General features: G+C 38.6%; 1 protein-coding gene across 1 annotated transcript; it reads right to left on the reverse strand.

The window, feature by feature from the left end:
- Window positions 1-6,093: 6,093 nt before the first annotated feature.
- Window positions 6,094-66,113, reverse strand: ENPEP (glutamyl aminopeptidase; the record flags this gene model as incomplete). The annotated part of the gene is made up of 13 exons (XM_082728180.1): window positions 65,152-66,113; window positions 53,199-53,340; window positions 51,044-51,175; window positions 37,642-37,762; window positions 35,004-35,158; window positions 34,407-34,520; window positions 31,380-31,514; window positions 29,485-29,550; window positions 24,228-24,293; window positions 23,948-24,099; window positions 13,963-14,042; window positions 6,282-6,409; window positions 6,094-6,153 (listed from the first exon to the last, which is right to left on the reverse strand). The coding sequence occupies exons 1-13, from the start codon at window positions 65,805-65,807 to the stop codon at window positions 6,094-6,096; spliced, it is 2,007 nt and encodes a 668-aa protein (XP_082584306.1). The 5' UTR covers window positions 65,808-66,113.
- Between the last annotated feature and the right edge of the window lie 78,066 nt (window positions 66,114-144,179).

Raw genomic sequence — 144,179 nt, forward strand, 5'->3', positions numbered from 1 at the left:
TATATCTTGATTTCTCCCCAAGAGTTTGATTAGAGGTTGAACTAGTAGTATTGGACAGATAGATAAGAATGAGAATTTTGACATCGTTTGATTTTTACTAATGAGATATGATACGGTGCTTGTTTTCAGTGCAGAAAGCTGACTTCTTCTATTTTCTCAGGTCCTGATCTTATTTAGAAAGAATTATATTTAGTAGCATGCAGCCTCCCTTAATAAAAGCTCCATTAAATAATATTAAGAAATGGAGTGTTTTCTTGAGAATGTTTGTTAAGGAAGAAAAATTATAAAATTTTGTGTTGATATTTGAGACTTGAGAATTTTCTAATTTTAATGATTCCCTGGTGGATAGAACGTTAAGTATGTCCAGCTGATGATTTTAAGGTGTTTATGACGAATAATTGTTGCTCTCAGGATCAATTTAGCAAAGAGAATAATGAAAGTTTAGGAAGAATGAGCATTTGGTCAGAAACCAGGTGGTCTGTACATTTCAGGTAGGTGAAAAGATTAAAGGGAATGGGTCTTGGTTACCAGGGCCAGAAGAACTAGCTAATTAGGTAGCAGAAGTAGTAGTAAGAAGGGAATCCAGTTATCCAAAAATCAGAGATTCTGAGGAAATACTGTGTATTCAAATATTGAAAATCAATATCCTATCCTATTGTCTTATTTTTCCAGCAGGCTTGATAACTATACAACAGTTCCATTTTGGTATCTCTTGTTTTCTTTAAGTCTGAGTCATATGGTCAGAACATCAGACTGGGAGTGATTTTTTGCTGGTTATTACAAGGATAAAATTTGAGAGTTTAGCTGAGATATTTTTCATTTCCCACAAATAATGTTACTCTGTAGCTCCTACTGGTCGTATTTGATTCTCCAGAAGAAGAGCAGTATCATTTAGAACTATGATTCTCAAAGCGGAGCATCTATCAACAACACCTGGAAAGTTCATTAAATCACATATTCTGGCCCCTCCCCATCCCCCCACCCAGAGTTTCTGATTTAGCAGTTTTGGAATAGGGCCAAAGAATTTGCATTTCTCATAAGCTCCCTGGGCAGTGTTGATACTGGTGGGACCCCATGTGAAGACCTGGTTTTGAGAACAAAGACATCTATAGTGCCCTTCTCAGATCCGCTTACAGTGCTTGGTTAGCTCACAGCTGCCACCCTCTTCAGAAAGAGCACTTGGCCAAATATATCCATCTTGCCTAAGAGAGAATGCAATACCTCACCCCAGGCCATTAATTCTCTGATTCAGGAAGGCAACAAGCCAGCCTGCTTCCTTCAAGTTAGACCCACTTTATAGCATAATTCATAGCTTTCTAGTGGAATCTGGCAAAGCTAGACTCCATTTGAGACCATATCATGGCTCAGCTTTTTATCCCCGCCCCACCCTCTTTTTCATACTCCCTATCTCATGAGAGCACTCTCTCAATAACCTACATGTACATGAACCTTTTCATATACTGCTTCTAGGGAGCTCAATCTAAGACAGCATTCTTAAGCAACTTTGAGTCTCAAACTCCCATTTGTTAAATCCACAGGCATACAGCAGTTCTGAAAGCCAGATATGATAAGAATTTTATTTTATTTTATTTTACTTTAAAGATTTTTGAGGGGTGCCTGGGTGGCTAAGTTGTTTAAGCATCTGATTTTAGCTCAAGTCACAATCCCAGGGTTCTGGGATCGAGTCTCATGTCAGGCTCCCTGCTCAGTGGGAAATCTGCTTTTCCCCTTCTTTCTGCCCCTCTCCCTTGCTTGTGCTCTTTCTTTCCCTCTCTCTCTCTCTCTCAAATGAATAAATAAAATCTTTAAAAAAAAATTTTTTTTTATTTGAGAGAGTGAGTGAGAGAGAGAGGAGTGGGAAGAGGGAGAGGGAGAAGCAGAATCCCCATTGAGCAGGGAGCCTGATGTGGGGCTCGATCCCAGGACTCTGATCATGACCTGAGCCAAAGGCAGATGCTTAACCAACTAAGTCATCCAGGCATCTCAATAATTTTCTTTATTTAAAAATCTTCTATCAATCTAGTAAAAGCCCAGCCTGAGGAACTCAAATAATAGAACTGTCCTATCATCTGGAGAAGTTAGAGGCTCTAAGTTAAAGACAGTTCCCACCAGACTCGATGGATAAAAGGACAAATGGGTCTAATGAGAGAATTCTTGCCCTCCTATCTTGGGCTGAGACACCCAGGAAGTTTGGGGGAATCGTATAACAATCGTATAAACCAGGCTTCCCTGGGTGTGACCTGGAAGTACATTCCAGTCCTCAGAGAAGCTGACTTAAGCATAGTGTCTTATCAAACATCGCTCTTCACTGGGACATTAGAAACGGTTTGGAGAAGTGTCTAGGTTGATGCAGCTGACCCCATGTGCTCGTTTCCCAGCAGAGTCTGGAGAATTTCAAAAAATCCCCATTGTGTCTAATTTCTCAGTGTTCACTTGCCAATTAAATTCATATTTCTGGCTCATAATAGTCTTTTTGCAAAGAACTGGGTCCTTTTGGAGTCTTTCTGATTACCCTACTTTTCCTTTCTCTATAAGGCAGCATGAGGATGGGGATGGGGGTGCAGGTAGGATGGTGAAGTTGCTTATCCAGTTCTGTGCTGTGCTCTGGTTACCTCTACAAACACCTGTAAAAACCAGTAAGACCAGTGACCCTAGAGGTCTGTAATCTTGGTGTGGCTGATATTCACTTGGTGGCCTTTATTTGCTAACTTGGTTCTTGCCTCAGATATCATTGGAGCCTCTGCTGTGTGAGGCGGGGCTAAAATTCTGCTTGGATCATTAGCTTAGGTGGCCTTTTAAGCCATCCTTTCCTCATCTAGAGACTCCTGCTCCCACCCACGGACCTGTTAGCTAGTGCTCTCTGCTTTGCCTTATGTTATTCCTCGCGCCTCTCCTGGCTTTACCACACGGTGGGCTACAAGAGCACAATCCAAGCTATTGAAAAGGAAAACCCTACTGTAACAGGTGGACAAAAAAGGATTCTTTCTGTCTCTGTTTTGGCAAGGCCCTTTGCTAACCCCCAAATGAGGCTTGTTGGCCTGAGCCCCAAAGATGCAGACCCACCAAAATAGAACTAACATGGTCAGGAGAGATTTTTGTGACCCTTAGTTGATAACCCATCACCAGCCTATTAAAGACGTTGGAGAAGCTAGGGGCAGAAGGAGACATTTTAACAGAGGGCTTCAGGGGATCACGGTCAGGGTACTGGGAATGCTCTTCTTCCACGGGGGAGAGGAGGATACAGGAGGCTTTTCACCTCACTTCAAGCCTAAGAAAAGGGGTTGTAGTGAAAACACTGGAAGAGGTTTACCTGTGTATCGTGGAGTTTGGAGACACAGTGGCCTGGTGTCTGATACCCTGAGAAATCTAAAGGATAAGAAACTACGGGTGACTATGGCTCTAACTTCAGAGTAAAGAGATAAGACTGTGTGGGCTGGCCCAGACATTGTTGGGGGAAAAGATATATGAACACTTCTTTTGGACCAGATGTGGTTCAGAGGTTTTCACTCACCCACCTCAAGGAACTGCAAGAGAAAGTTCTTAGCAATCAAAATGAGTATGGATGGCAAGTACTCCAAGAAAACATCAAATAGAAAAGTCAATATTAAACATCTTCAAAGTCCAGAGAGGACCAAATGTAGATAGCATGTCAGGATCTTTCCTTCCCTTCACCTGCTCTCCTTCCCTACTCTCCTGACCTTAGCCCTGGAGGAGTCAGAGGCAGCCTGGCAAGTGAGGAGCAGAAGTTCCGTGCAACAAGATGGTGAAGACGTCAAGCACCTTGTTCCCACTGCAGGTGGCTGGCCTGACACCAGTCTGAGTTGGGGACAGGGAGGAACTTTAAATGCAGTTGATAACTCCGATGGTTTTACGGGACTGGGCTCACACTCAAACTGAGCCTGTCTGGAGGACTCGAAGTGGCTGGGAGAATTTTTATTCCTTGTCTTGAGCAAATGTGCCTATCTGGATATTCATCTGGGGCAGTAAGAGTACTAGCTCCTCAAATCTGGGGACAAGGGAATCAAGAAAATGTTTATATTTAGATGTGCTCTTTTACTCTGCTTAAGAAACATGATAGTTAACATTTCTTTTTGAACACCCAAGTGGTACTGTATAAATTCTTATCCTACTACAGGCGCTTACCTGTTCAACTACATGTTTCTCCTTTTTTCCTCCCTAAAGCTTCTGAGTGAACTGCACTTAGCTGTAGCCAACACCGGTGGACTTGACTTCTCTGAGTCCTGTTTCCCTCATGTGTTACAGAAGGAAATCGGGTGATAACTAAATAGCTCTGCTGATAGCTCAGGCATTTTCCAGATCGGTTGCTGTGTGATTCTACATATTTTTTGGTTTTCAAGTGAGTCTCACATTCTTCACTTCCATATCCAAAATTTTATGGGGGTTATGGCCAAGGAGCTGAGCAAATGCAAGAAAGTCTTTCAATTGTGCGAATTATTTGCTTTATACGCAGTACCCAAGAGAGACCTGTTCAAAAGGCTTTCATTTCTTAAACCAAGAAGAACTGTCTGCATTGTGTTGTGATGGGAATTAAATTATAAAGATTTTGTAGTTCTGTGTAATTTCTAAGAGCCAAGATGCCAAGCTTTGGAAAAGGTCATGATGCGTTTCTAGGAGAGTTTTCCCTCTAAAGAATTCTTAATTGTTCTATTGTATTTTAAAATGTTGATTATCTTCCTTTACCACTTAAGTTCCCAGGCCTCTGCAGTGTCTGGTACAGTCAAGTGGTATACTTTATAAAGCACTTGCTATGGGCCAGACATTGTTTGGGGTGCTTTATGTGCATTATTTCATTTGTTTCTTACAAAAGAAATTTTATAAGGTCTTATAATTTTATAAGTCTTATAGGGTCATCTCCATCTTACTCATAAGGAAATCGAGTCAGAGATTGGTTAAGAAATTTACTCAGGTTATACAGAACCAAGATCTGAATTGTTTCAGAGCCTGTTTTGTAACCCTATCCATTCCTTCCTTAAAAAATGTCAAGAAGGTTTTCTGACTTCCAGTATCTCATCTAGGAAGTCTGTAGTAAATAGTTCTCCCATGCCTTTAGTACTGGTGTACTATCTTTTGGACATGTGTTCGGCTCATATTTAATGAGCTTCTGTCATGGGCCAGTCACAGTTAGGAACTGGGAATAAAATGCACAGGAACACGATCTGGGTGCCTACCCTCACATAACTGACGGTTTGGTAGGTAAGATAGACAGTTAATAAGAAATGACAGCATAATATTATGGCTAAACACAAGGGCCCACAAAAGGGACACCCAATCCAAAGAAAGGGGCGTGAAGGCTTTTTGAAGAAGTAGCAGCTCATTCTCAGTACACTGCATGTATCTAGGAGGAGGCCACTACAAAGCCAGAAAAACCTACTGTTTGTGTCCCTAGCTCCTATAGAAGTACCAGAAATTCAACAAAAATCTGTTGAATTAGTGGTGTCAGACTACTTAAAAACAAACAAAAAAAACCAACCCAAAAAATCTCAAAGATAGTATGGTTACTACTCCTTCATTCCCCTAATCAATGTTGATTTTTTTTTTTTTCTAAGTGTAGGTCACCTTCAGGCCATGAAAACAAAAAAAAAGTCCAGATTCTTAGGCGGTACCTTAATTCTGATCAATCCTAGAGGACCATGTCTCATTCTTCTTACCCTGATGGCCTGAACAAGAATTGACAACTCTAGCCATAAACTCATACAGTGGGCTTAGGCTCATAGAAGTAAGTTAGTGAAAAACATTGTTGTTTCATTAAATCGAATTATGAAGGTGCACTTCTGAACATTTGCAAATGTCACTCCTAATTAGCTCAAGGACTTTGATACAGATGAACCCTGCTCAAAGTCAATATGGTAGGTGAGCTTTTGTGTGTCTGCTAACAGCAAATTGCAGTAGTTTGGCTATGATGTTTATGCGAGTTTTATAAAAAAGAGAGTTAAGGAAGATAATAATGTTATAAATAGTGACTTTGGCTATTTTAAACTATAATTAATACTTAAACTTTATGGTAATTCATCAAGAAAATAGATTTATGAAAAAATCCACAGTATTTTAAATAGCCCAATCTCATTCCAAAACTCACCTTGCCAAGGCAAAAGCATCGTCAATAAGACTTGCACGGTCAGCAGAAGAAAAGTCCTGAAAAGAAGAAGAAAAAGAGGTAAGTAGCACAATTCCTAAACCAAAGCATGTTGAGAAAGTTAATATCATGAAGATTCTGTTCTTAGAGCAAAAATAAAACAATTCATGACTACTGCTAGTCTTACCGTGTGGTTGCTGGAGAGATGGGTAGCTATCCCTTCCCAAGTTGGTACTTCATAATTTACACGATAAAACCCAATATGATCTGGGTTTATTTTGAGAAAAGCATTTCCAGCAGGATTCAAAGTGATTCCTGTGGTAGTAAATAAACACTAATGAGAAACATGTTTGCATATACTGTAAACACAGAGAAATTAGGCCCAGAGGGTCAGAAGAAAAGAAAAGAGAAGAAATATCAACTGAAGGAGTCAAGTTTGATTTGGATCCAAAGCCCCAAAACCTAATTCTTATTTAGTTGCCTAATTTTAGAATGTCACTGTAGCACATGAGCTGAAGAAGAATAACCAATGTAAATAAGTGTCCTGTGATTTGTGACTTATACTCCTTACTGGTAGAAGCTTGCCAAATGAGTGAAATAATTCTGTGCTTTTCAATCCTCCAACAGAAGAAAACAATGCCAAAAGACAAAGAGGTCCTTGCTTTTGGGGGTAGTCCACACAATGCTAACCATGATGGATTAATTACACAAAGAGTACTCATTGGGCAGCCTGGGGAGGGGATAAAAATGTAAACATCTAAAAGAATACTTTATTAAAATCAACATTCAAATTGATGGCATTGCCTATTGCCTAGCAAAATAATGATTTGAGATCAGTAATGCTTTTAAAATGTCAAGAAGGCCTGCAGTAGAACTGAAATCCAAATACAGCATTCTCGATTTTGTAATCCGTGTCATACTGGCTCTTCTCATTTTATTTATCTTTGTGAAGTCTTCTCTTTCCTTATTTCAGTTGATTACATCAATGCTTTTCATCAAAGGATTTGCCAAATTAACTCTCTTTCTAAAGTAGCACCCAGTATTTACACAGGGCTCTAGCATATAAATTAGTAGAGGCTCAACATTGAAGGAACAGAGACTTATGTTTGAGGTTAAAAAAAAATTCACGTAAAATAGTAACTGTGCTCTGACATGACCAGTTTTCATTAGTTAGCATTGTTTCTATACTTTTTAATTCATACACTCTTTTGTTTGCAAGGACAATATACACTTTAAATAATTGTGCAGGAATACTGCATCTATTGAGAAATTTCAAATAGTTTAAGGTGGTGGCGCTGTAAAGATGAGATCCTGGAAAATGGAAGATGAGGCTCGAAATAGAGTCTAGAGCTTTGGAGTACAAGAGCCACGTGCCATGAGAAGGAATCCGTCTACTGAAAGATGGTCAGATAGAAAAGATCTTTAAGCAGGGAAATAACATGCTCAGGTGTGCTTTCTAGAGAGATAATTTTGATGGTGGTACGAGAGATATATTGGAAGGAGATTTTAAAGTCTCCCATAATCATCCAAGGCAAGAGGGAAGGAAGGCTTACTCCAATGTGGGGATAATGAAAAAAAGAAAAAAGGTGATGTTTTCAAGACACATCACGGGTAAAATCGACAGTTGGTTTTCTTACTTGAGTGGACGGTCAGAGGAGGGGGAATGGCTCGGATGATCGGATAAGTAATGGTGCTGCCATTACAGAATAGAGGCAGATGAGTTAGTTTGGGAGGGAAGAAGATTTAAACTTTGGAAGTGTTCACAAGGTTTGGAAGACATCCAGAACACAGTAGTTTTTCATAATATATGAGTAAGCTCTCCAACAAGACAATACTTTTTTTTTTTTAGGAATGTTCAGAGTAGGTGCTTGACAAATTATAAACCTTTACCTCATTCACGCAGTATTTATCTTTCTTTGTCATTCTCCCATGGACAAGTTGTTGAAAGGAAGCTAATCTTTTGGCAACTGTGCGCTTTGAATGTTTGTATCTGGAGGAGAGCCTCTTGCTAAGCACAGACCCATACGTTAATAAGAAAAAGAGCATGAACTTTTGAGTCTGACAGATCTAGGACAAAACCCTTGCTCTGTGACTAACTAGCTGTGTGATCTTGGCCAAATCACTTGACCTCTCTCTGTCCCTGTTCACCATAAGGGAAATAGGGATAAAAATCCCTCACAGGGCTGTTGTGAAGATTAAATAAGATAACATTGGTAAAGTGTTGGTCACACAGTTATTTGTCCAACAGATGGTAGCTATCCTCATTATTATGAAAGGGGATATGCCGCAGTTCTATAAATAGTGAGGCGAATATAAATAACATTGAGAAGTTCCTGGCAATCCATCTAAATACTGCAGTATTTCAGTGTGCTTTATATATACCTAGTTAAGCCTGTCTAGAGTTACTGTGATTTTTCTCACTTTATAGATGAGGAAGCTGAGATCCAGGAAGTCAGTAATTATGGACTTTCCAAGTTCATGCTACTTTCCCAACAGTTGTTAACAGCAACATACTGTTGGGTTGTTTAGCTACACAGTGAGGGACATAGGACAAGAATACTGGTGCCCACTCCTGGCAGCACATGGGAGTCCGCGCGTATTAGGTTTCCTTTCATTGCTCCACTTACTATTGTTTCTCTAATCATAACGGTCCTATGTGTTCTTTACATTCCAAATATGTATTTGGAAAATACAAAAAAGTATAATGAAGAATAAAAAAATTATGATTATGACACACTGAAAGCTCAGGTGATGGTTAGCTTTTTTTAGCAATAAAGTATTTTTGGGGTGAGGTACGTCTATTGTTTATTAGACATCATCGCACACTTAACAGACTATAGTATAGAGTAAACATAATTTTTACACTATGCACTGGGGAGCCAAAAAATTCTTTGACTTACTTTATTGCCATATTCACTCTGTTGTGGTAGCCTAGAAGCAAACCCACAGTATCTCTTTGGTATGCCTGTATTCTGTTTTATATAAATAATCATAAAAAAACTTTAGACAACTAGACAGCTCTTGTGATAGCTTGATAATTCTAGAGAAAGAAGTATTTTTCTTTAGTGATGTAGATGCTTTATTGCGTTGATCCTTTAAGCAAGTTATTTTTCAGTTTAAAATTAGTTTATATCTTATTAAGTTTTATGAATCATTTGCTAGCAAAACAGTTGAAAAATACAAGAGTAGTATTTTTTTTTTTTTACCAATGACACACTATTTGTACTTGGGGAGCTAAAAATTTCTAGTAGGTTGCACTATCAGAATTTAGGATCAAGGAAGAAAATTTTAATCTCTAAAACTAAGTCTGACATGATCTATTGTAAAATGAATTGATTATACATTTGTGGTAATGTTTTCAACAAATTATTTAAGGAACTATTTAAGAAATAGTAATCATTATGTTAGTAACAATTACAGAGTCCCTCCTAAATATCAGCAAGTTGCCTAGAGAATTTCCCTAAAAAGAAAGGTATTGATAAACAGGAATCTGGAAAAATGCAACCTGGCTACCTGGTGATGGTTTTGGTGATTGGGAAGAAATAATTGCAAAGAAGAGTTTAGATAGTGAAGGTCTGTTAGAGTGTCTCAGTCTGCAGAGGGAAGGGGATGCACAGTTGAGCTCGTACATGTATTCCAGATTTTTTAACAGATTTCCTCCTGTAGAGAACAGTGTATGTGTTAGTTATTTACTGCACTATTCTCTCTTCCTCCCTGGGTATATAGCTAGACTATATTTATTAGCCTCCCTTGCAGTTAGATAGCAACATGGGATTGACAACTGGACACAAAGTGTGGGCAGAAGTAATAGATGCACTTCTCGACCTGCACCCTTCCTTATCTTCCCCTGTCTTCTGGTCAGATGCAAAGATCCAGCAGAGGAATTTGAGGTCTAGGAAGCACTGGAGCCATAAGAAGGAGGAAGACAGGATTTCTAGGTTACTATTTGGCAGTGAACTACCTGGGAAAGATGGCAGGTCAGGAATACCTCCATTGGACTTTTGCATGAATGAAAAACTTTCATTACATCAAAATAGCCTCTAAATGCAATAATTAGACTCCCCTGGTTATTGCAGTATATGAAGCTATCACAGCTTGATGAAATCTCTGAAATAATTGATCTACCTTAACTGTCTCTTTACTCTTATTAAGTAAACTTTCTTCCTGGAAGGAGATACCTAATTAGCTGACATGAGTATTCTGGTTCACCTTGGCCAGTATATTTTTATTTATATAAATTAACAAATTAGCATTCTTATATGTTTGCTTTGTGTGAATAAATCTTCCAAGCCTTGGTTGACCAGGGCTGAATTGATGAAACTGAGCTTCTGAATCTGCAAAACTGAATTCATAATGATCCAATCAAAATTCAAACATCCCATGAGGCTCAGCTTGAAAGAATGAAGAAAGTCTCTCTTTCTCTTTGTTATTAAATTAAAAAACATATGCCCATAATTATTTTGACATGAAACATTTAAATATAACTACCATGAGATTCTAGTAATATTCTATTTATGTGTAGTCAGAATTTGGTTATCTAAATCATCCAGAATGTATCCTTAGATCTGCAAGAGTCATCGAAAGTCTATACAATTTCCTATGGCCTAGGCCTTCTCCTAGACCCTATACACTTAAGAATATCTATTTTAAAATACTGTGTTTTAGTAAGATTAGTTATCTGACATCACGTGATAACCTTCAAGTCTTCTAAATGTTAGAAAGCCACAGATTAAAAAGCAAAAAAGGCTATATACTACTAAATGTAAATACACTGATAAAGAACAGCTGGTACTAAAGATAGAGGCACAATTAAAGTATCTAAGACATTCTCCAACAGCACCTCAGTCTGTGGGCAAACAAGCCTCCATTAAGCAAGGACTTACTAAACTCTTAGTAAGTCTTAAGATGTGCACAGAACCTGACCTGCCATCAATGAGTATGATGTAAAGGTCATATCTCCAAGGAGTTTGTCATTTACTTAAAAAAGAAAAGAGAGAGCAAATGAAGATTAAATAACAATGTGATACTCAAAATATAAAGTAGTAATACTAGGAATAAAGTAGGATTGATTAAGCCAATAGCATAAAATATACTGTAAACAGTGAGAAGAGAGATGACATAGGGCAGGCTGGAATAGCCGGAGAAGGAAGGGTCTGTGATAGAGATCCTCTTCTTTTGTTCTAAGTTACATGTTTAATTTTTTTAATGTTTAAGACATCATGTGCAACACAAATGTAAAGAAACGGCCTTGGGGGAAGTCCCAACATTGCCTGGGAAATTTCTGACTGATGAATCATCAAAGAAACCAAGAAGAGGGAGGTAGGGCTGGTAACCTGAGCTGACTACCCATTCAGTGCACTTGGGATGTGTTTGTCATCTGTGCTCTGAGCTGAGAGCTGAAGATGTCCCCAGACAGGAAACAGGAACTTATTGCATAGCCTAAAAATGGAGCAGGCACTTTGAAGTAGGAAGAGATGTCTAGTTTGCTTCTGGCTCAGTGAGCCGTCATGATTCTGAAGTTTCAGATAAAGACAGGTCTGTCATCAAAACTCTGTGAACATTGCAGCCTCTTCATTCTTTCACTCATTCATTCAATAAACAATTACTGGGTAACAGCTGAAGACATAAAACCACTACAAGCAAAATAAATAAGCTCCATTTCCTTAAGAAATATTCTATGTGGGAGGGGAAAGACAACTAAGCCCATAGTTAGAGCCAAAAAAATGTGTTCAATATAAAGACAAAGGGATGCAGTTGCTGGCAGAGCCTTCTGCCCTCACTTTCCTACTAGTATTCTCTGTCCAGAGCAGAGTTCTTAACCACACCTGGTCAAGCCGATCATCCATTTAAATACTACCTTTTCCCTCTAGCCCTCAGCCTAGACATGCTTTTCTTTATTAACCTTTCCTGAACCCCTGAATCTGGGCTGGTCTTTCTTCAGCGAGCCCTCTTGGCTCTTAGCATACCAGGCACTCATGACTCTCATTTGCCTACTAACTTGTCCGTCTGTGCCCTCACTAGACAGTAAGTACCAAGAGGGTAAGGGATTTTTTTCTCCCTCAGCATTATCTCCATGTCTACCCCTGTGTCTGGCTCTTGGGAAGAAGTTAGCTCTTGGTAAATACTTCCCTGAAAGAACTAATTAATTGATTGATTGACTGATTAATTGATTAATAAGGATTAAATTTATTATTCAAATATTCCCTCTTATAAGTACCTAACAGCAAAAGTGAACCAAAAAACCTACTGGATTCACAGAAAAATCTGTACAGAAATGTTTATAGCACCATTAACAGCCAAAAAGTAGAAATAATCCAAATGCTCATCAACTGATAAATAGATGAATGGGAGGTGGAAATCGATATGATATAAGTATAATTTGTCAGTAAAAAGGAAAGAAGTACCGATACATGCCACCACATGGACAAACCTTGAAAACATTACCCTAAGTGAAAGAAAACACTCATAAAGTACCACACATATCATTCTAATTATGTGAAATGTCCCAAATAGGCAAATGTATGCAGACAGAAAGTAGCAGCTGCTTAAGGCTGGGGGTGTGGGAGATAGAGGGAGTGATAGCTAAAGCATGGGGTTTCTTTTTGAGGTGATTAAAATGCTTTAAATTTGACTATGGTGATGGTAACACATATCTGCAAATGTAATAAAAACCACTGGATTCTACACCTTAAATGGGTGAATTGCATAATGCGTGACTTTTATCTCAATAAAAAAATCAACCCTCTAGGTATAGGATAAAAATTTACTTGCTAGGGGAAATCATACCTAATTAATATTTTAGAATATTTTACAGGAGCAAATAGGCATATGTAAATAAAGGATAAATGATTTACCTTATTTTTATCCCTAAGAAGTCACAGGTGAAAAGCGCATGCCAACCGCTTTTCTGAAACCAACGCTGCGTGGGATGGGGTGAGAAGAGTATCATTTGTCTTAGAAAAAAGTGATTTGGAAACCTAAAACAAGTACAGTGATAAAAGTGTAAAAAGGAGGAATCTTCTGGGACGGATGCTAAAACCTGCCCTATTATTTCTGTCAGTAATCTGGAGGAAAGAACATGTGATAAGGCCTCCTTGTTTTAATATTAACAAAATTTTTTCAAGAAAGGAAAAGACAAACCAAGGGAGATAGAATACAGAAATATATTAACAGTTGATTTAAGTGAGCAGAGCAGTCACAGCTGAGTTTTAACACAGGCACAAGCCAAGTAATTCATTTAGGGAGATGGATGGATGGATGGATGGATGGATGGATGGATGGAAATATGTACAGATAGTGCCTTGAGCTACTGGGGACAATTTACAACTTAGAAAAGATAATTTGGAATCATTCAAGATTCTAATGTCAAACTGAATTGGAAAAATGATAGGTCTAATTTAATGTCAACATTTTAAGAAACCAGGCTTGTCACGTAACATTTTTTTAAGAAACCAGGCTTGTCACGTAACATTTTAAGAAGTTCCATGATTTACTTCTGTGATACAAAGAAAAAAAAAAAAGTAGAAGAAAGAAAAAAAGGAAAGGAGGCAAGAAATGAAGAAGGGGAAAAGAAAAAGAGAAAACTTACACACCTATCATCCAATGGTTGGGTGTGTGACCCTTCTTTGGATATGGTATTTGTTAATTGTGTCAGTCATGGTAAATCATTAAAAAGAGTATCTCAAGGTAGAAAATTTCTCCTTGTAGATAAGGGCTTGAATTCATTGGAAGATTACTTAAGAGGTCTCTTTTAGCTTTAATGTATATCATAAGTTCCAGCTTCAGTGTTGTTTCTTTACACTTTACATTAGTTTAATGTGGTACATTAATTCAAAAGAAGAAATAATAAATCAATTGATGACATTTACCTCCTGTTTCTGACCTGTTGTAGAATGTAATACTTGATACATTATCTTCAGTCCATTTAACTGGAATATTCCATGTGTAACTAAAATTTTTTTAAGAGAAAAATTTAACTTTTATTAGTAAAAAACAAAAAAAAATTTCCAAAGTAAAAATACTTAAAAAGCAATAGACAAGCATGTTTTCCTCATAAATGATCATCCAGTATATAGGATACAGTTAATAGTTAATATAATACCCTTTAGTGATGAAAATAGGCCATATAACTACTTTCAATTTCTATAAATCTCTAAAATTTGGAACTTTGTATCAACAAACCAGCTAGGCATGAAAATTATTTCAATGAAATGCCTTGGGACTTTCAAAAAAGATGCTACATAAATGTAAGACGTTACATGATAACATTGAGCTTTCACACACATACTTGCACATATTCTAATATGCTTAGTTTCTGTCAAGGAACACAAACCATTTTTCAAATTCAGAAGACAATCTTAAAATACCGTGCAGGGGATAACCCATTTTAGGAATTATGTCGAGACTTAAATTACACCACCACCATCCATCCCTTAAAGATTCTCATGTTCTTTCCCTATCCCCTGTTTTGCAGCATGTGAGTCAGGTGTGCTGCAAAGGAAAAAATCATCAGATAAGCATGTTTCGCATTTGTTTGTTATTGTTTTATTGTTGTTTTTTTTTTTTTTTTTTTTTTTAGTGTTCTCATTAGCTACTTAGTATTTTCTTGTGGAGCAGGGAGAGGTGGTTAGCTTTGTACTTTGGTACAATATATACTTAATATTTTAGTCTTGAAACCTCATGAAAGAGGTCTTAAATTGTTTTGACTGTTCTCATATCATGTACTATCAATCAGAAAATACAAGAGACCTAGAAAGAAGATGAATCCGTATTTAGATTCAGGTTTCAACTCAAAGTTTGCCTTGTTTTTTGTCATCTGTGATCATTCAAGCCCCCAACAGAGAATGGGGGATGATATTTCTCCTTTTCAAGATATAATAAAAATTTATGTAATTCAGGGAGAATACATTTTTTTTAAAAGATTTATTTATTTATTTCAGAAAGAGAGAGTGCACGCTTGAGTGGAGAGAGGGGCAGAGGGAGAGGGAGACAAGCAGACTCCTGGCTGAACAAGGAGCCTGCTGCTGGCTCAATCCCGGGACCCTGAGATCAGGACCTGAGCCAAAATCAAGAGTCAGAAGCTCAACCGACTGAGCTCCATGGGGAGAACACATTTTGCCATCTACACAAAAGACGTAATCCTTTGTTTTTTAACTGGATTGAAATGTTTTATAAGATTGAGTTAGTAGATTTCTTTGAGGATTGTATTGCTGATGGAATGATTTTGGCTCTAAATTCTATAAAACCAATATATACATTGTTTCTTGCGTCATGTTGCAAGCATTGTCAGTGATCCCGTCTTATCCCCTTGAATCTCTTTGTCATTTTTCTAAACTCCAAACTCCAGTGTGCTCTCCTTGACGACAGCTAATCTGGGTCTCTCAGTCAGAGGACTGCCCTCTAGCTGCTCAAGCAAGGAAAGCCAGAAGTTCCTTAGCTTTTACATTCTTGGATGCACCCCTTAGCCAATGATGGAAGGGCAGGAGAATCTTCCTTGCCCCATTTGTTAGGAGCACTCTACAGTACCATCTCCAGAGCCTCCCCCTGGACAGGTACCCTCCACAGCTCGACTCAATATTGCACTCTGCTGCCTGATACCCCACATCCCAGTCCCCTTAAAAACACTTCCTGGTGAGTAGCTTTCACCTGAATCATCACTTCAGAATCCACTTTTAGGGAAGCTGACCTAAGAGTGATCCTTTGCAGCTTCTCAACTGACAAACAAGCACTTTTAAAGGTCCTATCCTACCTATATATTTCACTCTTTCACTGTTCTTTTGCTTTGGTAATGGCACATAAACTAACATTTCTTCCCTTCTCTACATTCCTCCAATGCTGACCTGACTGAAAGGACAGAGCACGCAAATGTCTGGATGTCCTCTGTGCACAGCCAGGATTTCATATTTTGACCATTCCCCCGTAAAACACGGTCTCTGGGACTACACTCTGCCTAAAAGTGGACATAAGATATACTATTAAGTTATGTTAAAAAAAAAAATATTCTCTGAAGTCTGAAGGGATCGTAAGACTAAAAGGATCAAGGGTTGCGGCTATATAATTTCCTAAGTTTAGAATGCCTTATAGGATATAATCTAATGTGAGTAAAATAATAGATTTGAGTACAAAATATCAATAAATGGAAATTACATAAATGGAGCGAGAGACTCTTGAATATGTTACCTAAAATTTAGGAGGACCAGATTTCATTTTTAAAGGCAGAATCCAGTTTTTTGTATCTAACACTCCAATGAACTCTGGTGGTATTAAATATGGTCAACATAATTTTCACTAAAGAAATTGACTTTGATTGTCCCCAAAATAACTCGCCTACTCTCCTTTTCCCCCGTCTACATTGAGTGGATTCCTGAAGACATGTCCCTGATAGGGAATTCCCCCCAATGGAGACAAGAAATTTTTTTTAAGTATTTATTTATTTGAGAGAGAGAGTGAGAGAAAATATGAGAGGGAGAAGGTCAGAGGGAGTAGTAGACTCCCTACAGAGCTGGGAGCCCAATGCAGGACTCAATCCCAGGACTCCAGAATCATGACCTGAGCCAAAGGCAGTCGCTTAATCAACTGAGCTACCCAGGCACCCAAAATTTGTTTATTTCTACCAGATGGTTGAGACCACACTGTTGAAACAATAACTTACAACACGTGTGGGCCATTTGCATTGTACAAAGTTTGTGGTCTGTAAGAATTCCCTAATCTTGGAATATTTAAGCAGTGAGAAGAAGGAGGAGGCCATTGAGTTCATAGTACAACTTAATCAACCACATTTCCCACCACACAGAAATATACCTAGAGAGACAGTGGGTTAACATTAGGGTTGGAGAAAGGGCTAATTCCTTTCTGGGGTCATTAGGGCATATGTTATGATCTAGGTTTTCAATCAAGTAAAAAATCATGAAGGATCACTTTTGATATAATGTTTTCTCTCTTATTTGTTCAGGAGCTGCTCTAGATTTTTAACAGATGTTCTCAACAGGATAGCACATGTTTTCTGGGCTTATTTTTCTATGCATATATAACTTTTTTTTTAATAAAAATGGAGCAAATAGATTGACTTTATGGTAAGTGATCATTAAAAATCATGTGTTGAGGGGCGCCTGGGTGGCTCAGTGGGTTAAGCCTCTGCCTTCGGCTCAGGTCATGATCCCAGCATCATGGGATGGAGCCCCGTATCAGACTCCCTGCTTGGCAGAAAGCCTGCTTCTCCCTCTCTCACTCCCCGTGCCTGTATTCCCTCTCTCACTGTGTCTCTCTCTGTCAAATAAATAAAAATTTTTTAAAAATCATGTATTGAATCTAAATAAAATAAAAATGGTATCTGAAAATAAAAACTAAAGAAAATGCTAGAGGAAAAGTATAAATGTTATATAGTTCCATGTTCTAAATCTTGATGAGTACAATTTAAAGATTTGTTATAACTTAAAAAGTGAAGACCTGATAATTTTCATTTGCTTGGTAATAAATTTTTTTATTTGTGTGAAGGGGAATGCATAACCAAGAAGTAGTTTAAAAAATGCAATCCCACCAGTTTAAAAATAGTGTGTAGTATGTCTTTGGCTTAACAAATCAGTGGATACATATGACAGAAGGGAAAAATTACTATGAAGATTTAAGTTTGTTTCTCAGAGAAATATTTTTCATTTTAATATCTAGAGGCTACTAAATAGCAGTATTAAATATGGCCAATCTAATCTGCTAGAACATAAAACAGTAACTATAAAATAAACAGTTTATAGTTAATAGAATGATCACACAAATTATTATATGGATTTTTTTAATTCTCACCCAAGATCGAGGGTTTCAGTTCATTCATATATTATGAAGAGGAAAGAATAAAAACAAAGCTCTTCTATCATAATCTTTCCTTTCCAAAATAAAGAGAAGATAAGTATTAGAGGCACTCCCTGACTGATCTCATTTGGTGTAGGAACTCAAATTTCCTTTGTTTTGGCATGAACTATTAATTTTCAATATTTGCATACAGCAAGATACCCAGTTCATATGAAGGTCATTTGCTGTGGGGGAGCTGAGTGTCTGATGTTTCCAGAAGAGGTTTAACAAGGGGAGCACCCTGGCTTTCTTGACGTTCTTCCTGCTCAGGTACCAACCAGTATCTTGAAAGTAGCTAATTTAATAATTCTGAGTGCTCTCCATTCTCTGATGTCTTGGACAGGAAGTTTGAATTCTGGTAGTTTGAATCATTGGAAACACCCGAGTGTGCTATTAGTGTGACTTAATTTTCAAAGCCCTGAATCGGAAGCCGGGAAACAGGTTGTGTTACTCACCATATAGAGTACATATGACAACGTTCTCTAAAGAACTTACTCTAATAATTTGGCTATGGCCACTATAGAACAAGATGAGAACGATTTTCTAAAGTGAGATATTTATCTGCAAATTCATTCAGTGCAGTTCCCTGCATATCGTTTGTTTTTTAGCGACAAATTTGAGCTCAACCTCATCTTTGGAACACCTGCCACACCCCTTCAGCTCAGGGCCACTCTCCTCCTCTCCTTAGGCAGACCCCATCCTCTGTCTCACCTCTTGCGTGAGTCATTCACTACAGTTACCATAGTAACTGGCCTCCCTGCTCCCACTCTTGCCCCTACTCTGACCTACTCTCTCTAATGCAGCCAGAGGAGAACTTGGAAAAATGTAAAGGTGAGCCTGCCAAGTCTCTCTTTGAAGTCCTCGAATTTGCACACTATTGTGCAAAGTCGTGAACACGGTGTGCACGCCCAGCCCCTGCTTCCTCTCTCACTGCTGGGCCCGTGCGTCTCTGCTGTTCAGCTTCTCGCAGCCAGAATGCCTGTGTTCAAACCAAAGTGCCATCACCTACAGTCTGTGTAACCTTGAATCAATTATTTCATCATTTCCAGTTACTTCTCCATTTCCACACCCGTTATAATAAAATGCTCCAAAGTGCTTACAGTTTGCCAGCTACTTAGTAAATCCTCAGTAAGTTGCATATTTTATGGGTACTGCTATTTTTTAAACTCTGGAGCCTTCATACATGTAGTTGCTGTTTTGAACACCACCACCGCCGCCATGGTGGTCCCTTCGTATCAATCTACTCAGCTTACATCTCACTTCTTTAAGAAAGAACGCCTTCCTTGGCCCACCCTCCTCAAGCTCACCCCCAACACGCCCATTAACCAGGCTCAGTGTATCAATGGGCACATACGGGGGGAAAGCGTAATCATTGTGAAACTCCCCAAGGAAAGCTCGTTTCACAAGAGAGAAATATTTTTGAGTTTTAATATCTAAAGTCTCCAGCAGTATTAAATTTGGCCAATCTTAATTTGCCAAACAAAACAGTAACTCTAAAAGAACCAGCTTATAGATATTCTGGGAAACCTTTGTCATACCCTATAATTGTCCTTCCTTTTCTTATCTTAATTGCTACCAAATAATTGGTCTTGTGATGATACACACACACACACACACACACACACACACACACACACACACACTATATAATAAGATCACTGAGACTATTAGTAAGGAGATAAAGAGGGCAAAGGGCCTTTTCACTGGAAATTGGGCGGTAGAGATTAGATATCACTGGAAGTGGCCATGGGTGCCAAAGTCTCTCTACCAAACCAAGTATTCAGAAGTTGAAAGAAAAGACCATTAAAACTGGCATGGGTGATGGGTATTAGTTGAACCTATTGTGGGAATCATTTCACAATATACCTAAATCAAATCATCATGTTGTATGCCTTAAACTTATACATGATGCTTGTCAATTATTTCTCAATAAAACTGGAAAAAAAAATTGGCAAGGGTGAAACTGAAACATTATCCTAGGGACTAGTGCCACACATCCTATGTTTTTCCCATTTAGCCAGGATCCTGTGTAAATGGAGGCTCATCTGTGTAATGGGGGGCTGAGATGATACCCCCAAAGTGGTTTACCCAGGTTTTTGTGGCCAGCCCCAAACCAGAGGTCCTGAGATCCTGATTTCCTTCTTTTCTGTTGGCAGTGATTGGCACCCCAGAAATGCATACGAAATGAACTAGTCATACAGAAATGGATATAATATTGAGACTTTCTGTACAAACTATATTCACACTAAGTGTGATCAGTTGAAATCGTGGACTGTGTTGCACATGTTTCATCAGCTTTTACAATATTCGAAACATTTTTAAAAATCTGGCAAATTATGCAACTAATGAATCATTCAACACTATTGCAAACAGCAATGATATACTATGTGTTGGCTAATTGAACTTAAATTTTTAAAAAAAGGAAAAAATTCTGGCAAATTAGAGGGAAATGACATTGTATTTATAATTTTAACTGAAATTCTTAAGATTCCTTAACTCAGTAGTCATATTTAAATGTCTAGAGAAGTCTGAGTTTGTAAAGTTAAAGGTTTGATTCTCAATATGCTAAAAATGCCCAAGAAGTTGATATAATCCATAAATTTTAATTTGTTAGATTCATAAAAACATTTTTATTAATTAAAAAAACTTTTTAATCAATTTTTTAAAAACATTAACAAATATTTTAAAATTCAGTTTATAAATCTGTATCTTTAGCTGTTTGTATTTTGAAATTCTAAATGGGATTTAATAAAATTTTAAGTGGTGATGTTTAGAAGTTTCTTATAAATGATATTAGCAAGACAATTTGAGTGATTGAGTTTATAATTGCTGTTTAAATAATCAGAATTTCATTTGTGCAATTTATAAATAGAAACATCTCATCAAAAACTAGGAAGACTGGGGTACCTGGGTGGCTCAGGTGGTTAGGCATCTGTCTTTGGCTCAGGTCACAATCTCCAGGTCCTGGGATTGAGGCCCATGTCTGGGTTCCCAGCTCAGCAGGGAATCTGCTTCTCTCTCTCCCTCTGCGTCTTCCCCTGCTTGCACTCTCTCTCTCTCTCTCTCTCAAATAAATAAATAAAATCTTTAAAAAAAAAAAAAAAAACCAACAAACTGGAAAGACTGCTATTGAAAAGCCAGTCTCCTTTTGCACCCTTCCTACAGGCCAGCTCCTCTCTTAGAAGCATCATATTTTAAAAAATACTTGTGGATTCAATTCCCCTGATGGCTAATTCTGTAACTCTAAATGTTTTATTTTATTTTATTTTTTTGCCCCAGATAGAATCTTTTAACTCATCCATGAGATGGGGTGATTTAGTTTTCTTATACTAATTTCTTTTCTATTCTCCCATTAACAGTCAAAATTTAAGAAAGCAAAATTATTATTACTTTTCTATAGGTTATAATTATTCCTTTCAATTATGTACTCAAGCTATCATTTCCTGTCTCATAAATTTTAGTATTGCTCTTCTCTCCTAACTGTAAAACAGGAGATTTTATCCCTATTTTACAGGGAGGAGAAACTGTAGGCTATCCTGTGGAGTGCTGGTAAATACTTAACAGTGGGCTCTGGGCGGGGGGGGGCGGGTGGAACCGAACACAGTATTTGCTGGTTTCCATGAACTCCCCATATGATCGATTTCAAACTGCCGGCATGAGGCTGGGAGGTGGGATGAGGGTCAGCCCAGCACACCACTGAGTTAGTACCAGCCCGACCTTCCACCTCCCCTCCCTCTTCCACCTCCTTTCTTCCGCCAGCTTTTTTTCTTCTTACAGTGTTAAGACTGCTTCTATTTGCAATCGTCTCTGCCTCTGTAACAGATTTTTACCTTATTCATCCCTGATTATACAAGTTAAAAGCCAGTAAGCAACGCTTATGAAATCATACTCTTGTATACATATTGCTGGCCAGGAAGTGTGTTGGAGTTCCATTTCCTTTTCTACCGGCTGATTCCATGGCCCCCTGAGTCATTTCAATAAAAATGTACCCTAACTCCCTAACATAGGGGTCAAATGGACTCCTTTTTCTTGTATTTAGCAATGGCATAAAATTATTCTACCTGGTTTATATTTTTGGATCACGATTTTTACATACAGCCTTAATTTGTTTTCTCTGATTTTCTCCTTTATAGTTGACTTAACTGATGGGCCTTCACTAGCTCCTCAGGTTTTTTCATTCTCTCAACCCTACTTGCTTTTTGCTGACCATCACCTACCTGAGCCCACTCATCGGGCTCATACGCATGGCACTGGGAGCCCCCTGGCTCACTAAAGGCCAATATTTTCTCTCATGGTTTTCCTTGGTTGGATGCATTGTTTCCTGGGTCCATGTCTTCCTCTTTTTTTTTTTTTTTTTTTTTAATTTACCCATATTTTTCCTCTTTCTTCTCCCGTAGTCACTTCTAAGAAGTGCTGTGTGGAAAACATTTTCTGGGGCTCTGTGACTGAAAACATCTTTGCTGTGCTTTTACATTTGGTTTAGTTTGAGTAGGGAAGTGGAGGCTGAAAATATTTTTTCTTCAACTATTTTGGATGACTGTAACATTTCTGAAGGTGTAGCTAAGTGTATATATATATATATATATATATATATATATATATATATATATGTATTTTCCTTTTTTGTACTGTGTAGTCTATGGGGCCTTTTATTCAGAATCCCTGTGTCCTTTATCATTTCTTTGATATGATCTGCCTCTCAGATTTCTCTGCTTTCTCTTTTGAGAGACATCTCTTAGTTGAGTACTGGACATTGCCTATTTATCTTCTTTCACATTTGTCAGTTCTATGTGTTTGCCCTCTAATTTGAGACAGTTCCCCAAATTTATTTCTACTTGGTCAAATAATTATTTGATAACCAAAAATTTAAACTTCCAGAGCAATTCTGTATTTTAAGTTTGTTTTTTCCAAAGAAATTCTGCTCATAGTAAATGGGTGTTAATAGCTTCTTTGATCTCCAAAATTATTTCATAAATTTATTTTTTATTTCACCAATTGGTTTTTTTGTTTATTCAAGTAGGATTTTACCTTTTACATTTTTAGGATTTTACCCTTTATATTTTTTAATATGTCATGTGATCTTAATGGTCCACCCATATTTCAGAAAGAAGGACTAAATTAATTACTTTTGGTATCTTGTAGTTAACCCCTCTGCTGTTGAGAGGTGAGGTGTATTTTTGAAACAGACTCTTCCTCTGAATAGGAAGTCTGACTGGGAGCTCTGTGTATGTATAAGGGGAGCTGGCAGCTCTAGCCCATCCATCCCACAAATGCCATGAGGAGGAAAGCTTTACTCTGGGCATCCTAACCAAGTGAAAATCCTTAGCTCTCCTCCACTGTTTTAGTCAATTTATTTAGGGGGAGGGAAAGAGCCTTTGGATTTTGCCTTGGGTCATTGCCAGACTTCTGGCAGACCTCTGAGAGCTCTCAACAGGGAAGGATAGCAGTAGATGAAGGGGCAATGGAATGGGGGTGTGTCTAACTGGCACAATTGTCCTGAGTCTAGACTTCAAATTAATTGCCCTGTTTTCAGCCTCACTTCTCACTCCCACACTCCACTCTTCATGCTGACAGTGAGCCCAGAGCCTGCCCAGGGAGAGGGAAGCTACTTCTACTTCTACCACAAGTCCCTTTTTATCTGGCTGCATCTACCTTTATTTGTTTTCTACCAATATTTCTCCTTCTGGCCTATCTTCTAGAATTCTATGATGTATCTTGCCCCTCCTCTTTTCTTTCCTTTATGAGTTTATCTCTTTTAGCACTTCTGTTTTTTTTGTTTTTTTTTTTTTTTTCAGTGATTTCTAGGAAGGACAGGACCTGGATGCATGTGCTCAGTCCACCATTTTGAAGTTGGAGACCATGGAGATATCTTTGAATGCTTTTGCTTCCTAAAGACACTGTGCTTTTATATTATCACACAGAAATCATGTACTGAAGAGCATGATCCAACCAAACAGCCAGCATTCCCATCAAATTTCTGCTTTTTTCTTGAAATGCTTTATAGATCCTTACCCAAGATCTGAATGTGGCTCAGAAGGATTAGCTTTTGAGTCCAACAGAAAGCGTTTCTGTGTGATGTTCCTCATATCTTTGACATTAAGTACAGGATAGCCCATCTGTTTGGTCCACGTATCCATTACTTCTTTCACTGGTAGATTACTTGCCTGATATTTAAGGAACATAAGGAATAATTAGTAAATTAGAGGAATAAAATGTAGAATAGTTAGATAAAGAAATGACTGATAAATCATTTGTTAATCAGACAAAGAAACAATTGGGATACATTCCTTACCTCTTCAAGTGCTCCCCAAAAATCTTCAGTTTTTGCATTGCTGAACTTGTATTTTGCCAAGTAAATCTGTACGTGAAAGAGAACAAGTATTTTAGAAGTCAGCGTAGGGGGCACCTGGGTGACTCAGTGAAGCATATGCCTTCTGCTCAGGTCATCATCTCAGCGTCCGGGGATCGAGCCCCTTGTTGGGCTCTCTGCTCAGTGGAGAGTCTGCTTCTCCCTCTCACTCACACACTCTCTCATTCTCAAATAAATAAATTTTTAAAAAATTTTAAAAAGAAATCAATGTATGCTTTCCTCATACTTCTACCACATGAGCTGAATCCTTAGATATATCTCATTCTAATGTACAATATGGCAAGTGTACCTAAAATAAAATGATACATTTTATGAAAACATTTTTTAACCTATGAAAACATTATACAAATAATGTATTTGTAAAGCACAAACATTTTTTCCTTATTAATGATATAGCTTGTTCTTTTTAAAATCTAATGGAATTGTGGAAAGGAGAAGAAAGGTTTAATTTTTTTCAGAAGAAATATAAGATACTTAAGGTCAGTCAAGTGTTCAGCAAACAGTCAACAATCCACACATTTGTCATCCAATATGAAGAGAGATCTGTAATTCTACGATCTTCACTTAGTGTTGTTAACCACTGTAGCCCTACTGACTACATACTCCACCTTCTTCTGCAGACCCTACATGACCCCCATCACACATGAGCAAGGCAATTTGCAAAGATAAAACAGGTAAGCTTGGCTCTAAGGCAGGGCTCAGCAAACTTTTTCTGTAGAAAGCTGCATTGTAAAGATATTAGTTTGGGGGGCTTTATAGTGTCTGTCGTATCTACTCAACTCTGCCTCTGTAACACAAAATTAACCATAGATGATATGTAAATGAATGACCATAGCTGTCTTCCAATAAAACATTTATGCACTCTGGTATCTGAATTTCATATAACTTTCAGGTGTCATGAAATATTCTTCTTTTGAATTTCCAATCTTTCAAAATTGTAAAAGCAATTTTATTTGCAGACCTTACAAAAAATGGGTGTTGGGCCAGATTTGGCCTGCAGGTAGCAGTCAATATCTCTGTATATCAATATCACAATCTCTCTCTCTCTCTCCCTCTCTCTGTGTGTGTGTATATATATATATATATATATACACACACAATATTTCAGATATAATATGGTGTGTCCCTAAAGAAAGTTCCCAGTTTTCCCCTACTCTCATAACTGTGGTTCTCCAGGAAACCGTCCAAAGTTCCTGCCATATTACGCCTTTGTTGTTCTCAAGAATTGTCCCTTTAAAATATGGACATCTTTGATAGAAATGAACCTTCTTAAGTGTTCCTTGAGCTTCAAAGAAAATAACCACTGGTTGACTTTGCACCAGACATCTTCTAAGTTGCTATAATTTTCAGGAGTCACTGTGCCTTAGTCACATCAGCTTCTAAATTCTTTTCTTTTCAGGCACAGAGAGATAAAACAGTATTAACAGTACTGCTCCAAGAAGCCTGGATGAGGGTTGAGACCAGTTTGCAAAGCAGCCTTCATATTTGTTCTTTCAATGAGTTCACTGCTCAGCACTACCACTGGAGGGCAGGCAGAGGAAAGGAGACGACATGAAAGGCACATACTCAATATTCAATTTTAGGTATTTGTTCCAGAGCTTGCACAAATCATTCATTCTAAATAAAATAATGGAATACTTAATAACAGTAATAATTACTTATAACCATAACTACCCGTTAATGATTCTTTCTAGTAAGTAGTGGCATCTTAATATTAATGTAGAGAAGTTTACTTGTATACTCACAATGTCTTGAGCTTACAACGTGCAATCTGGGAACTAGAAGGAATTTTAAATATTATCTAAGCAACTATCACATTTTTAGGGGTGTAGGAAACTGGCGCCTAGAGGGGTGAAGAGAGTTTCCTGTGGTAACCTTGAACGAATTCCGACTCCTGGACCAGTCTCTGCGGGTTTCAGTGGCGATGTTATTATTATTGCTTTTTAAACTGTAGTTTCTTGCTTCTCCTGAAGTACAGGCTACATGGACATTTATATAAACAATATATTAAAAGACATCAATTTTATTTTGTCTAGATTAGTGCACTTCGGAATAGTCTCTATTAAGAAATTTCTTTCTTCACTTCGAATGATCACAATCATTTGAATGATTGCTCAAAATTTTATGGTGACCTAGGTCCCCCCAATAATAGTCCCTTATTAATTGGTATTGGGATGGTAAGCACAAAAGGAAAGGAGCCTTGTTTCTGTTACTAGTGTCCCAGGAAGGGAAAGGCCCATATTCCAGCTAAGCCATTCCTGATACTAGGAGAAGAAGAAAGGATGGATATGTTTCTCAGCTTGATTTTATGACCGTGTACTATTATGAATGCCCCATTTTCTACTATGATTTTTTAAAGATTTCATTTATGTATTTGAGAGAGAGATCACAAGTAGGCAGAGAGGCAAGCAGTGGGGGTGGGAGTGGAGCAGGCTCCCTGCTGAGCTGAGAACGGGATATGAGGTTTGATCCCAGGACCCTGAGACCATGACCTGAGTTGAAGGCAGAGGCTTAATCCACTGAGCCACCCAGGCACCCTCTAGAATGATTTTTTTATGCACAAGCACAGCCCTAAAGACTTTCCAGGTGATGGTTTTGCCCTGTCTTTCTGCACTCTGCACCTGCTTTGTTGTCTGAGATGGAGTTTGGGGAAAGGGGATGAGCATGAAAGAGAACAGAGCTGGCCATCTCCAGATTTTCTGCCACACCAAGTTCACTCATGAAGAGTCACTTTGGACAGAAAGTTAGTATTTGCAAGGGAAATTTTTTGAATGGTGTCACAGATTGTGGGACTTAGAGGCAGCAATCATAACATGATGATAACTCAAGGAGAGATACTATTCGGATACTTGAATGAAGGAAAGGAATGTTCCAGTTGGTTTGAGAGCAATTAAGTGTGGCCTATACTATTTTCAGATATGAGCTAGTGATTGAAGATTGTAGGGGAAAAGAGAGGGTTTTAGTGGGTGTTTTTGTTGTTGTTTTGGTAAATTTATTTACTATATTTTCATGCCACTATGATGGCATGAAAAACATTAATACCTGTTCATTCTAGTTCAGTTTCTAGCTTCATCTGTAGTCATAGGATGGAGGAAGACAGTTTTCACTTGAGAAATATTAGTTTTAGACCATTAGTGGCTTTTTAATTAATTATACCATAGATATTGAGCTAACAGAAATACGGGAGTATTTCTGAGTTATTAGCATAGCTATTCACTTTTAAGGACTCTGTTGGTACATCTCTAGAAGTTACCACAAAAATCATTTAATCTGAAGTCAGTTTTGAAGATTCTAAGAATGCGTTACTGATCAGTTTCATTTATAATGAACACTATGCAAATGGAATTTTCAAAAAAGAATTGTTTTTGTTTTTTTTCTATATTTTATAACATTTATTATAGACCATTCATTCAGTCCAGAAACACTTTTTGGATTGCCTAACATGCATACTGCATTCTACTAGATACTGGAATATAATGCAAAGATATAGAAGACTGAGTTCCTCACTGAAGGTGCTCACTGTAAGAGAAGATATGATGAAATATGTGTTTGAATTTGAGGGGAAAGTTACAAGATGTTCTAATGTGCACAAAGAATAAGCACATAGCTTTTCCCTTTCTGCCAGTGTCCACACAGAATTTTTGATTAATGGACAAAAGGATTAAAATGTATGGATGTACTTGAATATTTCCCAAGTCCTGGTCTTATTTCTTACTTTCATAGTCACCTAGAAATTTCAGCATTGGGTAGGAAGGGACTGTTTCCATTTGGGGGAGCCCAAAGAGTGCTGGATATCACGTAAGAAGACTTGAAGGAATGGGGAGTAGGCATTGTCCTGGGGAATCACACTGAAAAGAAGTACTAGCATTCTTTGGGAAAGTTGGCGAGGTGCTGCTCTGACCTGTTTTCTGCTTCCTGGACTGGCTGCCATCACCACTGCTCTGCCAGACTACCTGCGGCATCACAGCAGAGAGGATGGAGATGGAAGGGAAGAAGTAGGAAGACTATTCCATCTCTAGGCTGCAATGGCGCCAACCTGCAGACAGGACCTCTGCTCGGACAGATTGTAGCAACACTGACAATAATAAACAAGGAATTTTGAAACACACAAAAAAATTAAATTTTTAAAAAACAAAAATGTCAAAAGGACTTGAATGCACCTTTTCCAGTGTACTAAAAAAAAAAATCTTGAGGCTTCTAGTGTTCCCATTTACATTTGAAAAATAAATTAGAATTTTAATATGCAAAAAAATTTAAAAATAAAAAAAATACTCCTTTAGTGTAAAAAAAAAAACAAAAAAAAAACAAAACAAAAAACCCCGAGTGACTTGGCTTAGGTTTTGTTAGAAAAATGAAATTGAAAATGAAATATCCCCTGGAGTAATCAGCTTAAGTGGGATGTGTGAAATGCTTTTGAAAACTTATTATCATTTCTGTTTCTAAAAGGAAGCAGTCCCTCTTTATTCACTGTTGACTCCATCATAATAGGAATGTGTATATTTGCCATTTTTTAAAATCCAACAAGGAAGAAGTCCTTTTACAAACTGGAAGGGAAGACTTTTATACATATGTTTAAGTTCTTATGTCATGTCGCCATGGACTGAATTGTGTTCCCTGAAATTCAGACACTGAAGTTCTAATCTCCAATGTGATGGTGTTTGCAGCGTCTGGTTTAGATGAAGTCATAAGGGTAGGATCCTCATGGGGATTGATGTCTCTCTGATCAGAGACACCAGATAGCTCTGTCTCTTGCTCACTCCGGGACAGAGCAAAGAGGCAGCCATCTGCAAGGCAGGGAGACAGCCCTCTCCAACACGCGAATCTATGGGGATGTGGTCATAGACTTCTCAGCCCCCAGAACCATGAGAAAACACATTTCCTTTGTTTAAATGACCCGGCTGATGGTATTTATTATGGAAGACTTAGCTAATATGTGTGTAAAGAGTATCTAAAATAATCCATTTAACTTCTCCATGAAATTTCTGCTAAATGGTAATTACAGAGACGGTGTAGGCACTTAGCTAGGTGTGAAGTCACCTTATCATGTTTTGCTATTTAATCTCTCCTAAGGAGAGAAAAAGTAAAAAGGGGGTTGTCCTTAATTAACCACATCTTGTCACCCATCAGTCATTGATCAGTGTAGTTTACGTTTAATACTATTAAAAGTAATAAATCACACCTGACATCCTTTTTGAAATTTCTCTGGTGTCATCCAGTCTTCAAGCATTCTCAGAATGGACGCTCCCTGTGGTAGAAAAGAATGGCAGGTTGAACTAGTAAAGGATAAGCAGGAAACAAACACCGGGGATTGAAATTGTGACCAGTATTGCAATATCTTATTTGTGAGATTATGTCTTCAAGATGACCCTACTAAATCACTTGGCCATAACTCCATAGTTTTAGGATAAAAAATGTGACTTGGCACACCCCCTATATCTCCACCTCTAAAATAACTAAAAGATAAAGAGAAATTGATACAGTGGCCATCATTTCAGTGACTTAAGGTTTAAATAATTACTGCACTTCACCAGATGAACCAGCAGATGGGGCTTTTCTAATGAAAGAGAAACGTTAGAACACTTAGAAAACTCTTATTTTTCAGGGACTAAGTAAAGTAATTCCATGATAAAATTCTGCTTACTTCTTAAAGTATATTTCAATACTTCGAAAAGATTACATTTAGTGGAAATAGTTAGTTGAAGAATTATCTGGTCAAATAGTTTAATATAGTTAAATATATCATTAATGTTAAAATCCTCTTCAAATATATATGAAATATATATAATGATATATAAATATATCATTAATGTTCAAAATCCTCTCATTTGGTTTTATTTTATCTGAGGAATCTAAGGAAATCCTCTGCTTTCAACTTTCTCTGCATATAAGATTAATACTAAAATTCACTATTTATACACTTTTAAATCATTTTTCAAGTAACTCACCAGAAAAACATGTGCTTCCCTAGTAAGGGAGCAATTTTTACTGTCATTTAAGTACACATTATTTTTGTACCTACTAGAAGGCTAAAGACTTAGAACATTTATTTATTTATGACCTAATATCTTAAAACCATGGAATATCTCTGACTCAAAGAAACTGATTTAATAAAATATAAATGTGCCCATGTGGGTTATTATAACATACCATAAGTGGATTAGAAATGTCCATTTTAACAGAGGAAAGAATTATTGGTAATGTGAGACAAAAATGAATAAAGGAAGCCTAAAAAGATGCCATGGGAATAATGACACAGAAAGCCAAAAATATGATGTTATAACTTTGAAATGGTAAGACATAGAAAGCTTTTTTCACTCAAGCCATTTTATCTAGTATTCACTTTAATAATTATAATAATTTTTAAATAAAAAACTTTAGGTATTACCCAGAATAACAAAATAGATTCATTTTCATCGGCTTTTGAGCCACCCAGCATAGTGGGTAAGCCATGAGCAGCAAAAGGGAAATGACTAAATTATACTGCATGCAAGCATGAAGTTGTTCAGAGGAGGAGCTGTAGGAAAAGCTGTGGGAGAAAGTGGGTCACTGTAGATCTACAGTAGCTTTGCAGAACATGTTCATGGATAAAAATGCCCCATCTACAACATGCTCATAAAGTCATCTTTATATCATATAAAAATGATTAAAAGTCGTTTCTTCAAACTGAGTTGGGTTTAACTTCTTACTGCCTTCCCTAAAGGATTCTATTAGAAAAGGTATCCACGTATATGGCACCAAAGACCACACAGCAGAAGATTAGCTGTCCTTTAAAAAGTCAAATAAAATAATTTTAAACTGGAAGCTTGAAATGTAAATGTTCAGTGAGAATCAAAGAGGTTATAAACAAAAGTGAAAGGAGAAATTTTTAAAAATCTGATTCAAAATCCTGTGACAATGACCAGCATTGATCAGTTTGACTGAAAAGTACAAACTGTTGAATATTCAGCAACCAGAATAAGCTCTACACTGTTTCCTAGAGCCCATTAGCACAGTCTCACCATTCTTTCCATTTTCAGCATTTACTGAAAGTCACTAAACAGGAAGATGTTCACAACAATGTTCTATTTTCCCTACCTTGCTATAGGATATTCCATCAAAAACAGATGTTATTTCAGCAGGAGTTGTCACGGTGACAACAATTGGGTGTGAAGACATCAAAGAATCATCCTCTTGCACAGGTAATACATCTTCAAGTAACATCTGGTCTCTCTGAAAGGACAGAATGAACCAAAAAAAAGACAGCACTTCCTTTATACTAGCTCACATTTCAAAATATCATTTATATATCACTTGGGGGAAAATAAATATAAATGACTCAAATTACTTAAGACAAGGATTAGGTGTTTAAATTAATCATATTTTACCCTTATTGATCTATACTGATTCCATTCTCTCTTTCTACTGTAATTTCTTTGACTTCAGCCCTCTATGATGGGAAAGAAGACAGAGGCATCTGTGAATTCTATTTCTGCTACTTCTGCCTAACTTTAACACACGTGCCACATTTCTGTAACCGCGCAATGGGAATGGTATCACCTCACAAATTTGTTCTCAGAATTAAGACAGGATACATGTTGACCAAAAATTGGTGTTCAGGATTTTTTTTTGTCAACCAATTATTAGAATTTGGATGAGTCATACTTAATCAAAGAAAATATTAGTTCTTACTTTAGTTCTAATAATCGTCTTCTCATCCCAATGCTATGTTTTCTCAGCAAAATAGAATGGTTGAGAGGTCTAGCCCTATAGTCAGACTTTCATGGTTTATAGCTCAATTTTTTCATTTTCTAGGTATGTAAGTTTAAGGTCTCTAACCCATCAAAGAGGGACGATAGTGGCTTATGCTTTTTAGAATTGTTAGAGAATTCAATGATAATGCATGCTATGCATTTGGCATAGTAACTGGCAGAGTGAAACCTAACACATTAGCTGCTATTATTATTTTGATTTTTAATCAATTAGATTCTGAAATCTCATTCTGTTAAATCACTATTTAAAAAAATCAAGATTTATGGTCTTACTTAATTAAAAACATTCCCCAAAGAAGAGTGAGCTATATTTACATTTTCCAATTTTGCAATTTCCATTTATAATAGGCAAGGCACTATTTTCAAGTGATGATCACCAGTCAAGGTAATTTTCACTTGGATTTTAAATTGTGTTAAACCTAAGAGGCTTAAGTTAAGTAGAAAGAATTCAGTTCTCAGTGTCAGGAAATCTGACAATGGTTTTGGTTGTGTTACCAATTGTCTATTTGAGACTGGAAAGTTTTATTCCCTTTCTGGGCATCAGCTTTTTCACCATGAAATGAGGCTCCACTGTTGTGGTACTTATCAGGCTTTCCCACAATCTGTCTGTATTTATCTCTTCCCCTCCACCCACCAGAACCTTAACTGGGAACTCCTTGAAGGCAAGAAATATGTTTTCTTCTGTTTGGGATCCTGTGTAGTGTTCACTGAACACAGAAGACTTAATAAATGTATGAAAAAATGGTTGGATGGACGAATGGATGGAAGAATGGTTGGGAAGGACGATGTGATTAAATTTAATTTAAGAACTGCATACTTGGGGTGCCTGGGTGGCTCAGTCAGTTAAGCATCTGACTGTTGATTTCAGCTCTGGTCATGGTCTCAGGGTCGTGGAATCAAGCCCTTTGTTGGGCTCTGTGCTCAAGCAGATATTCTCTCTCTCTCCTTCTCCCTTGCCCCTCCCAACTGCTCGCTCTCTTTCTCTCTCTCTCTCAAATAAATACATAAATCTTTTAAAAAAGAACTTCATACTAAATTCTTCCGAAATTTAATTGGTGTTTTGAAATACTGAATTAGAATATTAAAATGTTAAATATCTTATATATAATACAACAATATTAAAATGTTATAATTTCTTATAATATCTTGCAATAAGAAGGGCCCCAAGTTACTTTATAGAAAATAAGGAACAATATAATATTTCATTTATACAGTTTAATTTCAACAAATTACAAAATCAACAATTTTCAACATATATGAGTGATTCTCAGCGAGGGAAAAGTTTTCCCCCCAAGAGTCAGCTGGAAATACCTGGACACATTTCTGGTTTTACAACTGGGGAGGAAGAGTTGCTTGCATCTAGCATATATGGGCCAAGAATAAACCTTAATTTCCTAAAATGCACAGGACAACCCCCACAATTGTAAACCACTCTCAAATTATCTGGCACAAAATGTCAAAATTTCCATGGTTGACAAATCCTGATGTAGATTAAAGTTTTAAGCAGGAATCATTGTAAATTAAGTTTCTTACTTTTTAAAGTAGGTTATAGGAAGGGGCCAAGGGGTTTTAGGCATATAAGGGTGTGTTTTTGTTTTTTCCAGTGGAGGGCAGTAGTCTCTACATTACGAGTCCTGTAATTCCTACTTTTACACAGCAACACACTTCTACTTCCACATATACAAACAGATAAGAGCACTTACACCATCTAAATATCGAAAAAACAGATTAAGCTTTTCAGCAAAAAAAAAAAAAAAAATCTTTAGGGTTCATAGATGTCTTTGTTCCAGTCCCCTCGGGGACACAAGGTAGGATGATACAGTAATTACACGTATTTTTTGGAGCTTTTAAGCTTACAGGATAGAGAACAATGTTCTTCTTTCATAGAGGAGAGAACTGACTCAGGATATGTCACTTGCTCAAGGTCACGTCCCCTATAACACTCAGTTTATGCTCTTCTCTCTTTATCACACTATTCCAACAACCTTTGTAAGGTAAGTACTTTGCAAAATTAGACTTCGATTTTTCAAAGGATTAACACTGCAGAACTTAAATACAGAGCTGTGTTGTCTGAGCTCACTATTTTGTTTTCCTGCTTTGACACATGTTATTGAGAGACTCTGTCCAGGACATCCTCAGATTGGGGTGGTCAGTTGCCTTCCAAGGCCTGGGCATTGGCCCTCAGCAAGGTATAGTTCAGTGGAACGAACTGACTCCACTCTGTACTCACAAGGAAATTCCCAGTTCACCACTGCACCAGGCCCCTGACCCAGGAACACTGTTATGGTGTAAAGGTTTCAGTCACTTTGCATTAGGCCATTAGACATTGAGAGCTTATGTGTTTCGGGCTCACCATTTGCCATTCTTTTTCTACTTGGTTTACTCCGAGGAACTCAAAGAAGGAAGCAAATCCTTCATTTAGCCACAAGTCTTCCCACCATTCCATGGTCACAGTATTTCCAAACCACTGAAATTATAAGCAATAAAGAGACAGTTAAATTATTATGCTTGTGGTAGAGAGGCCTAGAAAATAGCAATACGTTTATTTTTCCATGTAAATGTCACTGGATAGAGAAGTGGCAGGCATTATACTTAATTAGCATTTGTTCCCTGCTTGCCTTTTTTTTTTTTTTTCTATTTCTCCCGATTTTTAAATGATCTTAAATTCTCCTTAGTTTATTGCCTTTATTTAGGTATTATTACTGGGCCTATTTAAAGTCAAACTGAAGTCCAGTGTGTATTTACTAAAGGCAAAACAATGTGTCTTAAAAGGTTTCAATGTGTCTTAAAAGGTTTTCATGGTAAGATATTTGCTAGCACTAAGAAGACAGGCAAGATTTTCTGATTGACTATTTTTTATTTGCTAAGTTATTATTAATCTCAATCATTCCTACGGTCGTTAAGCCACTTTTAAAATAAAACAAGCTAATTTGATACGAAGATTCTATACCTGATGCACAAGTTCATGGGCAACCACACTGGCCACCCTCTGCTGGTTTGATGAGGCTGATTCCTGGGGGTCATAAAGCAGGTTTGTTTCTCTGTAAGTGATGAGACCCCAGTTCTCCATGGCCCCAGTGCCAAAATCTGGAATAGCGATTTTATCTATGGAGAAAGAAACAATCCTGTGAGAAATACTTCTTTGAATTTGTTTATAACATTTCTTACTAAATTAAGTTCTGTGCACAAATGCTTTTTTAAAAGGCTAAAAATAAAAAAAAAAAAAAGGCTAAAAATAATTTCTTAGAGTAAAAAACAATCATCTATTTGTATGAACTTTTCAGCCTTCATGCACTCAGACTTTCCATGGAACTTTTCTTGTTAGCCCCAGATATCAATGTGTCTTTTAGTTTTCAAAGGATACTAATGGCAATACTCTTTTCAGTTCTCTATAATTTTACGTCTTTTGTTTCTCTCTGTACTTCTTTTTTATTGGCTGTTTTTTTTTTTTTAAGAGTTTTACTTAGGTAACAGAAAGCATCTGTTTTTGAGGATAAGCTGTGAGGAATAAGGAAGTGATGTTTTCAAATGAAGACTTAGAGGCACACAGTTTCCCAGTGCACAGAAATATATTTCTATCCAAGGATGCAGAATATTAAAGATTATAAAATTCACTTTTCCTCTATTTCTGTACAATTGGAGATCAACCCAATTCTCTACTGGTTACCACCCATTTGCATGCATTAAATAAGTTGGATCAACATGAAATAGAGTATGTTCTTTCTAAACTCTCTTCCAGACCTAAAATATTGAATACTACCAGGAATTTCTATTCTTTATTTTTGCTTGGGCCTATAATCTTTGATAAAACATCGGACAGGAAGAGGCAGTGCCTGTCAGTTCTGTGTTAAGTCCCAAACATAAAATGTTGAGTTTGATTAGTGGACAAAATACAGATTCTTCAGCTAATGAACTATGATAAAAATGTAATTTCTTTATTATTATACATAATTTTTTGAAAGTAGGCTTTACGCCCAGTGTGGAGCTCAGTGCAGGGCTGGAACTCACAAGCCTGATACCAAGGCCCAAGCTGAGATCATGAATCAGATGCATAACCAACTGAGCCCCTTAGGCACCCCATATTATTACTTATAGTTTAAATGAGGCATGTAAATAAAAATAAATTAAATTTTTATCTAATAGACAAGCAAAGGTCCTTTCTGGTTACCATAAAGATTCTTAAAGCTTTTTATAAAAGAACAAAAAGTGGATAGATCTTAAACAAAAGTCAAGATTACAGCAGTGGTTTCCTTTCTGAGTTATTTTCATTCTTAGTTTCGGTTATTTTGTCACAAGAATCCCACTTAAAAGGCAGAGAAGTATTCCCTGCAAGGGCCATTATTTTCTATAATATTATGGAGTGTAATTTTTACCTAATCCTTGAAAGCATGGACTTCTTTGTGACCTCATTTCTCTAGTGAGTATTGACATTATAATTAACTCCATTGTATTTAATAAGTGGGGAGTGTAATAAATGCAGAAGTCAACTGTACAGAAAGTCTAAGACAGAGTCAACTCAGTAAGGATTGAAAATGCTTTTAAAAGTATAAAGAAGAAGGTGTATGGGGGAAAGAGAAAAGGGGAACAGAGAAATAAATTTGTGAGAGTTCCACTGCCTACTTTATCCTGGGTGGTTCAAGTAAGATAAAGAGAAAAGAGACTTTTAAATTAATGTGCTTTACATTTTATTAAATATTATTCTGACGATGAACAGTTGCTTCTCTTCCCATCTCTTTCTCTAATATTTGGGAGCTGATGCCATTGAAGAGAAAAATGGAGCATCTGCAAAGTTGCCCAGAGCCACAGCTACCCCCACATAGAGAATCTGGCATTCCCAGTCACTTCGCATTGATAGTTGATTAAAGTAGAGGCATAAACAGAAATAAAGAAATCAATTTTGGGTTGATTTCTTCCTTGTCATCTTCATTTTATCCCTACAAATATCTATATGGGTGGTTCATTTAAAGTTTTTGTTAATACCACTCAAAATTACTAATAAATCACTTCTACTTTGGGTAGCAGTATCATATCTACACCATTTTGATTATAGCCCAAATTTTATTTTAAAAGGAAAACATGCTCCCCCCACTTAGGAAAAAAAATATTTATGGAAGGAGTATCAGTGTTTCATTTTAACTGCTGGAGAATCTAGAATTAATCTTGTACAGTGGAAAGACTAGAAGCACATGGGGCTCCTATAGCATCATTTATCCTTACCAGTTATCAACTCATTGATGGTAGGGAGGCAATGCAAGCTATACAAAGGGTCATGATTTTGAAATCAAGGAATCTAGGTTGCTATTTCAGGCTCCATTATTATCGACACCTGCAGTTTTGCACATTACTTTAGTCTTTATTTGCAAGTAAAATTCTATGCATTTATCAGGTACGACTAGAGTAAATATGGACATTATTCTTGGAGGAATCCAAAGTGCATCTTTCAGCATCCAGTAAATAGACACATATTTGGGCATATAATAAAGAGACTAAGGGGTGACTATTAACTAAGAATGAGAAAACTTGAAATGATTTGACTTAAGTAAAAACAAAGGCATATTAAATATAAGAAAATAAAAAATGAGTCTCACCTAATTTAGGAAGAGCATAATGCATAGCAAAGTATTCTTCAAAATAATCAAACACAATTTTAGTTACATGTGCAGCATACTCAGCTGTGTGCTTTTGCTGTGGCTGGACGTATATAGTGAGCTATTAAACAAAACACAAAAATTTAGTGAAAACTTTTATTTGATAAAACACAGAAACTATGATATAATGGAAAGAAGGTAAGCTTTGGAGTCAGGTAAGGACTTATTTGAATCCGAGTTTTGGACAAATGATTTCACATCTCTGAGACTCATGTGGAAAGCAATACTGTATAACTCTTTGAGCGATTTCAATAACTAGAAATAATGTAAGATACAATGGTTGTTTCCAATTTATTTTTAAAATGTTATTACTTTTTTCCATTTAGAACATATATTCTTCATATCTATGTGTCTACCCATCTTTCTATCAATATCTATCTATCTATGTATCTGTGTTATTTATCTTTGAAGAAATGAATCATATGATTTTTCTCATCTAAAGAGTTCTTTGGTATATTTTTTCCACTGTACTCATCTATCCATTACTACCAAATTACCCTTTTGATATTTTAACTATTTTACTTTCAGAGTCTAAAATACAGTAATTTAAAATTATCTGAGAGGGAGGCATCAATCCTCTAAGTCTCTAAGATATTATTTTGTGTCCCTATGACATGATTTATAAAGTATAGACTTTTTGTCCCCTGGTTTCAGCATATATGACCCAGCATAGCCAACATGATATTGAAGGAAAAAAACAAAGTGAAGTGTGTAAACCTGGTGATTCACAGACCTGTACCCATGGGGATAAAAATATATGTTTATAAAAAATAAAAAATTAAAAAAAAAAAAAAAAGATACACATGACTGGGGACGCCTGGGTGGCTCAGTGGGTTAAGCAGCTGCCTTCGGCTCAGGTCATGATCCGGTGTCCTGGGATCAAGTCCCACATTGGGCTCCTTGCTCCGCAGGGAGCCTGCTTCTCTCTCTGACTCTGCCTTCCACTCTGTCTGCCTGTGCTCGCTCTCGCTCGCTCTCTCTCTGACAAATAAATAAATAAAATCTTAAAAACAAACAAACAAACAAACAAAGTTGGAGGACTGATACTACCTGACTTAAAGACTTACTATAAAGCTACACTAATCAAGACAATGCAATGTTAGCAAAAGAATAGACAAGTAAATCAATACAACACAATGGTTGAAAAAGAAGTCTTTAAAAAACAAAAAATTTGTGAGAGGGCACCTGGGTGACTCAGTCAGTTAGGCATCTTCTTTGGGCTCAGGTCATGATCCCAGGATCCTGGGATAGAGCCTGCTTCTCCCTTTCCCCCCATTCATGCTCTCGATCACTCTCTCTGTCTCTCAAAGTAATAAAATCCTAAAAAAAAGTTTATGAGGAATTCAAAGGAAGCATACTTGTTGAACTTAAGACCTGATTCAAAACCCTCAAGTAAAGCAAAATATGCTTATTTGGTAAACACAAGCCCATCTACCTGAGACACATGACTCATCATTTAAAAAAGGAAAAGAGGAAAGAAATTATGCCTACTTTCTTCCTGTATTATTCCAAAAGCATTGCTAGTTTTGGTGTTCTCTAAGGCACACATCTTGAACCATCTTTTCTTAGATGTGAAAAACAGCAGAAAGATCCAAGAATTTAAAGGCCAACTACTGAAAGAGCATCCCTGAAATTACCAGAGCTAGTTCACTGTTCCCACATCCACTGGGTAGCTGACATTCTTTCTTTAATTGCAAAAGTAAAGATGTGTTCATCTTCATCTCCAAAAGCAACACAACTCACTCAACTACCATCCCAACAGTCTTTGAGCTTTGTCTTGGGTTTGGGTTTGGTTTTGGTTTTTTCAGTTACCGGGATAGGTGATACATTCTCTCACTATTCTCATTCTCTTTATGAACAGTGACTTGAATTTTCCAAGAAGTTGAGTGAAACTAAAGATCCAGTTTGTGACCACTGTATGGAGCAAAGGTAATTGCCCCCTATGAAATCAAGACCATTGTGTTCAACCAGGACAGCCGCAACACACACTGAGATTCTCAGAAACTTTTATCTGTGAATTAGAATGTAACAATCCCCTTGGAATTTCTATCACATCTGTTCTCTACCATTGAGAAACTTGAGGCAGGTTAGTTCCTTTTGACCTACTCCACTGTTATCCACTTACTTACTTTTGTGCCACACATAATGTTTGGAGAATCAAAGGGTTGAGAAAGAAGGAGAAAGAGGAAGAAGTAATAACAATGAGTCCCTAGACTCACTGCTGTGAGTGAAGAGAAGGAAGAGGTAAGAGTAGGAACCCCAGATGAACATCTGGAAGGAGAAAGGCTCTGTTCTTTGTGCCGAATCTTCTTTCCCATGCTAGTGGATTGGCTCCTTTCACACAGAATGCTTCTGAGACAACATAATCTGGTTTTTCTCACTCTCCATATTTCTGTGGTTGGATTGATGTTAATGTAAATTCAATCAGAATGAAAGTAGCCCCTTCCTCTTTTGTTTCTGAGAAACGCCAGCATGAAAGTATGTTCTGTCTTTACAGTCTGGCCAGTCTGAAGATCACCTGTGATCTGTGACCTTTATTTTGAAGGGTCATCAATCATATTTTCTGACTATTGCTCTGATTCACTGAGCTAAGCACTCAAGAATATATAAATTCAGTCATTAATCTTGTAACATAATCAGAAGAAGTTTATCTAGTGTGTGTCCTATCTGCCATATGTAACAAACATTCTTACTCTAAAGACTCTACCAACATGCTTAATACCGTGCGCTCTCTGAAGCTTCAAAATCCTTTACGTGGCATCCATTTAATAGCAGATCAACTCTGATGTTCAGATTTGGTGATTTAAGCATCCTCTGCAGCTGCCAGAACTCCTCCTCTGCTACGTGTTTCCTACTCTCTGACCTCATCTTCAGCGGATGGTCCATCCGCATCTTCCTCTTCTTTCTGTGGGCTTTAGTAAAGTTAGCTAGACTTCATCATCGGCTAAGCCACAGTGCCTTTGTCCATGACAAAGCTTAGGAAACTACCCCTGAATTGTCATCACTTTGTAATAATTGTCATTTTTCGAGTTTACAAGCTTGTTGCACTAAGATGACTTTTTTTTTTTTTAATTTGCAGGTATGTATTTATTTTTTTTTAATTTTGGGTTTTATTTTTTTTTAATTTTTTATTTTTTATAAACATATAAGATGACTTTTTAAAGCCTATGACTGGCAATATTGAAACAGCATGGAGTGAGGAGAGAGATATGCACATACACTCTTTCTTCTTCCTGCCTTCTAAAAGAGACATACATCCTTTATTATTCAAGGGTTCTGTTAAAGGTCAAATACGAAGTTTACATTTAAGCTTTATAATCCTATATAGAAGTATCAAGTTTGTAAGCCTTCAAAAACCTATATTTGGTTTTTAGAGATAATATGTTTCCTAAGTAAATCAAATTACCTAGATATACCACTGTTGGATACTACTAGTCATATCTTATAACACAGAATCTATGGAGCTGGTGTCAGATCTCAGGTCTACACTTTCCAATGTATATACTCAGCTGATTATTCCTTTGGGAGGTGTGATATATCTATATACTTTATCATCATCATTATTGTTGTTACTTTTCTATTATCATATGGGAACTGCCTGTAAAGAAGACTTCCACAGTTCTTCATATTGTCCCTTTCACTCAAGCAATTTCAGGAATTTGAGAGATGGAATTTCTGTCCACGAAAATTAGGAACCTGACTGGTTGTGGTCACTTCCTTTATGTGTCATCATTATGATTAATCATTAGTCCTACTGAGCATTTAAAATTTTCAGGTAATGTGATAAACGCATTCTGTGCAAAGTCTTACTCTACACATCAATTCTACGAATCTGGCATATTCACAGTAATACGATATAATCTTTTGCCTCACTGTTAAGTTCCACTATTCTAGTTTCCACAATTAGAAAGTCCAAAGAGTTCTGAAAATAAAAAGCTTTTTATATGTTCAGAGCACACTAATTTGGCAGTCTTGTTTGACCTGAACAAATAGTAGTTTTTTAATCATCTTTTTATCATCATCTCACTACAAGAATATGCCTATTTTTGTAAATAATGACTCTCTGATTGTAAGGTGTTGCCCCAGATGCTGCTGTGGGTACTCAAGAATATGCAATAGTTGGGATGCCTGGATGGCTCAGTGGGTTAAGCCTCTGCCTTCAGCTCAGGTCATGATCTCAGGGTCCTGGGATTGAGCCCTGCATCAGGCTCTCTGCTCAGCAGGGAGCCTGCTTCTACCTGTTACTCTGCCTGCCTCTCTGCCTACTGTCCAACTGAGCCACAAGGTGCCCCTAGCCATCCAGTTTTAGGTAAGAACTGTATACCTCTATTTCATATTTTAGAGCTTGAAGGGTTTTAAAAATAAACTTCCTCATTGTGTACATGAGAAACATGAAGACTAAGGCAAAACTGATAGTAGTCTTCAGTCCAAAGTTGGGTTTTTACTGTATCATCCTGTCTCCTCTCCCTCCTCTAAGAGTGAAAACTGCCTTTCCCTGGCTGCAAATTCGAATTCACCTCAGCCCCTGGCTCACGGAGTGACAAGGAGCATTAAATAAGCTAGTGCATAAAGTAGGGCTTGACATGTTAAGAGTTTTATGCATCCCATTGAGAACACTGGTATCACTGCTGATAAGATATTGAATGATTAATTTCTGTAATTTTCTTTGTCTGCCCTTCCTTGTAGGTGAGTGATAACCCCATTACCAGTAGGGACATTAGGATGATACCAGGGGGAAAAAAGTAAAAGTGTTTGACTGCCAAAATAGGCTTTTCCTGCCCACACAATAAATTTGAAAGCCAAAACCTTTAGATTTGCCAAAGACTGGTTAGAAGTGCTTTGGGATTTAAAAGCAGAGGGCCAAGAAAAAAAGCAACCTGCAGAATTTATGCTGTAACAATAGACTGGAAAGAGAACAGAGGGAGGCCCATCTCTCCCTCAAAAAACTATGCTAGAATTACCTGCACCAGGAGAAAGGTAGTGAGGCTAAGGAGTCAAGACTGTGGAAGGACGCATCAGGGTCAGAGGTGAAGGCCCTGAACACAGAAAGTCCCTATGAACAGAGAGGCATCGGCCTGAACAGACTGCCAGCCACCACTATCACCACCGCCCTGGTCAGAAGCCAAGCCAATGCCTGCAGGGTTCCCACAGCCGCCTGAGAGCGCGATAGGTCAGCTGTGCCCCCGCTCCACGTCCTACTGTCCTTGTGGACTGCTCCATCCAGGTTTGCCCAGGAATGGACAAGGAATATGTCTATTGCTTATCTGTGTACATCTCTTGTCCCAGCATAATTCATAGCACCATCTCTATTATTTATATTTTACCTATTAAATATACTTGACCAATCGGCAACGGCCTGGCTTTCCGCCGTCGATCATTTCGCAGGTTTAACACCTGTTCACCTCTTGAGGTTTTATAGTCTTACCTGAACTGCTCCAGGTAGGGACACCGCTATATAAGGCCCAGGATCTCCACAGGGCCTCTAAACACAGGGAGAGATCTTTGGCATTGTAAGAGATGATATGACCAGCAAAGACCCGAAAACCCACTTGGGTGACACTGGACAGCAGTGACCACCTGTTTCACATGGCAACTGAACCACAGGTATCTTAGCATCTTCGGTTCCCATCCGGCCTTAACTTCCTCCCCGTGCACACGGCCAGGGCTCAAAAAGGCTACCAAAATAATCTGACTGGTTGTTTCGTTACCATTGCCTGCGTAGCCAGGCTGAGCAAGAGAAAATAATTCCACTTCGTTTATTAGTCCAGAAACGCGCCCTACAGGTACAGGGCTGGTGGTACTTAGATATGCCACCCGTGTGTTGAATCGCGAAGCCTGTATTCCTCCGCATGTTCTTCCGGCGGCGGGCAGCGTTGTGGCGGAGGGATACTTGACAGAAAGCAGGGGTGGTACACCGAGGGTTTTTCAAGTTTTGTTTGAGGCTGCCTGATCCCAGCAATGTGGTCTATTCTTCCTAAGTTTGAGCTTGCCCATTCCCCACAGAAAAATCATCATAAATATGCAAAACCGTGGCTCCAGGGGTGGGGGACTAAAGACTATTTTTCTGCCTTGGCTTTGCAGGTTCAAGAGTGGCCAGAACTCTGGGTTTGGAACTCAGCTGCTGGGAGGTGCTGTTTGAGAAACAACCTAGCACCTTCACCTGGGTTCCCCCAAGGGTTTGTGAGAAGCTTACTTTTCATTTGAGTCAAAACTGAAGTTGTTTGAGGCTTTATGATAATCATTAGTGCAGTATAATTTTTTTTTTTTTAGGACAAAAACCAAATTTTAAAACGTCTAACTCACCTCATAGACTTTTATAGTACTTTTAATTCATATTATATTTACACTTTTGCAAATTTAAATCAAGAATACGAATCATTATCGATCCTCTATGGCTTCCTGAAATGAATACATTCTTTTGGGGAAGATTAAGAGCCATGAAATTAGAATAGCCCTTCCAGTAGAGAAATGAATTCTTTTTAAAAAGCTCATAAAAACATATTAAGATTAAAGTCATTCTGAAAGCTTCACAAAACCATAGCAAAAATGTCCTTTTAAATAATAAGGTAAACCTACATCAAAAATAGCTCTGGGGCAGTAGAAAATTGTCATTAGAATGTAACAAGAATAGAGGTGGGCAAGATCCACTGATGAATAAGAAAATTAGTGGTCAAAGTTTAAGGAGAAATACGATAGGTATATAACCTTTAGTTATCTCGCCCTGTAAATATTTATTCATTACTAAGGCTAAAATGTATCTCCATAAATTTTCTGATAGTCGTTCCTTCAGGAAGTGGGGCTTAATCCCTTTCCTCTTGGGAATGGGCTGTACTTAGTGATCACTTATAAGAGATAGAATACAGAAAAGAAAAATAGTAATGTATACTATAGAAGCCTAGCAGACATCACCTTAACCAAGTGATCAAAATTAGCCTTGCCAGTACTAAGTTGTGTTCATAGCACCTACCCCCTGACGTGATCTAATGAAAAGGGTACCTTAGCTCTGTGTTATTTTTCCTTCAAATCCGAAATCCCACGCAAATCATGAGAAAACATCAGACAAACTCAACTTGAGGGACATTGTACAAAATATCTGACCTTCAAAAGTATTCAGATCATTAAAAATGTGGAAGGACTGAGAAAATGCCATAGACTGGACAAAATTAAGGAGACATCATGACTAAGCACAATGTGGTATCATCTATTAGACCCTGGAACAAAAAAAGCAATTAGTGGGAAAACTGGTGAAATTCAAAGAAAGTCTATAGCCTAGTTCATAGTTTTGCACAAACCTAATTTCTTAGTTTTGATGAATGGATGATAAATGGTTTTGTGAGATGTTAGCTGTGGCATAAACTGAGTGAAAGTGGCATAGGGACTCTGTTGTATCTTTGCAATCCCTAATTCTAAAATTACCTAAAGATAAGAAATTTAAAAACATATCTGAGTATAAAACAATGAAACTTATTTCTAATGACTATTTCCATGTGAGGGAATGCATAAATGAAAATCCCTGGCAAAAAAACTCCTAAAACTTCTCTAAAATATAAAGCTTATTAAAACAAACACCATACCCCTGTTTCCTGCCCTTAACCAATCTTTCCAATCCAGACAAATAATGGACTTAGCCAGAAGGAAGTAAGAAGGTACAGACAAGTAGGAAGGATTCACTCAAATGTGTAATTCCAGTGCAACTATTCAGGAATGATCCTGTAACTTTCTGGAAGCAGGCACACTATAATCTCTCTTACTGAGTTAATCAAATCAATATGGTTATAGTATAAACCTAAATAATGGGTAAAACTAGCACTCCCTTAGTGAGCAGTCCCCCTCAACTTCTTCCCTCATTCATGAAAGCCAAGGAGAGACTAGAGTTGAAATAATCTCCAGAAAGGTAACTTTTTGCATATGCTTCTTTACAAAAGACAGAGGTCAAATGCCCAAAGAAATCCAAGACCTAATTAGAACTTACTGTTTCTCAGGAACAGGATCGCCCTTACCATGTAACTTGTTTTTAATTTGATTCCTGGAAGATTAGCGCAAAACTAAAAATTCTGGCTAAGTTACTAAAGTCATAGGTCAAATGTACTTCTTAAAGCTAATAACTTAAAATGATTTTATACACGGTAACATGGGTGATTTTCCTTGTTTTCTATCCACTTTTTTTTTTTTTTAAGATTTTATTTGTTCATTTGACAGACAGAGAGGCAGGCAGAGAGAGAGAGAGAGGGAAGCAGGCTCCCTGCTGAGCAGAGAGCCCGATGCGGGACTCGATTACAGGACCCTGAGATCATGACCTGAGCCGAAGGCAGCGGCTGAACCCAATGAGCCACCCAGGCATCCCTCTATCCACTATTTTGGTCCAAATTTTCAATAATGTATGTGTATTTAACCCATAATTTTTAAAATTTAAAAATACATTCACACATTCATAATCCATGTTGTTCTGGATTTGAAAATGGAATGCAATATAGCCCAGTGGAAAACTCTGAACTAACCTGTCAGGTTAATGACATTTTTATCAAGGACATTGTTTCCCATAATTTGACTCCTATAAAAATAATACAGCGCATTTTGTTGATAATTTAGGAGTTAATTCACTTAAGTGAAAAAGTCATATAATCTCCACATTTTGTACTGAACATGTTTTTTTTTTTAAGTTTTGTTTTTCTAAATAGAATTCAATGATTTCATTTATTTTATTTTTTCATTCCCATAACTTATTTATTTTATAAATGGGAGTTTGTACCTTCTGACCCCCTTCACCCATTATACCCACCTTCCACCCCCCTGCCTCTGGCAACCACCAACATGTTCTCTGTATCTATGAGCCTATTTTTTCAGTTTATTTTTATTTTTGTTTTGTTTGTTTTTTAGCTTCCACATGTAAGTGAAATCACACTGTATTTGTCTTTCTCTTTCTGACTTACTTCACTTAGCACTGAAGATGCACTTATGTTGTCACAAATGGCAAGATTTCATTCATTAATCGCAGAATAATATTCCTCTGTGTGTGTGTATGTGTGTGTGTAATTATCCATTTGTCCATTAATGGACACTTAAGTTGTTTCCGTATCTTGGCTGCTGTCAATAATACTGGAATGAACATAGGACCACATATATCTTTTTGAGTTTGTGTTTTCATTTTCTTTGGATAAATACCTAAAGACTTTATTTACTTTAAAACCCTTAAACAATCAACTAAACCTGAAAAAGGCCTCAGAAGTTTTCTTACCAACAGAGTTTAAAATCTCTTTCCATCAAGGGTTGGCCTCAGTTGTTGCTAAATTACTTGGAGTAACCCTTCAAGTTATTCTGGGTTTTTTTGGACTGAATCAAAATGTAATGCAAATAATATTTAAAAAAAAAAAGAAATGTACAGAGTTAAAAGTCTTTGGAGCTACCTTCCAAACTCAGTTACCTTTTTCTTCTTCTTCTTTTTTTTAAGTTACCTTTCTTCTTAACAATATTTTGGGATCAGTTCTCTGATCTGATTTTTTCTCATGAGGAACAAGGACATTTTAAGAATACTGAATGGTTCAACTACTAATAAAAACAATGCAGTCTCCAGTAAACAAGAAGAACATAGGTCTGGATTCTTGTTTGCTGATATAAAGGAATTACTGCTAGAATGGCGAACACCTCCAAGAGAATTTAATCAGGGTACTACTGATTCTTGATCACACAGTATAATCTGATTATGAATAGCAAATGATTGCTGTACCAGAATAATACTGTCAGAAGTAAAGTGGATATTAATGGTCTTTGGGGGTACCTCAGTGGCGCATTTGGTTAAGTGTCTGACTCTGGCTCAGGCCTTGATCTCAGGGTCCTGGGATCAAGCCCCACATAGACACCCCACTGGGTGATGAGTCTGCTTGTCCCTCTCCCTCTCTTGTCCTTTCCCCTACTGTGCAGCTCTCGCTCTCTTTCTCTTTCAAATAAATAAGTAAAATCTCTAAAAAAAAAAAAAAAAAAAAAAGAATGGCCTTTGGGCTTATTAAATTTCTACTAAAAGCATTGTATTACCCAAAAACTACCTAGTTTGTTTGTTTGTTTGTTTGTTTGTTTTAACTGAAATAGAAGCACAGGGACTTTGGGTCAAGATGCTACAGTAACCTGAAGATCTGATGTACCCCCATATACAGGAATGACAGGTGCAATGTAAAAATGAAAAACCCACAAGACACATTAGGACTTTAAACAAAATTTCCACGGACTTGATAAAAATATAAAGCAATGGGCAGAACTCAAGGCACAGGTCAACTGATAATTGGTAACATGTTCCTGAGGGTCAGGGCCAGGTAGGTTATGCTTTGGAAATCATGTATCTAAACTCTGGCTACTGATTTCTCATTGTTTTCTCACAGCTTTCTGTTCTATTTTATGGTGATCATACCTTCCTGAATCTCCAAGAGCGATAATTGAAGACTGTATGTGTGAGAAAGTTTCATTTTTTACAGTTTTTTGGGGGGGGAGGGATTCTCTTTACTTTCCCCAGTTATTACTATTTGCCCCCACTGTGTTTTTCCGTTTATTTGTCTTGGGTTTTCTCTTTTATGTTTCCTCATACACCTGTTGATCTGAAGTTGTCTGTTCAGCTCTAAGAACGCAGCAGAGTTGGTTTGCGTTCCCGCCGCTGTCACATTTAGGTAGACTTACGTAGTTTGGTTTCCTGGTAATTCTTTCTGGAGTGGGAAACTGCACTGGGGCATTTGTGCTTGCATGCTGTTAGATTTCAATTTAGAGGGAGTGGGTAGGAAAAGCCAGGCGGGGACCTTCTCAAATGCCAATGAGGTAAAATTTACCACAAGCTGACATTCACACTAGATGTCTTAAGATTTCTTACAAGGTTCTGTTCACCTTTTGTAGAAAACAGCCTACCAGGTTTTGCAGGAGGGCAAAATCTGGTTGCATGTCTTCTGTAGACAGGGTGGGAGGAAAAGCACCCACTTTGCTAAGCTCCATGCTCACTTTCACTGCTTTCTTCTGACCCAGAGTCTCTTGGAAGTGTCCAAGGAGATTATGGCTTTCTGTTCCTCTCTTACCAAATAGGTGACCAGAAAGCAATGTATTATGACAATATTCATTTCCCACCCAGATGGCGAAAACGTCACCAAATTTACGACCAAATGTTATATGCTCAGCTCTGATATTTAAGAAATATTTACCACTTCAAGGCCATTGGGATCTTCTGCCAAATTATATTTTCCATATATCATCCGAATCCTCTATATAAAATCCATCACTAGATAGTCCAGGCTCTAATGACTCAATCAGTCAGTGTCACCACCTTACAGATAAGTGTCCTTGGTCAGAGGACCAGGTGATAGAGTCACACTGGAAATGCAAACATACTGTCACTGTGGGAAATAATACCAAGAAGCCTGACATTTTGCTGATTGCTTGGTTGCATGGTCTTCATTTAGGAAATTACGTCATCACTAATGAATTGTTTAAGCTTTTTGCTTTGCCTTGACATTTCTACCCAAAATTTAAAAACTTGCCCCAAACATAATCATCATGTTTAAAAATTGTTGTGAAAACACTTGCACACAATGAAAGACATTCGTGCAACTCAACTGCAGGGGATGAAGAAAGCACCTCCAGTCAAAAATTCTATGACTGCTGTGAGACAGAAGAGAAAAGAAGCTGGACTAATGCTTTCCCCTCTACGGGAAGAGCACCAGCGGTGATGTGCACAGCACAGAAAAACCATTTCGTTTTTCCAGTGGCATTTCTGTTTTACACCTAATATTATCTATTAGCTTCCAACAGCGCTCTTTACCACGACTGAAGGTCACATCAAAGCAATGCATGTGGTAAGGGATGACTGATACACAGTGCCTTTGAGAAGGTCTCAGGACATTCCCCCATTTGCTACAATCTGGACACACTATAGACAGCATGCTGGCAATCACAATTGACTTCTACTGCTTAACCTTAAGGTAAATTCCCGTGGGAGGTAGTTTCATCCCTTCCTTGGAGTGATTGGTAAAGAGGTAAACATATTTTTAGAATATCATATTTCAGAAGGTATAGCAGGGCACGATATTTGGAAAGATTTGGAGTCTCCACCACTTGCCACGTGGGTGATTTTGAGCAAATTACTTAAACATATTAAATTTCACTTCTCTCATCTGTAAAATAGGAATGATTATGTTTTTTTCCTTAAAAAGTTATATTGCTAAGAGTATAAGGTTTTATATATGTAGTATGTTGCACAGAGGTGAACTAACCAAAAGACAGATTGAGCAAGTGTTTAGGGCAGAAGCAAAATAGGAGACTCCAAAATGAGAAGACTAATTAGGTAAAAGTATTTGCATTTTCAAAAGAAAATTATTGAATTGGTCATCTTAATTTATTTTATTTTATTTTATTTTCAAGATTTCATTTATTTATTTATTTATAAAATTTTTTTGAAGATTTTTTATTTATTTCACAGAGAGAGAGAGAGAGGTCACAAGTAGGCAGAGAGGCAGGCAGAGAGAGAGAAGAAAGCAGGATCCCTGCTGAGCAGAGAGCCCGATGCGGGACTCGATCCCAGGACCCTGGGATCATGACCTGAGCCGAAGGCAGAGGCTTTAACCCACTGAGCCACTAACCCACTAAGCCACTCAGGTGCCCCAAGATTTTATTTATTTTTTGAGAGAGAGAGAGCACATGTGCACATGCCAGAGAGCACAAGTGGGGTGGAGGAGCAAGTGGAGAAGGGGCAGAGGGAGAAGCAGACTCCCTGCTATGTGGGGCTCAATTCCAGGACCCTGAGATCAGGACCCGAGTTGAAGGCAGACACTTAACCAACTGAGCCACCCAGGCATCCTGGTCATCTTGATTTTAAAAAGCTTTTTTATCTCTAACACTTTAAAAAATATTTTTTGACAATTTGTTGTTGTCTTATTTTGAATTACATGTAGGAATAGCATTACAGACTCTGAAGGGTACTCATCTTCCTACAGTCTCCTCTTGCCTCACTGGTCTCCAACCATGACCCACCCAAACACACATACTCAACCACTTCACTAAATTGGGCACACTCAAATAATTTAATATATTTGTGCTGATGTACTTGGGAGCTTGCTTTGTTTTTAATAGTGAATTTTCTTTTCAAAATAATCTCAAACTAGTCATTCCTATGCTGGTCATGTTTGTTTACTTTTCACACATGTCCTTTTGGCTTACAATGTTCTGGATTATTCAGTGTATCTATCATCAGGCTCATGGATCCCAAGAACTAATGGGCTTTCCCCGTCTGTTATGTGAGGAGAAAAACTGTTCAAAAACCAGACAATTAACCACAAATGCATAGGTAGGAAATCTTAAAAAGTATAATGGGACTCACAGGTATTCCCCGCTTTGACAGTCTCTCAACACGGTCAAACTGATGTACAGCAAAGCACACCAGGTAAGTGCTCATAGGGACGGACTTCCTGAAAGTTGTTCTAGTCCATCTATCGTCCATCGACTCTTCTTTCTATTGAAAACAAAAGATCACCTTTTGTTGATCAAAAGATCAATCACGTACTCAACAAACAAATTATTTCTCCAAATCTGGCTTTTCAGTCTGTCTGTCAGAGCTTAGGGATAACATTTCTTCTTACTCCTGAATGGTGATAAAAGAAAAAGACCGAAGGAAAAGGCATTTATTTTTAGTCCTGTGAAAGAGTGATTCGGCTATGTGCTATATGAGGTTTCCCAAGGAAGTACAGAACTTTGACTGTGATGCAGGAGTTTGTCTTTCTGCATTAATACATGATCCTGACCATAATCCTGACCAAAATTTGAGGGGAGACCAGCTCCATCAATGAAGAAAAGGCTCATGCTCCCAGGGAGCAAGGGAGGGCAGTCACTGTGCCAGCAGGATGGTGGGTTCTCTTTTCCATCACTGGGATCTCCATCAAAGACCCAAGGTATCATCATCACTAAAGTCACCGCCTTGGTTACCACGGACAGAGAGAAGGATTTCATTCCTTGATGTCACTACTGATTCCACCTGTCCAGTTTGCTGTCCATGCCAGCACTGCCTTCCTTGCCGCCAATCACCAGTCCAACTCTATCCATGGATACTTGCCCAACTCCTGCTACCATTGTTTCAATACTTCCGTGGGCCCTGCAGCCACATAATAAGTCCCCACTGGGGGAAGCTGGGAAGCCTTCTTGGGGAATTACGTGAGGAAGGCTGGACTAGAATCAGTGCTCTTTGACAAGTAATCCTGTGAGGGCAAGTGCTGGGAGAGAAGCGTGCAAGCGTCAGCAAAGTTACTCTACAGTAAGAACTAGCAGTGTCAATTTTGATCTCCTAATGACCTAGAATATTCTCCTTCTACCAGGACTACTGTCTGGAATGAGTGATGGGGGAGGAAATACACTCTGCGAAATGCAAAGGTCATCTGGGAGGTCTAAAGCAGAGGCTGGGAAGGTTTGCATCCTCTCTCCTCCCCTCCGCCCTCCTCCTTCCAGATGGAACATTCAAAGGGCCTTTTACCCTGACCCAGTCTTCTAGATTAGTGGGTCAGACTTGAAGTTTATCCTCTCCTCTTTCTTCTCCAGTCAAAACTCAATGGGTTGGGTGACCAACACCAGAAGAAAACAAACTGATAAACGAATGCACATTGGGAGGTGCAGATAGCTGCCAATGATTTACTTTTTAACCCTCTCAAAGCTTTGGTTTGCTTTATTTGGTTCTTGCTTTTTGGAGGAATATTTACCATTAAAAGGGATTAATGTCAATGATGACATTTCAGACAGCAGATCAGAAAGACGGGAGATACAACTTAGGCAAAGTGTTTTTCTGGTATTAGGTAGATGACATTGTATCTAAAGATGAGCCCAACCTTTTTACATGTCAATATATGTGCATTTATTATAGATATAAGGTACAATAACCCTATCTTTAGGTAAAGACGCTTCAGTTGGCTGCATTACTCATTCTGTGATTGAGGGTAATAGGAGAAAAAGCCTTATGACAGCAATTATATAGACAGAAATTGCTGGACCCTATTTTTTGTTAACATTTCATGAGCAGTACTCATTTACTAGAAAATCTATGGGCATGGGTTGTCCTGGACTTGGATTCTGTCCTCCAATAGGTTTTTGCAGTAGCTCTATCTTAAACACTGGGCTTATATTCAAATGAAAAGCAGGAAGAATGACCAGGTCCAGGAATATTTTAAAGCCTCTCATTCATTGAGTTGGTTATTAGTCTGTCAGAACTAGGGGATTCATTCAGTTAAGCACAGCCCATCTGAGGAGTGTCTACTATATTTATTCTTGTTTGGAGCCCAACCATGGCTTTTTGACCTATGATATGCGAGGTTAAAGATTTTTAGAAATCAAAGAAGGGAGATTGCCAAAGTGCGTTTTCAGGCCTCTACATGAACTGTGAGAGCACATTTAATTTTAGAATTCAGTGGGTTCTCTCATAGCAAAAGAAAATAACTTACCTGATACTATAAATAGACAATCTGCATGAACAAAAAAATATATAAAGGGCTTACCTCCACTGGCATATTTGAAACTGCCTGATATTCTTTGGGGTGGATGATGGATATTGTGTAAGTTGCCTTTTTGTTGGGCTCATCAAAACAAGGGAAGGATTTTCTGGCATCTGTTGGTTCGTGATCAGTGGCCGCTATGCTCCTTAGAAACAAACACACAAACAAAATACATGTCACCTCTTCTGACAGCCCCTGTGTTTCTATTCCTATACAAAAAGTCAACTGTGTGATTACAACTGCATATAATTATAACCACTATGTGATTATACTGCATTTCTTAAAATGACCTTCCATCCAGAAAACAATCAAATAGTTGTCATGGTCTTTTTGGAATTTTCAGGTTAACAAAGAAATGAATGTCTGGAAACTGCTTGCAATCTTTTGTATGACTCATTTACTATTTTGGTGCCATAATTAAAAATCTGTGAAACGTAGATAAACAAAAATAAGTCCAATTAGGAGCTATCACTCTTTCCACCCGAAAGCCATTGAGCAACAAGTAGATAAATGCAAAGCCAAACTCAAGGACTTGTTTCTAATTGTCCTTGTGAGAGGGAACAGCTGTGTCCTGTCACAGAGCAGAGGAGTGTCTTCCAGAATCTCCAGCTCTTGTCCCTCATGACACATTCTTTCTTATTTATGTTGCACCAGCGACAAATTCCAATTTCATTTCCATGCAAACGAAAAGCTCTGAGTAATCTCCCAGGTGTAACAACCTTTGGCCAGACTAAAAACCTGCTTTTGAAAAGAGATAGCATTTTTTTTTTAATGGCTCTAACTAGACAAACGCCCATGTAAATTAACATGTTGATGTTTAATGTTTCCAACATTTCAAAGTGGAAATATTCTTTTCTGAGTAACTGCTCAGAAAAATAAAAGAACATATATTTTTACACGTGGTTATATCACTGTAAGCTGTTGTCTATCTGCTCATTAGAAGAGTAAGCAAAGTAAAAATTAGGGAAGAAAGAAGGTGTTTGCAACAGCAAACAAAGAAAGCAATGTTAACATGTTCATTAACAATCTGAATGAGGAAAATATTTTGTCCTTCGAGTATATGAAAAAGAATACCGAGCTAAATCATTAGATCTTTCCTTAGTCCAATTCTTACTGAAACCTTTCCTCCCATACCCCTCCCCCGCCCTAACACCACACACACAAACACATTTGCCAGGCATTACCTTAGGGGCTGAAGAAATAACAAAGACTAAATAAACACTTCAGGAGAGTGATGAGAGATATATGGATAATAAAACAGGGGAAGCGACAGAGAAGAACCTAGGAAAAATTGTGAGCACCATTAGGTAAAAGATTCAGGCACAATCTCTAGGAGTAGGTAATGCTTTGCTGAGATTTGAATGATAAGAAAAAAAACATACAGGGTAAGCATAAGAAAAATGTATTCTAACAGAGAACAGCAAAGGCCCAGTTGCTAGAATGGAAAAGAAAATATGGTTGAAGACCTGAAAGGTGTCCAGCGTGGCTGAAGTCCAGTGAACCAGAGGGACTGGGGCCACAGGAGAGTTTAGCTGGTCAGCAGGGGCCATGGTAAGCGTCTGTATTTCATTTTGGTTCAAGAATGTATTATAGACATTAATTTATCTGGGAAATAATATGCCATAGGTCAACATCCACCTATAAGAACTTAAAATATTTTTGAATTTCTTAAAAAACAAAACTCCCTAGATATAAAAATTACTTGCTAAAAGCTCAGCCAAGAAACCTAATCTGTAAAAATTAAAACCAGAAAAGTGGCTGACTTTTGGGAGACAATTGACTGAGGGAAGGAACTTGCTGGGATGCCTGAAAAAACATCTATATCTTATAAGGGTTGTGGGTAACTAAGATGTATGCATTTGTCAAAATTCATTGAATTGTGTCCATTAGATTTGTGTGTTTAACATATATAAATTCTACCAAAAAAAACATTGTAAATGAACATTAAGTTGTAGCAAGTAAGTGGTATTTTGCAGTGGTATAGTTAGCAATTCAGAAACAACCTTTTCTGTATTCTAGGCTTGAGCAAATGAAAAAAAAAAAAATGAAGATAATGGGGAAAGAGTTACAACCTTGTAAAAGGGAAAGACTAGAATGTACCCTTGGTATTGAATTATAATTGTGGGTTTGGTGTAAATGCAACGATTTTTTCATGTAGATATAGGTAGATGGCTATAAAAATCCAAACTGAGACATATATTTCCTAGTTCTGTCTGCTGAGCAGAACTAGCAGCACTGACAAGCTTGTAGCAAATGAGCACATCGAATTCCCAGATGATGATTTCTAAATACCACTCTCTACTAAAAGGAACCAGACTCATTAGAGGAATGGCCAATTCCAGTGATGAGTCAGGAAAAGTCCAAAGATGATCCTGGAACATCTTGCTTTACCCCAAAGGAAGGAAGTTATCAAAGAATCATAGGAACAAGTCAAAGGACACAGAAGCCTGCTCGAGTGGACTAGGTCAAATCTGGGGAAATTAGAATGTCAAAATAAATAATAAAATTATAACCCACTGACTAAAATAAGAATCCATGAATCCTTGTTCTGTTATGTATATTGGGGGGTGGGGGGAGGAAAGGAAAGCTGGTGGGTATTTTTTCCTTTTTTTTTTTTTAAACAGTAGATTGCCTATTAGTGATTTTAGGAGGAATGGTGGCTTTAGAAAAATCATTAGTGGATACCAAAACAAGAGGGTGACAGTTTGATGAAGAAAGGAGTATCTGAGTGGTTTCAAAGAATGTCTCTAAAAATTACTTAAAACGAGAAAAACTGTAACTTTGCAGTGGGGAAAATGTCAGGCACCATCTGAAGCAAATGATCAATGACAGCATCACTAATCACAGAACAAACCAACGTCATCTGCCTCCTGATAGGATTTCCTGAGAAGGACCCGGCACCACTTCTGTGACATTTCGGACAAAAACTGCTTAACTTGCATTTTTAAATCATGAGGAAAGTCAGATAAACTAAAATTGAGGAGCATTCTCAAAATAACTGGCCTGTACTTTTCAAAAATATCAGGGCTGTGAAAGGCAAAGATAGGCTAAGGGACTGTTCCAGTTTGCAGGAATCTAAAAAAGGCATAACCTGAAGTGCAATGCTTGAATCCAGGCTGGATCCTGGACTGAGAAAAAACAGCTCAGAAGGGCATTTTCGGGTTAATTGATGATATTTGATTATAACTGTGGATTAGATAATTATATGATTATCAATGTTAAATTTTGTGATTCTGATAACTGCACCGGGCTTACGTTGGAGAATGTCCCTGTACTTAAGAAATACATACAGAATGTTCAGATGTAAAGGGAAATCATGTGTCCAATACTCTAAAGGGAGAAAGAGACAAAGAGACAGAGGCCTGGGGTGCGAGAGGAAGTGGGACAAAATGTTAACAATTGGTGAATCTGAGTAAAATGTTTCTAGGAGTTCTTTGTACTATTCTGGTAATTTTTCTGTAAGTTTGAAATTCTTTCAAGATAACTGATCCAGAAGAGCCTCGAGAATTTATTCTTCCGTAGAGTCATTACTGATTTGTGATGATAACAGCTTAGTCGGTTAAGTTTCTAACACCGTGCAGACTGCAGAGAATCTCAAACACATAGGATACAAAGAAACCTGCACGCTTTCCCAGGGTACTGAGGTTTTACGACAAGCTCCAGCAAGCTCCAGCCTGATGTTTAGTCAGCTGCCTTTTCTTCTGAATTCTTCTGGCTTCTGGTTTCTTCCAGAGGCAGAAGAAAAGGAAAAATCACTCTCTGCAAGACTGTTTCAGTTTAGTCACACTTCGGAAATAAGCCAGCTAACTAATTTGGGAATAGGAGTGTGTGTGTGTGTGTGTGGGTGTTTGCACGCGCGCGCATACATACAAGTCAGAGAGGTTGAGAGAGAGGGTGGAGGGTCAGGGTGAGGAGGGAGTGGAGTCCACTTTCCAAAGCAAGAGCCACTGGTAGGTTTCCAAATGCTCTGTTTCAGTCTCTGCTCTGTGTTAAAGTTCATACCCCCAAGTACCCAACAGAGAGAACTTTCAATGGTTCCTCACCTTAGCTCTTTAAAAAGAGGTTGTGCTTGATTGTACACAAAAATTGCCTCCCTAAATTAAAGTATCTTGGAAACTGTCTTTATGGAACAGAACGGTGTTGGTGTTGTGTCTGTGTCATGGGTTTGGTCCATCTTGGTGGTCCTGTCAGTAAACGTTAATCACACCAAGTCCTGCTCAATTACAGTGATTGATGTAGGTAAAGTTCCATTCAACAACCAGAAGGGTTATCACATATGTACTGTTGTTTTTGTTTGTTTGTTTTTAAGAGTGCAGAGCCAATATGATTTGAGGGGGAAAGAGGGGAAAACCCTCTTCTTTTTTCATTTTTAAAGATTTTATTCATTTATCTGAGAGAGATACTACACCAGGGGGAGGGGGTTGGCAAAGAGGCAGAGGGAGAAGCAGACTCTCCACTGAGCAGGAAGCCCAATGTGGGGTTCCGCCCTGGAATCCCCCGAAGAGATCATGATCTGAGCTGAAATCAAGAGTCAGATGCTTAACCAACTGAGCCACCCAGATGCCCTAGGGAAAACCCTCTTTTTAGAGTAAAAATCCCTAGATTCCAAACCTACTTCAGCTCTTTAAAATGTGATCTTGTGCCAGTCACAAAACATACTGATTCTTAGTGTCCTGATCTATCAAACCTGGTTACCAGAGTACATCTGGCCTCTTCCCAGGGTTATGTGGGGGTGAGAAGGGGTAGACCGCACCTAGCAATATATTTGAAATTCCCTTCACATTTACATGCTAGGATTAGGATACATCTCATCAGTTTTCTTTGACTTCAGAAGGCTAACTATGCTTTCTGTGAATGCATGTTCCACAATGAACAGACTCCAAAATTCATCCATTAAACAGGAATAGCTGTACTGTAACAAAAGCACTCAGTGTGTAAATATCATTGGCAATATAATAACATCTTTCAATGGTAACTTGTGATTTTTTTCTCACAAACTCCTGTATAACTCAAAAGCCCCTATTTCTATAACCTAAATTCCACCCAAAGTTACTGAAGTTTTCCAAACATTTACAAATTTTAAAACAAAGTATATGAGATGCAAAACAACTTTAGAACATAACTTCTTTGGGGAGGTTTTATTTGGCGATTAAAACGTCTTTCTTTTTAGAATTGGATGCGTTGTGCTGCAAAGTAATGGGAAAAGCCTGGCTGAGAGCACAGCATGTTCAGGAACGACTCCTGAGCATGTCCTGAATAATTATAATCCCAGGCAAATGTGCTGAGCTCAACCATTTTTCCATTGGGGCCTCCCTATGTCATGTTAATAAGTCACTTACTAAACCCAGTACATTAAAAATACAATTCTGTGTAGCTTATTAATTTACAAAAAAAAAATCCCTCTGACTTCTCTGAGCACATCAATTCAAGGTGACTTTAGAGAAAGCTGGAGAAAGAGGAGGTGAGGATGCAAGTCACAGACCAAGTTCACTCTGAGTCAACTTTAAAAAGAATTACTTGATTACCTCATAAATCATCTGGTGCACTGTTTCCAGTGAAGACTCTCGGGCTATGTTCAGCAATTTAGTAACTTAAGCCAGCAAAAGAAAGGGCAAGGTCTGGGTGAAAACCTTAAACAAAGGCCATCTGATGGAGGGGAGCCACCCACAATTGCTAAGAGTCCGTGCAGATAAGTAAAGGGTTCCAGAATTAAGCAGGGGAGCTGACTGATGCACGAAAACCCATCTAGATTATTCAGACTCCAATGTATTTTTTTAAGGATTTATTTACTTGACAGAGACAGAGAGAGAAAGAAAACACGTGTGTGTGAACAAGGGAGAGGGGGAGGGAAAGGGAGAAGCAGACTCCCCACTGAGCGGGGAGCCCAGTGTGAGATCATGACCTGAGCTGAAACCAAGAGTCAGATGCTTAACTGACTGAGCCACCCAGGTGCCCCCAGACTCTAGCATATTTCTGTGGTGGTTTGAATGAACCATTTAATTATTTAAATTTATTTTCCAGTTGATTTTTTTTTTCTATATAAAAGGCGTTCAAGGTCAAGTTAAATTTCCTTTTTTTCCTTGCTTCCAAAATAAAAGAAATTACCAAGCTTCCAGCAACAAGTTGTAACAAGACAAAAAAAAAAAAATCTATTCTTAAACTGATAACATATCAATCTGAGAATATAATGAATAAACTGACATACAACTCAAATGTCAAGCTCAAATCCACCAATGAGTATACAGATCCCTACATGTGAACATTAACCAAGAAGATCATCTCACTGGTTTCCCTCCTGCCGTGCTACCACTTGACTCCTAATCTTTCTCATAAGCCCTAACCTTGTGCTTCAGACTTATTTATCCAAATGCCTACCGGACGTGTCTTCCTGGATGCCTGACAGGCATCTGACAACAAACTCATGATCTTCCCTCCTCAACTTGGTTCTTCTCTTCTATTTCCAGGATCAGGTAACTGTGTGAGCTATCAGATCCGATATCTGGGCCATTCTATGTCCATAACTAACACACCCCTTTCCCACAGTCAGTTAATCTGCAAATCCTGACCATGTTGCCTCCTATTTTCTCCATAGCGTCCTCTTCTGACTGCTCTGAAATCACTGTCCTACCTGATCCCATCTTCTCTCTCCGGGATCACTGCAGAATCTCCCATACACCCACACGTGGATTTAGCTCTTTCTTTCACCATCCACCTAACTAGGCACCAGTTAATTTCTCCTACAAGCCTGCCATTGGCTATCCTTTCTTTCTTTTCCCTGATAGGTTTTCCAGAGTTATATTTAGTTAGCCTCTTCATATAAACCTCTTCTACAAACGAATTTCTTATCCTCACTCTATTTTTTGGATTTAGTGCCTTTCCTTTTTACCTGCTTTTATGTTCTTACTTGCCTTTGCCTTTTGCAACTCCCCTATTGTATCAGAATTTGGCTTCAATCCTAGCAATGCTGTAAACGCCCAGAAAACCCAAACTAGAAAACATCTGTCCTTCTTATAAATTCCTATAATTCCTCTTAATTCCAGTGATTCTCAGTTCTTAAAATATGAAGGCTGCTTCCCAAAGTTAAAAAAAAAAAAAAAGATTTTATCAATTCCTCTTCCATTAAAGGAGATGGGGAGAAAAGGAACCAAGGAAAAAATGTCCATCCTGACTGAGTGGGAAGATAGAGAGGTTATTGGTGGAAATTGGGCTCCTCAATGGGAAAAGGGCTGGGACTCTGTAGCATACCCCAGCATGTACCAGAGGACATTAATCATGGGAGAGCCTGTATGTGAAAATGTTTCTCTACATTCATTCAGAAATATTTAAGTACTCACTGTTCTAGCTAGTGAGCAAGAGAGGGACAGCCCAACTCCCAACCATGGAAGATTCCACAGTCTTGTATGGTTGGGAAACTGCATACTCCAGAGATTCTTGGTAGCCTCTAGAGGTTCAGAATGGATATTACATAAAAGTCTCTCAGAAGTCCCATCATTAAAAAAAAAAAAAAAAAAAAAAGAAAGAAAGAAAGAAAAAGAAAAAGAAAAAAAGAAAGGAAGAAAGAAACATTTTTTTATTTAATATTTTTGCCCAAATGAATTTGGCCACAGAATCCCTCCCCTGCTTTTTTTTTTTTTTTTTTTCTGGCAATAGCTATTAATATCCTATAACTGGAACTCTGTGGAATAGTAATTTGGAAAATGCTGTGTAAGGGTAGTCCAAACACTGAGAAGGAAATGCTGGCCCTTGAAGAGAAGAAAATCGTATTCATTTTGGAGATGTGAGGAGAGGGGAACTCTGCTTGGGAAGAGAGCAACTGGAAATACTACAGAACACAGTGAGCGTGTGGAGTGTATTGATGGGCAGAAAACACTCCAAAACTTCCAGTCCTTTTAAAAGTGGCTTTTTCTGATCATAAGGAAAAGACCAGAGTAGGGAAAGTAACTTCTAAGCTTCTCAGACTTTCTAATCCTAAGCCTCAGTACAACTCTGTTCCCAACAAGACAATATGGCTATCATTGCCAGGGAGCTCTAACCTGGCTCTACCTTCTTCTCCAACTCCCCTCTTGCCTCTAAGTTTTGAGGACAAGAAGCCCAGAGAGTTGACTCCTCCTTTGAAGTTCAAGGTCAAGTCCTGGTTGTATTTGCAGAAATCAAATAATTTTGGTTACTACTGAGCACACTCATGTTTAGTTTGTGTTGTGTTTGCAATGGTAACATCCCGATGCTAACAGGCAACTGTGAATGTTCGGCCCTGGAGTTGAATTTTACAATAAGACAGAAGTGTCAGAAAATATACTTTGACTGCACGCTTAAAAATGTATTGCTATGATGACATTTTAAATTGTATCAGCATCAAATAGTACGCAGCTCACCATGTAATAGGAAAGAAAAGTGCTGCTCCCAGTGAATTCACTCTTGCATCCTTACGTGGGCACTGGGGATGAAAACCCCCACAGCCCTGCACTATCAAAAATGTTACTTATGGGCTTGCAAAAAAAAAAAAAAAAGAAGAAGAAGAAGAACAATGGACTCTCCTTATATGCTTAAAATATTTCATAACAAGAAAAACAAAAAGTGTTCCATTTAGCCTAAATGAGGTTACCGAGTATGTGCAGAACTGTTTCAAAACCACATGTACAGGGCAGCACTAACCATGTGCTGGGTAACCTGAGAGCCTCAACTGCTACTAAGGACAGCTGCTGAGCTCAGGGTGACCAGTCCTCCAGGAGAACCCACCTGAGCCCGCCTCCCTCAGGAGTCTTGCTGTAACTCGGTATTTGTTGGCCAGCCATTAGCACTGCCACGTTTCAGATCACCTCTCAAGTATATGTATTTTATGGTAAAATTTATTGGTACAGTAAAATAATTCAGAGTCAAATAAATACTATATATTTAAGTGTATAATGCTTTCTTAAACGTGTAAAGTCCATAAGAGAAATTTACTAATGAAATCTTCTTCCATATTTTTCAGTCTTCCTGTAGTGTGTAGAATTTTTATACTTTGGTGGCTTTACTCAGATGAAGTGTCTACTGTCTCAACCTAAGGAACAATTTTAAAGACTTTGCAACAATCACTTGAAAGTTTTGACTTGTCTTCAGTTCAATTAATGAATTTTTAGAATCTCTTGAAGGTGGATATTTTTCCTCATATTATGCCTTTCCCTCCCAAATTGGGAATGCTTTAAAAACTCATTAAATCCTTAGTGAAGCTCAGAGAAATGGGCACTTTTATTCATTATTTGTGGGAATGTAATTTGGGATATATTTTTGAAAGTCAGTTTGGAGACACACATAGGTGCATGCACATATTATACATATGTGTATACCTGTATACATAAACACAATTGCATGCATCCACATGTATGCAGTTTGGGCCAATGCCCTAGGAATTTTCCTATAGAATTATTAGAAACTGTTATACATATTTTTATAAGAATGTTGTTATATTTTCCTAAGTGTTTATAAAAAAAGTAAAAAAGTAGGAGACACTTAAATGTCCAAATTTAATAGAAAAGTGGAATAAAGTACATTATATTCATATGATAGACTATCATGTATCCATTAAATCATCTACCCAACCATGTTAAAGTGTTGATATATTGTAAAAACATGTTATATGATACAATGTCCAACACAATGCCATCTTCATCTGTATTCAGAAAAAATACTGGAAGAATATTTACCTAAATATTAATAATGATTATACTTCAGGGATACAATTTTCTCTGTTTTCCAAGTTTTCTGGAGTGAATGTGTGCTATTTATGAAGTAAACAAAATAAATGTTATAAGTTTCTTGATATATTTATACTCTTTGACCCAGCAATTCTATTTTATTGAATATAACCTAACATAAGGAAGTAAACAGATGTATACTTAAAGGTTTATTCCAACTATGTTCTTTTCTGATGCTTTTATTCTAATAAATCCTGAAAGCAATTTAAATATCAAGTATTAGGAAATAGGTCTTTAAAAATTAACAGTGCATCCACGCAGAGCCTTTTAAAATCAGATTCTTGAAAATGTGGCAGAATGAGAGGAAATCCTTATATGAAGTCAAAAAGGTATATAGACAAATACGTAGACATTGTATAATTATAATTTGATTGCCTGAAAAAGTACTTAATAACATGTAACCAAAGTTACCATTGGATGTGAAGTTTCTCTTTATAGTTTCTTTTGATTTTCCTTCTTTATAACTTTCCATGCTTTTATTATTTTTAATTTTTATAAACACAAAAAAGCATGTCAACAATAAAGAAGATTGTTTTATTGCTAGTGATATTAAGATAGAGATACAGTATATGAGCCTGTTCCCTTCAAATATTTTTTTAGACTATCATGTCTATTCAGTTTGTTAGTGTATCCTACAGTAATATAGGGGTACTTAAACATTTCATTTTAGTCCCTGGGTCTCTCTGGCAAACAATGGGAAGAATTTTGACCAAAAGCTTTACTTTGCTCTGTAAGATGCTTAAAACAACATAGGGAAGGGATATTCAGTGAGCTGGCCCCAGACTCAAATTGCTAAACTGTGATACTAAGATTTCTTCTGTCTCTCTCTCTCAGTCTCTCTCTCTCTCTCTCTCTTTTTTTTTTTTAACAGATTGTATTTATTTGACAGAGAGACGGTAAGAGAGGGAACACAGGCAGGGAGAAAGGGAGAAGGAGAAGTAGGCTTCCGGCTGAACAGGGAGCCTGATACAGAGCTGGATTCTAGGATCCTGGGATCATGACCTGAGCCAACGGCAGATGCTTCATGACTGAGCCACCCAGGCGCCCAAACACTAAGGTTCTTAATGATTTGCCTGTCAAGAATCCACAAGCAAAGGTCAAAGCACTTTCAAGTTCACTGATAGCTCAGTGTAGCCTTCCTTCTGGATGCAAGACCCACACCCACAGAGTGAAGTTTTTTTTTTTTTTTTTTTTTTAATTCATTGAGAGAATTTATGCCTTAACATAGTTCTACTAATAGCAACTGATAGATTGTCAAGGCAAGTAACCATCTTTGCTAGACACAGAAATGCAAAAAGACATATATTTACTTGATATATTGTTTATGTTGCAAAAGGCTTAGCATTACCGTTGCATATTGTGTGATGGACAGTAGGCCCAAAGAGTTATCCATACGCTGCCACTAACGTGTGAACTCAATGAGTGTTTATTAAAAGCTTATGTGTGGATCATTGTTCTGGCTGTACAAGATAAAGGCAGACTTCTGCCTTCCTTCCTAGATAAAGACACAAAGACAATTCTATGGATTTTGCATACCCTTTCAACATCCCTTCTCCACTAAAAGACTCAAAATTACAATGGACATTTACTGACTTTCTCTTAAATTTAGTGTAAATTTTTTTTAAAGATTTTATTTATTCATTTGACAGACAGGGATCACAAGTAGGCAGAAAGAGAGAGAGAGAGAGAGAGAGAGAAGCAGGCTCCCTGCTGAGCAGAGAGGCCAATGTGGGGCTTGATCCCAGGACCCTGAGAACATGACCTGAACTAAAGGCAGAGGCTTTAACCTACTGAGCCACCCAGATGCCCTAGTGTAATGTATTTTTTTAAAGTTCACTTTTAAATCATTGTCATATAATGGCGGACCATGGCAGCGAAATTTACTAAACACATGTATTTTAAAAACCGGAGGTAGTTTCTGTTAAGTAGTGTCAGCGTTCTGACAGGATGTAGTACATTATGATTTTTCCTGATAAAATTAAAGACTTACGCTGATTCTTTGGACTCCATGAAGCTCACTCTGTACATTCAGGTTTTCTGATAGGCTTTGAAAATACCACAGGGCAAAGAGTTTTTGTCCCCCAGGCAGACAGGCAGAATTGAAACCAGGTTTAGATAACAGACCCCAAAACAATTAAAAGGTGGAAAGTGAAAAGGAAAGGGAAAGAAATGGAAAGCAAATATGTGAGCTGAGGGTAAATAAAACAGAAATGAATATTTACTTGATCTGTCCGTTCTCCTCATACGTCGTTCTGTAAAATCCCACGAGCGAGCCGTTCAGCCAGCCAGCGAACTTCAAGGTCAGGAGGTAGGCATCCTCGCCACTGCCCGGCGCAAGCTCTTCTTCTGCCTCCATCACCACATACTCCTGCTTTTTGTACTCGAAGCACCGCCTGACTGGCACCTGCTCCCCGGAGGACCTCTTCAGCTCCGGGAGCTGGGTGATCCTGGTCTCCCGCAGGTGCAGCCACAGGTACCGGGTGGGGCTGGTCACGTTGATGGAGATGGTCACGCTGCCTGTGTACGTGTCCTCCTCAAGCAGGGGCTTCACCTCCAAGTCGTAGTGCACTGGGTTGATGTAATCCGGCAGCCTGAAGTTTTTCCAGTCTCCACTTTCGTCTTCTCTGGCAGGGCAGACCCCTTGGTCCTCCGGCGGGCTCTCCGGGGAAGGGTCCTCCGGCGGGCTCTCCGGGGAAGGCGCTTCAGAGGGAACCGGAGCTGGGCCCTGCCCGGCATCCCCCGTGGAGCTGCTGCACCTGGTCAAGCCCACGGAAAGTCCTACTATTAATCCCACCGCCACCACCACCACACAGATTATGGCCACATGTTTCGTTTTAATGCAGTACCTCTTAGCGTCTTCTTCCTCCGCAAAGTTCATTTTTGTCTCCAAAGTCAAATATTACGCATAAAAGGATGTTAAAGTTACCTAACTAATGAAGGTCAGCTGACTTCCTTTTCAAATTGCGAGGAATTCCCTGGCTTGGCAGCCTGTTTTCGTTTTTTTCCCACACCCCACTCCGGCTCCCTGCCTCCTTCCTCTCCGTTCACGTTCCCCACCCGCCACTCAAGGAGGGACGCGGAAACAAGGGGGTGGGATAAGGGCTCCAGAGGGGAGGCTGAGCTGGAGGCAGAGGACTGACCAGAAGACTGTCGCAGCTCCTTATAAACCACGCATCCCCACCCCTCCCCTCCTCCTCAGGAGTGAGTTAAACATAAAATAGGGCTTAGCTTATCAGGGAGCGGGAGGGTGAGACTTTGCCAAAGCCCTGTCAGCAGCTTTCAGGGAGAGAGCATTCTGGGGAAGAAGTGTGCTTGCCATAGAAAAACTCAACCTTTGCCACTGGGTCTGAGGCTCCTTCCTGTTGTGCGCACAGTCTCTCTCTCTTAATTAACCACAGGGCTTCTCAGATTTCAGCCTTTTCATCAGGTAGCTAGCCAAGGAAGCCAAGTGTTTTCTTTTCGGTTTTTCTCCCCTCCCGTTACATAAACATTCAGACTCTGCCTTTGCCAAAGTCATACCCTGGGCTTGGACACGCAAAGGGATACATAAAAATTCAAGGACCACTGAGGTAGTCCGTGAACATTTGTTGAGTTGCTGGATTAGCAAAGCAATGCCAAGTGACTCTGAATCCGTTCAGTCTGGATGGAAGAGGGAGGGGACGTGAAATTAGCCAAAGTGGTCCTGGAGCTGAAGAGCATTAAAAAAAAAAAAAAAAAAAAAGGAGGCAGAAAGGGAAAGGATTGAAAGGACAGAACACAAGGAAGATAAATAACTACACGGGGGTAGATAAACTCATCTCTGCAGTTGGCCTCCGAGTGAGATTGGCTTCCTTAGACTTTGATGTGTAGATCATGTTTGCAGCAGATGCCAGATGTGGAAACCTGGCCTGTTGGGAGATCTATTATCTGTGTAAATCCGGTTGCCTCTGAATGACAAGGGCAAGACAGAAATCACAGCAGTGACTTGAATGTTCATGAGTAGCTAAGGTGTAAACCCCAGGCCATCTCTAACAGTAATGATTCAATAATAATTATCAAAAAATTTGAGAGCTTTCTATGTGCCAGGCACTGTGCTAAGTACATTATAGAAGTTTTTAGTTGAGTCTTCCCAACCACTCTGTAAGGTTTTGATGCCCATCTTAGACATGGGAAAACTGACATTTACAGAAGCTAAGGCACTTGAACAAGGTCACGCAGTCAGCAAATAGCAGAATCGGAGTTTGTGCCCAAGTCACCTGAGTCCAATGTCCATATAACTACTGACAATGCCTCCATTCTTTGCAGAGGAGAAATATTGAAGGGTAAAGTAGTTATAAAAATCTTTGTCAGTATTTCCTAAAGTACATTTCATGGGTATTAATAGATATACTTGCTGACCAGGCAATGCTGGGTTAGGTAAAATTAAGAATGTTCTTTTATTACCATCCATTCCTTCAGAGCCTCCAGATGGTAATGTATATTGTGAATCTCGAGACAGGATAGACTATTGAATAATTTTTACATTGAGTTGATGAGAGACCATTTTTGATGAGGTAACTTTTGTGAGACTTGTGTTCTATGGAACACTCAGAAATGCTACCTTAAAGTATTCTGAATTACCAGTTAAACAAACAGGGAGGGAGGGCAGGGACTAAAGAGTTAAAAGCAAAAGAGTCCATTTTGCTCTGTACATTTCCATTGTTCTCGCTGAAAAGAGTAGTAAGAAAAATAGAATTGAAGGGAAGTGGAATATACTTCTCTCGATTACAATAGGTTCACTTATACTTGCTAATTTCACATTCTGAAGCAAGAAATCCTAGACTTTTTAAAATCGTAGCATGTTTAGTTTTGGCGAATCAAATTCCTGAGCTTGAGTCCTTTAGAAAGCCGCTCTTTATTGGAACGATCACCTGGCGTTTCACTAAATGAAAGGGAAAATGTGGATCATAGTTATCTCAACATAATGACTAAAATGAAAAGTATTTGGAAAAATGTACATAAAGCTGTGTTAAACTGAAAGAATTTCTAAAATAATCTCAGTTAGGACAAACATACCTGAAACTCTTAAATTCAACCTCCACTAGAAAAGACAGCAATGTTACCACCAGCCCTATGCTTGTGGCTAGACTGAAAATGTCATTTTAAAATGTGGAAATTTATTTGTTAATATTAGTGTGATAATAAAAAGAATTCAAACCAAACAGCCAGTGTTAATAAATAAAATTTGGAAAATTATAATTCTTTCCTCTGAAAGAAATAACATTCCCGAAGAAGAAGAATGGATCTCTTAGAATTTTTGTGGGAGATAAACTCTAAAATCACCATTGCTAGTATAATTCATTCAGACCCTTTATAAAATAAAAGACTAGACCTTTGGGATAGAGTGCACTTAAAGGGGATTAAGAATGGTCAACTGCTACAAAATATCTCCCTTCTTCTGCCAAAAATTCCACTATAAAATAATCCATTATTTAAATGTGACCATTTTGATAGAAATAAAATACCTTAAATTCATGTAGTGAATGTAAGTATGTAATATGTGTAGTATGTAGTATGTGAGTATACACACATGCACACATCTATGTAAATTTTGAATCTAAGTCCCAGCTCTAAGCACAGCGTCTTAGTCCCAACCCATAGGGCTACACCCAGTGAAGGGCACTACATCTTATCAGTATCAGTATGATGGGGCTCAGCTGACCTTGTAGAGGTAAATCGGCCAGCCAGATAAGTGGGTGTAGTAGAGCCCACGTGTGCATTAAACACATCTAGGATCAACATACTAGTGTTTACTAAATATTAAGCCCCTAGCTTTCATAATTTGATGACACTGCATTCCATGACAGCAGTACTTGCTGTCCTTCCTCTCATTGACACTGAAATATTGAGTCTGTGGCAGGAGGCACTTGATCTTGAAAGCCAAATCTAATCCACAGCAAAGGTCAAGGCAGTCACTGATGGAGGACAGAGAGAGAAAGAGAGAGAGAGAGAGAGAGAATCTATTTCTACAAGGAGACCAATGAACTATTGTAGGCACTCACCCAGATTCAACAGTTTACATAGGCTAATCCTGTGTTGAAAAGTCTACATTAGATATAACTAAGCTGAAAAGGCTACCTCTGGTCAGTTTGCACTTAGTAGGTTCAAGACTGTGGAATGAACGCAAAGCCGTACTTTATAGATCCTAGACCACACTCTGACTGTCCAGAGCTTTTGACAATGTGTGTTGTTAATATCTATTCCGCCTATGACATAAATGTTCATTGACTACTTATTGAATAAACAAATGAATGGATAAATAGAAAGGAGGGAAAAGAACACCAAAAATCCAGACTAGGAGGGGTTCATGGGCATAATATACCAAAAATGCTGAGATAAACTCAGTTCAAATTTCAAGAGTGACTGGAAAAGATTCCCTGGAGATGAGGACCTGGAAATCATACCTGATCCTGAGGAGGTAAGAGACTTCTTGGTTAATTCCTTCCCAAAGCAGGTAGATTGATGTAAGAGACATACAATAATACTGAATACACAATGTGGACCTCTCTTTTTCACTTGGAGTTTCAATTTAAAGCTTTTCTGTTAGGTCCCAAGAATGACATTTATCCCAGAGGCTACTGAGCCTTCCATGGACATGGGGTGCTGCCAGCTCACCTGGAGAACTAGGAATATCTCCAAAAATGTCAGTAATTAATGCAATAGTGTGACTATTTGACTGACTCTTTACTCCTATCAGTTGATCAGAGCTGAATTCCATGGTTCAACAAAATAACAAACAATAATGGCAAGCTCTAGTCATCACAGAGGAAGTAGAATCTGCAAATCAGGCTGTTTACTATGGGGAACAAGGAGGATGGGAACCCGTTTGTCTTCAGTTTGCTACAGGGTTGCCATTATCAATCACATCAGTTTGATAAACCCGATGGTCAATCCAGGTATTTCCGAACTGTAAAGGTTTAGCTGGAATTGGAAAAGGTGAGCACCATAGCATTTGGCTCGGCAGACCAGTGAGATTAAATACATACTGGCAACATTGGGTGTGATCTTGGTCAATTACATCTTGGTCAATTATATCTTATTTCCTATTCTTCATCCTTTATTTGGGCTCAGCAAATGTTTTAAAGGGTTCAGCTGGTTTCAAGATTAAGTGATCTCAACAAACTTTTTCCAAGAGCTGAAAAAAACTGCAGATATCAGGACAGAAAATCTTTAGCACACCACATCTAAGTTTTGTTAGTTGTTCATAAGGAATTTGTCCAAAGACTAACACAATGTAAAGAGCTACACAGCAGGGAAGATGAGGAAGAATAGAGTGAGAAAGAGGTCAAGAAGCAAAGAAGAAGGGTTTTCAAAGAAGGTGATGAAAAGAAACCTCCAAAACATATCTAAATATAATTCAACAAAAAATAAAAGTCAATGAAACAATCAGTTTATGCCTTCTCTATTCTTTATTGTTTCCAGACTGACTTGAGAGTCCTTCTGCAGGGTTTTCTGGGGTACAAAGATTGTCTTCATGATGTCCCTCACCCACATCACCCATGTGCACAAGGGTTTCGTTAGTCACAGGCAACAATCATGTTTCTTTTTTTAAAAACAGATTTATTTGTTTATTATTTGAGAGATGGGGGGAGGGGCAGGGGGAAAGGGAGAGAATCCTCAAGCAGACTCCCTGCTGAGCACGGAGCCGGAATGGGGACTCAATCTCAGGATCTTGAGATCATGACTTGAGCTGAAATCCAGAGTCAGAAACTCAAGCAACTGAGCCACCCAGACACTCCAACAATCATATTTCTGTTATCCATTTGGATTACCCTGGAAAAAAAGTCAGTTCACTTTACCTACCTCTCAAAAAGTGTCTGGACCACTATTCAGTCGTTCATTTTTAAAGTCATTCAACAAATTAATATTGACTCAATAAACACTTAAGTCTTAACAAAAATTTACTGGACAAGGAATTCTAAGATAAACTTTAAAATGTGGACATTCATTAAAAATGGTAGTAAATACTCTTAAATACATGTATGTAAACACTTTGTTCTTAGAATGTAGAGGTTTCAAAAATATTCAGAAAAGCAAAGAAAACAAAACAAAAGGATTTATTGTTTCTATAATTTTAAACTGCTTTCATGTTATATTCATATAATATCACTAATACACTGGGAGACTGTCGGAGGATAGAGAAACAGCAGGAGAAAAATAATAGTGATAACATAGTCCAGATTTCTGTTGCTCTCAGAATTTCAAAATTGTTTTTATAAATTTTCTCAGTGCACTAAACAGTAGCTCTAGATTCTGAGTTTTTAAACTTCCTAATGTGCTGAATTCACTCAACATTTTTTTCTTCAGTCTTTGTTGTGTCAAAACTCTTGGCAATGTTTTCTCTCTCTTGTTTCTCCTATCTGCAAAAGACTCCAAAAATAATATTGGGATAGGGAAAATAACTCACCTGACATTCTTTTATTTCTTTTATTTTATAAAAGGTCTGAATGAATTATACTAGCAATGATGATTTCAGAGTTTATCTCCCACAAAAATTATAAGAGATCTATTCTTTTTCTTTGGGAATATTATTTCTTTCAGAGGAAAAAACTATAATTTTCCAATTTTTATTTATTAACACTGGCTGTTTGGTTTGAAAGTTTTTTTTATTACCACATTAATCTTAACAAATGAAATGTATCCTTAACTGTTGTTTTCTTTGGGGGGTTATAAAGACTTTAACTGTATTGAAAGGATCAAAGTCATCCATCTGAGTTACAGGAATGTTGTTTCTACTGTTGGTGTTCTCTTTTCTTGACATCTCTTCTGGGTTTTGTTTATCACATTTTTAGTATGCTTTTTTGTCTTACGCTTTGCTTTCACTCACACCATTGCCCAGAACTCGTCCCATGACTCCTCTTGAAAGCAAAGAGACAGGCAGACAGCAACAGCTCTACCCTTCAGGAGCAGGGGACCTGTCTTTGGTGGTCAGCTAGCCATGCCTGCCCCACCCTGGCCTCCCCTCATTATAGGATTTATTTTGCTGGGCCAGTGCAGTAGCTCAGAAAAAAGTCCATACATAGAAGAAAAATGCTGTGCAACCTACTGTTGACATTTTTATAAAAACCTAAGATCATGTCCAAGTCAAAGTGCCTTCTAGCTTCACATACTTGTAAAGATTATTCAGCCACATGCTGATAGTTTATGCTCATTTCTTATCACTGCTTGCTCTGAGTATGTATTTTAACTTGATTTTTGTTCTGAACAGGCCTGTACCATGAGGAGGATATATTTTTATTTTATTTTCCAAGGATCATTTGGTTGCACTTCAGAATACTCTAGAAACAAATGTAAGGAAAAGTAATTGCATTCAGGTGGAAAGAAAGAAGAAGAAAATGGAATGACACAGAACCAACCTCCATGGTACATACTTGCTGCCAGATGTCTTTTATTTGCTGTCTTTTTAATGCATCCGGCAATTCTATGAGTTAGTTATTATGAGCCCCAGCTGCTACTTATCACATCATGCTGCCTCCAAATCCAACAAAAAGAATTTAGTACTATTTATGGGTTCACCCAGACTCCTCCTTGAATAACTTTGTATCTTGCTTACATTATAGACTGTGTAGATCCTGCAACTAGCCTAGGCAACAAATCACAATATTGTTTCAAAGAAAAATGTGCTACAAGGTCCAACATGGAAGACATGCCTATTTATCGTCAAGCCTGTCAGGTGGTTGGGAGAACCCCCTGCTCAACGTGCCCTGAGCTGAGGTGGATGTAGATCTTGCACGACTTTGTGCCCTCTGCTGCCCCGAGGGTGCTCCTCTGGCCTGGCAGTGCTGAGAAATCAGATTTGAGATCTAGGTAGTACATGTACTGCCTCGCTTATTAGTTAAATGACCACAATTATCAGAATAGTGAAAGAATAAAAAAGAAGCTTGAGAAGTGTCCTGCCCAAATGCTGTTTAATGCAAACTAATTGTTACTCTATTTTTCAAGTGAGTCATAGATTTCAGGAGCTCAGTGAGTTATCACCACAGATGATTTTATTAAAGGCTATTTTGTTTTGTTGATGATGGATGGGTTCACGAGTCTCAGCTACAGCGTTACAGACGTGGAGTAAGTATACTCACCCCCATATCAAGAATCGGCCATGCTGCTTTCCTGGCATATCTCTAGCTGTGTGTTCAAGTTCCCATCCGATCTGTGATTGTAGTCATAACACCTAACATTCTATCCTGCATCTCTCTGAAGGTCAGCGGTGTTCATTTGCCCAAATGCTTATAAAATTGTTTGCGTATTAAGTGTGTGTCATTTGGCAGAGAAGCCCGTACTTGTTTTGTTGCCTTCCTTTAGCAACCGAAACTCAAAACTCCCAACTCCAGTGCAGTGGTGTCCGCAGGGGCTCCTGGGTGGCTCAGGTGGTTAAGCTTTAGTTCAGGTCCTGATCTGGGTCCTGGAGCAGAGCCCCTCACTCCCTGCTGGGTGGGGAGCTTACTCCTCCCTGTGCCCCTCCCCCCTGCTCATACTTTCACTCTCAAATAAACAAATAAAATCATTAAAAAAAAAAAAACAGTGTCAGCACATGGCAATAAGACATACGGAGACTTAACTAACAGTTTTATCAATTCGACTCATGTAAACATTCAAATCTGATAATTAAGGACAAAATGACATTTGAGGTCCAAGCTAATTGTGGCTTATTGGCAGTGACTGGCTAGTTGTTCGTGAAGCATATTTCCCTTTCCTTCTGGGTTCACAGTGCGGCAACACTTCTCAGTCTTCTTTACTGTGGAAATGTAATTCTATTTTAGCTAATAGACTTCTCTTCAGACCTGGTGCATAAATACCACCTGTGTGGTTCCACACTCTCTTCCTTGGCCTGCCAGCTACATGTTGACATCCATGGAAATCTGGAAAATCATATACTGGAAATGAAGAGTCACAAGAGGCAAGATGTCTCAGCCTCCCAACAACCACATACCACTTCCCATCTCCACGCTACGAATGGAGTCTTACCTGAATAAGAAATTAAATTCAATTCCTTTAGCTATCAAAAGTTGAAGGAATTACCCTCCACCATGATTTTAGCTAGTTTCCATTATCCAACAGATTAGTTTTATTTAATTGTGGATTTTCTACTTCAGGCTGGTAGTTGTCAACCATGGACAATTTTGCCCTCCCCTCTGGGCTTATCTGGAAATATCTGGCAACATCTCTGAATGTCAAGCCTCAGGGAGGGAAAGTGAGAGGATTCACATTGGGCTCTAGTGGGAAGGGGCCCTGGATCAGGCTAAAGAGCCTACAAAGCATAGGACAGCCTCCTCGTGCATTATCTAATGCAACAATCTTGGGTGCTGAGGCTGAGCACCTGCTTTGTGCTATGGCTGTTTTCCAGAGGTCATTTTATTTGCACTTCAGAATACTCCAGAAACAAATGTAAGGAAAAGTATATTTATGGCAAACATAAATACTCTAGAAACAAATGTAAGGAAAAGCATATTTATGGCAAACATAAATATAATTAAATATTAGATTAACTTCCTTATATGCTTTATATATGCTGTCTTTGATTAGTTTATGCTCTTTTTGGTGCTACAATACACTGATGGCTTTGGTGACTGAGTGTCATTTGTGAAAGCTTTATAATCTCTACATTTGCTTTTCCGCCGCCACAGCCTCCTCCCCCCACACCACACTCTTTGTCACCACCAGTGTTTCTTGCTGTGTCTCCAGCAAGTCTCACAATATCTGACATAGAGTGGGTGTTTATTAAGTGTGTGGTGAATGAAGACTGAATGAATATAAACAAAAGGGCAGAGAAAAAAAGGACGAACCTTTCCTTGCCTTCAACTGTCCTCTTCCCTCAGCTCCAATGACATTCCATTGCTTTGGTTCTTCTCTCCGCATTCTGTCTTCTTAATGTCTTCTCCTCTTTTCCTCTAAATGTAGTTCCTCCGCATGTCAGACAGTTTCCCTTCTTTCTCTCCCCGCCTTGAATAACTTAACTATGACATCTATCCAGAAAACCCCCAAATTTCATCACCCATCCAAATTTTCTCCTGAGATTCAAGGTCAAAATGATGCCAGTCTGTGTCCACCAGCATATCCCACCATCACCTGCAATTCAGGTTTGTCTGAAGCGGAGTATCATCCCTCCCCCACAAGAACATTGTATCTCCTCATCCCTTTCCATGTTTTATTTTTAAATTTGAGAATTACAGTTCTTTATGGCATCAGCCAAGACTCGTCCCTCCCCTTCACACATTGCTGGGTGGATGGTAAGTGCTTGACCATCTCAGCCTCTCTTACCTGTTTGCCATTTTCCTGTTTCAGATTTTTAAAATCCAGAGCAGCACTGATTAATAGAAGTAAAATGTGAGCCATATATGTAACTTCCAATTTTCTAGTAGCTACATTAAAAAATGAAAAAGAAACAGGTGAAACTAATTTTAGTCATATATTTTATTTAAATATAAACAAAACATTGTCATTATAAAATGTACTCAATATAAAAATTAATAAAATATTTTACATTTTGTCCATACTATCAAAATTTAGTGTATTTTATGCTTACAACGCATCTCAATTTGGACTGACCACATTCCAGGTGCTCTACACTTAGCAAGGGGTTACTCTAGTGGACGGCATAGCTCTAGATCTTCAGGATTTTATCTCTCGCTTGTTTGTGGTCACAGTATTTGGTGTAATGTCTGCACACAAATGTGTTTGACTAAAGAAACTAACTTTACTTTCATGGAATTAGCTTATCTGTGTTCCAAAGTGCTGCAGAATGTGTGTTGCACACTGTCTTCCACTTACTCATTTGCTGTTTTGAGTTGTTTTTACTGACTTGACATATTTATGCCTTTTCCCCCATATAATATATTGAGGTTAGGGTCATTCGCTATGTTTTTCAGTCTCTTTGTATTCTCCAAACTATACCTCATGGTGCCAAATTCATAGAAGATATACACATAGAACGAGTAGATAAAATGATAATCACAAAAAAAATTAAAGTTAAGGAAAAACAAATTTCCTTTTTAAATTATAAATTTAAGGGCATGTGGGTGGCTCAGTCAATTACACGTGTGACTCCTGATTTTGGCTCAGGTTATGATCTCAGGGTTGTGGGGTGGAGCCTGCATAAGATTCTCTCTCTTCCTCTCTGTCTCTATCTCTCTAATCCCGCCCCCGCCCCCAAAATTATAAATTTAAAAATTGGACTAAGTCTATATAACAACATTTTACCACTTTTTCACTCTAAAATACTAACCAATTTTTATTGTAATGTTGTATTTGAGTGTTTTAATAACAAATACAGACATCGTAAGAAAAAAGAAAATGGACAAAATGTAATCTCTGTTTACATATGTTAAGTGATAAAGGCGGACAAAAGAATGACATGTATAACATGAAATACCTGCTGTAAAAATATACATATAAATAAAAGCCCAGGACACATAAATCCAAGTGTTAAAAAAAAAAACAATCATTTTCTTTGATTTTCCCATATAAGATTCTGGGAAAATTCTTTTGCAGTTTTTTGTGTTGTTTTTCTTATTTTGTTTTGTGCATTTTCCTGAAACTATGTTATTTAGTATTTAGTGAAAGATAAACACACACATATTAGCATACTGGCTCTAGTCCTTCATGAAAAAACCTAGATGTTTATTAGCATCTCTTACTTCCCTGGGCGGTAATAACCGGCTCCTCCAAATCTTGATCCGATAAGTTAAGCAAACTCAGAAAAGACATTATACTGTCTCTAGAAAATACAAATCCATTTCCTGTTATTATTCCATATTACTGTTTTAACAAGATAAGATTAATTATTTATCTGGGTTCCTTCTTTCTGCATCTTGCCATAAATCATATTTTTGATTACTGATCTTTAATTTGTTCTGAGATATCTTTTCTTGTGCTACCGATTCCCTCCCATTCTTCTCTCCCACGTGACCCCCTTCCCAGTCAACCCTACCATGCCCTGTCCCGCCCTGCCATGCCCCTCCCCACCCATCTATCCTGGGCCGTCCTTTGGGCATTACTTACTGTCACTCCTTCCCTTGGAGCTTGTTTTTACAACATGTGTTACAGAACAGTCAAATAAGAAACATACCCAATTCAGCTTTTATTAAAGATGCGTGATATGCAGACACATATGCCAATAGAGCAAATGTTTTCAATCAGATTTTATTTTTTAGTAAAGAAAAGCTTTATGAAACTTTTCTTTATAAAGTTTACTTTTCCCAATACACATACACAGCAACCATAGTCATCTTCTAAAAATGTAAATCGTGTTACTTCTTGCTTAAAACTCTCAATGGCCTCCCAATCCAATTGAAACAATTTGAAAGTCTTTTCTACAGCCTGCAAGTACCTCAAGTTGTCTTTTCTTCTTATCCCCTGGGTTCCATTCACTTGAACTTTCTTTCTGTTCCTTGAACATTCCAGAGTCCCCTCTCTGGGCTATTCCCTTAAAACACATTTTCCCAACTCTTGCAAGACTGTCTTCTTCTCTCCTCTCACGCCCCATCTCAAATATCACTTTCTCAGGGGCCCTTAGTTTTTTTTTATTACTGCTTTCCTCCCTTCTCCCTTGCACTTTATATACCATTACATGATTGCATAGTTTTCGTAACCTTCTCTGCACCTGAAGTCATGTCTCTTAGTTACTCTATAAGACTGTAGGCTCCACCAAGTGGAACTTCTTGTGGTATCCCCTTTGCTAGAAGTGTGTCAAGTACATACGAGTCACAAAATAAATATCTCTTGCTTGGGAATCTGAACAAAAACTGGCTTTGAATAATACACAATGCCTATGCCTTCTTTTCTCCCCAAACTGGCTACAAGATCTGCAACTCAGGACATAGGAGCACACTTTCCATCTTTAAGTAGAGAAAGTCCTTTCTACAGGTTTCTTCAGCTTCTCAATGGCACCATCCTCAAACTGTTAGCGCCTTTTCAAGGTAGCAAACAAAAGCACAATTGTCCTGGTTACACTTTCTGCCTTTTACCAGTTCCTGGAGAGACTTTCTACTAGTGTCTATAATGGAAAATCAATAGGAAACAATGAATCTTAGTGTTGTCCTTTGGTCTTCAAAGATGAAAGTATGGTGCTATCTCATAGGGCTTGGGCTCCCAGTTGAATTGCCACTTATCTATCACACCCATGCCCTAACCTTGAATTTCTGCAAAGCTGGCCAGTAGGACCTGGTATGAGACTGTTCTAGAACTTAGATCAAAATGAAAGTTATGAGCATGGTTTCATTAGCATCAAAGCCTAACCAATATTTCTAACTTGTCCTATGATTTTATTCAACCATAACTTATTTAAAAATCAATGCAAAATTGTTACTCATAAAAACATGGCAATTTAGAGCTGCAAAGCAATTTTAGATATAATCTAGTTTACAGATAAGGAACTATGACTTAGGGTGAGATTAAGTAACCTTCCAAAGGTCTCTAAGCCAGATGAGGGAAGAGCCACATTTAGACACCCAGCCCAAGGCTCTTCCCACTGTTTATTAGTTATAAGATTAACTATTTTGTAATATTTAATAATTCCTTTTCTGTCATAGCACCTGGCACATAAGAAGGCAATCAACAAATTTGGTAATACATGAATGCACAGTTAACATGATGGTTTGTTTTATTTTGTTTTTAAATTTTTAAAATTTTTTTATAAACATGTATTATTAACCTCAGGGATACAGGTCTGTGAATCGCCAGGTTTACACACTTCACAGCACCAGAACATGACATTTTAAAAAACACTTTTGGGGTCTCCTGAGTGGCTGAGTGGGTTAAAGCCTCTGCCTTCAGCTCGGGTCATGATCCCAGGGTTCTGGGATGGAGCCCCGCATTGGGCTCTCTGCTCAGCAGGGAGCCTGCTTCCTCCTCTCTCTCTGCCTGCCTCTCTGCCTACTTGTGATCTCTGTCAAATAGATAAAAAAAAATCTTTAAAAACAAAACAAAACAAAAAACAACCATTTTTGAGTTTAGGAATGGACTTCAATTTGGAATAGTGGTTATAATGTCTTGGTGCTTTTCATCTATCTCTGTCTTCTGAGGATATAAACCATAAGCTGATTGTTATATACAATATATTTTTTAATTTATTCATTTATTTTAATTTAAATTTTAGGTAGTTAATATACGGTGCAATATTGGTTTCTGGAGTAGAATTCAGTGATTCATCACTTGGAAAAGATACCCAGTGCTCATCACAATTGCATTCCTTAATACCCATTACCCAACTAGCCCATCCCAACCCACCTTCCATCAACCCTAAGTTTGTTCTCTATCATTAAGAGTCCCTTATGGCTTGTTCCCCTCTCCCCTTTTTTTCCTTTCCCACTTTCCCATATGTTCATGTATTTTCTTTCTTTCTTTTTAAAAAAATATTTTATTTATTTATTTATTTGAAAGAGAGATCACAAGTAGGCAGAGAGGCAGGCAAAGAGAGAGGGAGAAACAGGCTCCCCACCAAACAGAGAGTCTGATGTGAGGCTTGATCCCAGGACCCTGAGATTATGACCTGAGCTGAAGGCAGAGGATTAACCCATTGAGCCAGCCAGGTGCCCCATGTGTTTTCTTTCTTAAATTCCACACATGAGTGAGATCGTATAGTATTTGTCTTTCTCTGACTCACTTATTTCATTTAGCATAATACATTCTAGCTCCATCCACGTCATTGCAAATGGCAAGATTTCATTCATTTTGATGGCTGAGTCATATATAAAGATATAGATATATATCTATATAGATAGATAGATAGATAGATATCTTCTATATCCATTCATCAGTTGATGGACATTTGGGCTCTCTCCATAGTATGGCTATTGTTGATAATGCTGCTATAGATATCAGGGTGTATATATCCATTCAAATCTGTATTTTTGTATTCTTTGGGCAAATACCTAGTAGTGTGATTGCTGGGTCCTAGGGTAGCTCTATTTTTATCTTTTTAGGAACCTCCACACTATTCTCCAGAGTGGCTGTACCAGCCTGCATTCCCACCAGCAGTGCAAGAGAATTCCCTTTTTTCTGCATCCTCACCGATACCTGTTTTTTCTTGTGTTGTTAATTTTAGCCATTCTGGCAGGTGTGAGGTGATATCTCATTGTGGTTTCGATTTATATTTCCCTGATGCTGAGTGATATGGAGGATCTTTTCATGTGTCAGCCATATGGATGTCTTCTTTGGAAAAGTATCTCTTCATGTCTTCTGCCCATTTCTTAAATGGGTGATTTGTTTTTTGGGTGTTGAGTTTGATAAGTTCTTTGTAGATCTTGGATACCAACCCTTTATCAAATATGTCCTTTGCAAATATCTTCTCTCATTCTATAGACTGCCTTTTAGTTTTGTTGATTGTTCCTTTGTTGTGCAGAAGCTTTTTATCTTGATGAAGTCCCAGTAGTTCCTTTTTGCTTTTGTTTCCCTTGCTACAGCTGAGGTCAGAAGTTTCCGCCCATGTTCTCTTCTAGGATTTTGATGGTTTCCTGTCTCACATTAAGATCCTTCATCCATTTTGAATTTATTTTTGTGTGTGGTGTAAGAAAGTGGTACAGTTTCATTCTTCTGCATGTGGTTGTCCAGTTTTCCCAACACCATTTGTATACACAATAATTTAAGCGATATTAATTTATATGATTATCTGGATCTCACATCCTTACCTCTGCCTGATGAACATACTCTAGAACGTGTATCCACCTTGGTATTCATAACGCAATTTATATGATTCCACTTCTGATATGAATAATGTTCTGATATACAGTAATTTTATTTCATTTACTTACTGCTAGTTATTTCTAAAAGGAAAATAAAGTACGATGGTATTGCTGGATTCAATTATCAATACTTTTTACATAGAAATGGTTTTAAACTACTCGGCACTAGAATAATAAAAACAAAGTTTTGACATTATATCTTTGAATGTTCTCTTCATGCACTCACACTATTTGAAAAGTTACATGTCAGATTCTTAGCATGATGAGAAAAAAGTTCAATTTGACATTAAATGTCATATGTTGTAAGAAGTGGGAAATGAAGTAAAAAAGACTTCCTGAAGTTTTAATCTGAAGAGTAATTATAATGCTGATGATAATTTTATGGAATATAATGACAACCTTTGTCCAAGATGCTTTGAAATTATGTTTTATATCTTTAGTGACACAATCGAACCAAGTCCAGAAACGGTCTCATAATCCAATCACTTAGAAGCTAGTGAGGGGGTGACTCTATTCTGCTCCATTATAATGCACCCCTGACCTCCTCATTCCTCGCCGGCTGTATGCACTCTTCTCCAACTTGCCCCAATTCACCTTTGCACAGAGCATTGTCTTTTCCTCCTTCAACAGTTTAATTATATTTTTCCAGTTTCATGAGTCTTCACTTCCCTAGCTCTATTTAGCATTCCTCTTGGTATACGCAGATCACATTTGCTCTTCCATATCCAGTGGGGAGAGAGGAATAAGCAGCATACTTTCTCTGCTTCATTGGCAAGGGTTCTGCCTTCAGCAGTTTTCTGAGCCTCCAGTCTATGAAATAGTCTTACAGGCGGCAGAAAAATGATGCTACCAGTCTTGCATGAACATACACAGCGGTACTGGAACAGCTTTGTCTCTTGTTCATCAGTCATGTTCACTGACTCGGGTAATGATCAAAATGATGGGTGATTCCTCGCACTATTTCATATTCAATGAAAAGGCATCCACCTTATGAAAGATGTCTCTCTCTCCCAGCCTTGGTGAGGTCAGAGTCCGGAAGCAGTTTTGTGGGACTGCCACATTAGGATTCAGCTGTCTCTAGGATGTAATGAATTAGAGTTTCAACAGTGAGAAATGCAGAATTTCATAATTGCTGCCATTTTCCCTTTCTTGAAACTTTCCTTTACCCAAGAAGGTGACCCTGTAAAATGCAAGTTCTATGAAAATGAATAAGAATGAATCTTGCAGGGGAAAAAAGAAGATTCAAAACAGATTCAAAATTTGTTCACTGAAACCCTCACAAACTCAGCCTTTAAGCCCCACTTTTTCCATAAAGCCTATTGAAGCCATTCCATCTAGTGACTGCTCACCATTCTGAACTGAAAAAGACTATTATTTTCTCTATCACTTATCTGTAATCTTTTGACATTTCTTCTGTTGACACTTGATATTGTTATTGACCTCTCCTTACCTTGTGCTACTTTTTTTTAAAAAAATATTTTATTTATTTATTTGAGAAAGAGAAAGAGAATGAGAGTGAGCGAGCATGAGAAGGGGAAGGTCAGAGGGAGAAGCAGACCGCCCCCCCGCTCCCCGGCCCCAGCAGGGAACCTAACGCAGGACTCCACTCCAGGACTTTGGGATCCATGACCTGAGCCAAACTCAGTCGCTCAACCAACTGAACCACCCAGGCGCCCCCTTGTGCTACTTCTAATAAATACATGACTTACTCCCTTTTAGATCCCAGGTACTTCCATGTCACACACTTCTGTATTTCATGCAGCATCTAAAGCAGCCATTTTTGTAAAGTTATTTCAAAATTTAAAGATGATTTTAACTGCATGTGGGTAAGCACAGGTTCTGGCAAAAAATGACCTCTGCTTTAGAGGTGCCAGAAACCACAGTCTCCATAAGAACTCAGGTGGAGGGCAGGCATTACTTAGATCAGTACTTCCTCGTACATTGGAGGGAGAATAACCTCTCTTTCTCCGATGGTCTTACAACTCTCCTCTGGAGAGTCACCCAGGCTTCATGAAAGCACTGCTGGGCTGCTTTATATCCACATGAAATATGGATCGTAGGATAAATCTGGCAAACATGACCCCATAATTTCAGCAGGGTCCTGCTTGTTTGCTTCATCCCACTCCCGTGGTACCTCACACTATATTCCCTTTTGTATTGCACCCCAGATCCACAACTAAGAAGCCAGACTATGCTAAATTCCAGAGCAGACAGCTCTGCTATGTTTTAAATATTCTACCAAGCGTTCACCTTTCCATCGGTTAAGTTCTTAAAAGGAGGTGGGAACAATTTTAATCTTTCGTGGGCAAAAACTTTGCAAAGATGATGTTGGGATCTTCAGTTGAGAGTAAGGACAGACTTGTATAAGAATCCCAAGCACTTATTGGTAGCACAGACACTGAGACTCCCAATCCAATGGCAGCACCATGAACAGGTTCAACCCCTCCCCATAATCTCCTTCAATCTCAGATGTAATGTATATTTATTTCAGTATTGTGTAAAATATTATGAAAACAAAGCTTTAAGTCCTTTCTTCTAATAAGATTGCCATCCTTCAACCTCTCTTATTTAGACATTCTTTAAACACCACCTCTACAAATCCTCCCTTCCAAGATGGGAAATTATTAAAATCTGCCCAGTATTCAAAATTTCAGTGCAATTACACTTTCAGCCAAGACTGAACAACAGGCACCAGATGTATGCTTCCACCTAATACTACAAAAAAATGGAGGTAAAATGGAGTATATGGTTTTCAGGACAACAGACACATCAGGCAACATAGGACAGTTTCCCCAGGAAACAAGTTAGATGAGCCCTATTTTTGGTTCAGCAAAGGATGAGTTTCCAGGCTGTGGTGGAGAAGGGAAACACAAGAAGCACCTAGAAGACTTCCTGACTTGGATAGATGGAGCTAAGAATCTAGAGATCTACAGTGTGCCCCCCGAACAATGCAGCCCAGTACCCATTAGTGCATCTTTAGGTAAGGAAACTATTAGAGACAAAGGAAAAGAGTCACCCAAAAGAATTAGAGGGACAGAATGAGCACTCACATAAGCTGGGTGTCAACCACATGCAAAACCTCTCCATGCACTGGGCATTGGGCAGATTGTTCAGAAAGGTTTAGTCACAGCTGTGGGAAATTATCAGCCAAAGACTAAAGATGGCTCTGTTCTCACCTAATAAATCTTAAAAACAAGACCTAAAGATCAAAGTGTCTTCCTACCGTCTTAACTAGATCTCAGAACAAAGCTCAAGAATATTGATAGGAATACAAAAACATCCAGCACACAACATGATAAAATTTACAACGTCTAGCATGAAAGCTCACCAGGCTTGCAAAGAAGTGGGAAAATAGGAACCCTAAATAGATGAAAAATCCCTCAATTAAAAGTAGAACTGACCCATGTATTAGAATTAGCAGACAAAAACACTAAAACAATTTTTATATTCTGAATGTTCAAAAGTTAAGTAGATGTGGAAGAAGTAAAAATAGCCAAATTGAACTTCTGGAGATGAAAATGACAATGTCTGAGTTGAGAAATACGGTGGGTGGGATTAATGATAGCTTACATTGCAGAAGAAAAGATTAGTGAATTTGAAGGCATGGCAATAGAAACTACCCAAAATTAATAGATCCATGTACTCTGTCTAGGTCGGGGAAGGGCATGGAAGGCACTAGGGAAAGAAGTTTCCATGAAGGTAGAAAGATACAGAGTCAATGAGCTGCTCTTTGCTCTGAGTGTGTAGTCAGGGAGAACTGTAGGTTTGGGTTCGTGGGGGGCAGGCACTACTACCACTCTTAAATTAGTCATCCACCTCTGTGGGGCAGGAATATGGGACTTTTGTGTCTGAGTCGTGGTCCAGGTGATATTAGGAACTTTCATATTAGAAGCTCAGACCAATCTAGGGGTACTTGGACGGCTCATTCTAGTAAGCGTCCAGCTCTTGGTCATGATCTAAGCGTCCAGGGCTTAGGTCATGATCTCAGGGTAATGAGATCAAGCTCCACCTAAGGCTCCATGTTCAGCATGGAATCTGCTTGAGAGTCTTTCCCTTTGCCCCTCCCCCCAAAATAAAATGAATAAATCTTAAAAAAAAAGAAAAAAGAGAGAGAGAGAAGGGCAGACCATTCTAAATGCTATCACTTGTGGTTTGGTGATAGTTATCCTTTTTTGCACCTTGAAGAACTACTCTGGTAATTGCAACAATCATCACCATGAAGCACTAGCAGCATGATCCAATGCTAGCTAAGACCAGTGGAGAATTTCCTTGGATTATACAGGAATTAACTATGTTAACATGTAGAGGCAACATAGCATGTTCCAGACACCCAGCTTCTCATAGCATTTGTGGAGCTGGTCATTCTAGAGAGGGAACAATCTGAGTTCCAGTTCCAGCAGCAAGCCGAAAGCAAACAAGGCTGATCTTTCATAATAAGTAAGCATCCTAAGAAATTCTGGAACATATCAAGGGAGGAAGAACCCAGTATAGAAGAGAAATGATCTTCCTGTTAATGTGGGCATGAGTGTTGTGCTTTTGATTACTCCTAGGGGCTAGTTATTATGTATAAAATTGAAACTTAGATACTCCAATTAGAGAGGAAAAGTCAAAGATGTGTTTCTTATGAACAGGGTTTATCTGTTTATCTGCTAAAGCATTATTAGAGATAAGTACCAAAAGGAAACAAGAACAAAGAGCCCAGAAATAGAGATTTTGGGGAATCTGCCCAGTTTAAACTTGACCTTCAGATTCCATGAAATTTCACATATTATTTTACTTTGTGGTGAGTGACAAAGGAGGAAGTTTTTGAGGTGAATATGTAACTCTTACCCAATTCTATATTCCTTCTTCATCTATCACTACTTACACTGAATGCTTATAGCTAATACACACATAAATTTATTATGTGCCAAGTACAGCTTTACACATTTATTTAACTCATTAATACAGCTCACTTAAGTCTCAAATCTAACCTTCTCTGTTCATAAAAAATCACCATAATAATGTGAAGGATCTTCCGTGAGAAAAATATGGGGTATAAGAAAAATAAATGCTGTCTGCACAAGACTTTACTTATGTGGAATTAAAATTATTTACTTGCAGATTTCACATGGTGAAACTTTATTTGTACTGTCTTTTGCAAAACCCTGTCATTCAGTGTAAGACATGCTCATACTCGAATGTAATGATTTAGGACATATTTCACAAAGGTAGTTGTAACTATTTAAAGCCATGTAAAACATTGGATCTATAAAAATGCTTTCCCTTAATACCCTAAAATATATACAAAATAAATAAGACTAAGAGGGAGTGATAGGGAAAGAATGCATTAATTGGTACAGTACTGTCCATGTCCTTCCTGCATGCAAGCCCCAGGAATTCCAACAGTTTGTTATTTTCAGATAAAACTCTTTCCTACTATGCAGTTTCTTCTGTCACTTTATAATGGAAATTATTTCCAACCATTCTGTAAATTTTTAAAAAATCTTTATTTCCTAATTATGATTTATGTAACTATATGTAGTCCTATAATCCAAAGCAAAAATATCAACTATACTCACCTTTTATCAGTTTTAAGAAATAGAATTCTCTATATTTCTTTTGGGTTCAAAAAATAGCTTTCTATGTGAATAATTTTAAGAGCACGAGAACTAAAAAGACACTAATTTAGCAAATATACTAATGTTTGAGAATTCATGGATCTTGGTTCTTTGTGGGATGTATTTTTAAAGTTTTGGTTGTTTTTTTTTTTAAGATTTTATTTATTTATTTGACAGACAGAGATCACAAGTAAGCAGAGAGGCAGGCAGAGAGAGAGAGGGGGAAGCAGGCTCCCTGCTGAGCAGAGAGCCTGATGCGGGGCTTGATTCCAGGACCCTGGGACCATGACCTGAGCCGAAGGCAGAGGCCCAACCCACTGAGCCACCCAGGCACCCCATGGGATATATTTTTAAAAGAGGCACCTCTTCAGAAGCACATGGGATGCTCAGTAAAGATTCCGACTTTTGATTTCTGCTCAGGTCATGATCTCAGAATTGTGAGACTGAGATCGAGCCCCATGTGGGGTTCCTGTACCCAGCATAGAGTCTGCTTAAGATTCTCTCCCTTTCCCTCTGCCCCTACCTGCCCCCACCCTTGCGTGTACTCTCTCACTCTCCCTAAGAAAGAAAGAAAGAAAGAAAGAAAGAAAGAAAGAAAGAAAGAAAGAAAGAAAACACCTCTTCAGTGGATGTTTTTGGATTATTGAACTTGCAATCAAGTGAGTTTTATTTTCATGAAACAGTATGGAATTGGAAATAACTTTTTAAAATATGTTAATTCAAAAAATAAAATTCTCTGGGACACCTGGGTGGCTCAGTTGGTTAAGCAGCTGCCTTCGGCTCAGGTCATGATCCCAGCGTCCTGGGATTGAGTCCCACATCGGGCTCCTTGCTCTGCGGGGAGTCTGCTTCTCCTTCTGACTCTGCCTTCCACTCTGTCTGCCTGTGCTCGCTCTCGCTCTCCCTCTGAAAAATAAATATATAAAATCTTAAAAAATAATAATAATAATAATAATAAATAAATAAAAATTAAAAAGATTAAAAAAATAAGATTCTAGGGTAATTCTATGCCTTACCTATTGCTAGTATTTCTGCATACACGGATTATGTTTTTAAAAAATCAGAAAATAAGTATTTCAGCTTTAAGGGAAAACTATGTATTCAATTCTCCATGCTTTTCTTATCATCCTCAATAGAGTGAGAACCTACTTGCAAAGTGATTTTCTTAATGGGTAAAAATAAATCATGATATGAGGTATATTTATGCCTTTTGGCCACTTACTAAGAGCCCACCCTAATATGCTAAGAGAAGCTTTCTTTGCCTGAGAAGTGTATATAATATTAAGGAAAATAAAAATAAAAAGCTGAGAGAAATAATTTTGATTCACTCATGGGAATATGAGAAAGAAACTAAAACAAAAATCATAATTATACATGTTAATCCTGTTTACCTTAAAATGTTAGTACAATCTACTCCAAGAGAGTATTCTTTTATGCTCTGGAAAAATAGCATATTGAAAATCATACTGAAGCGGCAAATTGTAATAAGCCCCTAATGAAGTATTCCAACTTTCAATATGAAAAGAATTTTTAAGGGACGCCTGGGTGGCTCAGTTGGTTAAGCAGCTGCCTTCGGCTCAGGTCATGATCCCAGCGTCCTGGGATCGAGTCTCACATCGGGCTCCTTGCTCCGCAGGGAGCCTGCTTCTCCCTCTCCCTCTGACTCTGCCTTCCACTCTGTCTGCCTGTGCTCGCTCTCGCTCTCTCTCTGACAAATAAATAAATAAAATCTTTAAAAAAAAAAAAAAAGAAAAGAATTTTTAAGAATACCAAGGTAAAAGCCCAAGCTTTCTCATGAAATTTATTCTTTCCCCTCTATATGAAAATATCATTTATCGGAATGAGAATCACCAGAAAAATACTTGTTAAATCTATTGTTATTCATGTAATTTGAATAACAGTGCTAGTTACATGGAAGTTTGATGCCAGAGTACTGGCCCAGACTGCACAGCCCCATCTACATCTACTGACCAGTGCCAAACACGGGTAGGTTCTGAAGACAACATTTTTGTGGGGATCTCAGCTTAAAGGTAATAGAGCTTAAGAGACCTTCTCACACTTACCTCAATGAGTCAAGAGATTGAGGACTGGTGGTACAGACCCATCAAGAGTCTACTTACATCTGTATTGAATTACCTCTTGAAGCAAAAGTCATCGTAAGGGAAGAGAGAGCCCTCAAGTATATTCTAGACCAGTACTCCACACCAAGAGAAGCGTGACTTCTGAAGATAGCAGTGTCTGCTGCTGGGCTCAGCTTGCCCACCTTGACTTTTGCCTGAGGCCAGTGTGGTGAGAGAGGCTGGGAGGCCTGGCTCAGTTCAGCACTCCTGCTGACAGGGTATGACATCTGCCAGTAGCAGCAGATTTTGCCAGCGCTGGCAACACTGCCCCTGCTGGGTGTCAGCGCTGTATCTGGGATGGTGGCCCCAACTCAGCATGGAAGACCACTGGTAGGAGAGAACAAGTTGTAAAGTAGTTGCACCATTGGCAGCCAGTGCCTTCCTGAGGTATGACCCATTAAGGGGCCGTAACCATGGGGAACGAGAAGAGAGCAGGAATGTTAGAGAAAATGGGGGATAAGATGTAGTTGCTCAAAGTGCTATCTGCATGAGTCATACTCTTGTGCACTCCTAGTATAACTAGAGGACTTTGAACGGGCCTGAAGGAACCCCAACAGTGGGTCATGGGAGAATGCTGTTTGAAATGTGGCCCAGAGTGTAGAAACAGACCACCTGGGTTTTAATCTTGCCTGCATTGCTTGTCAGCTCTATCAGTAGCTTAGTATCTCGGTTTGCTCTTTAGTAGTATTTATCTACCTCATCAGGTTGTTAAGAGAGAGGATGAAATAGATTCCTTCTCTCTGCATGGAAAAGTGTCACAGTTTTGCTTCATGAGGACTGTGCTTTGCCTAACTGTGCTGGTGAATCAGGGCATGAACTTTTAGTGACTCATGTCCTTTCACAAGCATACATTATTTTTTTCTCAAGCTATTTTACTTAAATCTACTTTAATTTGGGCATTGCAAAGACTTTGTAAACTACATCTAAAATAGAGGTTTTGTTTGCAATAATGCCTTTTATTTCTGTCTCTTCTTTAGCATGCCTTTCGCTTGTCACTATGTATTTAGGTGAGGATAAGGAAGTTACGATGATATAAATGCATACCTATGTCTAAATCCATATCTACATCCATATCCACATCTCTGTCCATCTCCCTCTATTCTCTATCTATATCTCTTCACACTGTGATAGTTTGTTTGCAAGATGATTGCAACAATTATCCTGACCCTGTGTGCTTGCCACTTAGCATTGCAACTTTGTGCTGTGTTTCCCACTAAGAGGTAAGGTCTATATTTCCATCCTCTTAACTTGGCTGGCTTTGTGACTCACTTTGACCCAAGGGATGAGGCAGAAATGATGCCGTGTGGCTTTAAAGGCTAGGTTTTCAAGGGCCTTGAAAGGCATAAGGCAGCATTTCTAGAATGGCCAGAAGGAAAATTCTCTCACTTCTTCAGAGACAAGCTTAGCACATACTTACCTCAAAGAATAATGATAAATTGGATACAACTTTTCAAAAACAATACTTTCATGACTCTGGAAATTCACCAGAGACATAAAACAATTTGAGAAGCGTTGATTCAAGAAAAACTACTGAACCACTATACCATCAGTGGGGGTCTGTGAAGTTTTAGGCTATGGCTGTGTCCATTCTGCATCTGATGCAGATGCTCCATCAGCTCCATGGCATAGAGTTCTACTTGGAGGGGCAAGCTATGAAGATGGGAAGCCTCAGTGTATGAACAGCCTGAGCGATTTAAAAAAGAATGCAGAAAAACACATACCCCGTAGTACTGATGAAAGCAATAACGATCTCTGGCAAATATGCAGGGAGATCAACATTGCAGTTAGATTGCAGTAATTGCAACAAGTAACAGATCAGCAGATCAGCAAGAAATTTAAAAAGGAGATCTGGGAAATAAGACAGCCATAGTGGGTCTTGGTAAGCTCCCACGTATTTCTATGGCTCAGGAAGATTGCACTCATGCACAAGGACATGCTTAAACACTGGAAAGGCTGGAAAAGGCTATCTAATTGTCATTGTCTGAACATTGGGCCCTGTGGGTGCAGAAAGTAAAATCTGGAGCAGACTTCTGAGCTGCCTGAAGTTTCAAAGCATTCCCCGATCTACAGGCAGAGTTAATCGCAAAGAGTAGAAACCTTACTGATGCTAAGCAAACTTTTGACCAATCATTGACTGACTACTGAGTTATGCTCATCCAGGGGAGATTCTAGGAAAGCAGATTAAAAAGTAAAAAGAATTTAAAAAAAAAAAAAAAACTAGGCAGAGACATCAATTTACTAGGGGGTTCAAAAGCAAATTTGAGCTGGTAGAGAAAAAGAATCAGGATTTTAGGGGGCGCCTGGGTGGCTCAGTGGGTTAAAGCCTCTGCCTTCAGCTCGGGTCGTGATCCCAGGGTCCTGGGATTGAGCCCCACATCGGGCTCTCTGCTCTGCGGGGAGTCTGCTTCCTCCCCCCTCTCTCTCTCTCTCCCTGCCTCTCTGCCTACTTGTGATCTCTGTCTGTCAAATAAATAAATAAAATCTTTAAAAAAAAAAAGAATCAGGATTTTAAGATAGATCAATAGAACTGATCCACTCTGGAGAAAAGATAGGAAAAAGAATAAAGAAAAATGGCAAAGCTTCTGAAACCTGTAGACATATTAAACATACCCACATATGTGTAATGGGAGTTTCAGAGGAGAGGAGAGAGAAAAAAAATTTTTTTGGAGGAAATAAAAGCCAAACATTTCTCAGATTTGATGTAAATCATTACACATCTAAGAAGCTAAAAGAACTCCAAGTGGGATAAACAGAAAGACATCTACATCCAGAGATAGCATAATCAAATTGTTAAAGCCAAAGGCAAGGAGAAAATCTTGAAAGCTGCAAGAGTAAAACAACTAATTATGTACAAGGAAACCACATTAATACTAACAGCTGACTTCTCATTAGAAACAGGGGTGACCAAAAGGCAGTGGCATAATATATTTAAGATTCTAAGAGTGAGAAATATGTCAGTGAAGAATTATATACAGGAGTGCTGTGCCAAACTATATGGGGGCCTGAGGTAAAACAAAAAATCAGTAATACTGATCTGTCTTTATTTGAAATTTTGACAATTCACTCATCGTGGATTTTATTGTGCCAATTTTTATTTTAAAATATTGCATTAAAATATTTTTTCTGATTACCAAGATCTTCAGTTTCCCTTAAATTTTGTGCCCAAGGTGAATGTCTCAATTGCCTCACCCTAATCCCAGTTCTAACCAGCATAACTGTGTTTCAAAAAAGAACCAGAAACATAAAGAAAAGTAAAAGATATAAAACTTCTAGAAGAAAACATTTAGGACACAGGAAGATTTCTTAGGACACAAAAAGGTATTAAATTAAGAGAATTAAAGATTAATTGGACTTTAGTAAAAACCTCTGCTTTTTAAAAAGTATGATAAAGAACACTACATACTAGGAGAAACAAAATTAGAAATAATCTGATTTAGTTTAGTAAATTTGAGGATATGCATGTCTTATGATCCAGCAGTTCCATTCTTAAGGACTATACCCTAGAGAAACTCTTAAATGTGCTGGGCATATAAATGTGCATAGGGCTTGAAGATGGGGAAAATAAATTTATTTCCATCTTAAAATCTCACTGCATCCCCATCCCAACTCCCCATTTTTCTGACACACACACACACACACACACACAACTTTGTTAATGGGATCATCTTATGTCTTTTTAGTCCTTTATTCAGGGCCATTGGCCCACCCTACCTCCTCATGCTCATGGCCTCTAATCTCCAAGGGTCTTGAACTATATTGTAGACAAAATCCTATAGGCATACATGTGTGTTTGTGTGTGTGTGTGTATTTTTTCTCAACTGATAATCAAAGCCTCCTTCCATGACATTCCCCCCCTTCTAATCTCCAATTCACAGTATTCATAACTTAACTAGGCTTTGAAAGGAAAAGAAGTGAGATAAGCTAACAGTCTAACCATGTCCTAGTTTCCAAGTGTGCCACCTTTGTTGTCCACAACTAGCTAATGTGGGGAGGCCCTCAACAATAATTCATTCTGTCCATGACAACTCCTGCCTTGGGACTCCAGGACAACATGGATTTTTGTGACCGCCATTGCAGGGGTCCACATCCCATTCTTGCTGCTAGATGGCACTGTCCAAAGAAGAAACTTCACTTGAAGAGAAAGTTGACCCAATCTAAAGGCATGGAAATGTTTTCCTGTCTTAGTTCTCCTGAGGGCAAGATAATCAGGGTTTACCTGTTGCATAAACTTATCCTTGTTTTATTTAGGAAGTACTTGAAGCCACTTCACACCATTGGAATGCTGCAAGTAATGCAACCCTTCTCCTTAGCTTAGTTTTGCTATGGAAATGATTTCTCTTGTGGTCAACTCTCTTGAAGCAGCGCAGTTCATTAGGAGTAAGTTTACAAGAATTTAACTGAGAAACCCGGTAAAACCAAATTTAAGAACATTTCACCATATGGTGCATTGAGCATGTTGCAAATACTGATTTCTCTTTGTCACACATCCTCATTCCTGTTGGCAATAGTATATATACATATATCTAATTGAAATATTATATTATATAATTAAATATATTAAATAAACGTAATATAATATTAAATTAACACACTTTATTTTTTAAACAGTTTTAGGTTTATAGAAAATGAGGAGAAAGAACATAGAATTCTTCATATGGCCCTTCATTCTCTCCTCTTTTCCCCTATTACTAACATTTTGCATTAATGTGGTGCATTTGTTACAGTGGAGGAACTGACACTAATACATCATTATTAACTAAAGTCCATAGTTTAGTTAGGGTTCATTCATAATAGGCGTGTGTGTGTGTGTCTATGGAGACAGAGAGAGAGAGGGAGGCAGATCAGGTATGGCAAAAATATTACCACTTGATGAATCTAGATGAGGTTATAAGGGTATTTATTATACTGTTCTTTGACATTTCTCAACACAAAATAAAGCATACTTCCTATTTGGTAAAGTGTTTTGCTTTGTTTTGAATTACTTATTTCTTTGATGAGAGAGAAAGAGCGAGAGAGAGAGAGCATGCATGCGCATACATGGGTGCCCGAGAGCATGCTAGTGGGGGGAGGGGCAGAGGGAGAGACTCTCCAAGCAGATGCCCCACTGAGTGCAGAGCCCAGCACTGGGCCCCATCTCACCACCCTCCAGGTCATGACCTGAGCTGAAACCAAGAGTCTGACCCTTAACTGACTGAGCAACCCAGGCACCATAGGTTTTAAAGGTTTTAAAATTGTTTTAATATTATGTTCTGTTTATTAAAGTAGAACAGCTTACATATAGACATACATAATTTAATGATACAGATTATTTGCTTTGTATGTCTTTAATCCAGTGGAAAATTTACCTTCTAGTCTTCTTAAGAGTAACATGCAACATTAGAAGATCACATTATTTGTTACAAAATTAAGAAATTGTATGAATGTAAATAACTGAATGAAAATATGATCCTGAAGGTGACTTAAAGTAGTAATCATGCATTCATTAGTATGAATGTACAGCTATATGCAATTTCATGTAAATTAAGTAATAAAACTGGAAATATATGACTGCCACCAAGGAGACTTAAGCTTGCATGTGTGTATGTGTGTACACCTGGATACAGTTATGATGTCTTTGCTACTTTACCATTTCTGATTCTCCCCTTTTCCGTGCATTCATGAAACTAGTGGCGGCACAATTTCTGAAGCCTGTCAACATGAACAGTGGGCCGAATTCAAATATCCTGTACCACACACAAATAACAGAGACACAGAAACATAGATATTCCTCTATGACATTGCTGAACCTTACCTTGACTTACTGATTTAATTAAAAACTATTGCTACAAAATGTGTACAGGCAGCCTAGATAATTCCTACATTCTTTTCTTAAACTGGCAGAAGGAGACCTTGCCTTTTACATCATCTCTCTCTGCCCCTAGATCACACTGTATAATGCTCTGCATAATATGGGCATAACATATGATAATGGTAGTCATAGTAGTAATGAGAGTAAATATAAGAAGACATCATTCATACTCAAAAAGTGGGGGAATGTCTCAATAAATTGCTTTAACTTCCAGTTTAACAGATGATGCTTTGCACATGGTAGGCACTGGAAATAATCTATCTTTTGACTCAAATTTAAGTTCTTTAGGTCAATCAGAAACACTCGCTGAACACATTCTGGGAGCCTGACGCCCTATCTGGCACGAGAGAAAAAAGAAATAAAAAGTTCCGAATCTTTGAGTAGATCACAATACAGAATAGGGTATAAGTATGTAAGTTTATGTCATACGGTACAATGTGGCAAAGTGTTGTGAATATTTAGTGGCTTAATGTAAATGCCAAAAGCAAACTCTATTGGTGTAGATAGTATTCAGGGAAAGACCAGCTTCTGGCAGCTTCTGATAGTCACTGGGAAGATGAATGCCCCAGCCTCACTTTTCTCCCTGCCTCCTACCCTTTGGCCAAACCTAACTTGTGAGTTCCCTGGGATACTGAACAGGTGGAGAAGGGTAAAGAGGGCTTTGGGAAGAGCAAATATCCTACAGAGCACAGTGAGTCTTTACTGAATGTTTGCTGCTTGAAGGCAATCTGCTAAATGACGTGAAGACAATTCAAGATAAAATTAACTCAGACCCTGCCCTCCTGAAACTTGTAGACCAGTGGGTAAAAGACACTGTATACATAAATAACCAAAATGTCAATAGACATCTCTTGGAATGATTTAGGTTAAGTGCTATGGGAGTATCAGAAGAAGGGAGTTTCAGAGGGGTGATGGTGGGCATTGGATGAACAAAGACTTCATGGGGAAATCAGAATTTATGTTGGAACTTAAAGGATGAGCAAAATGTAAGTAACACAGAGATGGGGCATTTTAGGCAGAGAAGCTTAGCATAGCAGTGAGAAATCCTGAGGCCCAGAGTCAAAAGAGCCAAGGTATGAAGAAGGAAATCATGTTAAATAAGGTCAGAAATGTTTTGCATCACATTTTCACACTGTAAACTTCTGCAAAACAGGAGATGAGTTCATCTTGGACATGGTGATGGGATTGTAATGCTCATATAACTAAAGACTAAAGCATTTTTCAAAGTAGATAACCCACTGAGCAGACTGGAGGATACAAATTGGGAGTACCAACATCACCAAGGCATTGCGGGATAAGTTTCCTTGATATTGTATTGAATGCAGAGTAACTTTCAGAATCTTCTCTTTCCTTAGGTAGAACTGCACAGTATTCCTGCTGTAATATGTGTGTATATGAGGAAACCTGGCTTGTAAGTATAATCTTTAGCTGGACCAAATTTTACTACCCTCTGGTTATTTCCCAGGATTTCAGAATAAGTTCTATATAGTTAGAAAAAGGGAGCAGAAAACTGGAATGAAGGGTCCTTTTTTGTTGTTGTTTTGGGTTTTGGGGGGGGGGGTGTTAGTGGAACTGTAGTGGAGAGAGGGTGGTACAACATTACGTGGAAACCATTTTAGTTCCGCAATCAAGATTCATATGCCTTGGAGCACCTGGGTGGCTCAGACGTTTCAGCAACTGAGTCTTGATTTGGGCTCAGGTCATGATCTCCAGGTTGTGGATTGGAGCTCTGCGCTCAGTGAGAGGACTGCTCCAGATTCTCTCGCCCCCTCCTTTTGCCCCGCCCCCTGCTTTCTCTCTCTTTCGCTTTCTCTCTCGCTCTCGCTCTCTCAAATAAATAAAATATTCTTAAAAATCCATAAACCTCAAATTTCATCAATTTTGTGGACTTGAACAGTCCTACAACCTTTCTGAACCCCAATTTCTTTTATCGACCCATGAGATGGGGGATTTCCAGGGTGCCTACGTATGGTAGCACACACCGCATTCTTCCTGCACGAGTCCGTGGAAGGGAGTGCCCATCCTGATCCAGCACAGGTCCTGACAGATTCTGCCTGCAGAACAGGGTGAAGTTAAGGATTTATCCTCATCCTCATGGGGCAATCTAATCATGATTCTCTCAAACTCTTCAATTCCTCCCGATCTCCTGTTAATGAGATTTTGAACTCTATTTGGCAATGGTGTTGAGCAAAAACTACTTTCTGGAATTTCCGCTCCGTTTTGCTTCTTTTCAACAACACTTTTCTTTTACCTAATTAAGTCATTTAGTGTTCCTGATGCTCACGGCATTCTATCCTTTTTTTTTTTTTTTTAAGATCTATATATTTATTTATTTGAGAGAGAGAGAGGGAGAGATTCTTCAAGCAGACTCCCCACTGAGTACGGACAGAGTCCCGTGCAAGCCCCATCCCATGACCCACGGGATCATGACTGGAGCAGAAACCAAGAGCCGGGCATTCAACTGACTGAGCCAACCAGGAGCCCCACAAGTATGAATATTTTTAATACAAGGAATGAGAGGCTTACACAGTGGTTGAAAGGGTGGGAAAACTAAGGCCAAGGAGGCTGTCAGTGACAATCTCAGCCTCTAGCACCACAAAGTTCTTGAGTGCTGCTGGCACAAAAGATTCCTAGAATATCCAGAACCACTGGGAGGTTCCCACTGACTCCTCAGTCTGCAGGACTGACACAGGTGATTCTCAGGAAACTCTGCTGGAAACTGCTTAGAATCTCACATCTGCTGTGTCATCTCTCTGGAACTACTTCCAGAAAATAATGGCCCCTTCTCTTCTAAACCTTGTGCTAGTGCCTTCCATTGCAAGAGGATTGGGAGCATGAACATGGCATGAAGAGAGTCACAGAAATAGAAAATAGTCTGTTAAATGACGGACTCCTGATCTCAGTTCAGGTCTTGATCTCTAGGTCATGTGTCCAAACCTCATGTTGGGTTCCACACTGGGCATGGAGCTTACTTAAAAAAAAAAGAAGAAGAAGAAGAAGATATACTCATACTTGGAATCCTACACAGCATCTGTTTTTATGACCAAACCCTGACCTGCTTGTTTAATAAATATTTGCAGAATGAATGGAAATAATTCTATTACATGGGGAAGTAATAATTCTATTGTACATTTATTGTTTTAAGGGAAAGAAAGTAACATCTATTGTGAGTTGATTATGTGACAGGCGATTTTACATGCATTATATATCACCTCCCAATAATCTTGAGAAATCGGTGTCATTGTCCCCATTTTATACATGAAGTTATGGAATGAAGAGAGTCAAACAGATACACTGCCTCACAAAGCAGTACATGTTCCACTCTATGATGTTGTTTTAGTGTCTGTCAAATTAGCCTATGCCTTTGTGGATAATCACAAATAATTTAAAGAACCATTTGAACCTAATATCAGTGAAGGTCTTCAGAGTAGTTTTTTCTGCCCAGAGTAAAGTCCCGTGTTTCCCTTCAGTTATACCACTGAATAGACTATTTATAACTAATGGATTTTTTAAAAGATTTTATTTATTTATTTGACAGAGAGATTAAGAGAGAAAACAAGTAGGCAGAGTGGCAGGCAGAGGCAGAGGGAAAAGCAAGAAACCAAGGAGCCTGATGCAGGGCTCGATCCCAAGACCCCAGGATCATGACCTGAGCCAAAGGCCACCGCTTAACCAACTGAGCCACCCAAGCACCCCTGTAACTAACAAATTTGACTAAAGTGTTTGAGTCAACTTTTCTTCAATCACTAAGATACCACATGCTTACAGGTCGCTAAGAATGAGTAATTTTTTATGGTGGATAAAGTGGCAAAATTAGAATTTTTTTAAATATCCAAAATTTGAGGTAAATTGGGTTAATGTACTCAAAATAAGAAAGACATTATACAATAAAAGACCAAGCAATATACCTTTTCTGTTACAGTTTAATTACCCATCAATATCTGTTGAGAACCTTTGGAGATTATCCAAAAACTACTTCTTGACCTTATGGAAATGCTGAAGACTTTGATCCTAAATACAATGACCTGAAATACCTTTCAAAGCTTTATTGTTCATTGCAAATTATGCAGAACATTTTAAAGAGTGCAATTATGTGTACACTTGTAAACATTATAGTCATACCCTGAATAGTTTCCTATATTGAGCAATGGAGTTGATTTATGTGTTTGATTTAAAACATGAGCAGATACAATTATCTAAATTATAGTGGTAGAAAAATATGTAGGAATACAATGAATTTCAGAAAAACTTGATTCAAAAGAAGAATTACTGTTAATGAGTTAACACATTTTTCTAGAAAATTGGCAATTCCAGAGGGGATTTTGTTGTTGTTTGGCCTTGGTTATTTACTCTCTTTGTACTGGCTTTGGATAAGTAATGGGTACTTCTTGAAATAGAAAAAGAAGATGGTTTTACTTCAAATGGCAGAGTTCTTATATTTGCAGATAAGCAATTATGGCTCAGATTGGATATATGATTTTTAAATTCCTAATTTTGTCAAAATTATGTATTTGCTGAGACATAAAAATGTCAGTTTAAATTTCCAGAGAAATGACAGGTTGTTGTTCAAGAGTGTATCTTGTTTTGTTATGATGACTCCAAATCTATTTGGAATGTTCATTTACTTCAATTTTTTTAAAATGTTGATGTGACTTGGCAGTAAATTTTGAGTAGATAAGACAGTCTAACATTAAGAAACAATATGAACAATATGGTCAACTAAAAAAAACTTAACAGCAAAACACATTAGGATTCAGAATTAAAATATTCAGGGAGAGGGCAACTCACCTTGTCTTATGAGATTCTTTTTGGAGAAGAGTGACATTTATAAACTGAACACCAATTTTACTTGCCTTCTCAAAATAAGTTCCAAAATACTCCAATGAATGCATTTAGCTAACCAAACACTAATTTGGAACAAACCAGAGTTTGGTAAGGCATGCATCCTGAGGCTCTTTTAAATTTTGTCACCTAGGGTGGAATCACAGCTGACTTATCAACACACATAATTCAGAGAGCTGAATAAAACTGCCTTCCGTAAAGACCAAATATAACTTCATTTAAAAAATAATCACATCCATGCTTATAGATGAGGCAAAGAGCACTATTTATTTAGAAAGAGAAATCTTATCCCTTCCCATTGGAGGAAAAGAACATAAACTAGAAAATAAAATTAGTAATAAAGAGAAAAAGCCACTTATACTAGTTTGCTTATGGGGCGGGGGAAAGCCTAACCAAGAAGACGAACATGCTGGCACACGCACAGTTGACTAGTATGGAGGAAGGAGAATGTTGGACTGGAAAAGTTGATATTCCCGTCCCTCTGTTTATGCTTTCCTCTGTTTATCTGTTAAGGCCACTCTTAGAAAAGCACAAACTTTACTATATATTTGTGTGCCAAGCACAACCACGTATTGCTCTTGTCTTCTTACAAGAACATTAGATGTTCATTGCTAGAAAGAGAAAAAAAGAAAAAGCAATCATAGACAAGCAAAAGAGAAAAACAGAAAACATCCATCACTATCTTTAATTCGGTGCCCCCACTTCTCATGCTGTTCTTTTCTTTACTGTTTCACAGGAATTTTTGATTTCAAAAATGCTGATATAGATATTCATTTTCACAAAAGCACGATCATATTAGACATAATTTTTTTGTAGAATACTTTCTTCCGTATACTGATTGCATGAAGGCAGCAGAACGGCGGCAGAGGAAGTTAGCGCAGGGTAAAGCCCACAGACTCTACAGACTACCTGGTGTTGGGTCCTGGCTCTGGGGACTAGCTCTGTTATCCTGGACAATACTTAAGTGCTCTGTCCCTCAGCTTTCTCATCTGTAAAATGCAGGTAATACCATTATTACATCACAACAATATTTTATACTGTATTGTATTACATAATGTTATGAGGATCAAATGATATTACTTTTGAAGTCTTTGAACAGTATACATAATAATCCTATGTAAGTGTATACAGCTTATTTAATCAACATCTCTTGGTAGGTATTAAACTTATTACCGCTTTTCTGTTAAATAGCCAGTTTCGTAATGGAGATAGATTTTTACATCTGTCTTTGCACATTTGTCTAATTTTCTTGAGATCAATTCCTAGAAATAAAATTGCCATGTCAAAGGATATGCACACTTTAAATTCTGGTAAAAAATAATAATAATAAGTTGCAAAAAAAATTGGCACATCATAGAAGCTATGCCTGTTTTCACTCCCTCTGAGCTGTGCTGAATCTAAATGTGGTTGTAGCTTTTGACCTGTAGTTCTCAGACTTTAGTTTTTGTAACAATCACGTGGGAACTCAAAACTCATCCACAGAGATTTACTAGAGGCAGGGTGAATTCTTGGAATCCGCATATTTTTTTAAACAGGCTTAGTTAACTCTGCTGCAGGTGGCCAATGGATTAGAAATATTGCATCTTCTGTGACCTCTCTTCTGGCACGGACAGCTAGCTACAACTTTGCTGACACGATAGTTGGGTTCAGCAAAGACAATTCTATCAGAAGCTGGGTGGAAAATACCTTTCACAAGCCAACTATTGGTATTGGTGTTTTTCCATTACATGGCACAAAAAAGTGAACCCTTCTTTAAGTTGCCTTCAAAATTTCAACAGCTGAAACAGATTTTGCTATTTTGCCAATCTGTATGTGATCATTAATGACAAATGGTTGGGATGTATCTCCAAATCTTCTCATATATAATCTTCACATCATAGATCTCATCATTCCAAATGTAGTTTGTATTGCATGGTACGTCAAAACTTCTATAAAGTATGCCCAAGTGTAAAACAAAGCAAAACAAAGCCAGTTTCCCAAGTGTAAGAGAAAGTCCGAGGTTAGCAGTTTTGGACTGTTCAGGCAGGCCCAAACACTCAACTTTTGTGCTCGTAAGCCTTCTGGCATGGGTGTGTACCACAATTTATATTTTCATAAGCTACCAGTCTAATTAGTCTGTTAGCTCCCCCCCTGTCATAAAGGTTGGTTTGAGAAGGTTGGGAAGGGGTCATTGAGTGACTGACGCCTTCAGAGACAGCTGTTGAGAAAAACAAGCTCCTTGGGGATTGCCAGAACTAGCTGAAGAGAAGGAAAAATGGTAGAGTGAGGGGAGGAAGTTCATTCAAATTAGTAAAATAATCTCACATCTTTAGCATCAACAAACTATTAAATTAGCTAAAATAATAAAGACAATTTCTAGAAACAGAGAAGTTGCTTAGAACAGAATCATTCTGCCCAATGAGTAAATATTTAAAGAATAATCACTACTTTAACATTTCAAAACTTCCCTCCACTTGATCACATGGAAGCTCTGATCTCATCTCAACCATTTTCTCAAAATGGCTCCCTTCACTCTACCTCTACCTCCAAACATGGCATGTTTCTCTTCCCTTACTCTTTTTATCCCCTTTCACTATCACACGAAGTCTTGCCTTCTTTTCACTCCCAAATTTATGGAGCTTCTATTTTCTCAGCAGTCAGTTTCCAGTTGATTCCCAACAACATGGCCACTGCAGTGACAAATCAGCACTATTGAAGGCCACAGAAAATTTCTCAAGAGTAAAATTCCAATGGGTTTTTACTCTCAAGTCTCATGCTTTGGATAGTTTGCTATAACTGACATTCTGGCTTCAGATTTTTCTTGGTGTTCTCTTCCCTTGATGGCAAGAGTTAGAAGCTGGTGGCTTACCCAGTGCCTAACTAGACCCAAAGTTTTTTGGTTTGGGGCTTTTGGGTTTTTGGGTTTTGGGGTTGGAGGAAGAGAAATGGTCAGTATACTGGTTTAACAGAAGTTGTGTTTACTTATTTTTGCACACTCAGAAGTTCACGAGGTCCTCACTTTCAACTCTACACATCCCTGCCTGACCACAAAGACACGAACATCGATAGCGCTAGGTCATCATGATTCCTCTCTGGACTCTCCATCTTATTCCACTCTCCTTCCCCCACATAATTTGTTAGCCATCTAGTTCTTTTTGTACCTACATATTCATCATCCACATTATTAACTCCTCTAATAACGTCAAGTATTCTGAGTAGTGGTCCTAATGTTGAAATTTTCTGCCTCTACTTTGCTACCGAAATCCAGCTGTAGGTTACCAACTGATTTCTAGGCATATCCAACCAGATGTTCCAACATCAACCTAAAGCTCACATGTTTAAAAAAAAAATTCATGTTCTTTCATGACAGACTGTTTTTATCTTCTGACTTTCATATTTTGATTAGAGGTATTATTATTCTTGCAATTGTTCAAATTGAGCCTCTGCCTTTTTTTTGCATCCTCATTGCTTACCCAGCGATGCCTCATTAGTTTGAAGCAAAATTGATGCATAAGGAAACCAAGGATTCAGAGACTAGTGTGAAGCCATCCAGCTGGTTAATGACAATGTTCTTGGATAAAACATAGGTTTCTTAATGGTCAGATTTAGTATTCTCTTCACTGAATCAGGCTGCCTTCATACTGAGAGAATTTACTACATTCATACAAAGATTTCTAACCAAAGAAAATTCAGTAAGCAATGTTTTTCTGAATATCTGTATAATTTTGAAATGCTGAAAGAGTTCACTGAACTGACAAAAAAGTGAACATTGAACTTAAAAGTTTTAGATTTACAGAGGAAAGATAGATTTTATTTAAAAAAATTAGTTCTGACAATGTTCAATTTGGGTCTGAAGAGACTAATAATGACAATGAAGATAGTGATTCTAGATAACATTTTTGTTTTAAAAAAAAGACTTTATATATATATATATATATATATATATATATATATATAAAGAGAGAGAGAGAGGAAGAGACAGAGCATGAGCTGGGGAGAAGGGCAAAGGGAGAGCCCCCGCTAAGTAGGGAGCCCTGGGGTCTCAGGACCCCAGGATCATGACCGCAGCCAAAGGCAGACACTTAACTGACTGAGCTACCCAGTTGCCCCTCTAGATATTTCTTGATGATAGATTTCATTTAAACTTCATAGCAAACCTATGAGGTATTGATTATTATTATCTCTACTTTATTAATAGGGAAATTAAGACTTATGAAGGAGCAGACCTTACAAGGCCAACCATGCTGTGCCCAAGGGGCTGTTGATAATGTCTTATTTCTTATTCCCAGTAGAGACCACTTCCCTGCAGAGAATATTAGTTCAGGAAATACATTGAGAAAGGATCGTGTATGTAAGGAAGGCAGCTGTGGACCCTCAGATAGTGCTTTTCCCTCATATTTTGGATACCCAATTCATATCTACCTGTCAACTCAGGTGACTCCTTGATCTTGAGCAGTGGTCCCGCTAGCTCTTTGGCCACGTGTTTTCTTCTCATTTCTTTCTCATTTTCAGCAGTTCATTTGGTTTCTTCCCTGTGGTTTCCTGTTCCCATCTCACAACCACTAACCTATTGATAAAGAGAACCTGCCTAAACCATTTATTGTCTTCAGTCCTTTAAAGTATTACAGGGGACGCCTGGGTGGCTCAGTGGGTTAAGCCGCTGCCTTCGGCTCAGGTCATGATCTCAGAGTCCTCGGATCGAGTCCCACATCGGGCTCTCTGCTCAGCAGAGAGCCTGCTTCCCTCTCTCTCTCTCTGCCTGCCTCTCCATCTACTTGTGATTTCTCTCTGTTAAATAAATAAATAAAATCTTTAAAAAAAAATAAAGAAATAAAAATAAATAAAGTATTACAGGATCTGGAATTTTCCCAAACTCTATAAATTACCATGATTGTCCTTCATTATAGCCCATTCATATTTTATATATAAATATATATACATTTATGTATATATTCATAAATGTATATATGTATGTTATATATACATATATTATGTATATGTGCATATATATATTTTATATATATATTACTGAATTTTATGTATATATATTACAATACTTTATTTTAGAGAGAGAAAGAGAGCGCAAGCAGTGGGAGGAGCAGAGGGAGAGAGAGAACCTCAAGCAGACTCCCCACTGAGTGTAGAACCCGACTCAGTGCTGGATCTCACCAACCCTGAGATCATGACCTGAGCTGAAATCAAGAGTTGGGTGCTTAATTGACTGCCCCAATAAATAAATAAATAAATAAATAAATTAATTAATTAATTAATTTTTAAGAGGCTATGAAAATCAACAAAATATAGAGGACAATCAACTGAAGTAATAAATTCTGTCTTGGGTTCTAGTCTAGGCAGTGATAGTCACTTATCCATTATAGGCCTCTGTTCCCTTATTTACTGAAAAAAGAAGAGGGGCAGCATCTGGGTGGCTGTCAGCTAAGTGTCTGCCTTCAGCACAGGTCATGATCTCAAGGTCCTAGAATCAAGCCCCTTGTTGGGCTCCTTGCTCAGCAAGCAGTCTGATTCTCCCTCTCCCTCTGCCCGCTCCCACTTATTCTCTCTCTCTCTCTCTTTCAAATAAATAAAATATTTTAAAAGAAGAAAAGGAAGGGTTGACTAATTCTCTATTTTCTAACTCTAATATTATATATAGTAATAATAATAATACCTAATATTTATGGACACTATGTTAAGTGCATTCTTTTCATTATCATACCTAATCTTCACAAGAACCATACATGATAGGTATTAATATTTATGTTATTCCATTTTTCAGTTAAGGGAAATGAGACCTAGAGGGATTAAATAACTTGCTTATGGCCCTCATTATTCAGTGGTTTTTCTTGATATTGAGGCTATTCCCAAATATTACAGTTTCTGTCTCCTTCTAAAAACCAATCAGATTTTACTTCCCCAGCACCCCCACCTCCACTAAAGTAGGGCATGGCCATGTAAATTGCTCTTGTCAGTGAAATGTGAACTTACATGCTACGTGTCATTCTGAGCAGAAGTTTGAGGACTCTGTGTGGAATTCTCCATAGTTCTTTTTCTACCAGTGTTTCAGACATTGATGTCAACTCTGTCAACTAGGGTTCTGGAGTGGGGACAGCACAGAGTAGGGACCCCAGCCAATCCATTTCGGTATGTAGCATGTGTGAGAAATCTTTGTGTGCCTTGGAGCTATTCATCACTGCAGCCTAACCCCGGCCATCCTGGTGGATATAGAATGCTGAAAGCAAGACTTTTGACACTAGGTCCCACTGATTTTAAAACCCATAAGCTTAACCACTGTTGTGGACTGAATCGTGTACCCCTGAAATTCATACATTGAAGCCCTAACTCCTAGGTCCCCAGCATGTGACTGTATTCAAACATAGGACCTTTAAAGTTGTTAAAATGAGTCCATTAGAATGCACCCCAATCCAATCTAACAGGTATCCTTATAAGAAGAAATTCAAGTACACAAAGAGACACCAAAGATGCTGGCAAAGAGGGGAAAGACCATCTGAGGACACAGCCAGAAGGCAGCCATCTGCAAACTAAGGAGAAATCCATCCTGCCAACACCTTGATCTTGGACTTCTAGCCTCTAGAACTGGGAGAAAATTAATTTCTGTTGTTTAAGCCCCCCAGCCCGTAGCTTTTGCTATGGTTGTCCTAACAAGCTAAGGCAACTACTATACTCCATCCCCTCATAGATAGATATCACTCACTCATTAATGAGCCATCAAGACCCTAAAAACTAAAATATATCATAACTACATATGTCAAAAAAATTTTTTAAGTATCTAGTTGGGATTTTTTTTTTAAGATTTTATATATTTATTTGACAGAGATCACAAGTAGGCAGAGAGGTAGGCAGAGAGAGATGGGGGAAGCGGGGTCAGGGAGCCTAATGTGGGGCTCAATCCCAGGACCCTGGGATCATGACCTGAGCCAAAGGCAGAGGCTTTAACCCCCTGAGCCACCCAGGCAACCATACAAATTTAATGTCAAATTTAATTCACACTGCCACCTATAGATTTTTCCACCGTTTTCTTTAAAAAAAAAAAAAAAAAGTGATTCACTTAGTTGCTCCGCAAAGCCCCATTAACTTTATCTGGTAGTAGATAGTGTCCCAGGTCTATGAGTCCTAAAATCTAAAAATGTATTTTTGCTAATGTCAAAGGGACTGCTTGGGCATCACACATCACTGAAATTCTAGCAAATGCAAATAGCACCCATGTAAATGAAAATTCAGTAATAAAAGACTTTTTTTTAAATGAGAATTACCATAACCTGAAAGTCTGAAGTTTCTGCTACCCTGTATTTGGAATATATATTTCTTAAGACATTTTTAAAGCAATCTATACTATTTTTAGGTCACCAATAATAACTGAAGAAAACTGAAAATGACTCAGTAGATTCAACATTTCATACTGTTTTTTTAAATATATAATAATTCCCCAGATTTTTTAGATCCTTACATGATTGGAACTAGGCATTCTTTACATTCTATGCTTTGAGTATAGTGTGAAGCCTTTCACTGCTAAGGTCTAAAAGAAGAGAAAATAATGATAAGATGGCCCCATGAACTTTCTTGTAGAGTTACTCCAGTGATTACATTATGTTATATGGCAAAAAGGATTTTATAGATGTAATTAAGGGTACTCATTGATGTGGGTTGAATTGTATCACCAAAAAAGGTGTTGAAATCCTCACCCAGCACCTGTGAATGTGACCTCATTTGAAATAAGGTCTTTGAAGATGGCCAGGTTGAGATGAGGTCACCAGAATGGGCCCTAATCCAGTAAGACTTGTTTTTCTGTGAAAAGGGGGAAATCAGACATTGAAAGCTACGCAGAGAGAGTAATGATGTGAAAATACAGAGAAAGGCATTCAGAGGCAAGGAATGCTTGAGGCTACCAACAGCTGGGGGGAGGCAGGCAACAGATTCTCCCTCCCCACCCACTGGAGGATCAAAAAGCTGCCTGCTGACACCTTGGTTTTGCACGTCTAGCCTCCTGAACTGTGATAATTTATGTTACCCCAAACCACTCCTTTCTGGGTTTCTGGTATTTTGTGGTGTTAGCCTTAGCAAATGAATGACTTTGAATTTTAAAAAAGAGAGATTACCAGGGGGAGCATAACCTAATCATGCAAGCTCTTTAAAAGCAGAGTTTTCTTCAGCAAAAGAGCAAATCAGAGAGACTGGAAGCCTGGGGAGGATTTCCATGCACCCTAGCAGGCTCGAGAAAGAGGGGTCACATAACTGAGGGAAATCTCTAGCTGCTGAGAGTGGTCAAGCTGACAGCAGGCAGTAAAAAAGGGAATTCAGTTCCTTACCTGCAAGAAACAAATTCTGCCTACAACCTGAAGGAACCTGGAAGGGAGTTCTTTCTAGGAGCCTCCAGATTTAAGAGCCAAGTCCAGACAACACTTTGAATTTGGCCTTTGATTCTCTTTCAACATCAGCTGAGCTCATCCAGACTTCTAACTTATAAACTATGAGATAATAAAAGGGCGTTGTCTTAAGCAGCTGGTTTGGGGTAATTCCGTGTGTATATGTATGTACCCATAGAAAGTAAATACACCACAGCTAGCAAGTATTTGGTACTTTCTTTACCAGTCACTATTCTAAGTCTTTCATTTTGTTTTGTTTTGTTTTGTTTTAATTAACAATATTGCATGTGATCAGGGCTGTTGTTGTCCTGAGGCAATAAAGATAAATTCAGAATGGAAAATTACATGACATCTGAGAATAAGAGTCAAGCTGCAGACAGACAATAAATAAAATGCCCTATTCAAGAAAAAGCTGAACCAGTGGAACAGTGGGAATTTAAGTAAGTATAATAAATAACTTCAAGGGGCGCCTGGGTGGCTCAGTGGGTTAAGCCGCTGCCTTCGGCTCAGGTCATGATCTCAGGGTCCTGGGATCAAGTCCCACATCAGGCTCTCTGCTCAGCAGGGAGCCTGCTTCCCTCTCTCTCTCTCTGCCTGCCTCTCTGTCTACTTGTGATCTCTCTCTGTCAAATAAATAAATAAAATCTTTAAAATAAATAAATAAATAAATAACTTCAAAAAGATAAGTGAGGATATTGGGAACACAAGACAGGAATAAACAATTATGAAGAAGAATCCCTTAGCGATATTGAATATAAAAAGATACATAATTGTTAAAAATGTAGTAATGGAGAACAGGCCATGCCTACTGGCCCAAGAGAGGCTTTGGCACCATTTGTAGACCCCTGGAGGAGTGAATTGCCAAATGTATGGAAGTAACTTGTCAGAAGCTTTTGAAAGGCTTTTTTCTAAAAGCCAGGAAAAAATACCTTTAGAAAAATATAATCCAAATTTTCTTGCAGTATAATCTCTTAAGATTAGGAATTCTAAAAATCAGAATGAAGAGGAATTATATCTATTTTATCCTCCCTCTCCCCAAATATTCCACTGTCTCATTGAGGCTAAATAAGCCTTTGAGGTATGTGTGAAAAACTCTTGGTGGAACTTTTATTATAGCCATATTAACAAAGGTGGCTGCTTTGTACCTTGATTACTATGTTTATTTGTGATTGCCACACCTCAGGAAAGACAGAATGGAGCCAGTAAAGTCAGAGAGGCCAATAAAATAATCCATCAGGTTGAAGTCGTGACTCAAGAGCATACATAACCTTGTAGCTTTAAGCTATTCATTTTCTGGGGTTAGGCCTGAGCCAGCTTCCTGCCTCTGGGCCTTTTTCTCCTCTCCACTCCGTTCCTGCCCGAGGCCTAGGAGGACTAGTCATGAAGGTTAGTGGGCAGGAATCCCACATGTTTCCAGCTGTCCTAACTCCTCCTTGTCTGATTTTCCTCCAGCTGAAGGACAGCCCAACCAAGCTCCAAGACAGAGTATGCTTAGTGACCTTTCCCAGGCGACAGTGACCTGGGAGTCAGTGAATGGGGAGAGGACATACAACCAAAGTCAAAGCTAGATGCCTGTTAGAGAGCAAGCCAGCTCTCTAACAGCAAGCCTGTTAGAGAGCAAGCCAATGGACTCTGTACCCTAGGAATGGAATTAACAAAGCCAAATTAAAGTGGTGAATCAAGTAGAAGGTGGTCTGGGGGACTTCCACGGACAGAGTGCACATATCTGTGGAGTCTTGTGTATGGACTGGTGAGGCATTTAGAGTATAAATGAGCGACTTATTATTTTGCCCCTGAACCACACCTTAGTGGTTTCATCATACTACTTTCGATAAGCTTCCCTGACACTGGTTCTCAACTTGTTTAGAAATGCAGGGTATCTCTTGTTGTTTGATCTTCCATCACAAGGCTCCATTAATGTCATCTGGAAGCCTAAAACCATTTGCCACCCACTTCAGATACTATGCTTTGCCTGTTCCCACCTGGGTATGTGGAGCTCTCTCTTAACTCTGGCTGTCACTAGGCTACCTTAACCTGTCGCATTTGATGGAGATGTGCTGAAGACCAAAAGTGTGTCAGGAATATCCAGGGACAAGAGAGGATATAATCACATCTTACAGATCACAAAGGCTGTGAGTAAAAGGCATGGTCACATTCTGAACTAGACATTCTTGGAATCTTATTTTTTTTTTAAGATTTTATTTATTTATTTGACAGAGAGAGAGAGAGATCACAAGTAGGCAGAGAGGCAGGCAGAGAGAGGGGGAAGCAGGCTCAATGCCGAGCAGAGAGCCTGATGCAGGGCTCAATCCCAGAACACTGAGATCATGACCTGAGCTGAAGGCAGAGGCTTAACCCACTGAGCAACCCAGGTGCCCCACATTCTTGGAATCTTAAAAGTGGTTATTAAGATGAAATAAATTTCTATTTTTGCATAAAGTAGTTATGCAAAAAGTACTGGTAGAAATTTCATCAGAATCAGTGGTTTGGGCTCAATATAAACAGAAATTTATGAAGGATCTGAGAAAATAAAAAATAATATGTACAATGGAATATTATTCAGCCATCAGAAAGGATGAATACCCACCATTTGTATTGACATGGATGGAATTGGATGGGGTTATGCTAAATGAAGTAAGTCAAGCAGAGAAAGATAATTATCCTGTGGTTTCACTCCTATGTGGAACATAATAGCACAGAGGACCATAGGGGAAGGGAGGGAAATCCGAAGAGGGAGAAATCAGAGAGGGAGATGGACCATGAAAGTCTGTGGACCCCGGGAAACAAACTGAGGGTTTCAGAGGGAAGGAGACTGAGGGGAGGGGGTAACAGGGTGATGGGTAGTAAGGAGGACACATGCCGTGATGAGCACGGGGTGTTATATGTAACTAATGAATCATTGAATACTACATCAGGAACTAATGATGGACTATATAGTGGCTAACTAAATATAATAAAAAATTAAAAATTAATTTAAAGAAATAATAAAATGGAATATTATTCAGCCATAAAAAAGAATGAAATCTCACCATTTGCAACTACATGGATAGAGCTAGAGAGTATAATGCTGAGTGAAATAAGTCAGTCAGAGAAAGAGAAATACCATATGATTTCACTTGTATGTGGAACTTAAGAAACAAACAAAAAAAAAATGAGCAAAGGAAAAAAAGAGAGAACCAAACCAAGAAACGGACTCTTAACTCTAGAGAGCAAATTGATGGTTACCAGAGGGGAGGCAAGTAGGGGGATGGGCAGAATAAATGATGGGGTTTAAGAAAGGCACTTGCTGTGATGAGAACCAGGTGTTGTATGGAAGTGCTGAATCACTGTATTGTACACATGAAACTAATATAACACTGTATGTTAGTTATATTAGAATTTAAAATAAATAAAATTAAATAAAATAAGAACTTCTCTGAAAATAGATACTGCTGCAATCCTACACGCTCTGGTCGAAAACACCAAAATCTCTCACTGGAATATTGCAAAAACTCCCAAGTGGTCTCTCTGCCCTCACTGCAGCTCCCTCTCCAATCTGTGTCCATCCCTCTCGCTGGTCAGGTCGGGTCACTGTCTATGACTCGGGGTGGATCCTCCATCTCATTCTAAATAAAAGCCGAAGTCCTTATGAATACAGTCCTATCAGATCTGTTCCCTTATTACCTCTGAGATGGTATTTGTTAGGCAAAACAGTATAGTTTAGCGGTCAAGAATGGACTTCAGAAACCAAACTCCATGGATTCCAATCTACTGCTAGTATATGCTAGTTATGTAAATTTGGGCACGTTATTTAACCTCCCTGGGCTCCAGTTTTATCGTCATTAATATGGAATTGGTGCAGTTCCATACCAGGGCATGGAACTGTGGGGAAGATTCAATGAGATAATACATGTGAAGTATTCGGAACAATGACTGGCACATAGTAAGCCATCAATAAAAGATAAATATTGTAACTGACATATCTAGTATATGGTAGGTGCTTAGTTTAAGGGTAGTTGTAATTATCATCAAACAAGATGTAACCGTCTGAGAGCCTCAGAGAATGAGTGGGTTTAAGAGGTGGAGAATGCAGTTGTCTCAGACATCAGAATCACCAAAAAACCAAGTTTGCACTCCATCAGGGGAATGTGTAGCTAGGCTGACCATCTCTGATTCAAGTACATGTGTGCAGCTTAGCTAATAATATCAGACTCCAAACAGCTGATTAAGCATAATATGATTGAAGGATAAATGACAGCAACAGGACAATGGGTCCAAGCTGTGGTCACAAGGTTGGTCTAAGTTAGAAGGCTTATTTCATCTGTCAGGGGGTGCAGATCATAATTACCCAGAGAGGAGCACAGAGGCCTTCGGTCTGAGTCTCCTGAGCAGTCTTGTCACAGCTGAATGAGGGGGCAGGCACAGGATATTATTAACTGTCCCACAAGTGAACGCCCATAAAAGCAAAGTTGTCCTGCTCAGCAAATTCCATTGCAGACATAACCAGCAACAGAAGAGTAGTTTTTGGAAGCAAAGGAGCTATTAAACACATGATTCCTAAACAATGAGACAAAGTCAGTACCTCCCCTTCATTCAACTACTTCCCCTCTGATGCTGAGATTGTGGATTTGGGGGGGTTGGTATAAATAATAAGTATTCTTTTTTTTTTAACTTATTTGAGAGAGAGAGAGAGAGTGTGTGTGTGAGTGCGGGGAGAGGCTGGGGGAGAGAGAGAATCCTGAAGCCGACTACCCGCTAAGCATGGAGACTGAGGTCCATGAGACTCTGAGACCTTGCGCCCTGAGACCTTGACCTGAGCCAAAATCAAAAGCAGGATGTTTAACTGAATGAGCCACCTAGGCACCCCTATAGTTACACCTACTATATCTAAGTCATTAGATAATCTAAAGGAATTATAGGCCTTTTATTATTCTATAATTGTACTTATAAAATAATAGCTAAATAATGGACAAAGCTAAGGATTTTTTACAGTTGTTATTACATTAATATGATGTAGTTTTTGCTAATCTTTATCTTCTATTTTTCCAGATTATTTAATCGTGAAGATATTTTCAGTCTGAGAGTATTTCTATTACTATTATTTATTATAGATATTTAATATTTAATATTGCCAATTTTTGATAGTTTTGGATTTTATGATCATTATATTTTGTCTTATCTCTACTATGTTGTCTTATTTTTTCTCTTTTTATTCCTTTGTTAGATTAAGTTGCTTTTTATTTTGCTCATAAACATAGTTTAATAACATACAGATTTTACATATTTAACAACATAATATATATAATATATTAACATATTTTTATATATTAAATCCTATATATATTTTAATAATATATAAATTTTAAATAAATATAGATAAACATAAAATATTCACTATATGCTTTTGGTGGTTAACCTTGCTTACATAACATTCTAATTTGATTGTTGTCAAAGTAATACTTTCACATAAGTTAAAAAAAAAAAAGTAATGATGCTCAGAATCTCATCTAGAAAATCACAAGTTCTCTATAATTTTTCTCCACAGGTTTTACCACAGCATGTCTCCTGAGATGAAAGGTGGGGAGAGTGAGCTTCCAGCCAGACTGTCTCAGGAACTAGGCTTCTGGGCTCCTGGTTTCTCCTGGTGTGGCTGCCTCCAGGAGAAAGTTCTCCTTAGCCTCTAGTGCATTCCATACCTGGTTCCTTCCTGGAACAGGAAACAGGGTTTGTCTTACTGACCTATTCCTGCCTGAACTGGTTATTGTGATGTGATGAACACACAACCTACCCAGATTTATGAGGAAGAAACACACAGAGCCATGAGGGAGAAAAGAATAAGCCCTTGGCCACATATCACACGAATCTCTGTATAAAATGCTATCCAGGTAAATGTCCAGCCTCACTGCCCCAGGGCTCCCCTCTCCTTTCTGAGGAGGGAATTTGGGGGAATCAATCTTGCCCCCAGGGCAAGATGTAAACTCTAGTTCAAGTAAACTCCGGCATCAGTGAATCTTAGAGATAGACCATCTCGGCAACCTCTTTTTGACTACACGGTCTACTTTGTTCTCTCACATCCCATAACTTACTGTGTGTCTGCTTTCTTGGAGACAAGAGCCCCGACTTGGATGACACCTCCCACTTGTTCTTCGTTAAGATGGCAGGCCTGCCACTAATCGCCAAAGAGGGCTGTCTCGTCTCTTTGAGGCAATGTCTGAATGTAGCCATTCCTAGATACCATGAGGCTGCATTCCAGCCATCAATGTGACACTGCATTTCTTTCTGCTGGGTTTTTCTGACGTTGACATTTTGCATAGACATCCACCATTAGACCCTTGAACTCTCTTCCCAGGTGGAGTTCTTTCTACAACCCTCAGCCCTTCCCTCCAGCTCTGCTCCCAGGGGTAGATAGGGCTCTGGGTCTGGCACCTGCCATTGGGCTAATCAAGTAGCAGGCATTTTCATGTGCTTTTTCACATTTTCTACACACAACCTTGGGACATGGGGGTCCAAATTTGTGTAACTGTCCTCATTGTAGATTTCAGAAAATTGAGACTTAGAGAGGCTAAGTGTCTTGCCTGCCTGAAGCCAAGAATTAAGTGGAGTCTGTTCTCAAAACCAGATCTTATATCCATACAGTAGAATATTCTTCATCCATAAAAAGGTATGAAATGCTGAGACATCCTATACTGCGGCTGCAAGTGGAAAATGGTACACTAAGTGAAAAAAGCCATGCACAAAAGGTCCCATATTATAATGTTCCATTCATATGAAGTATCCATAATAAGTAAGTCCACAGAGACAGAAAAGATGGTCAGCTGCCAGGAACTCATCATTCCTTTTGGGTGATGAAAATGCTTTGGAATTATATACAAGTGGTGGTTGTACACCATGCTGACTGCACTAAATACCATGGACCTGCTCACTCTAAAATGCTTAATGTTATGTTACATGAATTTCACCTCAGTTAAGAAAGAAAAAGCAGGGAGGAGGAGTCAAGATGGTGGAGAAGTAGCAGGCTGAAACTACTTCAGCTAGCAGGAGATCAGCTAGATAGCTTATCTAAAGATTGCAAACACCTACAAATCAAACGGGAGATTGAAGAGAAGAAGAACAGCAATTCTACAAACAGAAAATCAACCACTTTCTGAAAGGTAGGACTGGCGGAGAAGTGAATCCAAAATGACGGGAAGATAGACCCCAGGGGGAGGGGCCGGCTCCCGGCAAGCGGCGGAGCAACAGAGCACAAAATCGGGACTTTTTTTTTTTTTTTTGTAAAGATTTTATTTATTTATTTGACAGACAGAGATCACAAGTAGGCAGAGAGGCAGGCAGAGAGAGAGAGAAAGGGAAGCAGGCTCCCCGCGGAGCAGAGAGCCCGATGCAGGGCTCGATCCCAGGACGCTGAGATCATGACCTGAGCCGAAGGCAGCGGCTCAACCCACTGAGCCACCCAGGTGCCCAAAATCGGGACTTTTAAAAGTCTGTTTTGCTGAGGGACATTGCTCCAGAGGCTAAACCGGGGTGAAGCTCACGCGGGGTCAATGTGGCCTCAGGTCCCGCAGGGTCACAGAAGGATCGGGGGTGTCTGAGTGTCACAGAGCTTGCAGGTATTAGAATGGGGAAGCCGGCTACAGAGACAGAGCCAAGGAGTGAGCTCCCAGCAGGTATTAGAATGGGGAAGCCGGCTACAGAGACAGAGCCAAGGAGTGAGCTCCCAGCTCGGGGTTTACCTTGAACCAGTCAAAGGCTCGGTGAGCTCAGAGCGCGGCCAGAGGCCAGGCAGACAGGAGTAACTGAGCGCTGTTCTCTGATGGAGCACTGAGGAGTGGGGCCCCAGGCTCTTGTCTCCTCTGGGTGGCAGACTGGGAGGCCGCCATTTTCATTCCCATCCTCCAGAACTCTATGGAAGGCACGCAGGGAACAAAAGCTCCCAAAAGCCAACCCGAGCGGATTACTTACCCGGGCCCCTGGTAAGGGCAGTACAATTTCGCCTGGGGCAAAGACGCTTGTGAATCACTACACCAGGCCCCTCCCCCAGAAGATCAACAAGAAATCCTGCCAGGACCAAGTTCACCTACCAAGGAGTGCGGTTTCAATACCACGGAGAGCAGCGGAATTCCAGAGGAGGAGAAAGCAAAGCATGGAACTCATGGCTTTCTCCCCATGATTCTTTAGTCTTGCAGTTAATTTAATTTCTTCTTCTTTTTCAATTTATTTTCTCTTCTTCTGCTAAATTTTTTTAACTTTTACCCTTTTCTTTTTTAACGTTTTTTTAACTAGTTTATCTAACATATATATATTTTTTCTTTTTTATATTATTTATTTATTTTTCTTTTTTTAATTGTTTCTTTTCTTTTCTTTCTTTCTGAACCTCTTTTTACCCCCTTTCTCCCCCCTCATGATTTGGGATCTCTTCTGATTTGGTTAAAGCATATTTTCCTGGGGTTGTTGCCACCTTTTTAGTATTTTACTTGCTCCTTCATATACTCTTATCTGGACAAAATGACAAGGCAGAAAAATTCACCACAAAAAAAAAAAGAACAAGAGGCAGTACCGAAGGCTAGGGACCTAATCAATACAGACGTTGGTGATATGTCAGATCTAGAGTTCAGAATGATGATTCTCAAGGTTCTAGCCAGGCTAGAAAAAGGCAAGGAAGATATTAGAGAAACCCTCTCAGGAGATAGAAAGCCCTTTCTGGAGAAATAAAAGAACTAAAATCTAACCAAGTTGAAATCAAAAAAGCTATTAATGAGGTGCAATCAAAATGGAGGCTCTCACTGCTAGGATAAATGAGGCAGAAGAAAGAATTAGCAATATAGAAGACCAAATGACAGAGAATAAAGAAGCTGAGCAAAAGAGGGACAAACAGCTACTGGACCACGAGGGGAGAATTCAAGAGATAAGTGATACCATAAGATGAAACAACATTAGAATAATTGGGATTCCAGACAAAGAAGAAAGAGAGAGGGGAGCTGAAGGTATATTGGAGAGGATTATTGGAGATAATTTCCCCAATATGGTAAAGGGAACAAGCATCAAAATCCAGTAGGTGCAGAGAACGCCCCTCAAAATCAATAAGAATAGGTCCACACCCCGTCAACTAATAGTAAAATTTACAAGTCTTAGTGACAAATAGAAAATCCTGAAAGCAGCCCGGGAAAAGAAGTCTGTAACATACAATGGTAAAAATATAAGATTGGCAGCAGACTTATCCACAGAGACCTGGCAGGCCAGAAAGAGCTGGCATGATATATTCAGAGCACTAAATGAGAAAAACATGCAGCCAAGAATACTATATCCAGCTAGGCTATCACTGAAAATAGAAGTAGAGATCAAAAGCTTCCAGGACAAACAAAAACTGAAAGAATTTGCAAACACCAAACCAGCTCTACAGGAAATATTGGAAGGGGTCCTCTAAGCAAAGAGAGAGTCTAAAAGTAGTAGATCAGAAAGGTACAGAAACAATATACAGTAACAGTCACCTTAACAGGCAATACAATGGCACTAAATTCATATCTCTCAGTAGTTACCCTGAATGTTAATGGGCTAAATGCCCCAATCAAAAGACATAGGGTATCAGAATGCATAAAAAAACAAAACCCATCTATATGTTGCCTACAAGAAACTCATTTTAAACCCAAAGACACCTCCAGATTTAAAGTGAGGGGGTGGAAAAGAATTTACCATGCTAATGGACATCAGAAGAAAGCAGGAGTGGCAATCCTTATATCAGATCAATTAGATTTTAAGCCAAAGACTATAATAAGAGATGAGGAAGGACACTATATCATACTCAAAGGGTCTGTCCAACAAGAAGATCTAACAATTTTAAATGTCTATGCCCCCAACATGGGAGCAGCCAACTATATAAACCAATTAATAACAAAATCAAAGAAACACATCGACAATAATACAATAATAGTAGGGGACTTTAACACTCCCCTCACTGAAATGGACAGATCATCCAAGCAAAAGATCAACAAGGAAATAAAGGCCTTAAATGACACACTGGACCAGATGGACATCACAGATATATTCAGAATATTTCATCCCAAAGCAACAGAATACACAGTCTTCTCTAGTGCACATGGAACGTTCTCCAGAATAGATCACATCCTCGGTCCTAAATCAGGTCTCAACCGGTATCAAAAGATTGGGATCATTCCCTGCATATTTTCAGACCACAATGCTCTGAAGCTAGAACTCAATCACAAGAGGAAATTTGGAAAGAACCCAAATACATGAAGACTAAACAGCATCCTTCTAAAGAATGAATGGGGCAACCAGGAAATTAAAGAAGAATTGAAAAAATTTATGGAAACAAATGATAATGAAAACACAACAGTTCAAAATCTGTGGGACAAAACAAAGGCAGTCCTGAGAGGGAAATATATAGCGGTTCAAGCCTTTCTCAAGAAACAAGAAAAGTCTCGGGTACACAACCTAACCCTACACCTAAAGGAGCTGGAGAAAGAACAACAAAGAAACCCTAAACCCAGCAGGAGAAGAGAAATCATAAAGATCAGAGCAGAAGTCAATGAAATACAAACCAAAAAAACAATAGAACAAATCAACGAAACTAGGAGCTGGTTCTTTGAAAGAATTAATAAGACTGATAAACCCTTGGCCAGACTTATCAAAAAGAAAAGAGAAAGAACCCAAATAAATAAAATCATGAATGAAAGAGGAGAGATCACAACTAACACCAAAGAAATATGGACAATTATAAGAACATACTAAGAGCAACTCTATGCCAACAAATTTAATGATCTGGAAGAAATGGATGTGTTCCTAGAGAAATATAAACTACCACAACTGAACCAGGAAGAAATAAAAAGCCTGAACAGACCCATAAACAGTAAGGAGATTGAAACAGTCATCAAAAATCTCCAAACAAACAAAAACCCAGGGCCAGACGGCTTCCTGGGGGAATTCTACCAAACATTTAAAGAAGAACTAATTCCTATTCTCCTGAAACCGTTCCAAAAAATAGAAATGGAAGGACAACTTCCAAACTCATTTTATGAGGCCAGTATCACCTGGAACCCAAAACCAGACAAGGATCCCATCAAAAAAGAGAACTACAGACCAATATCCTTGATGAACACAGATGTGAAAATTCTCACCAAAATACTAGCCAATAGGATTCAACAGTACATTAAAAGGATCATTCACCACAACCAAGGGGGATTTATTCAAGGTTGGTTCAACATCCGCAAATCACTCAATGTGATATAACACATTAATAAAAGAAAGAACAAGAACCATATGATACTCTCAATAGATGCTGAAAAAGCATTTGACAAAGTACAGCATCCCTTCCTGATCAAAACTCTTCAAAGTGCAGGGATAGAGGGTACATACCTCAATATCATCAAAGCCATCTATAAAAAACCCACCACAAACATCATTCTCAATGGAGAAAAACTGAAAGCTTTTCCACTAAGGTCAGGAACACAGCAGGGGTGTCCATTATCACCACTGCTATTCAACATAGTACTAGAAGTCCTAGCCTCAGCAATCAGACAACAAAAGAAAATTAAAGGCATCCAAATCGGCAAAGAAGAAGTCAAACTATCACTCTTCGCAGATGATATGATACTATATGTGGAAAACCCAAAAGACTCCACTCCAAAACTGCTAGAACTTGTACAGGAATTCAGTAAAGTGTCAGGATATAAATTCAATGCACAGAAATCAGTTTCTCTACACCAACAACAAGACAGAAGAAAGAGAAATTAAGGAGTCAATCCCATTTACAATTGCACCCAAAACCATAAGATACCTAGGAATAAAACTAACCAAAGAGGCATAAAATCTATACTCAGAGAACTATAAAGTACTCATGAAAGAAATTGAGGAAGATACAAAGAAATGGAAAAATGTTCCATGCTCCTAGATTGGAAGAATAAATATTGTGAAAATGTCTATGTTACCTAAAGCAATCTACACATTTAATGCAATTCCTATCAAAGTACCATCCATCTTTTTCAAAGAAATGGAACAAATAATCCTAAAATTTATATGGAACCAGAAAAGACCTCGAATAGCCAAAGAAATATTGAAAAAGAAAACCAAAATTGGTGGCATCACAATTCTAGACTTCAAGCTCTATTACAAAGCTGTCATCATAAAGACAGTATGGTAATGGCACAAAAACAGACACATGGATCAATGGAACAAAACAGAGAGGCCAGAAATAGACCCTCAACTCTGTGGTCAAGTAATCTTTGACAAAGCAGGAAAGAATGTCCAATGGAGGGGCACCTGGGTGGCTCAGTGGGTTAAGCCACTGCCTTCGGCTCAGGTCATGATCTCAGGGTCCTGGGATCGAGCCCCACGTCGGGCTCTCTGCTCAGCAGGGAGCCTGCTTCCCTCTCTCTCTTTCTCTGCCTGCCTCTCTGCCTACTTGTGATCTCTGTCTGTCAAATAAATAAATAAAATCTTTAAAAAAAAAAAAAAAAAGAATGTCCAATGGAAAAATGACAGCCTCTTCAACAAATGGTGTTGGGAAAATTGGACAGCTACAAGCAGAAAAATGAAACTGGATTATTTCCTTACACCACACAGAAAATAGACTCAAAATGGATGAAGGACCTCAATGTGAGAAAGGAATCCATCAAAATTCTTGAGGAGAACACAGGCAGCAACCTCTTCGACCTCAACCACAGCAACATCCTCCTAGGAACATCGCCAAAGGCAAGGGAAGCAAGGGCAAAAATGAACTATTGGAATTTTATCAAGATCAAAAGCTTTTGCACAGCAAAGGAAACAGTTAACAAAACCAAAAGACAACTGACAGAATGGGAGAAGATATTTGCAAACAACATATCAGATAAAGGGCTAGTGTCCAAAATCTATAAAGAACTTAGCAAACTCAACACCCAAAGAACAAATAATCCAATCAAGAAATGGGCAGAGGACATGAACAGACATTTCTGCAAAGAAGACATCCAGATGGCCAACGGACACATGAAAAAGTGCTCCATATCACTCGGCATCAGGGAAATACAAATCAAAACCACAATGAGATATCACCTCACACCAGTCAGAATGGCTAAAATTAACAAGTCAGGAAATGACAGATGCTGGCAAGGATGCGGAGAAAGGGGAACCCTCCTACACTGTTGGTGGGAATGCAAGCTGGTACAACCTCTCTGGAAAACAACATGGAGGTTCCTCAAAATGTTGAAAATAGAACTACCCTATGACCCAGCAATTGCACTACTGGGTATTACCCTAAAGATACAAACGTAGTGATTCGAAGGGGCACTGCACCCAAATGTTTATAGCAGCAATGTCTACAATAGCCAAACTATGGAAAGAACCTAGATGTCCATCAACAGATGAATGGATAAAGAAGATGTGGTATATATACACAATGGAAAACTATGCAGCCATCAAAAGAAATGAAATCTTGCCATTTGTGATAAAGTGGATGGAACTAGAGCATATCATGCTTAGCGAAATAAGTCAAGCGGAGAAAGACAACTATCATATGTTCTCCCTGATATGAGGAAGTGGTGTGCAACATGGGGGCTTAAGGGGGTAGGAGAAGAATAAATGAAACAAGATGGGATTGGGAGGGAGACAAACCATAAGGGATGCTTAATCTCACAAAACAAACTGAGGGTTGCTGGGGGGAGGGGGATTGGAAGAAGGGGGGTGGTATTATGGACATTGGGGAGGGTATGTGCTTTGGTGAGTGCTGTGAAGTGTGTAAACCTGGCGATTCACAGACCTGTACCCCTGGGGATAAAAATATATTATATGTTTATAATAATAAAAAAAAGACTACATACTGCATGATTCAAGTATATGATGTTCTAAAAGAGACAAAACTACGAAGACTAAAAATATCCATGGTTGGCAAGAAAGGGGTTGAGGGTGAGGGAAAGAGGAATTGTTGAAGTCGGGAAGATTCTTAGGGTAATGAAAATACTCTGTATGATATCGTAATTATGTGTATATGTCATTACACATTTGCCCAAACTCAAAAATATACAACAAGAGCAAACCCTAAAGCAAACCATGAGTTTTAAGTGACTATGATGTGTCAGTGTAGGTTCATCCTTGGTTGAAAAAAAAGAAGTACCATTCTGGTAAGGGATGTTAATAATGGGGGAAGCTATACATGTGTGGGGCAGGAAGTTTATGTGAAATCCCTGTTTCTTCCTCTTAATTTTACTGTTGACTTAAAACTTCTTTTAAAAAATGAAGCCTCTATAAAAAAAATAAAAGTGAAAGCCATTTAAGGCAATTAGATTGTCAAGGACCAATAAGACTGATAATATCTAGCATTGGTAAAGGAATGGGAAGATAGCAAGCACCGTCATATACATGCCTTACACAAAGGTAAGCAAACTTCTTGAAGAACAATTTGGAACTACTTCACAAAACTTAAAAATACTATGCATCTGACTCCACAGTTTCATTTCTAAGAATTTTCTGCAATGGTTCAAACAAATGCCCAAAAATAATTACAGAAATTTTAATTGCAACATCACTTATAATCACATGCACAGTGTATGCTCACACACTTACCAGCCTCAATATCCAATAGAGAAATAGTTAAGTAAATCATGGTACGATGGAATAATGTAAATCCATGAAGAAGAATGAGGTAGATTTTCACATACTAATAAAGAAAGATCTCCAGGAGACATTGTTCAGTAAAACAAAACAAAATAAAACAAAGCAAAAATGGATATACAGTATGATTTTATTTGCTTTAAATATATATGTATGTTTATAAATAGAAATTTTCTGGAAGGATAATATTATGAGCACTACCATAGTATCATTCCATTTATACTAGATATAGAAAATTTCGAGAAGGATCAAAAAGAAATTGTTAATAGTGGTTTCCTCCAGAGGAGCAAGACTGAGTCAAGGAAGAATGAAGTAATATTTTTTTATTTTTTTAAAGATTTTATTTATTTATTTGACAGACAGAGATCACAAGTAGGCAGAGAGTCAGGCAGAGAAAGAGGAAGGGAAGTAGGCTCCCTGCCTAGAAGAAAGCAAGATGCGGGGCTGGATCCCAGGACCCTGGGGTCATGACCTGAGCTGAAGGCAAAGGCTTTAACCCACTGAACCACCCAGGTGCCCCAGAATGAAGTAATCTTAATTTTAATTTTATATTATTCTGTATTGTTGAAAGTTTTTGTTTGTTTGTTTTAGCATATACAGGCATTGCTTTTATGATTAAAAATATTTTTAAATGTTTTTGTGTTCATTAATTATTTTTATTTCTCTGGTCCATTTTCTTCTGGATTGATTGAGTTTCATTATTATTTTGCATTTATGTTAATCATAAACTCATGAAATATATGACTTTGCTTTTGCCTTTCTCTGTTTGCCTTTGACTTTTTTTTGATATATATACACACACATATGAATATAAACTAAGTGTACCCCTCAATGAGATGAGTATTCACCATTTAACCAGTCCAAGACCAAGAAACAAACCACGAGCAGCCCCTCCAAAGCCCCTGTATCCCTTCCAGTCTCCATTTCCATGGCCGCCTTTTAATTTTATTTACAACTTTGGAGAAGGAAAATTTTCCAAACTTTGGTTCTCAACCTTGTGCTCTACTCTTTTGAGAATTCTTTCATTACTTCTGCACATATAAAATTTTCCTTGATCTGGAAATCAAATGAATAGTCACCCATATTTTTATATAGTATTAGTAATGGTTTATTTCTTTACGTCGCTCTTTACCATAATTTACATTTGTGTAAGAACTTCAATTAAGTTGTTTTGCCAAAAAGCCAATCTTACAAGATCTTTTGTTCCTGGGTGGGCACCACGGGAGGAAGTTAATCAGCTCCATCGTTCTCCAGACCCCACAGCGCAGGAATCACAATTTCAGCTTAAGGAGAAGAGAGAGACCTCCCTGAAGCATTAATGATGACCGCCCAGTACTGGAAAAATAGGAAGAAACATATTTAACAGTGTAAAAGAGTACACATTCTCATGATACAATTTTAAAGTGAATCAAAAAGTTTTACCTACATATTTAGACATAGCTATACAGATGTTCTGAGAGGGGGCAGAGAGGGGTTTGGCTCACCTCATAATACAAAGTGGATGAGAAAACTAAAACAAAGGCCACCAGCGCAATCACGGTACCTCGCAGTGTCAGCTTTGGACTTTTTCTGGAATAAAGGCCACAAAATTATTGATGAGCAAGTGAGCAGATGGTTAAAAGGGAGACTCAGGGAGGCGGTTCAAGCACCAAGCAGAAGAAAAAGGCTCAAGTGAGAAGTCAAAATCTGGATTTTTTCTTGGCTCCTTACCAGCCACAAGCCCTTTGGCAATATACCTTATCAAACTTGAGTTTCCTTGTGCCTAAAAGGAGCATGAAAATACTTACACCGCCTATTTCAGAGGATTATCAAGAGGGATAAATAGGAGGAGGATTTCCAAATGCTGCATCAAGGGTTAAGATCACACCACCAGTGTGGGTGTCTCCTCTTTGCACCTGTCTCCTCCTGTGCAGGAGGCCATACTGACTGGGAGGCAGCTGGGAGAGAGCAGGTCAGGGGATGGATACATATGCCTCAGGGCTGTGAAGTAGGAATTTCAGGAAATGAGTCATTCAAGAGTTTTCTTTCTGTGCTTCTCTTCGCCATGGGAAAGGATCATTCTGAAGCTGTTGTGGAAAGAACATGAACTTTGGAGTCACACTGGGATTCAGATCCCAGCTCTACTTTTTTTCAATCTATGTGACCTGAACCGTGTTTATTAACTTCTCTCTGAACTTCACTTCCATTCTGTAAAATGGAGAAGAAAGCAATACTTTTTTCATGGAGTTGTAAGGACATGATGCCTAGCCCAGCGTTGTCACTTAATAATTAACCTTTACAACTTCTGTAAATTGCTCATGTTTTCCTCTACTTATTCATAAATGTGAGGTTTGCTGTTTTTCATGTCAATACAATTAAATTCAATAAATATAGAAAAAAGAGGTCTCTATGGCACTCACTAGGACAACCAAGATATTAATATGCCTCATCCCGTAGAGCAGGGTTTCTCAATAGCAGCACTGTTGCTGTCTTAGAAGGGATCATGGGGGGGCGGGGTAGGCTGTCCTTTACATTGCAGGATGTTTAATAGCATCTTTACATTCTACCAGTAGATTTCAGTATCATCCTCCCAATCATAACAAACAAAAATGTCTACAGATATTACAAAATATCCCCTGGTGGAAAAATTGCACCCAGCTAAGGACTTCTGTTCTAGGTGGCGTTTTTGGAAGCTAAAGGGAAGCTCAGAAGGAGTTCCATCAAGGACAGGACAATGGGCAGAGGACAATTGGAGATTTGGGGTTAGCTACAAGTAAGGTTTCAACAATACAGAATTGTTTTTCATTTGAACTAAATATTTACCGGGTAATAAACTGATCTGAGGGAAGATGAGATGGTTGTTCCCTTCAATGCAGAGCTTAAAAGTTTAGACATGATAGCTCTTCTTAGGAGGTTTACTTAAGGGTCACCTATTAGCAAAACTACCTTAAACATTAGAAGATAATCTATGCTCCGGGACGAGATTTTAGTTGTTCACCTTATCTGTGTCGAAACCAGGAAGTAATTAGATACAGATAGGTCCTCTAATGGTACAAAGGACATTTTCTAAATGCTTGGGAGCTTGGGTGGGCAATGATGGCCTTGTGGTTCACCTGATAGAGAGCACAATGTGAGGGTCTGCCTCAGCCCCATTCCTAGTAATTCTCCTCCTCATCATTGAAAGGTAGACTCCTCTAGGGTGAAAACTGGCACCTGTTTAACCATCATCAGTGTGTTATGCTGAGGTTTAGAATAGAAAACAAGGAACAGTATTTTCCAATGAGGACCACAGGGTCACTTAACAAGCTGATATGCAGGAGCTGCAGGCATTGCTCAAAGCAAGGGATCTGCCCTGAGCAGTGTGATCTAAAAGAACCACAGCTAACCACGAAATGCCATTTCTTCTTTCTGAAACAACCACATCAAAGTCTTCATTTAAAATGTTTTAAAATGTTTTGGAGGGGGTGCCTGGCTGGTTAAGTTGGTAGAGCATGCAACTCATCCTGGGGTTGTAGAGGTTACTTAAAGTGCAAAAAAAAAAAAAAAAAAAACCTAAATCTTTTTAAAAATAAAATATTTTGGAAAGATCTGTGCTAGAAACCAAGAACTATGTGAGGGTAGCTTTGAACCTCTGGTTCTTTATCATTTATTTCTTCTACAAATATTTGTTTAGCGCTTGTTCATAAGGTGCTGTCTAGGTATTAGAAACAGCAGTAATCAAGATAGTTCCCATGTTGTCTGGGAAAATGTAGGACCAGCCCCAGACCAGTCTTTCTGGTCTTCCCCACTCTTGCCCTCTAAGTGCACTTCAGTAGCAAGGCCTGAGGGAAATTATGAGATCTGGGTTCAAATTCTGATTATACTATTTGCTAGCTATGCAACTCTGTGAAAGTACCTAACTTTTCATTGTCCAGTTTCCTCATTGGTAAAGTGGGATAAAAGAGTAATATCTGTTGGCCCACAGACACATGAAAAAGTGCCCCACATCACTCTACATCAGGGAAATACAAATCAAAACCACCTCACACCAGTCAGAATGGCTGAAATTAACAAGTCAGGAAATGACAGATCCTGGCGAGGATGCGGAGAGAGGGGAACCCTCCTACACTGTGGGTGGGAATGCAAGCTGTTGCAACCACTCTGGAAAACAGTATGGAGGTTCCTCAAAATGTTGAAAATAGAGCTACCCTATGCCCTAGCAATTATACTACTGGGTATTTACCCTAAAGATACCAGTGTAGTGATCCAAAGGTGCACGTGCACCCAAATGTTTATAGCAGCAATGTCCACAATAGCCAAACTATGGGAAGAACCTAGATGTACATCAACAGACGAATGGATAAAGAAGATGTGGTATATATATATATATATATATATATATATATATATATATACACAATTATCATATCTCTCTGAAATGAAGAATTTGAGAGGCAGGGCAGGGATTGTAGGGGTAGGGAAGGAAAAAATGAAACAAGATGGGATCGGGAGGGAGGGAAACCATAAGAGACTCTTAATCTCACAAAACAAACTGAGGGTTGCTGGGGTTGAGGTGCGTAAGGATAGGGTGGCTGGGTTATGGACATTGAGGAGAGTATGTGATATGGTGAGTGCTGTGAAATGTGTAAGCCTTATGATTCACAGACCTGTATCCCTGGAGCAAATAAAACATTATATGTTAACAAAAATAAAAAGTAAAAAAAATAGTAATATCTGTATCATAGGATTGATAAGGGACTGAATAGTAAAATGTAAATATAAATACAAATAATAAAATGTAAAATGTAAACAATCATTAAATACAAAGTAAATGTACAGTCAGTAACAGTCAAAATAGCAATAATGACAACCACACATTCATCCGGGACTTGGTGCATCATGCCATGTTTTGTCTGTCCAGAGTCCTAAAACGACACCAGCATCCTCTACCCATCATGCTTTTCAAATCAGATTCTCCCAGTCTCCCGGAGTTTGCATTGTGGAACACTCAAAGTCTCCCTCTCAGCTTCTAAGTTTGGTTCCTTGCTTTGTCAGGGTTGGAATTGTTGGGAATGAGAATAGACTAGAAGGGATCCTGGGACTGGGGGGTTACAGTGGATCTGTACTACCTATGCTACACTGGGTCCAAAACTCCTGAAAACTAACAGTATATAAAACCATGGTATTAGAGAAAATAGAAAAAGCTCAAAAAGCAGAGTTTTCATGAAATGTAATAACATTTTAGGACCCAATCGAAATTCTGAATTGCAAAAGCTAGACACGGAAGAGCAATTCATTAAGCAATGAGTTTTACTTGGGGGGAGGAGAAACATGTGCAGCCATAGCATCACAGACCAACTACTGAGTTAGAGCTGGCCCAATGAGAGCAAAGAGCGTCCTTTCAGCAAGAACAGCAAAGAGTGGATGGACTATGATGGGTACTAGAAGTGGGTGCTAATTAGTCACGATGACTTTGCAGATGTAATGCCCATAAATGTCAGACCATATCTGTGGTTTTAGCCCACTGGGAGCAAAAAGTTGACTTAAGGCTGTTTGGCTTGATTTAGATGAAGGGTGGCAGATGGGTTTTGTCGCAAGTGCAAAACAGAGCATGCGGTAGTAGGCACCTGGGACAGTGTGTGGGGACTGTTCTGTGAGGCTGCATACCAACTCAGTAAGAAGAGAGCCATGTGGACTGTGGATGATTGTGATGGGCAGATGGAAGGATTATTAGCTTAATATACCAGTCGATGTCAAAGACTAGGTCAAGTGTTCATATTTTCCCCCATTAGTTTAAAAAGCAGATTTCTAGAGCCCAGGAGAGTCTATTCAATAGGTAAATCCAAATAAAATGAACTTGATACAAAGAATTATTTTCTCTTCATTTTTGGTTCAACATTCAGTAGTAAAGTAGCTATTTCTATTCTACACACTGTGCCTGGGTTAGGGGAAAGGAGACTAGAATAAATATGGTTTCTACCCTCATGTGCCTTAGATGGCAAACTAGACCTTAAATCATCATGCAAATAAGCATGGCATTGCAAACCAAAGCAAATGCTCTGAAAGAAATTTCAGGGAACTGTGAGTGAAGCACGTCCAGGGGGAAAGAACAGTGCATGGCATTTCCATGGGGGCTTTTTGCTTTCCCCTTGTGACAAGCAGAAACATTGTCATTCAACTAAAAAATATTTATTGAAAACCAAGTGCAAAGTTGGATGTTGGAAGACATAAAATCCCTTTATCAGGTCAATATATAAGTCAGAGTTCATTCTATCACCTTACCTAAACCTCCCATGATCTGACCTCTAGTCACTTCACCTTTAATCTAGTGACTTCACCATTTACTCCTCTCCTATTTGTTTTCGGCTATGTATTAGCCCTCTAGTCATACTGGCCTCCTCGCTGTCATTCAGATATCAAGCGTCTTCTCACCTCGGGGCCTCAGCACTTGCTGCTCCTTCTTCCAAGAATAATCTCCCCACATGTGTCAGACACCTTCCTCACTGCTTTCAGGTCTCAAATGGCACTTGTAACAGAAAACGTTCCTTCTGAAATACCCTGTGTAAAATTTGAGCTCCTTTTTCCCTAACATTTTTAATTTCCATTGTTTTAAAATTTTTTTCTAATAGACTACATCTTTTATTTTTAAAATCTTTGTTATTATCTGTCTCCTCCTCAGCTGCATATGACTTTCATGGACCCTAGGCATTTTTGCTTGTGAGAGCCCCTCTTCTTACACACACATACATACACGCTATTAAAAAAATTTATATGATGACTATATTAGCATAAAGACAAATATAGTCTGACTCCATTCATTATTTTGTATTCTTTTTCTTCTGATTTTAAAGGAAGTTAAAATTAAAGGCCTTAGGCACTGTGTTTACTTGGTCTAATGGGTAAGTCAGTCTTGATCTTCCCAACGAGAAAGTAGATACGGTGAGGAGCAAAGATGTTCGTTAGTATCAGTCACTGCTGTGTCCCCAATACCTAGAACAGTACCACACACATAGTAGACACATAATGAATACTTGTGGATTGAATTACTGAAAGAATGCATAACCTGGAGAGGCTTGGGTTTCTAGGAACATGCACTGCAAATTTTTGATTTCCAACAACATCAAAGTGTGGTCCAAGAATTTCAAAGTATGAAGACCTTAACCCCACCAGTAAATGCCTTACCTTGACTAATTTTTGGTCAAGCACAGAGCCACTGGAGAGTACAAGACCTCAGGGCACTACACCATGCCCTGCCCTCTATAAATCTGATACCACCCTGAGGCTTCATGGTCTTATCAATGACATAAATTGCCTTAACCCAGGGATGTGACAGGCAATGGCAACCTAGACTTTGCTAACAGATATCAAGGGGCCTGTTTATTCAAGGCACCCCTCCTTGTGACTGACTTCTTAGTCTGCACCCTTGAAACTACAAGTAGAGCCTCAGTAGCTGAGCAAGTGTTAACAAGTGTTGGCTTATCTGAACTGGCCTGCAGACACCTTGTAGAGACTCCTTCCTGACTTCTGCTGACCCAATTGGCAAGTGTACTCTGCTTCAGTTTCACGTTAGAACATGGTCACTCAAATACCTGTGACATGAAAAGATGTTGCCTCACCAACTTGGACTTCTAAAGACATAAACTGTGGGGTGCCTGGGTGGCTCAGTTGGTTAAGCATTTTCCTTTGGCTCAGGTCATGATCCCAAGATCCTGGGATCGAGTCCCTCATCAGGCTCCTTACTCAGCAGGGAATCCGCTTCTCCCTCTCCCTCTGCCTCTCCTGCTTGTGAGATCTCTCTCTCTCTCTCTGTGCAAATAAAAAAAATAAAATAAAATCTTCAAAAAATAAAAATAAAAATGTCAGCTATGCTCCATCATGAAATACCTTTGAAAGTCTCCGTGTCAAACTGCACATATAAGGCGGCTTTGCAATGTATCTCCAAAGAGATCTTCAAAACCACAGTCAAGGTTGATGGAGCAACAGCCATGTCTTCTCTCAGTTGCAGATTGTATATGGGAAATTAAAATCTTTTCATCTTCAAAATGACAAGTTTACATGATACTTTATGTTGGGTGAGGTTTAAAGATTTTTTATTTATATATTTATTTGACAGAGAGAAAGATCACAAGTAGGCAGAGAGGCAGGCAGGTAGAGAGGTGGAAGCAGGCTCCCCACTGAGCAAAGAGCCCCTTGGGGGCTCAATCCCAGGACCCTGAGATCATGACCTGTGCCAAAGGCAAAGGCTTAACCCACAGAGCCACCCAGGCACCCCTATGTTGTGTGAGGTTTATGTGTTCTATAAATTATGAGATCATCAGTAGGCTTCTTTCTTTTCAAACCCTTGCTTTGTTTGTTATGTAGCAAAGGTTCCCAATCTAATTTATCCCATGTTTATCCCAGGAGTCAAATGGAGTGAATCATCATGAGTCTATTTACATGCAGCACCCAGGACATCTTGAAAAATAATTTTTTTTAGAGAAAATTGCTCATTCAAGAACAATGAAAAAGTTTCTAAAGGAAAAAGGGAATTGACATTGGGCTTTGTGTTTGTCATATGTTTATTGTCTTCTCCCACACTGGAGACAAGAATAGAATCTCTGTGAGAGCAAGGGCTTCATCTATTTTATTCACTGATGTGTTCCTAAAACCTAGAACACTGTGCATACATGGCAGGCCTTGAGTAAATATTTGTTGAATAACTGAATGAGTTACATTCCTATCCAGTCCCCACAGATTTCTCTGAACTATAACATGAGGAAACTACAAAGAAGAAAAGAGTAGAACTGTTTAGCAAACTATCTGAAAGCACAGCACACCTGCCGCACTGGTGATAGAAGTTTAAACAGTGGCCAGAGACAAGGCTGCGGGCTTCCAAAGATACCCTCTTACACCAAAGTCGATGCCCTTGGCTTCAGGCATGACAGACATATTTAAAATTACTGCTTGGCATTGGAAGCATGACCTCAGTGGCCACGCAGAAGATCTGTTGCTTTTAGTAGTGATGGGAACCATCACCCCCACCCCTGAGAAGCAGAGCTGAGAAGAGGAAGAAATGAATTCTGCACAAAGTAACCAAGAAAATGAATTCATGACTCACGAAGCACCAAACTAAATTGGGCTCTAATTTAGTTACTTTCCTTCACCAGAGCCTGTCTTAAATTGGCTGTCGCAGTTGAAAGTTGAAATGCACTGCCTGGACTATCCAACTTCCTTTTTTAAGCAAGATCTAACCTTGGTGATGAGTACTGCTACCATGGATGGGAACCAAGCAAGTTTCAATAGCATCCCTTTATTGGAACATTACTTTGAGCTACCCCTGTCTGTGACACGATTTCACGGGGTGTCACAGACTCAAAAGGAGCCAAAATGAACCATAATATGTTTTGACTTATAAACACCCACAGACTGTCTCTCCCTTTCTCAGGTAACACACACATGTAGTTTAACAAAGACTTTCTAGAAACATCTATTTAAGTTGCTTAATTCCAAAGACAGTTTGGGGAAAGGAATTAGAGGCCCTTCAGGAGTGGTGTATAGTGATGAATAGTTTGGGGAGAGACTCTCAGACAGGAAGATATTTCAGTGTCTCTCACAAGAAACATAGCACACCACTATGCGCTCATGAGATCATAATCACTAGTATCTTTTAGCCATGGATAAATCCAGCTAGGGCCTGAGAGAAATACATTTACTTCCCTTCTTATTGGGAGTCTATTAGATCCTCAGGTACTGGTCTTGGACCAAATGGGCAGGGCTCAGGACAAGAGGAGGAGCTGCCAGTGGACCTGGAGAAGTGGCTGGCACCAGATGTGGTGTCCCTTTTGTGAGCCATTTAACTTGCTTTTGGAGTTAGAGGGGCAGTCTGCAGGGTAAAAACAACAAACAAGAAAACTGTGACACAGAAGCCAAAGGAAGGTCAAATTGCCAAGTAATGTAGAAACACGAAGGTTCTGAGAAATAGGGAGAGAACAAACCAGGCGTGGCAGAAATTTGTTGTCTCCTAATATCCATTCTCCCCTTACTCCTTGGTAATAGAATTTTTAGTTGGAACACGTTATGCCCAGAATAAAAACCCCATTTCTGAGAGCCCCTTGCAGCTGGCTATGACTATGTGATTGATTTAAGTCACCAAGGTATAAGTTGAGATATCTTGCAAGCTGCCAGAAATGTTCCTTACAAGCTGGCTAGCATATGCCTTTGCTACGTCTTTTTCCTTCCTGCATCCTGTTTTTTGAAATGTGCTTATAATTGTGCAAATTCAAGCTCAGCTCGTGAGGGCCAGGATCAAGGGACAGCAGACCAGAAAGCTAGAGATAGCCTTAAATTCTTGGGACCTTGTGAAGCAGATCTGCTTCTCCAGCCTTGGATTGCCTACCTCCAGACTTTTGTGATGGAGAAAATAAAAGTTCATTTTATTTATGCTGTTGTTATAGCCATCTCTAATCCTAGCTGAAATCATGGTCTAGTGTCTCATAGACATCATGACCAAAGCATAACTCTCGACCTCCCTCCCCCAAAGTCTGCTCCTCACACATTCTGCCCCATCTCAATTAATGGCACTCCTTCAAAAGAAAATTAAGCATCATCTTTGATTTCCCTCACAGCCTAGTTTAATCTGCAGAAGTCCTGTCAGCAGCAGTACCATCAGTGAGCGCCATGATTGCAAGTAGTGCTCCCATCCCTATCTCTCCAAACAGGTTGCTAGAATTTCCCTCCCGGATTACTGTCATAATGTCCTCTCTAGTCTTTGTGCTTCTATCTTTCCCTCCATAATCCATTCTCTATGAAAGATTTGAAAATATAATTTGAAAAATGTAAATCAGACCATAATTGAATTCTCCTCAAACCTATCCCATTAATGAGGGAAACAAAGGCAGAAGAAAGAAATTAAATCTTCTTACTTCTTATAACCCATGGACAAGTCCTTGAAAGAGGCAAAATGACATTCCTGTAGGAACTCAGCTGCCTCAGTGTTAATACTTTGCTCAGGGCAAAGGGCAATTTTAGCTTAACATTATCCCAGTCCTCCAGGATCCTGTTAAGTCTACTCTGGCATATAAAAATTCCTCTGGAAACTTTCTTTATCTCTAACCCCTAAGATATAAGTTAACAGTCATCCTCCAAGCATATGGCCCACCGATATACATCTGAAGAGTCTCATGACGAAGTTTTTATTAGACGGTAATAAATGACCTTTTCTAACAACCTCAAGGTCTTGGAAACCTTGCTTCCAAAATGCTTTAGAGACTTAAACTATCCCTAACCACTCCCAATTTGAAAGTATTTAATGGGCCACTCCTCAGGACCCCAGGGTAGCTCTTTCTGCCCACGGGTCCTGTTCCCATGCTTTAATAAGATCACCTTTTTGCACCGAAGATGTCTCAAGAAATCTTTTGTGGCCATTGGCTCCAAACCCCAACATTTCTACATCACCATGGCTTTCCTTCGTACTTTGAACAAAATTTTAAGTCTTTGCAACAATCTATGTGGACTTACATGATACACCTTCTGACTATCTCCCAATTCTATCTCCTACCTATCTCCTCCTGACACTTGCCACTCAGGTTCCATTGGCCTTGTTCCTTGAATATCCTACCTCATAATGATATATACCCATTCGTAAGCCAAATGCTGTAGGTTTTCGAAAAGCAGCTCTTACGTGTTAGTCGCTGTCTTTGTTGTGTCCTTCTCTATCAGCAGAAGCCTCACTGTTCATCCCCAGCAGCACTCCTGCTCCTGTCCCAGCTGCCTTTGCCAACAAGGTCCTAGCACCGAGTGAGGAAGACTTGTTAAGAACTAATACAAAATGTGATATTTATGGAATGCTTACTTTGCACCAGAAGAGTTTCCATAAAGGACCTCTTTTGTTAAGTAGACAATATCATCAATTCCATCTTCCTGATGAGGAAAGGAAGAATTAAACAGGGTAAGTGCCCCACACAAAATCAAGAACAAGGGGGTATCAACCCAAGTTTGTGTCCCCCTTGAACTATTAGGTTCACATGCCAGCAAGAAGGAAAGTCAAGACAAGAGAAACGACCACATCTAGGGACTCAAATCTTGAGAAGAGGAAGCAGAGGCCAAATTTCTCATGGGAATGAATTTCTATTTCCTGGAAACCACAGTTGAGAGTGATAATACCAAGGAGAAGATTTGGGGGAAAAAGACAAAGGGAAACGAAGTCCCTGTCTCACTTGAACTGTCACTAGTGTAAACTTCTTTAATTTGTCTTACTTACCAAGTTCTAAAAGGACTGTCCCATTCCACTGGAGCAGTAAGACCAGAAGTACCTTTTAAACGAATTAAGCCAGCCAGGGCATTAAATTATTTGACAAAGATTTAAGTTGAAACAAAACATCAGTATAGGAAAATTATGTTCTGCAAAAGTAATTTGTTGTTTCAACATTATACCATCTAGTTATAAAAAGGATTCATGGGAATTTATCTAGTAAAGATATTTATACATCTATCTCTCTAAATATTACTATTGGTTTTATCTCTTCTGGAGAACGGACCACAGTACTTAACTAAAGCAGCATCAGACATAATCTTAGGTATTGGAGTCCTATGTCCTCCAATTGTTTGGGATTACCTTCAGCCCAAACCAGCTTCATTTATACTTAATTTGCCATGTTAGGCTCCAAAACGGAAAAACAACTTTTTAGAACAATGTTCTGGTTTCGATTTGTAAAAATCACAGTTAACATTGGCACCTGCAATCATAGCTTCTAAGTAGCACACACACAGAAAATATGTATTTATTTAGACTCTGTAAATTAAGGCATCTACCGTTACCTACTGGCACTGTATTCTAGTTGCCAAGAAGGGAGTGATTCTGTGAGAACTTCACCTGAAAATCTAAAGTTAAATGAACAGCCAAAATACTGGTGAAATTAGGGACATTATAGAGACCCAGGGTATGGTCATAGTTTTTTATTCTTCCTGGAAAATCATTTTCTTCTGAAAAATCAATTTTTCGAAGTACAATGCAGGGCGCCTGGGTGGCTCAGTTGGTTGAGTGACTGCCTTTGGCTCAGGTCATGATCCTGGGATCTCAGGATCGAGTCCCACATAGGGCTCCCAGCTCACGAGGAGTCTGCTTCTCCCTCTGACCTTCTCCCCTCTCATGCTCTCTCTCACTGTCTCTCTCTAATAAATAAATAAAATCTTTTTAAAAAAATATTAAAGTATTATGCAATGCAAGGAACAACCCTTTTTTACTTTGGGGCATTCCTAATTACAGTTCACATAGCCGAGATAGAGTGGCTCCAATAAATACTAGGGCAAGGATCCAAACTGCTGAATGGGGCAAGCTAGTTGATTTAAGGCTCATGCATCCTCGCATCCTCGTGTGAGTCATACAGGCCATTATCTCCTGCGGAGGGAGAGCTGAATGAGCAGGAATTGATTATAGGATTCCAAATAATGTCAACTTTTTAAAATTATAGGATAGAAGTTATTGAAGAAAAGACTGATGCTTTTGGTGGAACCAGAGGCCAGAGGACAAGGTCTTGTTTAAAAACAAACAAACAAACAAACAAACAAACAAACAGAAAACAGTTCTCTCAAAGGAGAAAACACTAGAAATCCCTTAAGGACCAGGTAATTCCATTTGACATCTTTTACCAGGCGAAATCCAAATAAACAAACATGCTCCTAACATTGCAAAACTCCCTGATTTCCTGGCTAGCAGCTTGGCATGCTACTCTTGGGGAAATAGCTTTGTCATTTAATTAGGCATTTACTCAGGGAGTTGCAAGAAGTTGGGGGGGGGGGGCTCCGTATTTCCATAGAATAAGAATACAAAAAGGTAACTTACACCCCATTTTAACATTTTTAAAATGTTTTCTTATTCTGTTTCCTTCACCGCAGCAGAAATTACTCCCAGAATGTTAACTAATCCACCAGGGGAGACACCATTTTAGAGGAGTTGGTTGGATTACTAAATTCAAAAGTATATACCACCGCTGTTCCACTTCCACTATGGAGGCCAAGAAAATTAAGGCCATCCCACCTCAAGTTTAGCTGATGTGGGAAACAGAGGCAGAAGAAAATCATTAAAATTCCTTACCTACTGACAAGTCCTTGAAACAAACAGAGTGGTTCTCCCCTGGGGACTTAACTGCCCTCACCTTGAGGTTTTGCTAAGGACAGTCCTAGCCTGACCGACCGCCTACCCCGACAGGTCCGACCAGGAACCTGTAAGTCTACTTTAACAATTCCTTTATCTCTTACCTCCCTGTCTGAGGTAGTACTCCAGAATAGAAGAGGGTTTAATTTGTTGTTCCTCCGACAAGGGGGACTACATGCCGCGTTAGGAAAAGAATGCTGCTTTTATGCAGACCATACTGGGGTAGTGAGTCTATGGCTAAGGTGAGAGAAGGATTAGCCAAGAGGAAGGAGAGGGAGGCACAGGAGAACTGGTTTGACGCTTGGTTTAATAAGTCCCCCTGGTTCACCACCCTAGTTTCTACCTGAGATGGCCCATTTGTTGTGCTTGTGCTCATTCTAACTTTTGGCCCTTGCATTCTGAATAAGCTTATTAATTTTGTAAAGGACCGTGTTAATACCGTCCAACTCTTGGTCTTAAGACAACAATATGAAAAGTTGTCTACTCCTGACTGCCCTACAAATGAGCAAGATTCCTCATTATGAACAACTGAAAGGGGGGAATGTAAGAGTGGGTTAGCATAAGTACAGCCATCTTGGCTTGGGAAGCCATCTCGGGCCCAAGGGTTGAACTTTCCCCTACTTTACTTTAGTTCCAGGGACTCCCACCCTGCTTTAGTAACAGGAATACCTAACCCTGTAAACACTTCCAGGAAAAACCGCTATACCTAACCCCTGTAAACACTTCCAAGAAAGTACCTAACCCTATAACCAGCCCTGCAACAATTAATCAGCCTATCGCAGAAAAGTTTGAAACTGCCCCCACCCCTCTGCCACCAAGCCTCTTGTAATGACCCATAAAAACCCCTGCCTTAACTAGCCTTGGGGTCCAAGTCTCTACACTGCTGTGTCAGGTATACTTGGGCCCAAGCTTAAGCTTGTCAAATAAACCTTGCTGTGTGACTTGCACTATCGAGAGTGTTCTCTGTCTAATTGAGGGGTGGTCAACTCCGTACCCTAACACCACCCATTATGGACAAGCTGCTACTGTGCTTGCTGCATAGAGTTTTTTGGGGTTTTTGTTTTGTTTTGTTTTTTGTTTTTTTAATTTCAGAACTGGAGAAAATATAAGGAATGACTTCGTTTAGACACTGATTGAATAAAACTGTGCTTCCTAAATAAAAGAGGCAATGCAAATATAATGAGCCTTCTGATAAAATCCCAGCTTTCTGCCTGGAGGGGCTTTCCTAGCTGAGGCACAGGGAGGTAGGAGAACTGAGCTGGCGCTCCCGGGGGTTCAAAGGCCAAGTAAGTGCCCGCTCTCCAAGAGCAGTAGCTCCCACAGCTGGCCCCTGTTCTGCATTTCCAATCTCTCTCATGGCCTTGAGGCCCTTACACTTTTGAATTATAGATAGTTCTTCCTAATTCCCCTTCCTCCTTTCAGTTTTGCACCTAAAAATCCATCTTTAAATGTATGTCACATGAATTTTTTAATGTAAATTGAGTTTCCATTCTTCCAATTAAAATGGTTCAGTGGCTTCCTCTACCTTTGAGATAAATTAGCAATATTAGCCCAGAACACAAAATTGCTGTGATCCAGAGTCTATGAATTGCTGCCCACCTATCCACTCTGCTTCACTTTTTCACCTTTTTTTGGGACACTTCATTCTTACTGGTAATTGTCTAAATAGGGCATTCTTCCCCATGCCTATGGTCAGCATCATGGCCCTCAAGGACTACAAAAGGTTAAATGGGACCCCGTGCTTACAGGGGGGCCCTGCACCTGGTTTAACCATCTGCTGTCAACATCTTGAAATTCTTAATATTTTAACAACGTGTCCCAAATTTGTGTTTTTCATTGCAGCCCACAAATTATGTAGCCAGTCCTTTCTAGCTTTATATATGCTGTTCTCTTTGATTTGAATTCACATGCGCACACTCCCCACTAGCACAATAGTAGGCACCGTGGAAAATGGTGCAAGAGACTTTAAGTCAAATACAAAGAACACTGGAGCATCTGGATTTGAGTTTCAGCTCTATCAGATTTTACTTCCTAACAGCTCTTAATTTGTTTCATTATCTGCAGAGGATTAAAGTATCTTTTCTACTTGCAGGGATATTGAAAGGATTGGCTGAGATAATATGGAAGTTTCAAACAGTAATATACAGATAAGGATTTTCATTATATCACCACATTTTAATTGGCTTACTTGCTTTACTTAATATCAGCTAATCCCCATTTCCAAGAGGAAGTATAGGCCTGTCAAAGCAACTTATTTCTTAGACTCCAACAGAAGACAGGAGGGCTTCAATACTGGGCTTGTGAAGTCCTTATTCAAGAATTGCATGGGTTTAGAAAAAAATGTTTATGATATACTTACATGGATAAGAACATCCTGGGCATTGTATAAAGTCAAACATATAGGTTAAATAGAGCAGAAATTATGACATATTTTGAAATTAAGTGATCTAGTAATTTGATATTTTGAAGAGGATACCAGTTCCTGTGAAATGGGTACACTCGAATATTGCTGGTGGAAATAGATAAAATGTACATCCATACAATACAAAACTATTCAGCCATAAAATGAAAGGAGCTACTGATATATGCTACAGCACAGTGAACCCAAAAAAACAGAAGCACTCTTCTCTCATAAATGGACAAATCCAACAGGCAGAAAATCAGTAAGAACAAGGCTGAATTCAACACACCATCAATCAACTGAATATTATTGGCATCTATAGACTCCTTGCTCCAACAAGAGCAGAATATATAATCTTCTAAAGTTCACATGAGACATGCACTAAGATAGACCACATTCTGGGCCAAAAAACACATCTTCTTAGATTTAAAAAAATAGAAATTATACAATGTTTGCTTTCAGATCACAATGGAATTAAACCAGAAATCAACAACAAAAAAGATAACTCAAAATATATGGAGATTAAAAAAATATACTTCTAAATAATATATGGATCAAGGAAGGAACATCAGAAGAAATCTGAAAATATTTTGAACTAAATGAAAATAAAAACACAGCTCAACAAATTTTGTGGGATGTGGGGAAGGCAATCCTTAGAGGGAAATTTATACCACTGACTGATATATTTAGAAAAGACGAAGCTCTAAAATCAATAATGTAAGTTTCCATATTAGGAAAACAGAAAAGGAAGAATAAGATAAATCCAAAGTAAGCAGAAGAAAACAAAATAAGAATTAGAGTAGAAATCCATGAAATTCAAAACGGGAAATCAATAGGGAAAATCAATGAAACCAAAAACTGGTTCTTTAAAAGGATCAATAAAACAGATAAGCCTCTAGCCAGGCTAACTAAAGAAAAAAAGAGAGAACACAGATTGGTGTCAGAAGTGAAAGACAGGATGGGGTGCTTGGGTTTCTGAGTCAGTTAAGCGCCAATTCTTGGTTTAGGCTCAGGTCATTGTCTCATAGGTGGTGAGATGGAGCCCCACTTTGGGCTCTGCACTCAGCTCAGAGTCTGCTTGAAGTTTCTCTCCTGCACTTCCCCCCCTCTCTTTCTCTTAAATAAATAAATCTTTGAGGAAAAAAGGAATGAAAGAGGGGAAATTAAAAGGATAATAAAAGAATAATTATAAACAACACTATGCCCACAAATGTGATAACCTAGATGAAATAAACCAATGCCTTGAAAGACATAATTTGCCAAAACTCACACAAAAAGAAATACAAAATCTGAATAGGCCTATATTGATTAAAGAAAATGAATCAGTGTAAATAATAAACTCCCCAAATAGAAAACACCTGGCCCAGATAGGTTCATCATTTAAGGAAGAAGTTATACCGATTTTGTACAATCTCTTTCAGAGTTTAGAACCAGAGAGAATACTTCCTAATTTATCATGAGGCAATCAGCTCTAATGTCAAAAATTGAAATAAACATTACAAGAAAACTACAAAATATGATCTCCTGTGAACATAAAACACAAAAATCAACAAAATATTAGCAAGTTGAATCCAACAATGTGTAAACCGAATTACATACAATGACCAAGTGGCATTTATCCCAAATATGCAAGGTTGTGTCAACATTCAAAAAACAATTAACGTCATCTCCCTTGTCACAGACTGAAAAAAAAATCACATGATCCCATCAAATAGAAACAGCATTTGACAAAATTCAATACCAAGTCATGAAAGTCATGATAAAAACACTGTCAACTAGAAATAGAGGAGAACTTTCTGCACTTTATAAAGAATATCTACAAAAAAGCCTACAGCTAGCATCATACCTCATGGTACAAAACTCTAAGCTTTCTCACTAGGATCAGGCACAAGGCAAAAGTGTCCCCTCTAACCACTGCTTTTCAGCATCACACTGGTAGATTTAGTTAATGCAGTAAGACAAGAAAAGGAATGAAATGGTATACAGAATGTGAAGAAAGACATAAAACTGTCTTTGTAGGTAGATGATATGATTGTCTAGACAGAAAATCTAAAAGAATTAAAAAAAAAAAAAAAAAAAAAAAGCTACTCCTGGAACTAATAAGCAATTATGGCAAGGTTGCAGGATAAAGGCTAAAAAACAAGAGTCAATTCCTTTCCTATATACCAGCATTGAACAAACAGAATTTGATATTAAAACCACAATACCACTTACATTGCCACCCCAAAAATGAAATACTTAGGTATAAACCTAACAAAACATGTACAAGATTGATATAATAAAAACTACAAAATTATGATGAACAAAATCAAAGAACTAAATAAATGGAAAAATAATCCATGTTTATGGATAGAATGATTCACGTTTTTCACCATGTCAGTTTTTCCCAACTTGATCTATAGATTCAATGCAATCTCAAACAAAAATCCAGCACAGTGGGGTGCCTGGGTGGCTCAGTGGGTTAAAGCCTCTGCCTTGGCTTAGGTCTTGATCCCAGGGTCCTGGGATCAAGCCCCGAATCAGGCTCTCTGGTTGGCGGGGAGCCTGCTTCCCTTCCTCTCTCCCTCTGCCTGCCTCTCTGCCTACTTGTGATCTCTGTCTGTCAAATAAATAAATAAAATCTTAAAAAAAAAAATCCAGCACTTTATTTTGTGGATATTCACAAACTGCTTATTAGGTTCACTTAGAGAATCAAAAACCCAAAATAGCCAACACAATATTAAAAAAGAAAAAGAAGAACAAAGTAGGAAGATTAACAGTGCTAACTTCAAGACTTACTATAAAGGGTGCCTGGGTGGCTGTCTGTTGAGCATCCCACTCTTGATTTCAGCTCAAGTCATGATCTCAGGGTCCTGGGATTGAGCCCTGCATTGGGCTCCCCCCCTCAGTGGGGAGTCTGGTTGGGGATTCTCTCTCTTTCTCTCTTTTCCTCTGCCCTTACCCCCATTTTTGTGTGCTCCCTCTTTCAAATAAGTAAAGAAATCTTTAAAAAAAAAAAAAAGATACTATAAAGCTACAGTTATCAAGACAATGTGATATTGGTGAAAAAATACAAAAAGGTCAATGGAACAGAATAGAGAGCCCAAAAAGAACCACACAAATACAGTCAACTGACCATGACAAAGGAACAAAGGCAATACAATGAAGCAATGATAGTCTCCTCCACAGATGGTACCGGAAAAACTAAATAACCACATGCCCCCCAAATACAAAACAAAACACGACAACAGCAACAACAAAACAAAAGAGAAAATCTAGACACAGAACTTACCACCCTTCACACAAATCAACTCAAAATGAATCACAGACCGAAATGTAAAATGCGTAACCATGAAATTCCTAGATGACAACATAGGACAAAATCCAGATGACCTTGGATATGGAGATGACTTTTTAAATACAATGCTGAAGACATTGTCCATGAAGAAATAATTGGTTGGCTGGCCTTCATTAAAGTCAAAAAACTCTGTTCCATAAAAGACAATGCCAACAGAATAAGACAAGCCATAGACTGAGAGAAAATACTTGTGAAATATATATATCAGATAAAGAGCTGTTACCCAAAATATACAAAGAACTCTTAAAATTCAACTCTAAGAAAACAAACAACCCAATTAAAAAATGGTTCAAAGATGGGACGCCTGGATGGCTCAGTGGGTTAAATCCTCTGCCTTTGGCTCAGGTCATGATCCCAGGGTCCTGGGATCGAGCCCCGCATCGGGCTCTCTGCTTGGTGGGGAGCCTGCTTCCCATCCCCTCTCTCTCTGCCTGCCTCTCTGCCTACTTGTGATCTCTGTCTGTGAAATAAATAAATAAAATCTTTAAAAAAAAAGGTCCAAAGACATTAACAGACACCTCACCAAAGAAAATATATATAGATGGCAAATAAGCACATGAAAATGTGCTCCACATTCTATATCACAGGAAAATGCAAAATAAAACAATAGTGATATGCTACTACACATTTATTAGGATGGCCAAAGTCCAGAACGCTGACAACCCTCAGTGCTAAAGAGAATGAAGAGCAACAGGAAGTCATATTCATTATTAGTGGTGTGCAAAATTGTGCAGCCACTTTAAAATGACAGTTTGGCGATTTCCTATAAAACCAAATAAACATGCTCTTAACATAAGATCCAGAAGTCATGCATTTACTTGTATTTATGTGGCATTTACTTACCCAAAGGAGTTGAAAGAAAACTTATGTCCACTCAAAATTCTGCACGCAGATGTTTAGAAGGATTTTAGTCATAAATGCCAAAACTTTGAAGCAGCCAAGATGCCCATGAGTAGATAAATGGATAAATAAATGATGGTCCTCCAAACAGTGACATATTACTTAGTGCTAAAAAGGAATGGGCTACTAAGCCATGAAAAGACATGGAGAAATCTCAGACACGTATTACCACGTGAGGAAAAAAAGCAATCTGAAAAGGCTACATACTGTATGATTCCAACTATACAACATTCTGGGAAAGGCAAAACTGAAGACAATAAAAAAGTCAGTGGTTGCCATGGCATGGGCAGGGGGATGACTGGGAGAAGTGCAGGGAGTTTTTAGGGCAATGAAAATGCTCTGTAAAATACCATAATAAAGGGGTGCCTGAGTGGCTCAGTGGGTTGAGCCTCTGCCTTGGGCTCAGGTCATGATCTTCAGCTTCCTGTGATGGAGCCCACAGCACATTGGGTTCTCTGCTCAGCAGGGAGCCTGCTTCCCCCTCCTGCCTCTGCCTGCCTCTCTGCCTACTTGTGATCACTCTGTCAAATAAATAAAATACCATAATAACAGTTACATGTCATTATATGTTTATCCAAACCCACAGAACGTATAAGAGTGAAACTTCATGTAAACTATGGATTCTAGGTGATAATGATGTGTCAGTGTTGGTTCACTAATTGTAACAAATGTACCACTTCTTGGACGATACTGATAATAAGGGAGGTTGTGCATGCGTGAGGGCAGGGAGAATTTGGAAAATCTCTATACCTTCCTCTCAGTTTTGCTGCGAAACTTAAACCTCTCTAAAAAAATTAAATCTTAATTAAAAAAAAAAGATGTAGAAAGAAACTAGATGTAAAATATTACAATATTTAATTATTTCGTTTATTTGAAATTTATAGAAACAGCAAATATATAAAGTCAGAAAGTTGAACTATCGTTTTCTCGGTCTGAAGACAGGAGTGGGATTGACTGCAAATGAGCACAAGGCAACTTCTGGAATGATAAGAATGATTTAAAAAAACAGAGTTATTAACTCAGTTTGTTAAGTGTGTGCTTTCAGCTCTGGTCATGATCCCAGGGTCCGGGGATAGAGTCCACGTTGGGCTCCTTGCTCAGTGGGAGTGCTTCTCCCTCTGCCTATCTCTCTTCCTATCCCTCTAACCCTCTCCCACTGCTAGTGTTCTCTCTCTGTCTCAAATAAATACAGTAAACCCAGGTTGTGGTGGTAGTGGATAGTTCCATGAGATTACTAAATTTACCTAACTACACCTAGAGTGCGTAATCACATGGTATGTAAATCGTGCTTCAATAAAACAGCTCAAGAAGAAGGAGAAAGAGAAAAAGAAAAGAAGGAAGAGGAGATAAGGGAGGAGGAGAAGAAGGGGGAGGAGGAGAAGGAGAAGAGGAAAAGAGAAGGAAGGGAAGAGATGGGAGGAAAGGGGAAGGAAAGGGAAGAGAGGAGAGCTCTCTGCTGCACAGTTAGCCACCCTGTCCCCAGCTG

The sequence above is a fragment of the Mustela nivalis genome (genome assembly GCF_964662115.1).
Source record: "Mustela nivalis genome assembly, chromosome: 4".
Lineage (NCBI taxonomy): Eukaryota > Metazoa > Chordata > Mammalia > Carnivora > Mustelidae > Mustela > Mustela nivalis.